The 144179-nt window shown below is 35.7% G+C and overlaps 1 protein-coding gene and 1 pseudogene across 1 annotated transcript; one reads left to right on the top strand and one right to left on the bottom strand.

The window, feature by feature from the left end:
* Nucleotides 1-42897: 42897 nt before the first annotated feature.
* LOC114757236 (1-(5-phosphoribosyl)-5-[(5-phosphoribosylamino)methylideneamino] imidazole-4-carboxamide isomerase, chloroplastic) lies at nucleotides 42898-47340 on the bottom strand. Its single transcript, XM_028946228.1, has 8 exons — nucleotides 46936-47340; nucleotides 46778-46839; nucleotides 46372-46579; nucleotides 45402-45487; nucleotides 44866-44967; nucleotides 43831-43964; nucleotides 43534-43582; nucleotides 42898-43306 (listed from the first exon to the last, which is right to left on the bottom strand). The coding sequence occupies exons 1-8, from the start codon at nucleotides 47054-47056 to the stop codon at nucleotides 43130-43132; spliced, it is 939 nt and encodes a 312-aa protein (XP_028802061.1). The 5' UTR covers nucleotides 47057-47340; the 3' UTR covers nucleotides 42898-43129.
* A 25996-nt stretch (nucleotides 47341-73336) lies between these two features.
* On the top strand, nucleotides 73337-117389 carry LOC114757243 (uncharacterized; annotated as a pseudogene).
* The last annotated feature ends 26790 nt before the right edge of the window (nucleotides 117390-144179 follow it).

Here is a 144179-nt window from a genome sequence, read left to right as displayed (position 1 = left end):
TTTTACATTATTTCTTTATTTTGAGTATTGGGATTTAACGTTTTGATTATTAGAAAGCTAACCTAAGCATCAGAGTGGATAGAAATTTGTTTTGCAGGAAATCTGTTTTGATATTGGAAAATAGAGGTTAAGAGAGTGGGGAATATTCAATAAAGACATTGATGGTTATGCCTCAGAAATGACTCAACTTATCGATCGCCTGATCGATAATGACAATTATGGATCAAATATTCAATCAACTCAATCATATAGAAGCTTATGGAAGATGACAAGAAGCAAATTATGCATAACATGTTACCGAACAAATGATCAATCAACAGTGAAAGAAACACATGGTGAATAAGCAACTAAAAAGGAGGTAACCTTTATTGATCAATTGATCGAACATTGATTAATCGATCACATGATCAATCAACTTAGACAGGTATGGCTTTTTACTGTAAAATTATCGATAACATGTTCGATCTTTGCTTGTTTGATAATGTGATTGATAATTATTCATTATGTTCTTACTGTTCTTCAAGATTATCGATCATAGCTTGATCGATAACTTGGTTGATCATCCTAGGCTTTTTAACATTCAGAATTTGAAATTCTCTCGTTAGTTTTAGAACCCTAACTCGATAACCATCGTCCCTGTTTCTTAGCAACAATTGAAATCCTTACTATTCCATTAAATTTCTCATTGATCACTATTCGAAATTACCACCCAAACCTTTTCGATTTGTTTCAAACCTCTCCAATCTCACAAATCACCAAACTTCTCAAAAAATCACCTTTTACACTAAAAATGGCAAGAGTTAAACAACTAAGTGCTTGGCAAGAAGAGAGCTTTGAAAAACAAGTTTAATCCAAAGAGACTACACCGTCAAGTACTAAGAAGAAGTATAGACCGAAAGTTAGGCAAGAAACTTCAAAGAAAAGTAGGACATTGAAAATCAGAGAAAGCCAGACACCGAGCTTTGCACAACAAACCCCACAAAAGAGATCCACTCACTCAAAGTCAAAGTTGCTCATGGTCTCTGAAGAATCAAAGACCGAATCCAATAATGAGGTCTCAGTTCAAAAAGCTGTGGACGAGGCAATCAATATCTCAGTTCCTAAGTAACCAAGGAGGAAAAAGCATAAAACTAGTGAAGGGGCATCTCACCAAACTCCAACTCAAGGTATTCTCTCTCAGTCTGCTGATGATTTGTTAGTTGGGGAATTAGATAAAAATATTGATGTGGGCAAGTTTAAAACTGACTTTACAATAAGGAAATTCTGGCCAGTAGTAGCTGTAGATTTGAAAAGTTTAAAAACCAATGAGAAAACCAGATTGGCTTTATCAGACCTATTGGAATATTATGAAAACTGGTTAAGCAGTAGAGAAGACTACTACCCTAAAGTAGTTAGGAGGTTCTACTGCAACATGTAGGTAACAGAAAAGTATGATAAAAAGAGGGATTTGGTATAGAGCAACATAACAACCGAACTCAGAGGAAGAACTATCATTCCAACCAAGATCAATGAGTTACTGGGAACTCAAGATTATCTCAAAGGACCTGACATGAATACTGTGAAAGCTTACAAGCTTTTAATGTAGGGTTATGATTACCCTGGAGAGTTGAGTTTCCCACCAAACGATTTATGGTTATTATCGAATAATCCACTACATATACTCTAAAAGCATGGTGAATAAATATGGAAGCTTCTCTCACTTGAATCATGATGATTATCTTCTGCTGGCCAAGATTATCAGTGGGAAGAAAATCAACATTAGGGCACTACTCTTTAGTGAAATAAAGAATTTCATTTCTTTCAAATTGAAGTCTGCCCTTATCTATTATCCTCAACTGGCCTCATACTTCATCCAGGTACATAACATTGCACATTTGGAACTTGGGGAAGCTAAAGAGACAATACCTATTTTTGGGGTCAATCAGTTGAATAAAATGAGAATTCTAATACCCTTTCATCCATCCCAAAAGCAGACATAGATAGATAAAGGGAAAGGGAAACAACTAATGGCCATTACTTCCAAAGCTCAAGATGAAGCTGAGTCCACTACAGATCCTACTCAGACTTCCGCACCTTCATTTTATGGGAACACAATCCGAGATGTTTTACTCTGAGCTGCAAGAGTTTGAGAGAAGGGTATATGCCACTGCCAAGGAATTGGAGAGGTATCTGATAAGAAATTTGAGGGGTTGTATACTGTCTTGGACCTTCATCGACAAACTATGGTAATATTAAAGAGAGAAGTCTCTTAGAGATTTGATATGGTAGACAAGGAGCTTTATGAGCTAAAGAAGCCTCCCTCTCTGCTAGCTTCTATGGTTCTAGCACAAGGACCTATTTTCTCACCCACTGATAGAACCCAATATTTATATGGTTTTCTTAAGTGTTTTCTGATGTTTCGCAACACTTTTACCCTCATTATGCATGCATTTATATCCTTTTGATTACATCAGTCCATGCATTGCATTCCGCTGTTTAAAAATTAAAAAGTTATTTTTTCTCTTCCAAACTTAAATTACCTTAATATTTAATTAGTTTAATCTTTAGAGAGCTATTTGCTGCTGTTTTCAGGCATTGGAGGAAGATTTAAGACCCAAGATAGAGCATTGACGAAACCACAAATCCATAAGGGTCAAAACACAAGACTGGGGTGTTTCTGTGTTCCCAAGTCGCGACTTGGACTTTTAAGGTCGTGACTAGGGTGCTCTTTAAGTAAAGCTGCATGTTTTGGAGCTATGTTAAGACTGAGTGTTCCTCTGTGTTCTCAGGTTGTGATATGGCTTCATGAGATCACGACATGAATTTCTGAGGTCACAACCTGAATGTGTTTAGTGGAGTTGTGTGTTTTGGAACAGGTTATTCTGGAATTAGGCATAAGGGAAGTAGCCACCATGAAGAAGGGAGCCTTTATTCTGCATATTTGCAAGGATAGAAGCCTCAACCATTTTCTCTCAAGTCTCTATTGATTCCATACCTCAAACCTCTATTTTTTCTCATTTCTTCACAATTTTTTGTGATTCTAAACCAATTAAATCACTTCCACCACCTTCTCCTCCATTTTTCCAACCCCTTTTTAGCATTACTCATGGCTGAACATACCTGGAGCAATTGTGACACGTTTTAAGATATGAGAGGCTAAACCATTAGCCTCTTGGTGATGGGGGACGATGCTTGAGCTCAATGACTTAATAGGGGAGTTTCTTAGTCTAAATCTGTGCTTAAATTTATGTTGAACGTTTCTAGATTTAGGAATATTTGCACTTATATAAGACTTGATTTATGATTTGTAAATCTTGTGTTTAGACTACTACAATATAATTGGATTGGATGCTGTTTATTATTGAATTATCTATATGAATATATCAGTTTAGAATCCTTGTGGTCATTTGATTGTCAGTGATATCTGATACTTAATTTGTTTACTTGGTATTCTGTGGCTATTGATTGGCAATCTAAGGGCATTTACATCATCCATCCATTTACACTCTAGGTGGTTTCAACAATGTTTTAAAAGGTGTTAATTAACTTTGATTAAAGTGAGTTTTCATTAATTAAAATATTGGACCCAAGTGATTGCTTGGGGTTTTCATCAGACTTAGAGATTTCCAAAACTCCCAATCAGTTTAAGAGCTGTGATAGATAAATCTTCACCATCAAGAGTATTTCATTATACTTTCCCACTTAATCAAACTCATTCCTTCATTGATTTAAAAGAACAAAAAGATTTACTATTTTACATTTTATCTATTTTGTACCACTGTCTTATAATTCAAACCCCCTTTTTATTCACCCAAATTAACAACATTTTTGATAACCAATCTAGAGTACGATTTCCAATAATGAGCTCCTTGAGAAGAATGATTGGTTGCATCCTATACTGCATTATTTAGTGCATTCACTTTCTTGATGACCTGAAAGGTGACATTTCAGATCGATCAATGGCACCATTACCAGGGAGCCAAGAAATTGGTTCCTTAGTAATTAGTTTTTAATACCATTATGATTTAGGTTGATTCACATTTAGCTTTAGTTTTTAAACTTAAATTTTGCATTTCATAGCATAAAAATTTCTGAGAAATAGAAACAAATATCTTGTTTTTCTATACTTTTGCATTTGCACTCTTGCATAGCATTTTGCATTTGTTCTAACTTGATCCTGAGTGTTTAGCCACTTGCTTAAAGGTTTTGAATTTTGTGCATAGCTGGTAAAGCATTTGGCATTAAAACTTAGTGAATTTTTTAAGATTTTTGCAAAAGCAGCTCTCTGTGACTCGAAGTCACGACTTCAGTTTCTCAAGTTGCGACCTTACTTCTTCAAGTCGCGACCTGACTTGTGTCTTGTCGTGACCTCAGTCTTCTGGTGTTTAGTTTTGCTCTTAATTTACTCAAGTCATGACCTAACTTTTGGCTTCTCGTGACCTTATTTTTTCTTTAGCTTAGGATTGCTCTTTGTGCACTCAAGTCGCAACCTAGATATCCCAAGTCACGACCCGAGTTGGTTTTTCACTGAAAATTTTCTAAGTGTCCAGACTTACTCCCTTTGCATAGTTTTGCTTTCTGCAAATACTTTGTGTTACACCTTACTATCGGGTTGAGTTAGGGTTCAGTTAGAACTATTTTAGACCATATTGGATGGTCTTAGGCTCAAATTTTCACAAAAAATGCTAATTTTCAAATTTTTACTGTTCATTTGGTAAAAATCCAGTTTTCTGGTCCAATTTCAAAAAATCATAATATAAAAAAAATCAAAATAGAGTGGGTTAGAATTTTGTAGAAAGCTCTTTGAATGCTCTTTTCAGAAAAAATAAACTTGTGAATCAATTCCATTTGAAAAAGTGTCAGGATTTTGTGGAAGTTACCACTCTCCTTTTGGTAAAAATCCTTTTTCTAGATTCTAGACCTTAACTTTGAAAAATCATTATAAATCATGTAGTTGGCCATCTTTAATGTGCTACCTATCAAATTGAAGCTCAGGACGTGATCTATAATCATGCCAAATTTTGTGATTTAAAACATTCAGGAACCTAGTCAAACTGTCACTCCAAGTTGACGGTTTAGTTAGGGTTACAGCACTAAACAACAGAATAATTACATAACCAAGAGTCAACAAAATTTTTATTGTTTGGCACCATAATTAACCTTGAATCTGTAACTTGCACTTTGATGATTTAGCTCCTAAAAGATTAGATTTTATTTGGAAGGAATGAGATTTCAATGAAATCCTAATAGCAAAATTAACCAACTATACCATCAACAAGCATCATTATTATCCATAACCATATTAGCTACTATTGGTGAACTAGCATGCTTATAATTTGGCAATCTCATTCATGCAAAGGCCAAAGCAATAAAGTGCAAAGGGCAACCACATCACAATTAGCAAAGCTCATCCACATATTGGCAACTAATCATGCAATAATCAACAATGCAAAGTTAATGTTAGTAGTTAGGTTAAACTTTTCTCCCTTGCTCCAAAGACTTGTGCTTTTTTTTGTTTTTCTTCCTTACCATTACAAATGTCAAATCCTAACATGATAAACCATAAAAAGGGTAGCAAGATCATCAGCCATTCTATATAAAAATCAATAACATAACTCAAGTAATTCTTAAACCCTTTTAAAGCTTCCATCTTTGTTCTTGAATTCTTAGAGTTTGTTTCTTTAACCCTAAAAATTCTCTCCTGACTCATTCCTACATGGTTTTTTCATGTAGATTCCAAATATGTACTTGGATTTTAGAAAATAAAACCCTTCCTTCTAGATTCCATCCAACTGAACTTATAGGGTTCATTATCCAAAAATTACAACTTTGGCTCTAATGCTTCCAATACTTGTTCTTTAGGTTTATCCTATACCATTTTCCATTTTGAACACAATGGAAGCCTCAAAACATTGAAAAAATCATCCTAGGATCCATTTATTATGTTGGCCAAATAGTTCCTCTTTCAAAGCAACAAGGAAAACTCTTCAAAAAGAACATATAACTACTTAAAACCACTTGGAATAACCATGCTTTGAAGTGTTCTAACAAGTTTGAACGACAAAAATTCCTTCGCTACATAATATATGTTTCGGCCAGCACCCAAGAAGAAGAAAAACTAGGATTTTCAACCTTACAACTCAAGCAAACAAGGTAAGGAACAACTTAGAACAAAAAACTAACCTTGAATCTTGGTTGGATGATCAAAGTTGATGGCTTTTCTCTTGATTCCACTTAAAGCTCTCTCTTTTCTCTCTTGCTCTCACTTTGGCCAAATCATATTCTGAAAATAAGGGGGAAGGAGTGCTCTCTTAATGAGCAAAATATCTCAACTACTATAATTAATGAAAGTTTAAGTGTCAATCCCCTCTTTACTCTTGCATTTTCTTTGTTAATTAACTAAATCCAAACTAATTAATTACCAAAAGTCAAAATCCTCTCCATTTGAGGTGTGACACTTAGAAAATTCAAGTCCTCTCTGTTAGGGGCTTGATACATGGCAAAATGTGAGCCATTTGAAGTGCAAGACTCTGGTCTTTACTTTATCGGTGCACTTTGTCTCCGAGTTTAATTTATTTTCTATAATTACAGTACTCTGGCCTCTGTAATTATTTTCTGTCAGATCTATAATTTATTCTTCTCATTTTTATCTTCCCAAAATGCCCTCTTTGTCTCAAAATTAAATTCCTAATAATTAAATAAAAAGAAAAACTAATTTTCTTTTTCATTTTTCCACTTTTCAAAGGAATTTGGAAAAATCTTAGATATTTGAGGGTCTCCTTTTAATTTTATAATTTCTTATAATTCCTTGGGATATCATAGGAATTTTCTTAGAATTTAATTCTTTTTAAAAATATTTATTTGGAATTTCCAAATAAAATCCCTTAAATTGGCCTAAATTACCCTTAAATTCCTTTGTAATTTTTCTAAGGGTAATTTAGTCATAAAATCAATTATATAATCTCATATAATTCTCAAAGGATATTATTCTTATTTTTCCTTAATTTTCTGAGGTTTGGAGATATTTTTTCATAATTCCTAATTACCCTATTATTGGATGTGACAAAAGTCTTCTTGATTCTTGAGTGCTTATGTATTTGAGTGATGGAGAGGTAGAGCCATTACAAACATATGGTAGAGCATTTCAACAAATAAATTGAGTAAAAGAACCTAAACACTTGTGAGTTGAGTGATACAATAATTTCCTTGTGTGGTCCTCTATATCTTATTCACTTAGATTAAATTGCATATCATTGATTGGTTTCCTTGCATTAGAATGTTCTATGGATTGATATTGGTTAAAGAGTCATTGTTGGTTGCATTTGTAACTTGAACTCTTTAGCTTGCCTATTCCTTCCCTTTCATCTTTCTCTTTTGTATTATGTTTAAATTTAATTTTGCCTAGGAGTGTAAAAGCTAAGTATGGGGGAGTTGATAAGACTTATTATCTACACTCATTTCTAGTCCTAGACTTATACTTTTGTCATTCATAAATGCATATTTTGGGTATAATTAGTCTTCATTATTCATAGGAGTTGATGAATGGAATTGTGAGGTTTTGTATGTGTTTTTGTATGTTTTGTGTGATTTTATATGTGTGTACTTTTGATCCTTTGGTTGGTGTGCATTGGAGGTAGCTTTATCAACATCCAAGGACCATTTTGCCTTACTTCATCATGACTAACTATGAACTTCATCGTGACCAACTTTCGTTATAAAGGAAACAAATTTACTTATTCATACGGCGTCATTTTGCCTTCATTGCAACTAAGAGATTTCTTGGTCGCGATGAAAATGCAAAATTTCCAGATTTAAACCAGATCACCTGTATTCCTCCATAAGAGGAGATTCAGATCTAGATTTCACTCTAGTATTGCCCAGATCTCACTCTCTCTGTCTTCTCCACCTCCATTTTCATCCCATCTACCACTCCACACCATTTTCTACCCCATTCCATCTATTCCCACTGACTAATCTTCTCCTCTTCCATAATCTGAGCCATTTCTGCCATCAGTTCAGTAATCAATGACCAATAGAGATCTAGGAGCTCGGTGTAGCTATTTTCCAGTTATGAGAACTTGAATTCATCTGCTCCTTGATGATTGATAAAGCTACTCTGAGTTTCTAGAGCCTAAGGGAAGCTTAATTGTGTTTAATTTCAATTTCTACTCTATTTTAACTGTGGTCCAGTCGATATATGTATTGAGGATTAGTGCTGGTTTGCCTGATTTAGATTCTGATTACTTGTATTGGATTAATCTTCAATGAATATTCAATTGCCTTATAGTCCTTCTGTCTAGTATGATTGATTGTTTATGTTCTTGACACTTCCAATTGAATGTGTTAGGTGTCTAGGTTTGGTTGAGAGTTAGAGAGCCTCTATGAATGAAACGTCATACCTTTAACCCCTCAGAGCACGCATTCGTAAGTATTATGGTTCAAGCAGATCACTCGTGGATTTAAAATTTCAATATAATTACTCAGGTTACTATTCACTATTAAGTTCCAGATTACAGGTCCAACTTCAAAAATTCATAACTAATTTCATAAAAATCATATTGAGGTGTTCTAAAATTTTGAAAAAATCTATTTTGATGATCTTTAAGGAAAAATATCAAACTAGACTTTTTCTTGCCCAATTCGTATAGTTTAATTAATAAATATTACTGTTCATTTCATAAAATCTGGAACTTCCAGATTTTGTGACTCAACTTTGGAAATTCGTATCTCTTTGTGTACACATCCAATTGAGGTGATCTACCTCTCATTTTAAAGCTTGGGATGTGTACTATAATTCTGTCAAATCTCAGGACTTAACTCATTCTTTTGATAGGTCAAACTAGAGCTACAAACTCACTGCTCCAGGACCTACGTTTTATCCCTTAACATCTCTTTACTTTAATTCTTTTTATTTTTTTGGCGTACATAACATGGGCTTACTCTTTCCCATTCATGCTCATACAATTTCATTCATGCTATAAATATTATAATTAATTACATGGCATCATAGGCATCCATAACATAAATTACATAATAGGAGAATTACACATTGAATAATAATATCATTCATTAACATGAACAATTCTCCACTTTCTTCTCCTTGCTTCTCATGCCATTATTGCCCATTGATGATTGACCTAAATGGTTGGTTAGGAAGGGGTAAGATTCGAGGGAATTCAGTAGCAAATAATACCATATTAATCATGCTAGGTGGATGCTAATACACTACACGCAACTTGTTTATTCTCTTGTTAATTAGTGACATATTAGCATGCTCAAAGCTAACTTCTTGATGCATGGCTGTGGAGACATAATCTACTCATCATGAATAGAAATTACAGTAGCTAAAACATGTCACATTAACATTCAAATAATATGTACACAACAACACACAAGCATACAACATCAAGCAGTGACAATAGGTAAGTTCACTACCTTGCACCTCAAGCTTTCCTCTTACTTTTACTTTGACTCCCTTGACTTTCCAACCATGTGGGCATTCGGTCAACATCACCAAACATCCTCTTGAATGTTCCAAGGTCTTAAATATAGTCACATTGATCATACAATCTATTAGGACTACCAGATTACATAATATTCAAGACTAGCTTTCTTGAACCTCAACCCTTTCTTTTCATTTTAGGGTTTTCTTTCTAGCTTTTCTAACATAAATCTCATCATTTCCCATCCTTAAGATCCATTTATTATAAATTAGGATGACTTTAGATGGCCTTAGATTCAAGAAGATCAAATCTAAAAAATTTTCTCAGCAGGTACTGTTCACACAGAAATTCCAGAATTTTTGCTCAAATTTGAAAATTCATAATTAATTCTAAAAAAATCAAAACTAAGTGGTTCCAAGTCTCACTGAAAGCTCGTTAAGTTATCTTTAAAGGAAAAATAGTTTTAGGAACAAATTCTATGCTGAGTAGTACTAGAATTGTAGGGAATTTGACACTCTTCCAAAGGTTACACACTGTTTCCAGATTTCAAACCCTAACTTTGAAAAATCAACATAAATCGTACACCTATCTAAATGAAGTGTTCTACTAATGGATTTAAAGCTTACAGAGTGTACTTTAATCATGCCAAATTTCAAAATCAGATACAAAGAGTAACTTATTTGAAATAGGTATCAAATTAGATGCTACAACCATCACATACCTTGATCTTGAAGCTTGAATCTTGTTCCTTCTTCTTGGCCTTCACCCCTACATTTTTCTCTCTAAATTTTGACAGAGTTTCCCCTCTTAAAATCATGTTGGCTGAAAATATAAAGGTGGAAAGGCTCTATTTATAGCCAAAAATTTGGCTAGAATGGACTAAAATGCCCTTGGTGGCTAATAGAAAGAGTAAGGGCAATCTTGGAACTTCAAGTTAACTTTTACATCATCATTGCATCATCCTTACCTCATTCTTCTAGAAGATGCCAAATGTCAGAAATGTGGTGGAGGAGAAGGGAGATTAGATCCTAGCCGTTGGATCAAAACTTAATCCTTAAGTTTCCTCCGAATTTACTTGGTCCATGTTTCTCCAGCTTTCTTTATGGCCTTCCGGAGCTTAGAAAATTCTTTTGTCTACTCCATAAATTTTTTTTAATTCTAGAGAGTATCTATGAATTTTCTTAGGCTATAACACTTCCTTTAAGCCTTGCATAAAAATTCATTTACTAAAATGCCCTTTTATCGGTACAACTGGCTTTTTAATTTATTAAAGCCATTCCACTGGCCTTTTGGTTGCGAGACTAATTTTATAAATTAGTAAAACCTTCCAACCATTTAACCTCATTTTTGTGTATATTTTTGAGGTCACTTGCTATTTTAAATAATTACCTCGAACCATGTCCTTTTTACCATCCATAACCTTATAAATTCCATTTAAGATGTCTTAGGGGTATTTTCATCTTTTCTCTTCACAGAAGAGCCTTAGAATATTATTTTCTATTTTCTAGGATTTTCTTGGAATTCTCTGTATACTCTTCCATTTTTACCCCTGTTGGTCATAACTTTCTGAATTTACGGTTTAGTCCCTGCTTGGACTTAGCTTCATACAATCCTCTCTTTGAGATTTCTAACTTAACCTTTGACTTGTATCTAGCCTCTTTTCTCTCTCTGGGCCTTTGAGACTTTATTGGAGCCTCTAACTTTGATTACACTTTAGCCCCTTAAAACTTTCACTTTGCAGTTTAGTCTCTAAAACTGCTTTAACTTCCTTTCTCGTCTTCGGGACCTCTACTAATAGGGGTCTGTTAGCTTATCCAATTCAGGCTATTTCTGGTACTTTTAGGCTCAAAAGTTAGGATGTTACAGCAAATCCAATATAAGCTAAGTCCTAGGCACTTTATCTAATTAACCAGTTAGGTAGCTAACAATGTTAATTAGGTACTAAGAGTGTTGGCTTAGTGAGATGCAATTGAACTTAACACAAGTGAAACAATGAAGTGTAACAAAGTCAACGATTAAGGAGATTCACTATATTCATCGTCTATTCCATAATAAAACTAGAAAATCATAAACAATAGTTACCAATTCCTAGTTTAGATTAGTTAACTCAATTTTGCCACTTGGTTAATTTGTGATTAACACCTAGTTAGTAGTAGTTGGCAACCGACTCCTCAAAGAGATCGATACCTAGGTTAGTTGCCCTATAATGCAATTAGCTTAGTATTGTTTTGAGAGCCTAACGATAGGGCTACATCAATTGAATAGTAAATGGGTTAGCCTTGTTCAGGTAGTGCCCAAAAAGAGTAGGTTGACCGCGGTGAAGAATGAAAAGAATGAACTTATACCCACTAAAGTCCAGAATACGTGGCATGTCTGTATTGATTATAGAAAGCTTAATGATGCTACATGCAAAGACCACTTTCCCATCCTTTCGTTGACCAAATGCTAGAGAGACTAGCAGGCAAATCCATTATTGCTTGCTCGATGGTTTCTCTGGTTATTTTCAGGTACCAATTATACTGGAGAACCAGGACAAGACAACATTTACTTGTAACTTTGAGACTTACACTTATAGAAGAATGCTATTAGGATTCTGTAACGTCCCAGGGACCTTCCAAAGATGCTTGATGTCGATCTTCAATAACTTTTTAGGCGATTGCATGGAGGTATTCATGGACAATTTTAGTGTATCAAACCTCCTTTATCACCTTATTATATAACAATTGGAACCATTATTCAAGTCTTGAGCATGAGAAAATTTCAAAATTTTAATATTGGCTATGAGTTACTATTCACTTTTCACTAGAATTTTTGCCAATTTTGAAAATTCATAACTAATTGTAGAAAAATCAAAATGAAGTGGTTCCAAGTTCTATGGAAAGCTCTTGACACGCTCTTTAGAGAAAAAAGACTCATCAGTATCCAGATCTCATGCACAAATCCCAAATTTTGTTCAAAGTGGTACTATTCATTTGGTTATTCTTCAATTTTTAAGGATTTATGGCCAACTTTGAGGGGCATAACTTTCTGTATAAAAATCCAACTTTAATTAATTATCACTTGTTTTAAAACTAAAAATGAGATCTATAAGCATGTCAAATTTCAAACCCAGATTCATCCAATTACTCAAAATCACATTGGTCAAACTTTGCTCTCAAAAATTCAACTTTTATCCCTTTTTCATACCATTCTTACCTTTTCTTTTCCTTTTCCCTTCATTTAGATTTTCAAATCATATGACACATGCTTAGTCATGATTCCTTAACCAATTATTCATATGTAAGGCACCCTTATCATAGATACAACAATTTGATATCATTTCATACACATGCATAACAATGTATATAATTACAAAATATTATTTCAATAACATTTAACTTAATCCCCTTTAGATATGCCTTCCTGTCCTTTCTCCTTGTCCTTAGTGATACCACCTGAGATTCTATTATTGTTTATACATTGAGGGAAATGGATTTCATAGAAATCTCAGTAGCAATAAATTAAGATTATCATGTAAATCAAGCAAGTATAATGTGACATGTTATAAAACTTCAAGGCATCCTAAAGTCACATAAAATCACATTTTGCATTATACCAAAAGAGGAACATCAACAATTTCACATTGACATGTTTTTATGCATTTGGCCAAAGCACAATCAAATGTCATAAAGTCAAGCATTATAACCATATAATTTCCTCAATTCAAGCAATCAACATAATCACATTAAACAAACAAGATAAACAATCAAATTATAATTCAATGCTACCTCTTTTATACTTGATATAATTCGGCCTCTTCAAGGGTTCAATGTTCCCCTTGTTTCTTCTCCACAAAACCTATCAATTCATACATAAACACATTCCAATTCATCAATAATTCAAGCATGAACACTAATACTGGACATTAGGCTTAATTAAACCCATTTTTTCTCGATTTTTGACATAATTATTCCCTATTTGTTTTCATCAATCTCTTGGTCCATTCCTACATAATTTTTCAAGTGGAATCCAAATATCAATTTAGATTTATAAAATCACATTCCTTCCCTTTCATTTTAGCTTGGCCGAATAGGGGGTATTACATTCCAAAAATTTCATTTTTGATTCCAATGATTTCAAACACTTTCCCTTAGTGTTTCCCTACACAAAAATACCTTTTGAACTTATTGGAATCATCAAAACACATCAAAACAAGCTCCTACCCTGAGAACAAGTCATGGTCGAATTGAACCCTTAAGGACCCTATCTTGGTTTTCTTCCAAAAGTCAATTCAAACACCATTTAAACATGCTTATTCCTCATCATATTTAAGGTTTCTATCCTTCCCTAAAGAATAAGCATGATGGATGTAAATTACAGCATCTCCCCTTGGAATTTCAATTCAAAAACCTAACCAAACAAGCTTTAATCTTAACCACAATAAAGCTTAAACATACCTTGGTGAATCCTTGACTAAAGCTTGATGATTTCTTATCGAAAAGCATTTATCAAAATCAATCTCTAGCTCAAGAAATGAAATGGGCAACACCTCTCCTTGTTTTGCCAATTTTTCACCTATTTTTTGGTATTTTGAGGGGGTATTTCTAGACAAATAAATATGCCCTCACCTCTCCATTTTAGGCATGATTTTCTGCCATTTGGGAGGCCATTTTGCTGCCATCCAACCTCCAATTTTCAGATCATGCCAATATTCATACTGATATTTTATGTGAAAATTTGGTTTCATCTCTATTTAATTGAAGTGCCTAGAAACATCACGAAGTTGGGCCTTCTTTAGGCCTAATGTGGGGCTTATGGTTTAGGATGGTGATGAAGCCTTAGTCATTATGGGCTCTCAAAAACGATTAGTTTCGGAAAGGAATGCACTATAGAGGCACGATTCGGGTCATGTTCACTTCGAGAAGCCTAACTTGTTCCTATGCAATCTAAGTGACAAAACCGTGCGGAAGGATGAAATTTAGGGGATTTTAAAACTGAATTAAATTCCAATGAAATAAAAAAGGAAGTAGAAAAGTCTTTTTGGTCTTTTTTTCCTTTTAGTGAATTAAAACAATAGTGTAAGAAAACAATCAAAAGTATAGTTCGTAAACTTAATTGATAAAATGCCCCTTGGAGAATTGATTAAGCCTTCATCACTTCAAAATATGTTAGGAGTTTACTTTAAAACCAATCTTAGCTAGTTTAGAAAACCTTCCAAACCTAGGTAAATTAGTATGTTAATGAAACCTTTCACCCAAAGACTCACAACAAAACTAGCCATCCTCATGAAGACCACTTGGTGAGATTGATGCAATGGTAACAACAACTTGAGCACAATAACCAATTATGCTAGCAAGGCACCACATTTAATCAAACCGAATTTAGATTAAACACCAACCAATATTCACATGACTAAACATAGGATTCTCATTACAAAACAAATACCAAAGCATAAATTCTTAACATCTAATCCAAAATGCAGAGATTATAAGACTGAAGTTCAGCTTTAACAGCAATACAGAAATTCTAACCAAGAATAACTGAAATAATATTAAAGTAATGGAAAAAATGAAGTAAAACTCCCTAAATTGAGTCCCAAGCTCAGGCCCTCATCAAAGCTCCTCAGGGTAAAATGTTCTAGCCTCTTATGACCTCAGAAACAGCTCCTCTAAGCTCTGAAATTGCAGCACCAGCCATAGCAAATGAAGGTGGATGATGGATGATACAGAAAACTGATGGAATGAGGTGGAAAGGGAGTAAGAATTGATAGAAATTAATAGGAGAACCTCAAGAACCCTTGAAGAACTCTAGGAGACAAAAATGGGAGTGTCTGGATAGTGAATGGCAGCTGGCTCACGTGGTATCTCTAAAAATCGCGATCTGAGGTTTAAAACCTAATTCTATGTCAGTGTCCTTTTCGTCATGACTAAACCTCCATTTCGTCACGACTAAATGATCAAAATGAACAACTGCATTTAGTTGGGTATTTTCTAGAATTCCTACAATTTGTTGGGCCTTAACTACAATTTTCTCGAACTTAGGTCCTTTAGAGATATTTTTCACTTGACCCTTGACCTGAAAATCAATTTAACTACTTGTAATATCTACTTCAATTTCATAAATGATGATTAATTAAAATGATGCACAAATTGACAGTTTTGCCCCTACAAAGTGCTTAATAAGAAATCAAAACCCTATTTATTAATTACTACAATTCGTATCAGAACATACATTTTAAACCAAATAATTCTTCTAAAAACATGTAATTATACATGAATAACTGTAGTAAAACTTGGTCAAGTTAGATGGCCCACAAACCAAATCACAATCCCAAATTATTCCGAAACTTTATTGGTTACTATTCACTAGTAATATTCTATAATTTTTCTAGGCCTCCAAAAATTCATTTCTCTCCATGAAAAATCCTCTTTTCATAAAAGGACATCATCTAGAAATTTTTAGAATTTTTCTCCACCTTTGACTATTTATTTTGAATTTTTCCCGAATAGGCGTCTATTGATAAAACTACGGGAAAATAAATTCCCAAAAATCAATGTCTAAGCTTCCAGGGCCTAAAGAAAATTTTATAAATTCCCATAAATATTTAGATAATTAATTCATATTTTTTCCAAAATTATTGAGGCCTCTAGCTATTTAAAATAATTACTTTCCTTCAATTTTTCACTCTTTTTCTGAAAAATCTCTGTGTTCAGGAAATTCCGTAATAGTTTATTTTCACACCAATTTCACCTCTAGGGCATCCATTTAGGTTCAAAAACCTCTAATTCTCCAATTTTCCATTTCTAGGGAATTTTTCAGAATTTTTCTCAAAATTTCCCATTTTGCTCTTCTTGGATCGATAAATTAGAAAATGTCAGTTTGGACCCTTTGTGGGTCTTAAACCATATATAGTTTTCTTAGCCAATCTTCTTTTCCTATTGGCCCTTAGCCAAATTTTTCATCCCTTCTATCAATACTAAGTTCAGCAGGATGTTCATTAAAAATCGTATAGTTGTCCATTTTTAACTTACTACCCATCAAATTGAAGTTCAGGACGTGATCATTAAGCATACCAACTTTTGTGATAAAATTTGCTCGAGAACTTTATTAAAATGCAGCTCCAAGTTGATGGCCTACTCATGGTTACAACATCCCAACAGTCATAAATATACATAACCAAAAGTCAAATGATTTTTATGGCTTATGTTACACCTTACTATCAGATCCACTGAGTAGACCACATTGGGTGGTCTTGGGCTTAAATTTTTACAAAAAATGCTGATTTTTTGGATTTTTACTGTCCATGTGGTAAAAATCAAGTTTTCTGGCCCAATTTCAGAAAATCATAACTTAATCTAGAAAAATCAAAATGGAGTAGTTCAAAATTCTGTGAAAAGCTCTTTGAGTGCTCTTTCAAGAAAAAATAAACTCATGAATCAATTCCATTTGAGAAAGTGTTAATTTTTTATGGAAGTCACCACTATCCTTTTGGTAAAAACTCTTTTTCCAGATTCTGGTCCTTAAATTTGAAAAATCATTATAAATTGTGTAGTTGGCCATTTTTAACGTGCTACCAAGCAAATTGACACTTAGAACATGATCTACATTAATACCAAAATTTGTGATTTAATGCGTTCAATAACCTAGTCAAAACATCACTCAAAGTTAGCTGTGTAGTTAGGGTTACAGCACTAAACAACATAATATTTACATAACCAAAAGCCAATGAAATTTTTATGGTTTGCACCATAATTAACATTGAATCTGTAGCTTGCCCTTTGATGATTCAGCTCCTAAAAGGTTAGATTTTATTTGGAAGGAATGAGATTTTAATAAAATCCTAATAGCCAAATTAACCAACTATATCATCAACAAGCATCATTATTATGCATAACCATATTAGCTACCATTGGTGAACTAGCATGCTTATCATTTGGCAAACTCAATCATGCCAAGACCAAAGAAAGAAAGTGCAAAGGGCAGCCACATCACAATCAAGAAAGTTCATCCACATAATAGCAATTAATCATGCAATAATCAACAATGCAAGGTTAATGTTAGTAGTTAGGTTAAACTTTGCTACCTTGCTCCAAAGACTTTTGCTTTCTTTGTTTTTTCTCCTTCCCTTCACAAATTTCAAACCCTAACATAATAAACCACAAAAGGGGCAGCAAAAATCATCAACCATTTCATATAAAATTAATAACATAACTCAAGAACTCTTAAACCCTTTGGAAGCTTCCATCCTTGTTCTTGAAATTTTTAGAGTTTGCGTTCTTTAACCCTAAAAATTCTCTCTTGACTTATTTCTACATGGTTTTTCATGTAGATTCCAAATATATGCTTGGATTTAAAAAATAAAACCCCTCCTTCCAGATTCCTTTTGACCAAACCTAATAGGGTTTATTATCTAAAAATTACAACTTTGATTTTAATGCTTCCAACACTTGTTCTTTAGGTTTACCTTACACAATTTTCCATTTTGAACACAATAGAAGCATCAAAACATTAAAAAACTCATCCTAGGGTCTACTTGCTACCTTGGCTAAACTGGTCCTCAAGAAAAATACTTCAGAAATAACTTACAACCACTTGTAACCACTAGGAACTATCATGCTTTGAAGTGTTCTAACAAGTTTGACCAACAAAACTTCCTCCCCTACCATATATATCATTCGGCCAGCACAAGAAAAAGGAGAAAACCATCAATTTTTAATCATACAACCCAAGGAAATAGAGCAAGGCACAACCTAGAACAAAAAACTAACCTTAAACCTTGGTTGGATGATCCAAGTTGGTGCCTTTTCTCTTGATTCCATTTGAAACTCTCTTTTGCCCTCTTACTCTCACTTAGCTGAACAAAGGTCTGAAAAATAGGGGAAGGAAGAGCTCTTTAATGAGCAAAATATTCCAACCACCTTCATTAATAAAAATTCAAGTGTCATTACCTCCTTTAATCTTGCATTATCTTTCTTAATTAACTAAATCCAATTGAAATTAATTACCAAAAGTCAAAATCCTCTCCATTAAGGGCTTGATATGAAACGTCCGACCTTTAACCCCTTAGAGTACATATTCGTAAGCGTTATGGTTCAAGCAGATCATGACACAAGCCCATGGATTTAAAATTTCGACATAATTACTCGGGTTACTATTCACTGTTTAAGTTCTAGATTATAGGCCTAATTTCAAAAATTCATCACTAAATCCATAAAAATTGTATTGAGGTGTTCTAAAATTATGCATAAAGCTATTTCAATGATCTTTCAGGAAAAAATATCCAATTAGACTTATCCTTGCCCAATTCGTACAGTTTAATCAATAAATATTACTGTTTATTTCATAAAATCTGGAACTTCCCCATCCTGTGTCTCAAATTTGAAAATTTGTATCTCCTTGTGTACACATCCAATTGAGGTGATCTACCTCTCATTTTAAAGTTTGGGATGTGTACTATAAGTATGCCAAATCTCATGGCCTAACTCATTCATTTGGTAGGCCAAACTGGAGCTACAAACTTACTACTCTAGGACCTATGCTTTATCTCTTCACATCTCTTTACTTTAATTCTTTTTATTTCTTTGCCATACATAACATGGACTTACTTTCTTCCATTCATGCTCATACACTCTTATTCATCCCAAAAACACGATGATTAATTACATGGCACCATAGGCATCCATAACATAAATTATAGAATAGGAGAATTACACATTGAATAATAATATCATTTATTAACATTAATAATTCTCCACTTTCTTCTCCTTGCTTCTCACGCCATTATTGCCCATTATTGATTGACCTAAATGGTTGGTTAGAGAGGGCTAAGGTTCGGGAGAATATCTGTAGCAAACAATGCGATATTGATCATGCTAGATGGATGCTAATGCACTACACGCAACTTGTTTATTCTCTTATTAATTAGTGACATATTAGCATGCTCAAAGCTAATTGCTTGATGCATGGCCATGAAGACATAATCTACTCATCATGAATAGCAATTACAACAGCTAAAACATGTCATAATAACATTCAAATAACATGTACACAGCAACATACAAGCATACAACATCAAGCAATGACAATCGGTAAGTTCACTACCTTGCACCTCAAGCTTTTCTCTTACTTTTCCTTTGAGTTCCTTGACTTTCCAACCATGTGGGCATTGTGAGCCGTTAAATGCCTTTTTCAATCTACGGTAAGGGTGATACCAACTAAGAAACCTTCTGTGACCAAGGTATACCGTCTTCCTGCCATGTTTAAGTTGCATATTGTGGGTGCCTTCTTCGCATCTTGGACATGCTTTATGCTCCTTAACACTGTATCCTGACAAATTTCCATATGTTGGAAAGTCATTTATCATGGTGAAGAACACATCAACACTTTCCTCCCATAATTTCTTCAGATCCTCAATCAAAAGTGCCAAATACACATCGATATCGTTTCCCGGCTGTTTTAGCCCCGAGATCATCAAAGGTAGCATGATATACTTTCTTTTCATATATAACCAAGGAGGCAAGTTGTAAGTTATGAGGAGCACTGGCCAAGCACTGTGTGTGCTATTAAGATTACCATATGGGTTAATTCCATCCGTACAAAGCCCTAGTCGAAGGTTTCTTGGCTTGCTACCGAATTGAGAAAATTTTTGATCTATTGTTTTCCATTCAGGAGAATCTATTGGGTGACGAAGCTTTCCATCACATATTTTCTCATCGAAATGTCATCTCAAGTTCTTTGCATCTGTGACATTAGCAAATAGACGCTTAAATCGTGGTATTATTGGAAGATACCACAGAACTTTTAAAAGAGAACCTTTGGTCATCTCATTATAATCACCATCATCTTTCTTAACTTTGTATCTTGAAGTCCCACATTTAGGGCACTTATTCAACCCTTTATACTTATTTCTAAATAATATGTAGTCATTAGGACACACATGTATCTTCTCATATTCTAAACCCATTAGACACAAAATTTTCTTTGTCTTATATATTCATTTCGGAAGTGAATTCCCTTTTGGAAGAATATCACTCAGCAGTTCAAGCAATTTTGTGAAACTAGCATCGGTCCAACCATTTCTTGCCTTCAAGTTCATCAATTTCAACATAGTTGTCAACCTTGTGTAATCATCTTTGCACCCTGGGTATAAAGGCGTCTCTGCATCACTACACAAAGTTTCAAAAGTGGGAGAGAACTATGTAGAGGATTCAGACCTCATATCACGAAACATATCCGAAATTCTATCACCAAAGTTTTTATTCACAACCTTCTCCTTTGCAAACAGTGTAGTTTTTCTAATTTCTCCATGCCATATCTAATTTGTATACCTCAAATTTATCCCATCATAGATAAGATGCTCTTTTATCTCAGAAATACTCTGTCGACTATTGCTTAAGCATTTGACACAAAGACAATAGTACAATCCATCTCTTTTACTAGGGGCATTTCTCTAAGCAAGCTCAAGAAACCTTTCAACCCCATCCTCATATTCTTTGCTAATTCTCTTAGCTTTCATCCAACTACAATCCGTTGTTCTATAGAGTTAATGAACATAGTTGTCAAGCTCAATTCTAATTTCTTAATTCAAATATTGAAATAATAAAATCATTAAATGTTAGTCAATAAATTAAAATTTACTAACACTTAATTACAAATTAAAGGGAATGTCTCTTTTCTAAAAATAAAAAATTCGACAAAATTTCCCTTTAACAATTATGTACAAACACCAAATTAGAAACAAAAACACTCAAAATTTTTAATCAAAATTAAACTTTTCTCAACCCCTATCTATCTTATTAAATATATTATAATAAAAAAATAAAATATATAATTATTTTTAAAAATTAGATTATGTAATTTCTGAAAAATTAGTATATATAGTGAATGAACGAAATGTTAATAAAATAAAAAATCAAACAAACATATATAAGTTTTGTGAAATAGTTAAACAAAAATTATTTTAATCAACAAAAAACTATTCTTCATAACATATTTCAACATGATAAATTTAAAGAAATATAACAAATAAAACAAAAATAAAAATTCAATTTCAAACCAATTCAATGAATAAAGATTTTTAAAGCTAAAACTTCTAAATCCAAAACGGGAACATAAATGATATCTATTTGCCATGAAATTTTAAACAACACTTTACCATCAATCAAAGTTCATAACGAAAACAAAATTCACAAAATACCAAATAGATTATTTATTACTAAATTCTCAAATTTATTACAAAAAAAATACCAAAATTTTGAAATAAATATCAAAAAATAAAAAAAAATAAAAAACTTCAAAACTAATCAACTTCAAACATTTAAACATGTTTCTAATATGGTATATAGGAAGGAATTGAGGTTTTCTCTCGCCAAAAGCCTACCAATTAACAATTCAAGCACATAAAAAAAATGCAAAATCAACAATACAAGCCAACCACAATGTAAAACTAACAAACCCATTTGAAATACAACATATTTTTATGGTCAAAAAATTCAAGAAACCAAGAAAAATTGAAAAGAATGAAAGAAGAGGATACTCACAGAGTAGAGATGATTCAAATGTGAAAAGAGGGGCGTTTAGATGGTGACAAATGGCGGCGGACGACGGCAAGACACCACAAGCTAAATGGAGGAGTTTAAATTGTGGGGAGTATGGGGAATTGCTGGTAATGGAAGTTTTTTGGTGGTGGGACAGAGGGGGACCATGGTGCACTGAAACGAAACTATGAAAATGAGAGAAAATGAACCTGCCGTAAGGTTATTTTAAAACTTTCCACAGCGGTTATTAAGAAAACCGCCGTGGAAAGTATTTTTAACGGCAATTATTTAAATAACCGCCATGAAAAATCACAACTTAAGCAACTTATTTCCAAAAATACCACCGTCTTTTTTTCCACATCGTTTTTCTTATTAATCACCGTTATTTGGCGATGTTAAAAGTCTTTTTTCTAGTAGTCCAAGCATCATCATTATGCATAACAATATTAGCTACCAATGGAGAACTAATACTACTATAATTGGGCAATCTCAAACATGCAAAAGCCAAGGCAATAAAATGCATGGAGCAGCCACATCATAATCATCATAGTCCACACACATGATAGCAATCATTCATGTAATAATAAACAATGCAATGTCAATGATAGTAGTTAGGTTAAACTTTGCTACTTTGCTCCAAATGCTCTAGGTTTCTTTGCTCTTCTTCTTTCCCTCCACAAATGTCAAACCCCAATATTACAATGCACAAAAGGGGCAGCCATATTACCAACCAAACCATACAAAAAAATCAAAGGTAACATACAATTAACCTCTTATCCTTTTTATCTTTAATCTTTGTTTTTGGAGCTTTAGTTTCCTTAACCCTAAAAATCCTTTTTTGGTTCATTCCTACATGATTTTTCATGTAGATTCCAAATATACACTTAGATTTAAGGGAAAAAATTTCCTTCCTCAAGAAACAAGTTGGCCAAACACTTAGGGTTTGTTTTTCAAAAATCACAACTTTGATTCTAGTGCTTCCAACACTTGTTTTTTAGGTTTATCCTATACCATTTTCCTTTTAAAACATCATGGAAGCATCAAAACTTTGAAAATCTCATCCTAGGGTGGAGTTCTTGAAGTGACCAAACAGTACCTCTTAAGATTCAACCATGAAATATTTTCAAAACCAACATATAACCACTTGAAACAACCATGAAGCAAAGTGTTTTAACTATGTTTAGCAACCAAAACCTCCTTCCCTAGTCATTGGTCATTTCGGCTAGCACCATAAAGGGACAAGAACAGATTTTTCCAACCATACAACTCAAGAAAGCAAGGCAAGAAACATCTTAACACAACTTACTAACCTTGAATCTTAGTTGGAAGACCAAAGTAGCTTGTTTTTCCCTTAATTCCTCCTGAAGTTCACTCTCGCTCTCCCTTTTTCTCCTTTAGCCGAATTGATGAATCTAAAAATGGGGCAAGAGAGCTCTCTTTTAATGCCAAAATATCTTAACTACTAACATTTAATGCTGTGTCAAGTGTCAATTCCCTACTTAGTCTTGTAACCTCTTTCTTAATTAAGTAAATCCAAATGTAATTAATTTCAAGAGTTAAGATCCTCTCTATTTAAGGCTTGACACTTGGCAACTTTAAATACTCTCTATTAAGGGCTTAACAAGTGGCAAATTATGAGTTAAATAAAGTGCAAGACTCTAGTCTTTACTTTATCAGTGCACTTTTACTTCGGGTTTAATTTCTTTTCTATAATTTCAGTACTTTGACCTCTGTAATTATTTTTTGTCAGATCCATAATTTATTCTCCTTATTTTTCTCTTTCCAAAATGCTCTCTTTAACTCAATCTCAATTTCCCATTAATTAAAGAAAAAAAGAAAACTATTTTCCTTCTCCTTAATGATTTTTCCTCTTGTCAAAAGAATTAGAAAAAATCTTGGGCATTTGAAAGTCTCCTTTTAATCCCATAATCTTTTATAATTCCTTGGGACATCATAGAAATTTTCTTAGAATTTTATTCTCCTTAAAAATATTTATTTAGAATTTTCCAAATAAAAGACCTTAATTTAGCCTAAGTCACCCTTAAATTCCTTTATAATTTTTCTAAAGGTAATTTGGTCATAAAACCAATTATACATCCTCATATAATTCTCAAGAATATCATCCTTATTATTCCTTAATTTTCTAAGGCTTGGAATTTTTTTCATAATTATTTTTGACCAATTTTTCTTTATTAGTTAAACTTTCATAATTGACCTAGAAAATCATAATAATTATTTTCTACCAAAATTTTTCTATTTCTCCTTATCATTTTTGGCCCTTAAATGCTTAGAAATACCCTTATTCTTAATTACTATATTACTGGATGTGACACAACACACAAGAATGAAGACTTCATCACAACTAAGTGCATAATTGGTCGCAATGAAGATGAAGGTAGAGGCTAAAATAAAGCACAAACACTCCCCTCCCCCATACTTGAAGGTTACAATGTCCTCATTGTAGAGGACAACACCACAAAATAAAAATTAAGGCGTATTAAAGCACAGAAGAGAATGAGTGAAACATAGCATTGATAACACAGAAGGTAGTAGAAAAGTCATAAAATATCCAAGCATCATCACAAAATTATAGTCAAGATCCAACATCATCAAATTCAAAGTTAAACTCCAACATCATCAATAAGCAGAAAAAACACAGCAAATAGAAACAAGCAGTGGCAAAAGTCTCTAGTCCTCCTCATTCTCCTTCCTCTCCTTTGTAGATGGATCAGGAAAAGAGTAGTGTAGGAAGGTCAGAACAATAGTGGTAGCCTTGGGTAAGTACACGACCAGATGCTTAGAAGGAAGTAGACTACGATGGAGAGGGAATTGGAATACAGCAATGGGATGATGCTTGATGAACTGAAAGGGTTATAAGAGAAACTGTAGAGAATGGGGGTTTTGGAAGTTGAAAAGACCAAAGGGTTTAGGGTTTTTAAGAGCTAAATTGAATCTGGATAGTTTTGGGGTAGTATTCGAAGGGTAAAAGAAGGAATCCATAAAGCTTATAGGGCTAAAATAGAGAAAACGTGGATCTGGATTTCCTGGAAAGAAGGCATTTTCGTCATGACCAACATGACATTTAATCGCGATGAGTTGTCTTCCAGAAGCATTCGGGACTCGAGGTAAGCAATTATTCATCACGACAAAACTAAGAGTTAGTCACAACTACCTTCTAGGTCGAGAGCAACTTTCAATAGAACCATTAACAACCCTTTTCAACCCAAAAACACTGAATCCTACGCCCCTAAACTAATCCATTTACATAATACTCTTAGCAAAACAGGCTCCAGCAGTAAAAACCTCTAAATTAAACCTAAAACTACTCCTAAACAGCATAGTAAAGCAATCATCAATTAGAAAGGTCACCCAAAGCACATCACAGGTACTTAGGGAGAACAAAATAAAACAAAGAAACACACCAATAAAATTAACCAACATCTACAGCTACTAGAGAGTTTCCTCCCTCACACAAATCCAATAACTTCAGCAGCAAAAGATATCACGAGCAATTTCAAAATGATAAAGGATAAGGAGAGGAAAGAAACAACCTGAGACTATAGTTTGGTAGGCTTGTCATATAAGAGCTTGAGCAGATGTCCATTGGCTAGATGCTTGGCGCCATCCTTTTCATCCATGAGTTTAAAAGCTCCAAAGCCAAGGACCTTAGTGATGGTGTAAGGTCCGTCCCATCTTTCTTTCAGCTTCACGTCTCCAAATCTGAATCGGGCTTTGAATTTAAGAACCTTGTCACCAAGCTCAAACTTCTTTCTCAGAATACCACTATCTTGCATAGCCTCACACTTTTCCTTGTACATTCTTGAGTTATTATAGGGCTCACGTCTTATCTCTTCTATTTCTTGCAGCTGAAACAACCTTTCTTCACCAACTTTGTCTATCTCTTTGTTGCAAGTTGAAATAGCCCAGTAAGTCTTAAGCTCTAATTCCACTGGTAAGTGGCATCATTTCCCATAAACAAAGCACTATGGAGACATTCCTATAGGGTTCTTGAAGGTCGTTTAGTATGCCCAAAATGCATCATTGAGCTTCAAGCTCCAATTCCTTCTTGAAAGCTTTACCATTTTCTCCAAAATCTGCTTGATTTTTGTGTTGGAGACCTCCGCTTGGCCATTGGTCTGAGGGTGATAGGCAGTAGATGCTTTGTATGCGACCCCATATTTAATAAGTAGGCTATTAAGAAGCCTATTGCAGAAATGGTTTCCTTGATTGCTCACTAAGGCCCTAGGAATCCCGAACTGACTGAAAATATTAGACTTGACAAACTCACACACAGTTTTAGCACCATCCTTTTAGGTGGGTATGGCTTCTATCCATTTCAAAAGGTAATCAACTACTAGGAGGATATAAGTAACACCATTGGAAGAAGGGAAAGGACCCATAAAGTCAATACCCCAAACGTCAAACATCTCACATAACAACATAGGCTTTTAAGGCATTTCATGCCCCAACTCCAGCCCCCAAATTTTTGACATGTTTCATAAGATTTATAGAATTCATAATAGTCTTTGAATAGGGAAGGCCAGTAAAACCCACTTTTTAAAATTTTTCTTGCTATTCTCTTTGAACTAAAATGCCCCACACAAGATAATGTATGACAAGCAGTGATAACCTATTGTTGCTCTTCTTGAGGCACACACCTTCTTATGATTTGGTCCCCACATAGTCTTCATAGAAATGGCTCATCCCAGACATAATACTTGGATTTAGATTGGAGTTTCTGCACCTGATAAGTGGACATAGAAGGTGGTGTTACTGCAATCATGAGATAATTCACTATATGAGCATACCAAGGCTCCTTAAGAGGTATAGAACATAATATTTCATCAGGAAAAGAGTCAAACACAAAATCAAAATTGCCAACTCCCCTTGTGTCTAAAGGTAACTGGCTTAAGTGATCAGCAACATGATTTTTAGCTCCAGCTTGGTCCTTTGTCTCTAAATCAAACTCTTGTAATAAGAGAGCCCAATAAAGCAAACGAGGCTTTGAATACAATTTCTTGAAAAGACACCACACTGCTGCATGGTTTGTAAATACAATAACCTTAGAATTAATCAAGCAAGGCCTAAACTTGTCTAAAGCAAAACTTACAGCAAACAGCTCCTTCTTAGTAGTTGTATAGTTGACTTGCGCAGCATCCAAAGTGTTTGAGGCATAGGTGATTACCCTTAAAAGTTTATCCTCTTTTTCCCCAGCATTGCTCTAACAGCATAATTAGATGCATCGCAAGAAATTTCAAAATGTAAATCCCAATTTGGAGCAACCAAAATAGGTGGAGAAATCAACTTCACTTTCAAAATATCAAAAGCAATTTTACAAGCTTCGTTGAATTCAAACTTCACATCCTTTTTCAAAATATTAGAAAGTGGCAAGGCAATTTTGCTAAAGTTTTTAATAAATCTCCTATAAAACATGCCCCAAGAAAGATCTAATTTCTTTAAGATTAGTGGGATATGGGAGAGAGGAGATAATTTCAATCCTAGCGTTATCCACTTTTATACCCTTACAAAAAATCAAGTGACCTAACACCATACCCTCATTGACTATAAAGTGACACTTTATAAAATTTAGAACTAGCTTCTTTTCAACACATCTTTGTAAAACTTTTTCTAAGCTAGACAAGCAAGCATCAAAAGAATTACCATACATACTGAAATCATCTATGAATACCTCTATACAATCTCCCAAAAAGTCATTAAAGATTGACATCATACATCTTTGGAAGGTCCCTGGGGCGTTACAAAGTTCCAATGGCATTCATCTATAAGCGTAAGTCCTAAAATCACAAGTAAATGTTGTCTTCTCCTGGTCCTCCGGTGCAATTGGTACCTAAAAATAACCAGAGAAACCATTAAGGAAACAATAATGGGACTTTCGTGCTAATCTCTCTAACATCTATTCAACAAAAGGAATGGGAAAGTGGTCCTTGCGTGTAGTATCATTAAGCTTTCTATAATCGATATAGACACACCATGCATTTTGGACTTTAGTGGGTATGAGTTCATTCTTTTCATTCTTCACCACAGTCAACCCACTCTTTCTAGGCACTACTTGAACGAGCTAAGCCATTTGCTCTCTGATATAGCATAAATAATCCCAGTACTAAGGAGCTTTGAAATCCCCTTCTTAACCACCTCCTTAATCAAAAGATTGACTCTTCTTTGGTTTTTCTTTATTGGTTTCGCTTCTTCCTCTAAAAGGATTCTATGGGTGTATACGGTTGGGCAAATACCAGGTATGTTTGCTAGAGTCCATCCTATGGCTTTCTTATACTTTGTCAAAACATTCAGCAACATGTCCTCTTCTTCTAAAGATAGGTAGTTAGCAATAATGACCGGGAGTTGCTCATTAGAGTCTAAGAAGGCATACTCAAGGTTAGGTGGTAAGGGTTTAAGTTCAAGAGGAGGGGGTTAGACTAGAGAAAGGATTAATTGAGAAATATAAATAGAACAAAGTACATGATTACTCCCCTTTCCCTTCTTAACTATTTATTAGATCTCAAGATTGATTAAGTCCACTACTGGTCCCTCCATTTCTCTAAGGGTTAAGTCAACTAGCAGTTGACCATTGTCAGCAACAGCCTTGGATACTATATTTGTATCACTTAAACAACAAGTCAGGGCACTATCAAACAAATACTTCAAGGTATGAGAAGAAATAGTGTAAGAAATTGGTTCACAAGGTGAAGTAGGAATATCTATGGCCCTTAAACCAAGGCTCCTTCTGTGAAGCAGGTACGAAGGTGGAATAGTAACAGTGGATGAGCACTCTAGACTTGCAGCACTGTGAGATGTTCGTCATGGTAACCAATACATTTCGTTGTGGCGAGTTGAAGAAAGAGAGCTTACACCTCTTAGGATAAAACTGTTCATCACGACTAAACGTACTTCTCGTCATAGCGAAGACATACAGTAAGCTTCATCTTTAGAATTTACAATGCTTTACCTATCATCTAGATTTAAATCTTCTGCAATACTAATAGAAAACTCCTCTCTAAGAGAATTATCACTAATAATTGGGGGTATAGTGCTAATACAGGATTCAAACTCACCATATGATAGTAAAAGTGGATGTAGGGCTAGTCGTGTACAATTAACTATTGCACAATTAAGACATGTCTCGTTGCCACCATATGAACATGCAGAAGGAAAAGAATAAAGAGAAGAAAATGAAGTAGGGGAGCCTTCCTCATTAAGCAAGGACTCATATAAATAAAATTTAGAGTTATCAGTGAGAACCTCACTTAATTCAAACTCAGAAACAACATCATCAACAGCAATATCAATAACATTTAAACCCAAAAGAGAATAATCCTCATATGTATGCCTCATTGCCTCATACATATTAAAAGAAACAACTTGCTCTCCCACCTCTATGATTATAACACCATCTTTTATTTAAATCATCATACTCAAAGTCCTCAAGAATGGTTTGCTAAGAATGAGTATGGATTCATGAAACAACTCATTAGCCGTGTCAAGCACATAAAAATCAGTAGGAAAAAGTAAACCCTTAACTTAGACTAGGACATCCTCTAGAATCCCCTCAGGTTTCCTAGTTGTTCTATTAGCCAGTTGGAGTATAACAGTAGTGGTTTGTAAGACACCAACTCCTAAAGCTCGATACACCGACAAAAGCATATCATTTATGGCCTCCCCCAAATCAAGTAAGGCCCCCGCTATGACAAGTTTTCCTACAGTACAGGGAATAGTAAAAGCACTGGGATCTTAGTATTTGACTAGGATTTGGGGTTTGAACAAAGCTGATACATTTAGGCTAGCCTAAACTAACTCATGGGGTTTAAATTTTCTCTTGCTAGTGTGAAGTTCTTTTAGGTATCTAGCAAAAGGTGAAAAATTCTTTATAAAATCTATGAAAGGTAAATTCACTTCAAGTTTGCTAAAGAAATCCACAACCTCTTTCAATGTTTTGGACACTACAACCCTTTTAGACATAATATATGAATTTGGAAAAGGAAGGTCCTTAGGATTTACCTCCTTACCATTAGGCATTAAGGCTCCCTTTTTGCTAGATTCTCCCTTCTTTGTGGTGTATAGAAGTATGTCCTTTACTTGTTGAGAATTGATATGAGCTTTTCCCTCATTTTGCTTCACTTCCTTGGGTTATTCCTCTTGGCATTCATTGGTATCACAACCCTTTTGGTCAACTTCTTGTGAACCCTTAGATTTCTTGAGCAATGCCTTCTCTTTAGAGCTTTCAGAAAGCTTTATGGGTGAAAGAGGTGGGCTTTCAACTTCATCATCCTTGCCCTCCTCTTGAGCAAACTTAACTTGCTTCCCACTCTTAAGCTTAATAGCATTGAGAGACTTAGGATTTATGATAGTGTTTGAAGGCATTGTACCACTAGTTTAGCTTGTTGATCATTCATGGTGTTTGATATTTGAGTGATAAACCTATTCAGATTCTCATGCCTAGTTTCAAGTTGTTTAATCTTTCAATACATAGTGGCAAAATTGTTCTCAAACTGACTTCTCATGGCTACCATCTTCCCTTCCACTTGGCTCATCTTACTATCTAGGGAAGCTATCTTGCTGTCACTCTTGGACATTTGACTAGACAAGTTCTCAATCCCTTTCAAGATAATTTGTAACTCACTGCTCCCACCACTTGGTTGTTGTTGAGGATTAACCAAAACTACAACAGTAAAGGGATTATGTCTCTGATAGTTACTTAAGGAACTACCTTGGTAATTGTTCTCTTGATAATTCCCATCTTGACCTTGATTGTGCCTCCCCCCAACTAGGGTTGTAAGTGTCATACCTCCTTTATTGCCTCATTATATAATAATAGGAACCATTCGAAATCATTATACAAGCCTTAAGTGTGAGAAAATTTTAATTTCACAATTTTCATTTTTCAGATTTTCATACACTATTCATAGCAATTTGGGCCAATTTTGAAAATTCACAACTAATTGTAGAAAAATCAAAACGACGTGCTTCCAAGTTCTATGGAAAGATCTTGACATGCTCTTTAAAAAAAATATCATTGGTATCTAGATCTCATGCATCAATCCCAGATTTTGCTTAAAGTGGTACTGTTCATATGGTTATTTTTTAATTTTCCAGGATTTATGCCCAACTTTGGAAGGGCATAACTTCCTATACAAAACTTCAAATTTAATGAATTACCACTTTTTTAAAGCTAAAAATGAGATCTATAAGCATATCAAACTTCCAATCCAAATTCATCCAATTGCTCAAAATCACGTCAGTCAAACTTTGCTCCTAAAAAGTCAACTTTTATCCCTTTTCTCATACCATTCTTGCCTTTTCTTTTTCTTTCCTTTCATCTAGTTTTTCTCAACCATATTGCATGTACTCACACATAATCTTTAGTCAATTACTCATATGCACTTATCCTCAAACATTGACATAATAATTCAATGTGGTTTACAACCATACATGACATCATATAATTACAAAACATCGTTTTAATAACATAAACTCCCTCATCCTCCAATTGAATCCCTTTCCTTTCTCTTTGCCCTTAGTGACACCACCTGGCATTCCTATTGCTTTTTATACATTGAGGGGAGTGAGATTTTATTTAAATCTCAGTAGCAATGAATTACAATCATCATGTAAATCAAGCAAGTATAATGTGACATGTTATAAAACATCAAAACATCCTCAAGTCACGTAAAATCACATTTTGCATCATACCAAAAGGGGAACAACAACACTTTCACATTAACATGTTTCTATGCATTTGGCCAAAGCAAAATCAAATGTCACAAAGTCAACCATTATCACCACATAATTTCTCAATTCAAGCAATCAACATAATCACATTAAACAAGCAAGATAAACAATCAAATTATAATTCAATGCTACCTCTTAATCCTTGATGCAATTCGGCCTCTTTAAGGGAATTGTGCTCTCCTTGAATTTCCTCCATAAACCTATCAATTCAAGTGTAATTCGAAGTCACATTAACAATCATTCAACTTAAATACAACATTTAACCTTAAGCTTTCTTAATTCCCCTTTTTGCTTTGATTTTTAACATAATTATTTCCTCTTGGTTTCCATCAATCTCTTGGTCCATTCCTACACAATTTTTCATATAGAATCTAAATATCTAATCAGATTTATAAAAATCACACTCCTTCCCTTTCATTTAAGCTTAGCCGAATAGGGGGTATTATGTTCCAAAAATTTTATTTTTGATTCTAATGATTTTAAACACCTCCTTTTAATCTATTCCTACACAAAAAAACTTTTGAACTCATTAGAATCATCCAAACACATCAAAACAAACTCCTACCCCAAGATAGCATAGTGGCCAAATTAATGTGTCCTTAAGTTTCCTTCAATTTACTTGGCTCACATTTGTCTAACTTTCTTGATGGCCTTTCGAAGTTCAGAAAATTCTTTTCTCTACTTCATAAATTCCCCTCAATTCTAGAGAATACCTATAAATTTTCTCAAGCCATAACGCTTCTTTTAAGCCTTACATAAAAGTCATTTACTAAAATGCCCTTTTAATTACATAACTTGCCTTTTATTTTATTAAAGCCTTTCCACTAGCCTTTTGGTTGTGGGACTAATTTTATAAATTGATAAAACCTTTCAACTATTTAAACTCATTTTTGTGTACATTTTTGAGGTCTGTTGCTATTTTAAATAATTACCTCAAACAGTGTACTTTTTTACCGGCTATAAAGCTTATAAATTCTATTTAAGTTGTCTCAGGGGTTTTCTCATCATTTCTCTTTATAAAAGAGTCTTAGAATATTATTTTTCATTTTTGGGATTTTCTCAGAATTTTTTGTGTACTTTCCATTTTTACCCTTGATGGCTGTAACTTTCTGAATTTACGGTTTTGCCCCTGTTTGGGTTTAACCTCATAAAACAATCTTTTTGAGGCTTCTAACTTAACTTTTAGCCTGTATCTAGCCTCTTTTCTCTTTCTAGGCCTCGAGACTTTACTAGAACCTCTAACTTTGATTACACTTTAGCCCCTGAAAACTTTCACTTTGTAGTTTAGTCCCTAAAACTGCTTTGACTTCCTTTCTCATCTCTGGGACCTCTACTAAAAGGAAGTCTAGCAGCCTATCTAATTCAAGCAATTTTTGGTACTTTTAGGCCCAAAAGTTGGGATGTTACAATTGATCTGTTAGCCGTAGCATCTAACACTTCGGCATCATGTGGCAACAAACCATTGTGGAAATAGTAAACAAGGTGCTCATCAATAATCTGGTGGTTTAGGCATTTAGTAAGCATATCTTAGAATCGGCTCCAAAATTGAAAGAAAGTCTCTCCTTCCTCTTACTTAGCAGAAGATATGTCTTTTCTAACAGCAGAGATCTTGGTAGATAGGAAATATTTGTCAAGGAAGGCTCTCTTCAATGTAGTCCAAGATTCATACGAGTTGTCGACATACAATGGCAGATTCATGTACCATTCCTTGGCTTTCCCTTCCAAAGATAGATGAAAAACTTTGCAAAGCACATCTTCAATTCTTGCCCCAGCTAGCTTTATAGACAAGCATTGCAAATGAAGATACTTCAAATGAGTATATGGATTTTCACCTAACAAACCATTGAACTTAGAAAGTGAGTATATTAATTAACCTTTAATTTCAAAATCATTTTCAAAAATAGGTAATATACCAAGCAAAGGTTTAAAATTAGCATCGGACTGAGTAAGGTCTTTAATGGTTCTCCCTTTAGGTGGTCCATTAGTACCATTGAATCCTTCATGGCTATTACCATTTAGCCTATTGTCCCCATTTAGTTCATTTTTTCTAATGTCATTAGGGTTAAACCCATTACCACCCACACCTTACATAGTTGGGATCTCTATAGGTGTTTCTATTAGGATCTCCTCTTCTTCAGTAGTGGATGGGTTAAAACTAGGTAAGCTCTCTCTTCAATGATACCCTTACTGACGTTTACTGACCTGTGCTCTCTTCTCAACCTCCTCAAATGTCTTTCCAACTCAGGTTGATGAGGCACTAAACATTTTGTCCTTCTTCGCATGCAAAATTAAGAGATGCAAAAAATCCTTGCACATAAAGCAATTCAAATAAAAATGGTTGAATGAATAGAGTGCAAAAGTATATGGTATGAATGATTGGTATGAGTATGTCTATACACTCAAATGATATATAGAGTGAGTATGTATGATTAAGACTTAGAAAAAATTTTGCTCAAAAAGGATTTTCGTCGCGGTGATGCTTGAGTTAGTCGTGATGAAAAAGTTCACCGAAGCAAACCCAGAAAAGAAGTGAAGGTTCGTCACGGTTAGACAATGATTGGTCGTGACAAAAAAGTTAGCAGAAGCGACCCTCAGAACAGAGCAACAGTAAAAACAGGGAAACTTCACTAATACCAAAAGTATTACTATGTATAAGTTCCAAAACTAGTATATACTTCAAAACAAGGTTTGAAAGGCTTTTAGCAATCCAAATATGCAATTTTTAATGCTCAAATCTTTGAAAACCTTACCTATATTGTCACATCCCGAGAATTTTCACTTGGACATAGGGAATCAAAAATTGGTATGAGGGTCAGCATAGAAACTAGACGGGGAGATGAAATAACTTTTGATGTGAAACCTCGATAAGGTCCGGGCTGGTATATTTGTAATTATTAGTCTAGGAAGGGCAAAACAGAAAAATTTTAGAAAACTCTTGAAAAATGGGAAAAATAAAAATTAGAGGTTTTGGAAACTCGATTGAGGCCTGAAAGGTGGAATTATTGTGAAAATAAATTGTTATGGAATTTTCCGTAAACGTAGGTTTTTCGGGAAAATATTAGGAAATCAGAGGAAAGTAATTATTTTAATTAGTTAGAGGCCTCAATAATTTTGAAAAAATTATGAAAAAATCATCTAAATATTTTTTTGGATTTATAAAATTGGTTTTAGGCCTTGAAAGCTCAGGAATTAATTTTAGGGAATTTATTTTCCTGCAGTGACACTAATAGAGGCCTAATTGGAGAAAATTCAAAATAAATACCTAGATGTGACAAAAAATTTTGAAAACTTCCAGATCATGTTCTGATATTGAAAGATGAATTATCATGGAGAGAAATGAATTTTTGGAGGTCTGGAAAAATTATGGAATGTTACTAGTGAATAGTAACTGATAAAGTGTCAGAATAGTTTGTGATTTTGACTTGGTTTGAGGGCCATCTTTTTAGGCCAGTGTAGACCATTTGTGGGGCCTACATTAGGCCCAATTCAAGCCCACAAAGTGCAGCTTCTAGACCCTCCTATTTTTAATTAAAATAAAACCCATTGTTGGATAATTGTTGGAAAACTCTAGTGATGGACATTTGTATAGATCTAAAGTTATGTAGTATTTGATGGCTGCCAACTAACCATATTACTTGGCACTTTAGGTGTCTAATGTAGGGAAAGGATGGCAGCTTGGTTGGTCCATAACTAAGCCTCCCTAAAATACAAGAAAAATGATTGAAAATTAGATAAAGAAGGGGAGGTGCTGCCACTTTTGTTCCAGACCAAGGAGGCCAAAAATTTTGAGGTATTTGGGCAAGGAATCATTCAGTTTTTATCAAAGAAACATCAAGATATGTTTAAGCCTCCCTATCCCTAAGTTTTAAGCAAGTTTTGATTGGGTTTTTGCCACAAAAAATTAAGAGAAATTGCTGTCCATTTTGGTTTGAACATGTGATTTTTAAGGAAGGATAGAAACCTTAAATATCAAGTGGAATATGCTTGTGTAAGTGGTGTATAGAGTGGTTTTTGGAAGAAAATCCACCTAGGGTCCTATATGTTCATTTCGGCCAAGGGTACTATATGCTAGACAAAATTGTTTTGCATTGACTTGATCATTTCAATGGGTTTAAAATATGTTTTTTGTGTGGGGATATACTAAAAGGAAGTGTGTAAAATCATTGGAATCAAAAATGAAATTTTTAGAAGCTTGAACCCCCAATTCAGCCATTGTGATTTCATAAGGAAGGAGTTTGATTTTTGAAAAACTGATGGGATATTTGAATTCCTCATGAAAAATTATGTAGGATTGGGCCAAGAGATTATTGATTCTAAAGGAGGAACTATTTTGTTAAAAATCCAAGAAAAAGAAGGAAACTGTTAAGTTAAAGTTAAAAGATTGTGTTTAAGTTGTTTAGTTATGAATATAGCTTGTATTTATGCTTGAATCAATAGGTGTTGTGAGGAGAAATCAAGGAGAAACATAACCCTTTTGAGGGGACCAAATTAATCAAGTGCTTAAAGGTAGCATTGAATTATAATTTGATTGTTTATCTTGCTTGTTTAATGTGATTATATTGTTTGCTTGGATTGAGGAATTGTGTTATGATCTTGGTCGATTGGATGGCTTTGGATTATGCTCTGGCCAAATGCTTTGAATTATGTTATTGTGCAAGAGTTGGTGTTCCTCTCCTAGCATGGTATTAGCGATCATTTTTTGTGGTTTGATTATGCCTTGAGATGTGATAACATGTCATATTGTAACTTGCTTGATTTAGATGATAATTATAGTTCAATTGCTACTGAGATTTTTTTGAAATCTCATTCTTTCTATGTTAATTTATGTACTAAATAGGGGATGGTTCATCCAATGGCAAGGGCATGGAATTGGTATTGGGATGAAGGAGTATTATGGAATTCATGATGTTTTGAAATGTCATGTAATATGTTAACAAACTTTATGTTAAGGTTGTAATGAATTATGAATGACAATATATTATAAATTATATTTGTATGACATGTTCAAGTGCTGAAATATTGAATGGTGCAATGTCAAAAGGACATGGAAAGAGTAAAAAGGGAAATAAATTCAAGGAAATGGTAAAGAGAGGATAAAAATACCCTAACTAAAGTCAAATTTATGATACATAAAACAATAGGCAAATGATAGAATCAGGACCTAATATTTTGCAAGCTTCGATGTCATTTTTAGCTTTAAATCAAGTAACAAACCATCAAATTTGGAGTTGTGTGCTAAGAGTTATGCCTTTCCAAAATTAGACTAAAATACTGAAAATTCAAAAAATGACCATATGAATAGTACACTTTTTTGAATTTTCTGGTGCTGTTTTGGATGGAATTGAGCCCAATAATATTTTTCCTTTAAAGAAATCTTAGCAAGCTTCACGTGAAAATTGAAACCACCTTATTTTTTATTTTTCTAGAATCAGCTATGAATTTTTAAGGTTGATCCAAATTCAGATGAACAGTATATGGACAGACCTAAATGCAAAGTTTTGAAATTGAAATTTTTCACTTGGAAACATCGAGAAATGCGTTATAATGGTTCCAATTGATGTATAATATGATATTAAAGGAGGTGTGACATACATACTCTCAAGTTCAAGAAATCCCCTTTACACTCAAGAATGCTTCTGCTCAAAACTCAAAATCCAGAAATTCAGTTTTTCTTCTATGAGTGACATGCAAAACTTCAAGAAACATGAACAGTGACTTAGGGTAATTATCAATGCAATCAATTGGGCACCAAAGGCAAGTATAAGCTATTAACAACTTCGAGCACCATAAAGATAAGAAAATTGTAGCAACCAAGCCAGCAACAACAGTATTAATGCAAGAATCCAGCAGCACACCAACAGAAGTCTAGCGAACTAGCAAAATAAATGCAAATGGAAAACTTAAAGGAAATCAAGATCTATAAGTTTTCAGAAAATTTTCTGTGCAAAAGAAACAAATGCTATGCTCAACATTAAAGACTCTAAGACAACTAAAATGCAAATCTAACTACTAGACAGCCTCGATCACACAATTTGAACCCAAGCTCAACGCTTAAGTTGACACCCAAATTACACGAGAAATCAAATCAATGGCTCCCCCGCAACAGTACTAGTTTGATGAAGCCTTAGTCGTTATGGGCTCTCAAAAACAATTTAGTTCTGGATAGGAATGTACTACAAAGGCACAATCCGAGTCATGTTCACTTCGAGGAGCCTGAATTATTCCTATATAATTTAAGTGACAAAACCATGCAAAAGGAATTAAAATTTGGAGGTGTGTGAAACTGAAACTAAGTTGCAATGAAATCAAAGTGTGAAAGAAGTAAAGTCTTTTTGGTCTTTTTAAATGAATTAAGAAAGTAATGAAAGAAAATAATTAAATAGATAGTTTGTAAACTTAATTGATAAAAATGCCCCTTGGAGACTTGATTAAGCCTTTATCACTTCAAAATATGTTGGGAGTTTACTTCAAAACCAATCTTAGCTAGCTTGGAAAACCTTTCAAACTTAGGTAAATTAGTATGTTAATGAAACCTTTGACCCCAAGAGTCACAACAAAACGAACCACTCTCATGAATGCACACTTGGTGAGATTAATGCAATGGTATTAACAGCTTCAACACAATAACCAATTATGCTAGCAGGACACCACATTTAATCAAAACCAAAATTAGATTGATCATCAACTAATATTCACATGACTAAATGTAGGATTCTCATTACAACACAAATACCAAAGCATAAACTCTCAGAATCCAATCCAAAATGAAAAGATTATAACAGTGAGGTTCAACTCTAACAACAAAACAAAAATTCTAACTAAGAACAACTGAAATGCTATTAAAGTAATGGAAAAGATGAAATAAACTCCCCAAATTAAGTCCCAATCTCAGGCCTTCATCAAAACTCCTCAAGGAAACACGTTCTAGTCTCTCCTGACTTCAAATGCAGCTCCTATAAGCTTTGAAATCACAGCACCAGCCATAACAGATGAAGATAGATGATGGATGACGCAGAAAAGTGATAGAATGAAGTGGAAATGGAGTGTAAATGGTAGGAATCAATAGGGGAACCTCAAGAACCCTTAAAGAACCCTATGAGACAAAAATGGGAGTGTTTAGATGAAGTATTATAGCTGGCTCGTGGGTTTTCTTTCAAAAAATTGAAATCTGAAGCTTAAAACCTGATTTTGTGTCTGTGCGATTTCATCACGACTAACATGCCATTCCTTCACGATTGAATATGTAAAATGCACAGCTGCATTTAGTTGGCCCTTTCGTGGAGTTTATGTAACTTGTTGGCCCTTAACTATAATTTTCTTGAACTCAGGTCCTTTGGAGATGTTCCCAACTTTGACTTAGACCTAAAAATCAAATTAAGCACTTGTAATATCCAATTCAATTTCATAAAAAATGATTAATTAAAAAGAAGCAAAAATGACAATTTTGCCCCTACAAAGTGCTTAATAAGAAATCAAACTCACAATTCATATCAAGACATGCATTTGAAGCCAATTAATCCCTCTAATAACATGCAATTAGACATGAATTAATGCAGTAAAACTTGATCAAATTAATGGCCATGCATTAAGTAGGTAGCATTAAGCATGCTAATATGTCACTAATTAACAAGAGAATAAGCAAGTTACATATAATGTATTAGCATTCATCTAGCATAATTAATATGATATTGTTTGCTACTAAGATTCCTCCGAATCTCACCCCTCTCTAACCAACCATTTAGTTCAAGTACGATGGGCAATGATTGCATGAAAAAGAACATGAGAAGGAATGAGAAGAAAGTGGAGAATTATTGATGTTAACGAGTGAGACTAATGTTCAATGTATAGTTCTCATATTATATAAATTATGTTTATGGATGCCAACGATGCAATGTGATTGATTAGAATGTCTATGGCATGAACAGAAATGTATGAGAATGAATGGGAAAGAGTAAGCCCAAGTTATGCATGTCAAAGTAATAAAAAGTATTAAAGCAAGAAAAAGTGAAGAGAAAAACGTAGGTCCTGGAGTAATCAGTTTCGAGCTCCAGTTTGACCTATCAAATGAACGAATTAAGCCATGAATTTTTGCAGGCATATAGTACACATCCCAGGCCATTCTCATCTTTTCTCTTTACATAATATTAGAGGCATGTGCATTACACATATCATCATAAGGGTTACATAACATGATATAATATAACGTAACATATCATTTCTTAAATTCTTCTCTTCTTGATTCCATACCTTGCCAATCCTCTTCCTTGCTCATAAAACCTATTATGGTTAGTTATGAGAGGGTGAGATTTAGGAGAATCTCAATAGCAAATAATAACTACCCAAATATATATGGCAAGCTTGGCATTCATAACATGCTTGCAACTTAATATCTTTATTACATAATGACATGTTTGAAAATCATCATGCATTTGTCATGAAACATATAGGCTTATGACATAACACTTCCTTTATTACCCCATTATACATCAATTAAAACTATTATAATGCATTTCCAAATGTTTCTGAGCGAAAAATTTCAGTTTCAAAATTTCACATTTTATTCTGTTTGTACACTATTCATCTGAATTTGGGCCAACTTTGAAAATTCATAACTTATTCTAGAAAAAATAAAATGGGATGACTCCAATTTTTACATGAATCTTGCTAAGATTTCTATAGAAAAAAAATATTTATTAGACTCAATACCATCTAGAACAGCACCAGAAAAGTTGACAAGGTGCACTGTTCATATGGTCAATTTTTGAATTTCCAGGATTTTAGCCCAACTTTTGAAGGGCATAACTCTTAGCACACAACTCCAAATTAGATGGTTTACTACTTGATTTAAAGCTAACAATGAGATCTATTTGCCTGTAAAATCTCAAGTTCAAGTTCCATTATTTTCTTATTATTTTATGTGTCACAAATTTACCCCTAACTTAGGCAATTTTATCTCCAAATTACATTTTTCTTTAATTTTATTTCCCTTTTTCCTTTTCCTCATCCTTTTACATTGTACCATCCAAGTTATACAAATATAGTTTACCACATATTACCATTCATAATTCATTACAAACTCAACATAAAGTGTGTTAGCAAATTACATGACATTCTAAAATAATATAACATTCACAAAGCCCTTTCATCCTAACACCAATTCCTTGTCTTGATCCATGAAGGAGCCACTTCCTATTTAAGACATAATTTAATATAGGAGGAATGAGAATTCATAAAAATCTCAATAGCATTTGAATTACAATTATCATGTAAATTAAGCAAGTTACAATGTAACATGTTATAGAACTTCAAGACATCCTCAAGTCATATAAAATCATGCTTAGTCTCATGCTAGGAGAGGAACATCAATACTTCCACATTAACACAATTCAATGCATTTCGCCAATACATAAACCAAGGGTATCCAACCAACTAAGGTCACAATACAAGTTCCTCAATCCGAGTAAATAACAAATCACATTACACAAGCAAGATATACAATCAAATTATAATTCAAAGCTACCTTTTATCACTTGGTTAACTTGGTCTTCTCAAGGGACAATGATTCTCTTTCATTCCTCCTCACAAAGCCTATTAATTCAAGCATAACATAGGCTATATTAATAACCAAACAACTTAAACATAGCACTTTATCTTTAACTTAACAATTTCCCCCTTTTTCTTTGATTTTTAACAAAATAATTCTTCCTTTTGAATCAATAACTTCATGACTCATTCTTACACAATTTTTCATGAGGAATTCAAATATGAAAACAGATTTTTGAAAATCAAACTTTTTCTCCTTGAATTCGTCTTGGTTGAATAGGGGGTATAATCTTCCAAAAATTCTATTTTTGATTTCAATGATTTTACGCACTTTCCAATAGTATACCCCTACAAAAAAAATGTTTTAAACCCATTGGAATCATCAAATCAAGCTAAAACAATTTCCTGCCCTATGAACAGTAGCTGGCCGAATTGAGCATATAGAACCCTAGGTGTATTTTCTTCCAAAAACCATTTTATGGCAATGAAGGTTAATTATCCGCCGGAGAAGTTAGCAAGGTTGTACATCAAAGAGATTGTATGATTACATAAGGTACAAAGAATATTGTATCTGATCGAGATCCTCAGTTTATATCTAGATTCTAGAAAGTTTTGCACAAAACGATGGGCACAACCCTAAGTTTTAGCATAAATAACATCTGCAAACAGACAGGCAAACAGAGCAAACCATCCAGTCACTGGAAGATATGCTTAGAGCCTGTGTCTTGGACTTCAAAGAAACTAGGATGAGTAATTGCCATTGACAGAATTCACCTATAACAATAATCATTACTCCAGTATATAGATAGTTCCGTATGAGGCTTTATATGGCAGAAAGTATGGATCTCCATTGTTCTAAACAGAACTTAGTGATGGTCTAGAGATAGCGGATTGAACCTCAAAGTAGATAAAACCTATCAGTTAGTTTTAAACCCAATTTTTATATCAAATAAAAACAAATGAAACCATTCATTAAGTCCTTAAATTAGTAAATTTTAAATTTCAAAATATTTCTTCTCAGGTTACTATTCATATAACCGTAAAAATTTGACCAATTTAAAAAATCATAACTGATTCTAAAGAAATCGAAACAAAATAGTTTTAAGTTCTATTTAAAGCTTTAAAAGACAAAAGAGTATGAGAGTAGCATGCCAAGAAAAGTAATCAAATCTTAACGTAGCTCATGTAGCTCCAAAAAGGACCACTCAAACCCGAAAAATGGCCCAATCTGTTATGAAGCTAGTCATTAAAGCAGATAAAGCTTCATATATAGACCATTCTGTTATGAAATTAGTCAATAACGTAGAAAACACAACATAACATGACCAAAGTGTAAACACTAGCAATTTAATATGAACCGTAGCTCTCGCGATTGTGGATGTTCACAGGTTAGTGCTTAAGATATAGGGATGTCTTGGACTAGTATACACAAATTCCGAGTCAGTACTCCAAAAGATAAAAAGAAGGGGTAAAGAGAGGTCTTGCTGCATCATATTTATTTATTTATTTCTAATAAAAGAAGTAAAGACCTAGAGATCACTTGCTAACAGCATTAGTATGTCTCCGCATCTCTGTCCAAGAGATTACTCGCCCCAAAAACGGTAACACAAATTTGATGAGCACAGTAGGCTAACAACCACTTGGCACAAGCATTAGCCTCTTTGAAGGCATGATTGCAATTAAAAATTGCATTGTATTTATTGTACTTCATAACTAGGTAAATTGGCTGATAATTATCACAATAAAACCTGAGGAACAGGTGATGGTCGATGTTGATGCAGGAACGAGAGCAATGAAAAAGCAAGTGTTTAGATTCAAGGTCCAGATGAACTGATGAAAAATATCCTTGGATGGCAAAATAAAGAGAATCAATTACATATAATCCCAGATCGCACTCTGCCACCCTTAAACCATTGAGGCCTGTTGCTGGGCATGCCAAGCCACAACATCTTTATATGCTAAGTTACCCCCAAAAATATCCAACGCACTTCCCACTGTGACATCCACACGTCCCAGTCCAGCCATTTTTATCCTCTCCAGATCGGCCATTTCAGTAACACCACCAGCGTAGGTGACAGGAATCTAACAACCAGAATGTATCAATAAGATGTACATTTAATATAGCTTTAATGGCAGAGCATAATGAAATTTCTATGTAGTACCACATTTTAAAATTCTTTTCTTGTTCTAATCATCAATAATTGATGTTCCAATTTCTTTGCTTTTAATAATCCAGGCTATTTAAATACATTGATGCAGGATAAATAAAACAGCTAAAAAAATTAAAGTAGCTGAGGATTGTTACCAACCGGTGAATGCTTGCCAAGCAAAGCCACAAGCTCTTCATCAATCCCCAACCTACAATAAGCAATCAATCAATTAACATCAACAGCATTTCTATCCACGCATAAAAGGTGTTTACATTTTACTTTGTCGTACGAATTGACAGCAGAAAAATGTGAGACCACTTTATATCATTTGTATATGATTCTTGTACCAAAACTGCCTGTCAAATAGATTTGCTCTAGGAAAGTAGGAGCCTCTGTGATGATAGAATTCTCCACCCTTATTAATTCTAGCTGAAGACATGAAAAATGTTCACTTACTTTTTCCCTTCAACATCAACGCCATGAACCAGAAATTCATCAGCAAAGTTGGCAAGAAATTGCAATACTTCAGCATTAAGAGTCACATCGCTAAATTTCTGCCATCTGTCAGTGACAACTGCATATTTACCTTCCTGAACATCAGAAGCCACAAATACCAAAAAATGGAAAAACTGAAATGATAAAAAAAATTTAAAATCATAGAATTCTAAGGACCTTCAGATGCGAGCATACACAAGAATATGTGTCTGAGCGCGCCCGTGTGCGTGTGCGTGTGCGTGTGTCTATGTATATGTATATGCATCTCCATGTGTGTAACATTCGTGACATCTAAAACTGTTTTAATTCTTAAAATGTAAATGTGCAACAATTTCCTCTAAGGAAATAACCTCTCATCCCCCAGATCATAGGATTGCTGATGCAACACATACTCACACACCCTTGGACTAATAATGCAAACTGAAATGATTTAAGTGAAGGTGATAGAAAAACAGAGTGAATATGGGAGAGAGGGCGAAGCAGAACAGAGGGAAATGGGGGGAAGACATCGAGAGAAACAAGAGAGGAAGAGATAGACGCAGGGAGAGGGGGAGATATCAGATAGCAATTTTCATTCATCAAAAGTCTGCCTCTTACAAATGGCAGCAAAGTATTTATAGAAGGAGATTTCCTCCTCATGAAGTTAGCTATTTTTCCTTCGTATGAAGCAAGCTACTAAAGTAACAAGCAGTAAATGTTGACTTTCAAGAAGCAGTAACAAAATAATCTAAAGTTTCTTTCATACTAAGAAAAACTAAATATAAGAAAATTCAAAAGCAAAATCATCTTCTAGAATAAAAGCTTCCATATTTCCTATCAATTCCTCTTGAAAGTTGTATCCCTTCAGCTGAATATTAAAGTACTTGTCCACAAGAACATTCCTATTTAGATTTCAGATTACTAGAGCTATGCTGTACATTAACGTCCAATCCTTCTTCCCAAGTTAATTTTTCTAGGATACAATCTACTATTTAATGCTAACAAATCTATTTGTACCTTTTTCCTGCAACTGAGGTCCAACACAAGCCTCTTTCTTCCAACAATTCGTACAAGATCTTTGAGCCTCTCAAGATCCATTTGTCCATTGTTAAATACATACTGTGAAAACAGAAATCAAATAACTTCATTCCCTACCAAGTATCGCTGCTCTACTAGTAGTTATTTTAAACTAACGTGTATTTGCATCAATCAAGACTGGAGGCTCTTTTTTATTCTTGTTTTAATGTTATTCCCTTTTCCAAATATTATAATGGAGGAAAAGTTATGCAATGGAGAATGGAAAGTAATTTTCCTTTCTCACTACTGAACAAATACGTGATTTTATTCTAATGCTCTAGGCTGAAGCATTAATAAATATAAAATAAGGAAATATGTCCTTCATGGTTACAGGCCTAGACCTGTCTTATATATTGGAAAAGTCATTTCAAATGAATTGAAGTATCAAGTTTGTAACTATAAACATTTGGCCCAGACATCTGTTGGTATTGAGTTAAAAAGCTGAGCAGAAAAAAAAAGAGGAAGGAAAAATATACAGATGTGACAATGACGTGGCTTGCTCCTTCCTCAATGTAACTCAAACAATTGTCAGAATTCATTCCACCTCCAACTTGGAGACCGCCTGCAAGTTACCAGTCTTCCACACAGTAAGTGCAGCTCAGCAAAGAAAAATCTGTAACTTTTTAGCACGTCATCAACTACAAAGAACAAAGGCAATGCAAATAACTTTCAAAGCAGCAGTCCACATGGTCAACACGCTTGAAGCAGGCAGTCCGCATGGTCAACATAACAAGAGACTTTCTCCCATGTTATGTCATGAAACATCAGCATGAAGTCAGCACAGAATACACTCGATATCGTGGCTGACTGATGTATTAGGTGGAAATCCAAGCTAAAAAATAAATGGTCAAAGGGCACATTTGCTTAAGATTTTTTTTTTTTTTTAAGAAATAATTTTAATTAAACTAAACATGGGAGTTGGTGAGAAAGAATCTTAAACTAAACATGAGGGATGTGTTGGAAAGTTTGCTTTCAGCTTATGCTCGTCAATATAACCTGAAAATATAATCCCCCCCACCCCAATAAAAAAAAAAAAGCCCTCATATTTAGCTTCAGATTCTCTCAACAACTTCCTAATTTTGGCTTAACGAAAATCACTTTATTTTTATCTTAAACAAACTAACCCTACATAAACAACTAGATGTCGGCCATCTAATTTTATGTCCTGCATTTGACATAGTTTAGCAGTTCCTTCTTCCTTCCTTTCCATTTCATCCATCTAGCATTTCTAGTTTCATTTATCAAAAACCCAAAACAAAGATTACGATGGCCAATTTTAACTTTACTTTGTAGTACCGTCCACAACTTCCCACTAAGTCCCTAATTGGCAGTAACACCCCCCCCCTCCCAAAAAAAAAAAAAAAACCCCTTCCTTTTTAAAAATACAAACAATAAAAAGATGCGCGCACACAAGACAAGTAAATACCAACAAATTAAAAATAGTACCGGGGTAAGCATGTAATGCCTCTAAGGCAGCAACTTTGCTTAAAGGATCCGCTCCGAGCATAACTACATGACCACCAGTAAGCCCATCTTCTTTATAAAGATTAGCAAACTCTGCTGCTGATTTGTCAGATTCAAAATTGGTTACAGGATTAGACCCGTCCCCCTTTAAATCATGGAGGGTTGATCCAACAATTTGTTTGACTTTTCCCTGCCGTAAACACGTAAACCAGATAAATTTATCCAATAGCCGGTCATATCTATACAAGTTATTTCTCTGTTCGTGTGCTATTATTATTGAAATAAATAATGACGCAGAAGCAATTGGAACCACAGCAGTTATGATTCTTTTTTCCCCAAAACAACTGTAGAGTATAATAAAACTTTGACAAACTTGAGATTGGCATACCTTGTGTATATCAATGCAAGGACGGAATCGAACAGAACATTGAATGGAAGTTCGAGATTTTCCTATCAAGCACAAATTTTTTTTTTTTTTTAAAGATAGAGTGACAAGTAATACAGCATCAAATACAGAAAGGGGAATAGACATGGAAGCAAACATACCTGAGGCTGGAGAAGGCCAGAATACAAAAAAGCTCCACTTGTCCAGGCCATAAGTTGACTTCTCTAAAAATCCTTGGGGCGATTGAACACTGGAAGTTGAAGTTACAGAGACCTTGAGCATTCTCACCCTTCACTGCTAAGCGCCCAGGTTTTGGGGAATTCTCCAACGTTTTCAGTGATTGGCAGCGCCAGTGGCTAGGATATTAGAGCGCGTGTCCAAACACAAGCCGAGGGCTGCAAGGAGGACAAGCTGAAAGGCTAAGAGCACGAGGCACGCATTAGTTAACTGCTGAGGAGCTAGAAAACGTCACCGGAGAGCACGATGCGCGAAGAACAGTGGGTGAAGGACGTCCTCAGTCGACCACTTCGGTGGCGGAGTGACTCTGTGAGGATCTGTGCGGCGCCGCGTGAAAACTGAAATGATTAAGGGAGGCGGGGAGGAGTGGTGGGTCAGGGTCGGGTCGGAAATGATCCGTTTTCACTCGGCTTTTTCCCTTGTGTATTTCAATGCACTTTTGAAGGAGACTGGAAAATGACGCGATAAAAAGAGTGAAAATATGAACTTGTTATAAATATTGCCAGATTATGTATGGACGCCCATAACCTTCTAAGAGTCGTCTTTTGGGATTTCACACTTAAAACCTATAATCAATAACATAAATGGCTTCTGAGGAGTTTTCTATGATTAATACTCAACCTCTAAATGTTATACATCCTACAATTATATAGATTTATGCTTTATTATAACTCTTGAAAAGAATTTAAGTACTTGTAGTCTATAAATAGTGAGTATGTACTAAGTTATTATAAACTTGAAATCAATAAAGGATTCCTCAATATTCCTCCTCCAATTCTCTCTTATATATCTTCTACATCCCTCTCATCTCAATCCCTTATATTTCCTCTATTTTATGACACATTATCAGCACGAATTTGCTCTGAAGATGTAAGGTATATTTTTGTAAATTGATATATTCTTATAGTATATAATAACTCTCTCTATTAACTTCCCCTTACCAAATTATTCTTTTTATCATATTATCATGTGTAATTTTACATTTTCTAAACGTTTGTTGTATATTATGTTATTCTTTTATGTTATTTATTAATTTATTTTTTTTATACATTTTAATTTTGTTATCTCCCATTGTGATATTGTGTTATTTATTTTATTTATTTTTCAATACTTCTTGTTATATTGTTTGTTTACATATATCTATCAGGTTCATATTATGTCACAATATTATATATATGATTATATAATGTTATTTATATTTGGATTTATTTGTTATTTATATTTAAATATGAATTTGAATTTATTTTATTATAGTATTATTTTAATTTCATTTTATTGAATGGCTAGAAGCCATAATATTGTTGATCCTATGATTAGATAACCAAAAGTCACATCACTTTTGTAATGGTTTTTTTGGTAAAAGAACACCATGGATGCTTTTAAATGGCATGACAAGAAAAATCTATAGCACTTTGTGTAACATCTTAACTTTATACCCAAAAGTGCATCAAATGAAAGCATTTAGAACCACATATGTTGGCCACAAGGCTTGAAAATTTAGGGCTTGTTTGTTTTTGTTCTTTGTTTTCTTGTTCTCAAAACAATTTTAACAAGTTTTGAAAACAAAAAACAAAAGAATTTGTTTGGGTAATAATTTTAAAAAAATCATGTTTGAAAAAAAAACGCATAGAAAACCACACTTGGTAGGTGATAATTGTCGTTTATAATAATCAGTAGTGGATAGTAGGTGAGAAGAGAAGAAGATTTCTCAAAACTTTTCAAAACAAAAAATAAAAAACAAAAACAAAAACAGGAAAACATATAAAAGTTGTTTTGGTTTTCTGGTTTTTAAAAACATGTTACTTTTTCTGTTTTTTAAAACAATCAACTAAAAACAACTTACCAAACAAATTTTTTTTTCTATTTTTAAAAACAAAAACTTGTTTTTAAAATAAGAAACCAAACAAGCCCTTAGTTTTCAAGAATTGTTTTCAGGTTACTATTTACAGCAACTTCCAAAATTTTGGCAAACTTTAAAAAATCATAACTAAATCCAGAAATATCGAAATGAAGTAGTTCCAAATTTTATTTGAAGCTCTTTTAATGGTCTACAAGAGAAAAATGCTTATTAGTCTCATTACCTTCTCAATCGTATCCAAATTTAATGTCAAATTGCACTGTTCATTTGGACATTTTTCAATTTTTTAGAATTTATGCCTAATTTTGGGTAGATGTACTTTCTATACAAAATTCTAATTTTAATGTCCTACTAATTTTGGGTAGATGTACTTTCTATACAAAATTCTAATTTTAATGTCCTACCACTCATTTTATAGCTTAAAATGAGATCTATCAACCTACCAAATTTTGTGACCAAACTCTACCATTTACTTAAATTCATGTGATCGTCAACTTTGGCTCTTATTTGGTCCTTTTTGTCCTTTTTTGTGAGTCATTACTTGGAAGTACATGTCATGTCAACCCATGCCAATAATTTTTATGCATAACATCATCTCAACATATTCTAGCAATAATTTACAACATAATAAGGTCATTATGTCATACACCCACATTCATATGAAAGGTTTAAAGCTTGAAAGGTTTAAAGTCATATAAAAGTATGACATAGTACACGCTTCTTCAATCCAAGGCTACATCCTTCCCTTTTCCTCTAGTACTTCCAATTCCCAGGTGTGAAAAATTTGGACATAATAGGGATAAGATTTCGGGGGAAATCTCAATAACATAAAACCACAATAATAATGTCAACCATGTAAAGTAGGTTATGCTATGTTTCTAGATATCAACATGCTTTCTTGCAATATTCATGTCATGGTAAACAAGCAAAGTAACATGCTATAATTAACTCAACAATGACATAGCAAAGACATAAAATGCATAGAGTTCAATATATTTCAAATTAGTAAGCTATATCACATTATGGCATTAAAACAAATAGCAAACAAACAATGAAAAGTTAACATCAAAATTGAAAGTTCTAACTACCTCTCTTTGAGCTTGTCCTCTTGCCTCTTAGCTTTTCATCTTGGCACTCTTCTTGCTCTTGCTCAATGCCTATTAATCATGCACCAAGGCATTCCATATCACTACATAATTCAACATCAAACACTTCCTAGTTTCCCTTAACCCTTTTTCTTGACTCTCTAGGGTCACTGTTTGTGTCACTTCCTGCCAATTTTGACCCTGGAAATGTGAATAATAAATTAGACAAATGTTCAAGTAGTGAAGTAGACTCAGAGGTGAGATAACTTTTGGATTAATATTTTTGGAAAAATTAGACAAAAATTTCAGAAAATTCTTAGAAAATGGTAAAAAGGTAAATTAGAGGTTTTGAAACCCTATTTGAGACCCTAAAGGTGGAAATGGCATGAAAATAATTTATTAAAGAATTTTCTGTAAGCAGAGGTTTTTCGAGAAAAGCAATAGAAAATTAGCCCAAAATAATTATTTTAAAATGTGGAGGCCTCAATAATTCTAGAAAAATATGAAACACTTATTTGAGGATTTATTTGAGTTTATAAAATTGTTTCATGGCCTAAAAGTACATGAATCAATTTTAGAACATTTATTACCGAAATCTTATTTGTAAAGCCAAATTTTAGAGAAAATTCAAAATAAATAGCTAGAGGTTGAGATAAATTTTGAAATTTTTTAGGAGACTTTTCTATATTAAAATATGATTTTTGATGGGAGGAAATGAATTTTTGGAGGTCTAGAAATATTTTTGGAAATTAGAAAGGGATTTTAGCTAACACGGCAAAATCGGGTGGAAAAATGTTTAGAGATGCAAAGTGATACTTCTTCCTTCTTTCTCTAGCCCATTAGACATTATTTTGGACAAGGAATGAACAGTATTTTTGTGGCCCAAGTGGTGCACATGGTTATGGAATAAAATAATGTAAAATATTACATGATTTTATCTAAAATCTTATCCCTTAAGGGACACTTGTATACTCTTATATTTCTACAGTATCTAAGGTGTCCACATGGCTATAATATCTCAGATTTTTAAGAGATACTTAGAAGGAAGAGGAGGCCACTTTGAGGTCTATAAATACCCCTCTTACACTTTCAATTTTTGATTTTCGAACACTTGAAGGGGAGAGCTTTTGCTGCAAAAAAACTGAGTTTAGGAGGCCAAGAACACGTTGAAAATAGCCCAAAAATTTCAAGCAAGAATCAAGGTATGTTCATGCTTTAATTTGACTATGTTTCTAACTTGTTTCAAGTGAAATTTAGTGACAAAATCCCAAGGTAATATGTTGTCAAAATTTTGAAATAATAAGAAATGGCTAGGGAAGGATAGAAACTATGATTTAGAGCTTGGAATAGCTTGCTTGATTGATGGTTGGATTGATTTTTAGAAGAAATTCTAAGTTCCCTAATTATTACATTGATTCAACCAAGCTTAGTGTTGGAAATTGTGCCCTAAGGGCCAATCATTGTGTTATGAACATTGTTGATTTATGAATTTCTTAATTATGTTATCATATTATTTGCATGTTTACTGTGATGACTATCCTTGGATAACTTATGATTTTATCCTAAATGTCCTTGGTCGGTCATCTATGTAGGAGCAGAGATGAAATAAAACCAGTATGACTTTGAAGATGTATAGAGATATAAATCAAAGTCATAGGCACATGTAAGAGTACAAGCTTCTCTCATATACAAACCATGTCACTATGCCCTTTGACCTGAGATCATCATGGATTCCTACATGAGAAACGCTCAGCTTTGACCTAGTCAAAAGTCACTTTTGATCGAGTGATCATAAAGACTATGTTCAGGCTTAGTGGTTTTTCATATAGAGGGATGTGAATGGTCAAGATGGAATTTGTCCCTCACATTCATAGAGAGATATTACCGGTCCCCTCGATGAGTGAGTCTGAGAAATGTATGGCCATACTATAATGGAAAGGTAGTTCCATTTCTATACTCAGACTACTCAGGGATCGAGAAAGTAACAGTTAGGAATAGGAGGATGACGTTCTCCATGCCTCATCCATGACCAAAATGTTGTGTGACAAAGGGACGTGATATGGTTGTATGAAAGGTTACATCGTTCATCGATCCTCATATGATTTGGGTAGTCATGATGTCTTGCTAGAGACCGCTTACGACTTGTGAGTCATTATAGTAAATGGCTCACTGCCAACTTCATATGGGCCTACAGGGTCGCACACAAAATAGCCCAACACGAGCTATGATGTCCAGATTCATTGAATCTAAGATATGTCTAGATTCAATGAATAATCTAGGGTGGACGTGTGTATATATATATAAATTCGCGTATATATATATAATATGATATAAGAGATATTTATAAGATTTGATTTATAAGGATAAATTAAATCTCTATCACTTTTAAATTTGAAATTTAGATTGATATGATATCTTATAATATCTCAAATTTGATTTATTAGAATAAATCAAATATAATTCCATCATATCTTTATTTTGAATTAAATGAATAGGTGAATTAAATCTGTAGGGACGGATTTAATATAAACCGTATTTGTTTGATTAATTTCTTATCAGATTATGCAATATATGATATTGTATTAATTTTGGAATTAATTTAGGATTAATTCTGAAATCCAATATCCTTCATAATACCCATAGTATCCTATATATTTGATATTAAGGGCTAGGGTTTAGTGAAGTGAGTGCAAAAGGTTTGCAGATAAGAAACGGCCAAAAGAGAGAAAGGTGAGGACGAATTCTCAAAAAAAAACCCTAGAAGGACAAGAGGCGTTAGCACGTCGTTCGTGATGGGAACGTTGTTCGTGTGGATACCGGTAGAGGAAGCCGATCTGAGTTGTCGACTTCTCACAAAAAAAAAGGAGAGCATAGGCATCCCAAACGTCGGAATCCCTAAGCCACCAACGATTCGAATACTACAGGTAACACCTCTTACTACTTGACTTAAACACAATCGGTAGATCCGGGCAAAGGATTGGAAAATTTTAAAGTTATTTTCCGCTGCGTGTCATTCAATTCCTTACACTTAGTTCATGGGGTTAGGAATTGTTTCAGTTTAATTTGATGATTTCAATGAGTTTAGAATGTGTTTTTATGTGGGAATATGTCAAGAAAAAATGTTTAAAAACATTGAAATCAAAAATGAAAATCTAACCCTAAATTATATTCAATTCGACCAAGTTCATATGGATAGAGAGGAGTTTGATTTTGACAAAACCAAGTTGATATTTGGATTCTATATGAAAAATTGTATAGGAATGGCCCAAGATATTGATGGAAACAAAGATGAAAATTAAAGTAAAAAAGTCAAAGAAAAGAGGCTTATAGATTTATGTTGATACCTAATAGTATCATGTGTTATGGTTGATAATTTGGCATGTATTTATGCATGGGTTGATAGGCATTGAGCAATAGAACAAGGAGGAACAACAACGAATCAAAGAGGCCAAAATTCTTGGACTAGAAAGAGGTAGCATAGAATTTACAATTTTAATGTTAACTTGCTTGGTTATTACATGATACAACCCTTTGAATACATGCCACATGGTTTTTGAAATTGTTTGATGGTAATGTGGTTGATTTGTTTGTATGATATGCTTTGGTATAATGCATTAATTAATTGACTTGGAATGATTTGATATGGTTTTTATATGGCAAAGAGGTAGAGAAATGTTTTATGGAATTGATTGTAATATATCTTGCATGTTTAACATTATTGTTGTAATTTATTTGCTGCTAAGATTTTTATGAAGTCTCATTCCTCTCTATGTATGAGCAACCAATACGACTCTTAAGTAGTGTGACCAAAGGCAAGGAGGTGATGTTTACATGAAGAAAACATGTCATCAAATTATATTGAATTTATATTGAACATTATGTATAAACTTTGTAATATTTATGACTGTGTTGGATGACTTTGAAGGGTTATAAATTATGACATATGACTTATTATATGCTGTATTATGTGGCTGGATTATATTGGAATGGTCATGGCTTTATTTGGTTAAGTTTTGACATGAGAAGGAAAAAAGTTGATTTTTTAAGAGCAAAGTTTGACCATACAAAATTTTGACCAAATGATGGACTTTAGATCTGAAACTTAACAATCTAATAGATCATATTTTTAGTTTTAAAATAAGTGATATTTCATGAAATTTGGAGTTTTGTACAAAGAGTTATGCTCTTTTAAAGTTGGGCATAAATTCTGAAAAATTAGAAAATTTACCAAGTGAACAATGCAACTTGACGTTGAAATTGGGCATACATGAGCTGGATTCATACTTTGATTATATTTTTCTCTCAAAGAGCCCATTACAAGCTTCAAGTAGGACCTGAAACCATATTGTTTTGATTTTTTTAGAATTAGTTATGATTTTTCAAAATTTAGAGAATTTAAGGATTACAATGAATAGTAACCCAAGAGGTGTAAAAACTCCTTCCCTCAAAACATAAAGAGCTTAGTATGTAACCTACTACTATGGTAGAAAAGGAAAAATGTACGACAATCTACCATAGTAGAAAAGAATTTTGCATACATTTGAAACTAACATTGAAACCTGTGGGCCAAAACCCACAGAAATCTGTTACATACAACTAAATCATTCATTAACATCTACTGGGCCTCCAAGCCTCCAGCCTGGGAAACAAAAGATATCAACATTAGCCCATCCAACTGTTTTCCAATGATGTAAATCAAAGTTTCATAAAACATAATAAGTGGCTTCTGACCAACCAGACAAGAAATCAAAGGGACTTTGTTTCACACTACTATTGTATCAACAAAATATTTCCAAAGTGGCCCTATGAGTGGCAATATACAATCCAACAGTACATAAAGCATAGGCCAAAGGCATTACAACTAAACCTGGCCAATCCCTCACTATGGGGGATGTAAGGAGCCAAAAGGCCTATCCCTCACTATGGGGGACGTAAGGAGCCAATCATCATTCATTAATGGACGCCTTACCACGTAGTAGTAATAATCAAGTCTCTCACCAAATCCCCACACATGCTGATCGAAGGCCGGATTGTCACCTTTTGGATCATCAAGAAGAGAGTTGCACCAGATAAAATGTAGTATAGGATACAACCAGTCGTTCTTCTTGAGGAGCTTGTTATTGGAAATCCTAATCTAAATTGGTTTTCAAAAACATTGTAAATTTGAGTGAGTAAAAAGGGGCTTTTAGTTGTTTTAAAGGTGAGGCAACAAATGTAAAGTGCAGAAAGTTAAATATTTTTGTTATTTTAAATGAATGAAGAAATGTTTTGGATTCAAAGGGAATTATGGTTAAATAGTCTCTTGATGATGAAAACTCAGCTATCACTGCTCTTTAGAATGATTGAGAGTTTTAGAAAACCTCTAAGTTTGAAGAAAACCCTAAGCAATCACTTAGGTCCAATGTCTTAATTAATGAAAACTCACTTTAATCAAAGTTAATTAACATCTCTTAAGACACTACTGAAAACCACTTAGAGTGTAGATGAACGAATGATACAAATGTCCTCTGAATGTCAATTGACAAACACAGAATACCAAGCATGCAGATTAATTACAATAATCACTGAAAATCAAACTGAACACAAGGATTCAAATTGAAATATTATATAGATTAATCAACATTAACATTATCCAATCCAGATACAATAGAATAGTCTAAACACCATATTTACAATCATAAACCAAGTTTGATACAAGTGCAAAAAGTTCCTAAATCTAGAAATATTCAACACAGCATTAAACAAAGGTTTAGACTATAGAAAAACTCCCTGATTAGATCATTGAGCTCAAGCGTCATTTTCCATCACCAAGAGGCTAAGAGGTTTAGCCTTTCATGCCTTCAAACCAATCACAATCGCTCCAAGAATGAACAATCATGGTTAAAGCTAAAATGAAGTTGAAAAAATGGAGAAGAAGGGTGCTGGAGTTGTTTGATTGGTCTAGTAATGTAGAAAATGATGAAGAGATGAAGAAAAATGGAAGTTTTGGGTGTAGGATCAATAGAGACTTGAGAGGAAATGATGGTGGCTCAACCTTGTGCAAATCTGCAGAATGGAAGAGTATCTTTTCATGGTGGCTACCCCCCTTAGGTATAGAAGCTCAAAAACCTAATCTAAAACGCACAGCTTCACTTAACGTACTCAGGTCGTGACCTTAGGACTGTAAGGTCGCGACTTAAGGGGGTTAAGTCACGACTGATAAGTTCCATGTCGCGACCCGGGAAGACAGAGAGCTCCCATCTTGCCTTAGGTCCAAAACGTGTAATTTCACTAAGAGGCATCTAGGTCGGGACCTCAGGAGTCCATATCGCGACCTAGAGAGGCAGAACACTCCCAACTCTTATGTTTTGGTCCTTGTAACATTTTGACTCCATCCATGCTCCATCATGGTTCTTGGGTCCTTCTCTAATTGCCTGAAAGTCACAAGAAAGAGCTTTATAAAGACCAACTGATTATGGATCGAGGCAATTAACATTGAGGAGAGGAAAAAAAAACCCTTTTTACCCTTTAAATAGCAAAAATGCAATGCATGACTCAATGTAATCAAATGGATATAAGTGCACATATAATGAGGGTAAAATTATTGCAAAACATTAGAAAACACTTGAGACAACCACATAAAGATTGGGTTCTATCACATGCGTCATGCTCAAACATCTTTACCAAAGAGTAAATACACCATTTCACAAGGAACTTCAATCAGTGGCATATCTTTCAGAAATTTCCCAATATATTCAGTATTATACGAAACCCTACAAGACAAATTTCTCTTTCAATATACAAACTACCTTTAGAACACCATATATTACTCAGAGCACAAAAACATAAATCCACTTATAATACCATAATAGCATATACAAAGGATTGGAAAGTGGTTATCTCTCGCTTGAGCAAGGAATAACAAACCACCACGATGCCCCATGCACCGACAAGACTTACAACCAAGTCTACACAAGCACACAAACACACAACCATGGGTATTAGCTTTCAAACTAATAATGTGGCCAAAACAACATTTGGGGACATAAAATTCCCAACCTCAACCAGAACTCTACCCAACTCAAAAGGGTATAACTATCAAGGCAACACTTCAAAACCATAAGAGGTCATTACCATTCTAGTTCCCCTTCTAGACATCAATGGAATTCATAACCTCAAAGACGCACTATAGGAATTCAACACCTAAACATCCAATTAGGGTAGCAAAAAGGGTAGGAAGAATCATCAACCATTCCACATAAAAATCAACAACATAACTCAAGTAACTCCTAAACCTCTTAAAGCTTCCATCTTTGTTCTTGAATTTTTAGAGTTGGTTTCCATGAACCCTAAAAATTCCCTCTTAACTCATTCCTACACGATTTTTCATGTAGATTCCAAATATCTACTTAGATTTAACACAAGAAAATTCCTTCTTCCAGTTTCAGCTTGACTGAACCAAAAGGGTTTATTATCTAAAAATTTCAACTTTGATTCTATGGCTTCTAACACTTGCTCTTTAGGTTTACCCTACACTATTTTCCATTTTGAACTCAATGGAAGCCTCAAAAATTTGAAAAAAACATCCCAGGGTTCAGTTTTGATCTTGGCTGAACCATACTTCTTGGAGTTCAACCATGAAAAACTTTTCAAAACAACACTAAACCACTTGAAACCACCTTGATTTATAGTATCCTAACTATGTTTAACAACAAAACCTCCTTCCCTACACTATACCCATTTTGGTCAGCAACAAGAAGGGACAAGAAGTGATTTTTCCAACCATATAAATCAATAAAACAACTTACCAAGCATGAATCTTAGTTGGAAGATCAAAGTAGCTTGCTTTTCTCTTGATTTCCCTTCAAGTTCTCTCTTTTTCCCTCTCTTCTTGCCTTGGCTGAATTAGTGATCTGATTAAAGGGGAGGAAAAGCTCAATTAAGGCACCAAAATATCCCAACCACCATCATAAATGAGTTGCCAAGTGTCACCCTCCTACTTAGTTTTAAAATTTCTCTCTTAATTAAGTAAATAATAATGTAATTAAATTCCAAAGTCAAGATTCTCTCCACTTAATGCTTGACACTTAGAAAGCTTTAATTATGATCCATTAGAGGCTTAACAAGTGGCAACTTGTGGGCCAAGTAAAGTGCAAGACTCTAGTCTTCACTTTATCAGTGCACTTTTACTCCGAATTTAACTTCTTTTCTATAATTACAGTGCTCTGGCCTCTGTAATTATTTTTTGTCAGATCCATAAATTATTCTCCTCATTTTTATCTTCTTGAATTGCCCTTTTTGTCTCAAATTTAATTTCCTTATAATTAAATAAAAAGGAAAACTATTTTCCTTCTCTTTAGTGATTTTTCTACTTTTCAAAGGAATTGGGAAAAATATTGGATACTTGAGGGTCTTCTTTTAATTCCATAATCTCTTATAATTTTTTGGGACATCATAGGAATTTTCTTGGGATTTTATTCTCCTTCCAAATCTTTATTCAGAATTTTCCAAATAAAAGACCTTAAACTAGCTTAAATCGCCCTTAAATTCCTTTGTAATTTCTCTAAGGGCAATTTGGTCATAAAACCAATTTTATAATCCCATATAATTCTCGAAGGATATCATCCTTATTTTTTCTTAATTTTTCATGACTTGAAAATATTTTTCCATAATTAATTTTGATCAATTTTTCTTAATTAGTCAAATTTCCATAATTGGCTTGGAAAATCATAATTATTATTTTCCACCATAAATCTTCTATTTTTTCTTATCCTTATTGGCCTTTAAATATTTAGGAATATCCCTATTTCTAATTACCATATTACTAGATGTGACATTTCTCCTACCTAAATAAATTTCGTCCTTGAAATTTAAAGCGTATCTTATTGGAAAAGTTTAGGATACTTTTCCTTTATCCCAATCTCCATCTCCCTCATGGCTTCTTTCAGTATAAGACCTTTCCAGACAACCTCGACCAACAAAAACTGCCTATTTCTCAGCTGTTCAACATTCTGATCAATCATTCGCTCTAATCTGATCTTAAAAGACGGGTTGTCTGGGAGCACAATGTCATCATAGCTTATGACATGTGTCGAGTCTAGATGGTACTTCTTTCATTAGGAGACATAGAAGACCTCATGAATTTGGCTTAAATTCGAGGGAAGGGTCACTTATAAGCTACTGGTCCAGCCTGGGACAAAATTTAAAATGATCCACCTTAGTTTGAACTTAACTTCTTAAGCTTTAGGGATCGACCGACTTCCATTGTTGGTTACACTTTAATCACCAACCTCAACCTTTAACGGTCTTCTTAAGCTCTCTTGTCTATTTTGAGCCGTTAAAAGTCTTTGCTGAATAACTTTAATCTACTGGGAAGTCTGATCCACTATATGAGGACCATACTTACTTCTTTTATTGAGCTCTATCCAGCATAAGGGAGATCTACACTTCCACCCATAGAGTGCTTTGTATGGCGCCATTCAGATACTAAATGGAAATGGTTATCTTAACCAAATTTGGCTTACGGTAAGTACGTATCCTGGTTACTACCGAAATCAAGTACATATACGTGTAGCATAGCTTTTAACATCTGTATCATTCTCTGTGTCTGTCCATCCATCTTAGGATGGTAGGTTGTATTAAATTTGAGAGTAGTGTCCATTGCTTTCGTAAAGACCTCCAAGACTTCAAGTAAATCTCGGGTCTCAGTCCGAAACAATACTGCTTAGTGAAACGTCCTACCTTTAACCCCTTAGAGTACGCGTTTGAAAGTGTTATGGTTTAAGCAGATCATGACACAAGCCAGTGGATTTAAAATTTCAACATAATTACTCAGGTTACTATTTACTGTTCAATTTCCAGATTATAGGCCCAACTTCAAAAATTCATAACTAATTCTATAAAAATCGTATTGATGTGTTCTAAAATTCTACGAAAAGATATTTTGATACTCTTTAAGGGAAAATATCCAATTGGACTTATCTTTGCCGAATTCATACAGTTTAATCAATAGATATTACTGTTCATTTAATAAAATCTGAAACTTTCAGATTCTGTGTCGCAATTTTGAAATTTCATATCTCCTTGTGTACACATCCAATTGAGGTGATCTACCTCTCATTTTAAATCTTGGGATGTGTACTATGAGTTTGCCAAATTTCATGGCTTAACTCATTCTTTTGATAGGTCAAACTGGAGCTACAAACTCACTGCTCCAGGACCTACGTTTTATCCTTTAACATCTCTTTACTTTAATTCTTTTTATTTCTTTGGCATACATACCATGGGCTTACTCTTTTCCATTCATGCTCATACACTTTCATTCATGCCATAACTATTATAATTAATTACATGGCATCATTGGCATACACAACATACATTACATAATAGGAGAATTACACATTGAATAATAATATCATTTATTGACATGAACAATTCTCCACTTTCTTCTCCTTGCTTCTCATGCCATTATTGCCCATTGATGATTGACCTAAATGGTTGGTTAGGGAGGGGTGAGATTTAGGAGAATCTTAGTAGCAAACAATACCATATTAATCATGCTAGATGGATGCTAATGCACTACACACAACTTGTTTATTCTCTTGTTAATTAGTGACATATTAGCATGCTCAAAGCTAACTTCTTGATGCATGGCCATGGAGACATAATCTATTCATCATGAATAGCAATTGCAGCAGCTAAAACATATCACAAAAACATTCAATAACATGTACACGGTAACACACAAGCATACAACATCAAGCAATGACAATAAGTAAGTTCACTACCTTGCACCTCAAGCTTTCCTCTTACTTTTTCTTTGACTCCCTTGACTTTCCAACCATGTGGGTATTTGATTAATATCACCAAACATCCTCTTGGATGTTCCAAAGGTCCTAAACATAGTCACAATGATCATACAATCTATTAGGACCACTATATTACATAAAGTTCAAGACTAGCTTTCTTGAACCTCAACCCCTTTCTCTTGGTTTTAGGGTTTTCTTTCTAACTTTTCTAACATAAATATCATTATTTCCCATCCTTAAGATCTATTTCTTATCAATTAGAACCACTTTAGATCATCTTAGATTCAAGAAGATCAAATCTGAAAATTTTGCTTTGTGGGTACTGTTCACGCAGAAATTCCAGAATTTTTGCTCAACTTTGAAAATTCATAATTAATTCTAGAAAAATCAAAACTAAGTGGTTCAAATTATCACTGAAATCTCCTTAAGTTATATTTAAATAAAAAATATTTTTAGGAACCAATTCTATTCTAAACAATACCAGAATTGTATGGAATTTGACACTCTTCTAAAGGTTAAACACTATTTCTAGATTTCAAACCCTGGCTTTGAAAAATCACCATAAATCGTACACATATCCAAATGAAGTGTTCTACCCATGGATTTAAAGCTTATAGAGTGTGATTTAATCATGTCAAATTTCAGAATTAGATACAAAGAGTAACTTATTCGAAACAGGCATCAAGGTAGATGTTATAACTATCACATACCTTGATCTTGAAGCTTGAATCTTGTTCTTCTTCTTGGACTTCACCTCTACGTTTTTCTCTCTAAATTTTGGTAGAGTTTTCCCTCTACAATTGGCTGCCAAAATATTCTTCCAAGGTGGGGTATTTATAGCCAAAACTTTGGCTTGAATTGACTAAAATTCTCTTGGTGGCTAATAGAAAGGGTAAGGGCAATTTTGGAACTCTAAGTTGACTTTTACATTATCATTGCATCATCTTCTTGCATCATCCTTACCTCATTCTTCTAGAAGGTGGTAGGTGTCACAAATATGGTGGAGGAGAAGGGAGATTAGATCCTAGCAATTGGATCAAACTTGTTCCCTAAGTTTCCTCTTAATTTACTTGGCCCATGTTTCTCCGGCTTTCTTGATAGCCTTCCGGAGCTTAGAAAATTATTTTTTCTACTTCATAAATTCCCTTTAATTCTAGAGAGTATTTATGAATTTTCTCAAACCATAATACTTCCTTTAAACCTTGCATAAAAATTCATTTACTAAAATACCTTTTTATCGGCATAACCGGTTTTTTATTTATTAAAGCCATTCCACTGACCTTTTGATTGCAGGACCAATTTTATAAATTAGTACAACCTTTCAACCATTTAATCTCATTTTTGTATACATTTTTTAGGTCTCTTGATATTTCAAATAATTATCTCGAACAATGTACTTTTTACCGACCATAACCTTATAAATTCCATTTTAGCTACCTCAGGGGTATTTTCGTTATTTCTCTTCACAGAAGAGCCTTAGAATATTATTTCCTATTTTTTAGGATTTTCTTGGACTTCTCTGTATACTCTTCTATTTTTACCCCTGTTGGTCATAACTTTCTGAATTTACGGTTTAGTCCCTGCTTGGACTTAACTTCATACAATCCTCTCTTTGAGGTTTCTAACTTGACCCTTGGCCTGTTTCTAGCCTCTTCTCTCTCTCTAGGCCCTTAAGACTTTACTGGAGCCTCTAGCCTTGATTATACTTGAGCCCCTGAAAACTTTAATTTTGTAGTTTAGTCGCTAAAACTGCTTTGACTTTCTTTCTCATCTTTGGGACTTTTGCTCAAAAGGGGTCTAGTAGCTTATCCAATTCAGGCTATTTTTGGTACTTTTAGGCCAAAAAGTTGGGATGTTACACTTAGGACATGCAGTAGCTTAATAGCTTCCTTAACTTTCATCTCCCATTTTCTGTTGGACTTAGTGTATTCTTGCCAAAATGGTTAACATTTCTGGCTTTTAGACCTTTCTCACATTCTTCCCATGGTCACCCTTCCTTGGGCTACTCTTGTTTGAAGCACTTAACTAAACAGTGCTAACGGGAAACTTAGGCACTGATTCTGATAGGCTCAACCCTAGTACTTTGCTGTCTTAGACCCCTTTCCTGATCTATCTTTAGTCAGGTCTTTTCAACTTACATTCTTGTCTCTCGCCTCATCTTAAGGATCTGCCCATCAATACTTTGTCTGTCTTTGTATCACATGGGTTCTTCCTGTATCCAGGACTAGCCTGAATGTCTTTTTTTCAGGTCTTGTGGCTCTAACTCCTCTAACTCTGGCTTTCCTCTGTTAATCGGAAGGAAAGTGAATCTAGTCTAATTAATGATAAGGTTTTCTAGAAGGAAGTCATGGGTACTCTCTCGGGATCAGTTTACAACCACAGGAGGTTTCCATATCCTCAGCTCATCCCTACTCCTTATCTTCCCAAAGTGGTACCATACTCTTAAGATCTCTGGGAGACTTTTGACCATGGGACTAAGTATAGTCAGCTCCTCTCAGTTGGTCACCTAATTGATAATTCTCCAAAACTATTCAAAGAACCAATACCATTCTCTTAGACTTCATGTCAAATTCCCTAGGCTACCTATTTGTCTCTTTATGTGCCTAAGCCAATTTTTCTTAAGAGTTCTCTTATTCCTCCAGCTGCTTTTACCGTTTCTTACTATTTTAGAACATTACAAAGAGAGGACTTATGCAACTTCTCTTTCCTCTGCTTTCCTTTTCAGTAGGAGCATACTCTAACATGCATAATGCCTGGCATTTCAAATGCAAGGAGTGCAAGCTCTTACTGGTTGCTATGTTTATAGTGTGCCAACTAGACATCTCATCCCTAAAAAGGGGAGCTCTCTTTCTATTCGCAGTTGCTTTTGGAAGTTGTAGGGAGAGGACTTTGAGGTTCTTCTTCTTTCTACTTGCTCTAGTACTCTGCTAAGCTCAGATACATCTAAGCCTAGCTTTGTTCTTGGCTAGTCATACTTCCATTGGGTGAGGTCAACTCCGCTTGCCTTGCCTCAATTGTTTCCCTTTCCTACTCGGATAGGGTACCTTGCTCCATCTTGAGCAATGTAAATTCTAATCTGGAGGACCAATTCTCATCCTCTCTAAGAAAACTCCTAGCCAAGGCCTTATCCCTTAAAAAGGGTGCCTCTCAACCTAAACCCCAAGCAACTGAGTATTTCTTAACATTAAGGGGAACATGCCATCCTCTAAGCTAGTTCCCTGCATAGCTATCTGTCTCGTCCTCTTCTTCTTGATCCTTAAGACATTTCACTAGGGCTCTCCATCCTAACTTCACTATCTCAAAGTTCCTATTTATCTATTATGGGACTTGAGATGGCTACTCTATCATGGTGCCCTAGCCCTAACGAGGCTGTAAGAGTTTATCCAGCTTAGGTTGCCACTTACACCTTCTTAGGGGTGTAAACACTCAACCCCTAACTGTCTTGTTGAAGTACTCGAACTGCCGGGGAGCAATCATCTCCCTTAAGGACTGCTTTAGTCCTCTAACCATCTTTTTGGTCATCTACCTTTCATCATCTCTGTAATGCAGGTAATTGAAGTAGTGGGAAAGACATCTAAACTTAGCTAAGTACTCATCAAATAACTCGTTATCCCTCTACTTCAGGGTTAGGAATTCTGCTTCCTTTTCGTCCTTGACTGACCGCAGGAGTACTTTTCATAAAACTGCTCCAGGAACACTTCCCATGTTGCTCTCGTGTTTCGAGCATCCAGAAGAATCTTGGTATTCCTCCACTAATGATCGGCATCCTTTTCTAGCTGGTAAATAGCCATTTGGGCTTTCCACTTAGTTGGACAGTCCAGAACTTTGAAAATCTTTTCTGAGAGGTTAATCCAATTCTCTACTACTTGGACGTCAACCATTCCATCAAAGGATGGCAGACTGTGCTTGCAAAAGCAAGTCATCCACTGCTGGATGCTGTCAGGGTCTACTGCTAGCATTGGCAATTTGGTAAATGCTCTGTTGCTTGCGCTGCTAAGCTTTCTTCCTTTGGCTGCCTCCTGTCAAGGTTAGCCATTGCCACTGCTACTGCTGCTACTATTACAGCATCTCTTTCTTATTCCTGGCTAGCTTGTGCCACCCTCATCCCTTCCATAGCCTTTTATTCCGATTCTAAGCATTCTAAAATTAATCGTATTGGACCGGGATGGACTCTTATGTCATGTCCTGAGGGTCTCTCTGGTAAAGCATTTCATTAGATTCTAACCAATACGCTAACTAAACAAATAGCATAATAGAGGAACAAGAAATAAACAACATGCTTGGATTTCATTTAACAACATATGCATTCATAATACATCATTCAAGCATCAGTCATTAGTCACGGCAACATAGTTTAACATACATAGCCATCTTATAAATGTACATAGCCATCAAACATGCCAGACTAACCTACTATTTTTTTCCTGTAGCAATACTAGTCTTACATTAGTGCTACAAAAGTTCAACTGACTACCCAAAATGAGGGAATAGTGAAACTTTCAAGGCTTTGGGTCCATTAACTCAACATCGGATCCTAATGTCTGATACAAACAACAGAACTCATTCTTCCATCAGGGCATAAACAGGAGCATATCCATCGTCATCAGAATTCAATCTTCTGCATCTACGCAAGGAAATGTATTCCTTACAAAGATCTCGAGGGCATCAATGAGATCGTTGAAGCTAGCACTATTCATGCAACTACAAATGTCTCTCACACCATTTTTCCAAAGCTAGGTCTGAGGGAGTACTCTAAGCAATGTTGATATCCAGTCTATCATCTCTAGGGTAGCATCTTCCCTAGTTAGATAATGGTAGAGCTTCCGGATATCCTCTAGATATCTCAGGTACACATGGGCATTCTAATTCTCGTCGGTCTTAATGTACCAGCCCCTCTCCTTAAAATCCTTGGCTAGGTCCTCTATGGTGTGGATTTCTTTCATAATTGGAAGTAGTTTGACTTCACTAGGTCCAGCTCCATCATCATCAGATATTTTAATGACCTCAATCTTTTGAGGATCATTGGAAGCGACTGTGGCTATGTCAGGTGGAGGGTTACTCTCCCATAAGGTATCATAGTAAAAATCTGCTACAAGGCTATAGTCCTCATCCTCATCAAACCATTAGGGAAAGGTTCTCCTGGTCTCCTCTGGTTAATTGAACTCTCTGAGTCATTATTGTGGCCATAACAATCCATTCTACTCCGTCCTACATTATAATAACCAAACCACCTAATAAATAGATAGTAGTATTCCTGCAACAATATGTCAATTTTCCTTTTAACTGACATATTAACTAAGCAGAGCGTCCTATCCTATGCCAGAACCTCCGCTCTGATACCAAAAATGTCACACCTTACTATCAGATTCACTTAGGGTTTAATCAAAACCATTTTAGACTACATTGGATGGTCTTGGGCTCAAAAATCCATGAAAAAAGCTTAATTTCGGATTTTTATTGTTCATCAGGTAAAAATCTAGTTTTCTAGCCCAACTTCAAAAATTCATAACTTAATCTAAAAAATTTGAAATGGAGTGGTTCAAAATTCTATAAAAAGCTCTTTGAATGCTCTTTCAAGGGGAAAAAAAATCTTATGAACCAATTCTATTTGAAAATGTGTTAGGTTTTTGTGAAAGTCACCTCTATCCATTTGTCAAAAATCCTTTTTCCAGATTCTAAACCTTAACTTTGAAAAATCATTAAAAATCGTGTAGTTGGCTATCAATTACAAGCTTTCTAACCTTTTGCTATTAATAGAGAACTACTTTACCTCATACATGTAGCACTCTAACATGTAATAGCCAAGACACATAAAGCAAGGAGTATAGCTACACAATCATCATCATCATCATCATTTAGTTCAACACATAATAGCATATGAAATTACATAGCAATCAATGCAACACTCAACAGTAAGGTCAATTAAATCTTACTACCTTGATCTAGTGCTCTTTGATTTTCTTGTTCTTCTTTCTTGCTTCCATAAATGCCAAACCCTAACATGGAAGTCCACAAAAAGGGTAGCAAGAATAATCAACCATTCCACATAAAAATCAACAACATAACTCAAGTAACTCCTAAACCCCTTAAAGCTTCCATCTTTGTTCTTGAATTTTTAGAGTTGGTTTCCATGAACCCTAAAATTCCCTCTTAACTCATTCCTACATGATTTTTCATGTAGATTCCAAATATCTACTTAGATTTAACACAAGAAAATTCCTTCTTCCAGTTTCAGCTTGACCGAGCCAAAAGGGTTTATTATCTAAAAATTTCAACTTTGATTCTATGGCTTCTAACACTTGTTTTTAGGTTTACCTTACACTATTTTCCATTTTGAACTCAATGGAAACCTTAAAAATTTGAAAAACACATCCTAGGGTTCAGTTTTGGTCTTGGCCGAACCATACTTCTTGGAGTTCAACCATGAAAAACATTTCAAAACAACACTAAACCACTTGAAACCACCTTGATTCATAGTATCTTAACTATGTTTAACAACAAAACCTCCTTCCCCACACTATACCCATTTCAGATAGTAACAAGAAGGGAGAAGAAGTGATTTTTCCAACCATACAGATAAATAAAACAAAGCAAGGAACATCTTAGAACAACTTACCAAGCTTGAATCTTAGTTGGAAGATCAAAGTAGCTTGCTTTTCTCTTGATTTCCCTTTAAGTTCTCTCTTTTTCCCTCTCTTCTTGCCTTGGCTGAATTAGTGATCTGATTATAGGGGAGGAAAAGCTTAATTAAGACACCAAAATATCCCAACCACCATCATAAATGAGTTGCTAAGTGTCACCCTCCTCCTTAGTCTTGAAATTTCTCTCTTAATTAAGCAAATCATAATGTAATTAAATTCCAAAGTCAAGATTCTCTCCACTTAATGCTTGACACTTGGAAAGCTTTAATTATGATCCATTAGAGGCTTGACAAGTGGCAACTTGTGGGCCAAGTAAAGTGCAAGACTCTAGTCTTCACTTTATCGGTGCACTTTTACTCCGAGTTTAACTTCTTTTCTATAATTACAGTGCTCTGGCCTCTGTAATTATTTTTTGTCAGATCCATAAAATTATTCTCCTCATTTTTATCTTCTTCAATTGCCCTCTTTGTCTCAAATTTAATTTCCCAATAATTAAATAAAAAGGAAAACTATTTTCCTTCTCTTCAGTGATTTTTCCACTTTTCAAAGAAATTGGAAAAAATATTGGATACTTGAGGGTCTTCTTTTAATTCCATAATCTCTTATAATTCCTTGGGACATCATAGGAATTTTCTTGGGATTTTATTATCCTTCCAAATGTTTATTTGGAATTTTCCAAATAAAAGACCTTAAACTAGCTTAAATCGCCCTTAAATTCCTTTGTAATTTCTTTAAGGGCAATTTGGTCATAAAACCAATTTTATGATCCCATATAATTCTCAAAGGATATCATCGTTATTTTTTCTTAATTTTCCATGGCTTGAAAATATTTTTTCATAATTAATTTTGACCAATTTTTCTTAATTAGTCAAATTTCCATAATTGGCTTGGAAAATCATAATAATTATTTTCCACCATAAATCTTCTATTTCTTCTTCTCCTTATTGGCCTTTAAATATTTAGGAATATCCCTATTCCTAATTGCCATATTACTGGATGTGACAAAAATCGTATGGAGGTACTCCAAATTTCTATTTGAAGCTATTTTAATGCTTTTTAAGGAAAAAGTATCAAACTGAACTTATACCTTTCGCCACGGCAAACTTCTTCTTTCACCGCGGTCAACTAGCAAAAATATTTGAGGACCCCTCTCGAGATACCTTCGTCGCGGCATACTTCTGCTTTCGCCATGGTAAACTTGTTGCATTCAGCTCACAGACTGTCTTGGCCTACTTTCACCACGGCATACTTCTACTTTCACCGCGGTGAACCCTTTTGAAAAAAGTTTTGAAACTTAAACTTTTTACCTTTCTTTCTGTGCATACACCCTCATACTCATACATACACTTGCATCCATCACATTTCATACTTTTATCTGACTTTATGTGCTACAAGTCAATTTTGTTTGCTCTTTCTCTGTGATATTGTTCTTGTATGCCACAAAAAACCAAGCTTGTACCCTTTAACCCTGAGATTAAAGAAGACTTAGAGAGATAAGAAGAGAGAAGAGAGTTGAAGGGACAAGTGACTTAGTGGTTGAACAAGAAAACATCTCTTTGGAATCTAGCCTATCTAGTAGCAAGAGTGAACCTATTGAAGAAGAGATCATGGCTGATTTACCACCTAACCTACCTAATCCTAACCCCAATGCTAACCAAGTTAGAAATGGAGGCAATGGAGAACAAAAGAGAGTGGGAGAAAATAATGGGCACCCTAGAAGAAGAATAATTAGGGAAGCCACCACATCTGATGTCAATTTTAACCCATTTACTGCTGCATGTCCAAATTTTGAAGTTAACTTTAAAATTAAATGTTTATTGATTAACTTACTTCTAAAATTTCATGGCTTGACAGGAGAAGATCCTTATCTTCATTTACAATCCCTTTCTATGGTTTGTCTGAGCATGAAGCTTGTAGGAGCATCGTTGGATCAAGTGCTGTGGAAGGTTTTTCATTTATCATTGGTGGGTAAAGCTCGAGAGTGGTACATGAGCCTTCCAAGGCATGTGGCTGATGCATATCACAGTTGGGGGAACTTAAGGGAAGCATTCTTAGAGAAGTACTTTTTGGCTTCTCAGACTTCATTGATGAGAAAGGAGATCTATTCAGCTAAGCAAGATTATAACGAGTCTCTTTGTGACTATTGGAACAGATTCCAAGACCTGCTCTCAAGATGCCCACATCATCAAATTCTGGATGAACAACTAGTGCAATACTTTTATGATGGGTTGAAGAACTAAGAGAAGGGTATGTTAGATGCTGCATCAGGAGGATCTTTGATAGATTCCACTACTAAAGAAGCTTGGGATTTGATCAAGAAAATGTCCCTGAATCATCAGTAATATAGTGTAAGAGATACTAGAGTAGTACATGAGTTGGGAGCTTCAACAGTTCACAACAGAAGAATAGACACCTTGGAATCAAAGGTTGATTCTCTAGAAAGCAAAATGACTTCTCAATTATCCCTTATCACTGCAGAGTTGAAGAATATGAATGTGCGTAGAGCAGCACCCCTTATGGATATTACTGCCCCTAGTTACAAGACTTGTGGGTCAGTTATGCATATTTCTAGTGTCTGTCTAGGCCGATATGAAGAGGTATCTGCGGTTTTCCAGGGTCGTCCAAACCAGAAGTGGGACCTTTACTCTAACACTTATAATGAGGGGTGGAAAACAAACCCTCAACTTGGTTAGAGGAATGATGAGAGTAGACCTCCAAATAGATTCCAGAAGAGTAGAGGAGCTGGTTCATCCTTAAACTAGTTCCAAAACCAACCTCAGGCCATGACTATTCCACCAAAAGAAGACACAAATCAACTCTTGCATAACATGATGGCCTTGATGAAAGAAGAAAAGACTTCCAATACCAATCAGTTCAACTCTTTGGCTTTCTTGATTCAACAAGAGTCCTCCAAAAATGATGCCAGATTTAATGCCCTAGAGAAAAGAATGGAGCATTGGGAGACAAAGGCTGAGAACATCAACTCATATGTGACTCAGCTATCCAATAACATGAGTGAACAACAAGCTAGGAGGAGTGGCACTATCCACTCCAACACTGTTATAAACCCTAAGGGTTTGAATGCTATCACTCTTTGAAGTGGGAAGCAAGTGAAGTTTAATAAAGAGGAGGATGAGGCTGTTGATGAGGAGATTACTTATGATGATCTACCACTACCTCCCCAAGAGGTCAAGAAGTTCGAAAGCTCCAAGGAGATGAAATTGCGACAGAAGGAGTCCACTACTAAGCATGATGATAAGGAGAATGTAAAGGAATATGAACCAAGCAAGCATGGAGCCTTGAGCAAGGAAGGTAAGGAGGTAAACATCAATGAACTATCTTTTCCTTATTCTTACTTGAAAAATGTAAAAATGGGCAATGAAAGGCAAGATCATGAATTGCTTTAAACATTTAGGAAGGTAGAAGTCAATATTCCCTTGCTTGACCTGATTAAAAAGATTCCTAAATATGTAAAAGTTCTTAAAGAGCTGTGTGCATAAAAGAGGAGGTTTAAGCCTAATGAAAGAGTTCAATTGCCCTCTAATGTGTCTGTCTTGTATAAACCCCAAATCCTAGTAAAGTGTCAAGACCCTAGATCTTTCACTATCCCTTGCACTATAGGAAAATTCACTATAGGGGGAGCCCTGCTTGATCTAGGAACAACCATTAATGTCATGCCTAAGTCTGTTTACACCTCACTAGGAATCAAGACTCTTAAGTCTACTACTGTTATACTCCAACTAGCTGATAGGACTATTAGGTATCCTGAGGCCATTATTCAGGATATTTTGGTCCAAGTTAAGGATTTGGTTTTTCTTGTTGATTTCTATGTGCTTGACATGTCTTGTGAGCTTGTAAATGACACCACACTAATCCTGGGTCGACCTTTCTTAAGGACTGCTAATACCATGATTAGCATGAAAGAGGGGACCATTACAATGGAAGTGGGTGATAATAAGGTTTCTCTTAACATGTATAAAGCAATGAAAAATCCTTATGAGGATTATTCACTTTTGGGTGTCAACATGATAGACATTGCTGTTAAGGATGCTTGCTCTGAAATTGAATTGCAACATGATTCTTTTTATTCTGACCTTTACTCTACTGAGTCTAATGATGAAAATAAATCTGTTTCTTCTTTTTCATCTCTTTATTCATCTCTTTCTACTTGTTAATGTGATGGTGACGTGATATGCCTTGATTGTACTGTAGTTAATTGCATGCTTTCCATCCCGTATACATTCTTTGTGTCATCTACTGATGTGGATTTGAATTGTGATTCCTCTATTATCAGTGATGATTCCCTTAGGGAAATGATTTCTGTTAATATTTTAGATTACCCTAACATTTCAGAAGCTGATGCTAAAATGGAGAATGATGGCATAGAGAAGTAACCCTCCAAGGCGGTTGCTGCTGTAGATCAACTTGAAGTTAGTTCAACGCTTGGAAAGGAAGGAAACTACAAAGCTGATCATATTGAACCAGAGCTGTCATTGGTTGAAGGAAATGGGAGTAATCTATTCTCTCTTGAACCTCATAAATTGATCCCTTCTGTTGTGCAACCACCTATAATTGATTTGAAACCCCTACCCCCTACTCTGAAATATGCTTTCCTTGAGTCTAATGAACAATTACCTGTTATTATTGCTAACTCGCTGTCTGAGGGTAAGGAAGAGAGACTATTATCTATTTTAAGGGAGCATAAGAGGGCAATAGGGTGGACCTTAGCTGACATTCATGGAATTAGTCCAGCTATTTGCACACACAGGATTCTCCTTAGTGAGGGATCAAAACCAGTGAGGCAGCCCCAAAGATGACTGAACCCTCTTATACTTGATATAGTTAAGAAGGAGATTACTAAGCTCTTGAGCGTAGGGATTATCTATCCTATTTCTGATAGCGAATGGGTCAGTCTGGTGCACGTAGTACCCAAAAAGAGTGGGGTGATAGTGGTTAAGAATGAACGGGATGAGCTTATCCCTACAAGGGTGCAAAATTCATGGCGTGTGTGCATAGACTATTGAAAACTCAATGATGCCACACGAAAAGATCACTTCCCTATCCCTTTCATAGATCAAATGTTAGAGAGACTTGCTAGCAAGTTACATTATTGTTTTCTAGATGGCTTTTCAGGTTATTTTCAGGTTCCTATAGCCTCCGAGGATCAGGACAAAACCACTTTTACATACCCCTTCAGTACCTACGCTTATTGTAGGATGCTATTTGGGTTATATAATGCTCCAAGCACCTTTCAAAGGTGCATGATGGTGATTTTTAGTGACCTCCTTGAGAAAAACATGGAAGTCTTCATAGATGACTTCACAGTCTATGGGGAGAGCTTTGATTAGTGCTTAAATAGCCTAAAACAGGCCCTTGAGAGGTGCAGAGATAAGAAGTGGTCTTAAATTTTGAGAAATGTCATTTTGTGGTGAGTAGTGGGATAGTCTTAGGCCACCTAATCTCCTAAAAGGGGATTAAGGTTGATAAGGCTAAAATTGAAGTTATTTCCTCACTTCCTTACCCCACCTGTCTTAAAGATTTAAGATCCTTCTTAGGGCATGTAGGGTTTTACTGGCGATTTATTAAAGATTTTAGTAAAGTTGCCCTACCCCTTTCTACTTTGTTGAAAAAAGATGTGGAATTCAACTTTGATGACAATTGTAGACATGCCTTTGATACTCTTAAATCTATGCTTGTTTCACCTCCAATTTTAACTATACCTAACTGAGATTTACACTTTGAACTATCATGTGATGCTTCTAATTTTGCAGTGGGTGCCATGCTTAGTCAAAAGGAGGATAAGCAATCCAGAGTCATAGCTTATGCCTCTAAAACACTTGATCCAGATTAAGTCAACTAAACCACCACCAAGAAGGAGATGTTTGCTATTGTGTTTGCCTTAGATAAGTTTAGGCAATATCCAATCAATTCTCAAGCAGTTGTGTTTACAGATCATGCGGCTGTCGACTATCTACTTAAGAAAGCCACAATCCAAGCCAAGATTGATAAGGTAGGCTTTGCTTCGGCAAGAGTTTGATATTGAGATAAAAGATCGAACTGGGACAGTGAATCAAGTAGCTGATCACCTAAGTAGGCTACCAGAGGACACAAGGGGAGTAGACTCTTCTGAACTCACTTGTGATTCATTTCCTGATTCTGCTTTTTGTGCTTTGGTTGTTAAAGAGCCTTGGTATGATGATATTGTCAATTATCTCATGTCTAGATTTCAAACATAGAAGCTTCGAAGCGAGTCCAGACACTACATATGAGATGCACCTCATCTTTGGCGAATATGTAGTGATCAAGTTATTAGGAATTGCGTGCCAAATGAAGATTTCGAGCCTATCATTTCAGCTTGCCATTCCATGGTTTGTCGGGGTCATTTTAGTACAAGGAGAACATCTAGGAAGATCTTAGATTCTGGATTTTATTGGCCAACCCTTTTCAAAGACTTTTTTGCATTTTGTCGGTCCTGTGACAAATGTCAATGTTTTGGAGGGTTAGGAAAAAGACATGAGATGCCTCAATAGCCTTTATTGTTTTGCAAAATCTTTGATGTTTGGGGTATTGATTTCATGGGACCCTTTCCTTCATCCTTTGGTTTTGTATATATTCTGTTAGCAGTAGATTATGTGTCCAAATGGATAGAAGCAATACCTTCTAGGAAAGATGATGCCCAAGCTGTTTTGAAATTTCTTAAATCAACTAATTTCTGTAGGTATAGGATACCTAAGGCTGTAGTGAGTGACAGGGGTATGTATTTCTGTAATAGGATTATAGATAATCTATTTTCAAAATCTGGTGTCACTCATAAAGTCTCCACTGCCTATCAGCCTCAAACCAATAGTCAAGTTGAAATTTCAAATAGAGAGGTGAAGCACATACTGGAAAAGATGGTAAAGCCTTCCAAGAAAGACTAGAGTTTACATTTAGAAGAAGCGTTATGGGCTTACCGGACGGCATACAAATCACCCATTGGCATGTCCCCTTACTGCTTGGTCTTTAGAAAAGCTTGTCATTTACTAGTGGAGCTCGAGCACAAGGCCTATTGGGCAGTCAAGCAGTGCAACTTGAATATAGAGTCTGCTGGAAAGGAAAGGAAGTTGCAACTGCAAGAGTTGGAAGAGTGATTGAACCCAATTGTTCTATGTTATTTCATATCATTTTAAGGGTATTTATCATAGATTTTGGTTCCTTTTGATGATAATTGTGCTTAATTTAGATTAAGAGTCCTTACTTTGAGTTAGTGTCTTTTTGAGGGTAAAATTGTCATAATTGGTTATTAATTGTATTCAATTGATTTCTAGGACAATTGATGCTTCAAATTGTTACTTTTTATTGTAGGACACTTGAGATCAGCGCCAAGATTAAATACTCAAGGCACAAGATGCAAAGAGAAGCCTCTGCCATAGTTCGCCACAGCGAACGTCGCCCATCAAAGAGGAAAGCTCTCTGCCATAGTTCGCCGCGGCGAACCCCTCGTATCAGCACATTTCAGACCCGACCATTTTGGGAAAATCTGACCTACCCACCTCCAGGAACCGACCCATACACGTCATTTTCGGGTTAAAAACCCTATTTTGGGTATGGGTGAGGTCAGACATAAGGAGTTAGCCACCACTTACGTTTTCTATCATCATCTCTTCTCATCACACAGAACCCTAACCCTCCATCTCCATCTCCTTCATCTTCCATTTTCCTGCACTTCTTCTGTTGGAAATTGTGCCCTAGGGGCCAATCATTATGTTTTGAACATTGTTAATTTATGAATTTATTAATTACGTTATCATATTATTTGCATGTTTACTGTGATAACTATCCTTGGATAACTCATGGTTTATCCTAAATGTCCCTGGTCGGTCATCTATGTGGGAGCAAGGATGAAATAAGACCAGTATGACTTTAAAGATATATAGAGATATAAATTAAAGTCATAGGCACATGTAAGAGTACAAGGTGTTGGACCGACCCGCTATGAGAGAGCTGCATGGGTTAAGTCATAAGCTTCTCTCATATACAAACCATGTCACTGTGCCCTTTGACCTGAGATCATCATGGATTCATACATGAGAAACGCTTAGCTTTGACCTAGTCAAAAGTCACTTTTGACCAAGTGATCATAAAGACTATGTTCAGGCTTAGTGGTTTTTCATGCGTAGGAATGTGAATGGTCAAGATGGAATTTGTCCCTCACATTCGTAGAGAGACATTACTGGGCCCCTCGATGAGTGAGTCTGAGAAATGTATGGCCATACTATAATGGAAAGGTAGTTCCATTTCTATACTCAGACTACTCAGGGATCGAGAAAGTAACGGTCATGGATAGGAGGATGACGTTCTCCATGCCTCATCCATGACCAAAATGTCGTGAGACAAAAGGGACGTGATATGGTTGTATGAAAGGTTGCATCGTTCAATGATCCTTATATGATTTGGGTAGTCGTGATGTCTTGCTAGAGACCGCTTACGACTTGTGGGTCATTATAGTTAATGGCCCACTGCCAACTTCATATGGGCCTACAGGGTCGCACACAAAATAGCCCGACACGAGTTATGATGTCCAGATTCATTGAATCTAAGATATGTCCAGATTCAATGAATAATATAGGGTGGACGTGTATATATATATATATAAATTCGTATATATATATATAAATATAAAAGATATTAATTGTTAGATTTAATTTATAAGGATAAATTAAATATATACAAATTAATTCCATCATCTCTTTATTAAATAAATAGGAGAATTAAATCTGTGAGACGGATTTAATTTAAACCATATTTATTTAATTGTTCTCTTATCTGATTAGGCAATATTTGATATTGTATTAATTTCGGAATTAATTTAGAGTTAATTTCGAAATTAAATATTATTAATTAAACCTATATAGCATCCTATATATTGGTATGAGGAGCTAGGGTTTAAGCGAGAGAGAACCAACAGATAAGAGACGGCCTAAGAGAGGAGAGAGGGCGGATTCCTAAAACCCTAGACGGACATAGGCGCTAGCACGCCGTTCGAGGTTGAAGGCTACTCGTGTGGATACCGGTAGAGGAAGCCGACTGGAGTTGTCGACTTCGAACGACAAAGGAGGCGAGCAGAAGCATCCTGAACGGCCGAATCATCGAGTCACCAGGGAATCGAACGCCTAAAGGTAATGCTTCTTACTACCTGACTTAAACGCGATCGGTAGATCCGGAAAGGGATTGAAAGTTTTAAAATTTCGAGTTGTTTTTCCGCTGCGCATTGTCTTTCAATCCCCTTCATCTTCTTCACCCACTTTCATTTCCTTCATCTCCTGACTGTTATGGCTGAAGATTTACCTCTGGTTGGAGCTGATTCCAAGGGTATGATGAGCTGAGCTTTCCCAACTCTTGAAGATGGTGGAGTAGCATGAGTTTCCAAGCTTCAAAGGGGAGTTTTAGTTTTAATCTTTAGTTTCTAGCTATGTGTTTATAATTTCCTAGGTATAGGAGTTGTAAAGTCTTAGTTAGACACTTTGGTTAATTATGTAATCATTGGTTAATGATTAACATTTGTAATTTGGATTGATTGATGTTGAATTTTTTGTTTAAATATATGTAGTTGCATATATGCTTATTGTAACTCTCATGATTCTCTCCTATCTTGCATGGTTATGTTTCGGTACTAAGTTGATTGTGTGTTACATTTAGCCAATTGCATGATCATTCCAAAATTACACATTAGGGAAGCTAAACAAAGTTTTCATTAATGAGTTCATTAATGTAAGCTTTGGACTCAATGAGTTATTGAGGTTCTTATTAAGAAAACCTAATGGATTTTGAAACTCCTAATATTTAAGTGAACTATGATTGCCATCAAAACCATTTTCAAGAGATTTCCTATCAATCATTTCCATTACATCATTATTATCTTAAAACACTAAAAACATAGTATCTTAGGTTTGTTTTCATTGCATTCAGTTTAGGCACCATTCATTTAATGTTAAAAACCCAAAAACCCCTTTTCATTGTTGGAAATTGTGCCCTAGGGGCCAATCATGATGTTATGAACATTGTTGATTTATGAATTTATTAATTACGTTATCATATTATTTGCATGTTTACTGTGATGACTATCATTGGATAACTCATAATTTATCCTAAATGTCCCTGGTCGGTCATCTATGTGGGAGCAGAGATGAAATAAGACTAGTATGACTTTAAAGATATATAGAGATATAAATTAAAGTCATAGGCGCATGTAAGAGTACAAGGTGTTGGACCGATCCGCTATGAGAGAGCTGCATGGGTTAAGTCATAAGCTTCTCTCATATACAAACCATGTCACTGTGCCCTTTAACCTGAGATCATCATGGATTCCTACATGAGAAACGCTCAGCTTTGACCTAGTCAAAAGTCACTTTTGACCGAGTGATCATAAAGACTATGTTCAGGCTTAGTGGTTTTTCGTGCGAAGGAATGTGAATGGTCAAGATGGAATTTGTCCCTCACATTCATAGAGAGATATTACTGGGCCCCTCGATGAGTGAGTCTGAGAAATGTATGGCCATACTATAATGGAAAGGTAGTTCCGTTTCTATACTCAGACTACTCAGGGATCGAGAAAGTAACGGTCATGAATAGGAGGATGACGTTCTCCATGCCTCATCCATGACCAAAATGTCATGTGACAAAAGGGACGTGATATGGTTGTATGAAAGGTTACATCGTTCAACGATCCTCATATGATTTGGGTAGTCGTGATGTCTTGCTAGAGACCGCTTACGACTTGTGAGTCATTATAGTTAATGGCCCACTGCCAACTTCATATGGGCCTACAGGGTCACACACAAAATAGCCCAACACGAGTTATGATGTCTAGATTCATTGAATCTAAGATATGTCCAGATTCAATGAATAATATAGGGTGGACGTGTGTATATATATATATAAATTCGTATATATATACATATTATATAAATATAAGAGATATTAATTGTTAGATTTAATTTATCCTGATAAATTAAATCTATATAAATTAATTCCGTCATGTCTTTATTTTGAATTAAATAAATAGGTGAATTAAATCTGTGAGACGGATTTAATATAAACCATATTTATTTAATTGTTCTCTTATCTGATTAGGCAATATTTGATATTGTATCAATTTTGGAATTAATTTAGGATTAATTTTGAAATTAAATATCATTCATAATACCTATAGCATCCTATATATTTGATATTAGGAGCTAGGGTTTTGGGTGAGAGAGTGAAAACACTTGCAGATAAGAGACGGCCAAAAATAGAGAAGGAGGATGGACTCTTTGTAAAACCCTAGACGGACAAAGAGGCGCTAGCACGTCGTTCGTGACTGGAGAGCTGTTCATGTGGATACCGATAGAGGAAGCCGACCGGAATTGTCGACTTCGAGCGACAAAGGAGGCGAGCAGAGGCGTCCTGAACGGCAGAATCACCGAGCCACCAAGAAATTGAACATCGAAGGTAATGCTTGTTACTACTTGACTTAAACACGATCGGTAGATCCGGGCAAGGGATTGAAATTTTAAATTTATTTTCTGTTGCGCGTTTTTTTCAATTCCCTTCATTCATTACATTGCATGGCATTTAGTCTAACTTAGGTAGTTAATTAAGGCTTCCAAATGTGAAACGACCCGAGTTTGCACTACACTGCATAGCTTGGATTTATTTTTGATTGAGAACCCCAAAGCGAACGACAAAAAGGCTCTCGCCAAGTGGCGCCGTTGCCAGGGAGCCAAGAAATTGGTTCTCTAGGTTAGCTTGTGCTAATTGGTTGTCAATTGAAGTTTTGATCTTTTTGGGTAGCATCTTAGGTAGTTTAGTTGCATATTTGTTCATAGTATAGGTTTTCATCTTGCATAGCATCAAAATTTTTGGAAATACAAACAAATATACTGATTTTCTTGATTTTCAGCATCTCTCACATTGCATCAGTGGAGTCTAGTATTTGATAAGCATTCTGTGAGACTTCACCGCGGCCAACTTGCTCCTTCGCCGCGACAAACTGTCTGAAAAACTGAAGGATTCCTCTCGGGATACCTTCACTGCAGCACACCTCTGCTTTCGCCGCGGCCAACTCCTTGCAATCAGATATCTGGTCACCTCTGTCAACCTTCGCCGTGGCTAACCTCTGATTTCGCCGCGGCAAACTCTTTTAGAAAATTTTGAAACTTACACTTTTTGCTTCTTTTTCTGTGCATACATACTCATACTCACCCATACACTTGCATACTCACCCATACACTTGCATTCATCACATTGCATGCTTTTAGTTGACTTTGTGTGCTGCAAGTCAATTTTGTTTGTTCTTTCTCTTGTGACTGTTATCTTGCATGCCATGGAAAACAAAACTTGTGCCCTATAACCCTGAGATTGAGAGAAGACTCAGAGAGATAAGAAGAGAGAAAAGAATTGAGGGGATAAGTGAGTTGGTGATTGAGCAAGAGAATATTTCTGTGGAATCTAGCCTATCTAGTAGTAAGAGTAAGCCTACTGACCAAGAGATAATGGCTGAATTACCACAAAACCAACCTAATCCTAACTTGAATGCTAATCAGGTGAGGAATGGTGGTAATGGTGAATAAGAGAGAGCAGGAGAAAATAATGGACACCCTAGGAGAAGAACAATTAGGGAAGCCACAACTTCTGATGTAAATTTTGATCCTTTTACTGCGGCTTGTCCAAATTTTGAAGTTAACTTTAAGATTAAGGGTTTATTGATTAACTCTCTTCCCAAATTTCATGGCTTGACAGGAGAAGACCCATACCTCCATCTGCAATCTCTTTCCATGATTTGTCAGAGTATGAAGCCTGTGGGAGCATCACTGGACCAAGTGCTATGGAAGGTTTTTCATCTATCCTTGGAAGGAAAAGCTAGGGAATGGTACATGAGCCTCCCAAGACATATAGCTGATGCATACCATAGTTGGGGGAACTTAAGGAACACATTTCTGGAGAAATACTTTCCAGTTTCTCGTGCTTCATCAATGAGGAAGGAGATTTATTCTGCCAAGCAAGACTATGACAAATCTCTCTATGATTACTGGAATAGATTTCAGGACCTACTTTCAAGATGCCTACATCATCAAATTCCGGATGAACAACTGGTGCAGTACTTCTATGATGGGTTGAAGAACCAAGAGAAGGGTATGTTGGATGCTACATCGGGAGGATCTTTGATAGACTCCACTGCTGAGGAGGCTTGGGATTTGATAAAGAAGATGTCCCTGAATCATCAACAATCTGGTGTGAGAGATACTAGAGGAGTGTATGAGGTGGGAGCTGCTTCGGTGCATAGTAGGAGAATGGATGCTTTGGAATCAAAAGTAGATTCTTTGGGAAGCAAAGTGACATCTCAATTGTCTTTGATCACTGCTGAATTCAAGAATATGAGTGTGCATCGCCCATCCGCTCCTATGGACATTACAGTGCCTAGGTGTGAAACATGTGGATCAGTCATGCATATTTCTAGCGTTTGTCCAGACCGCTATGAGGAAGTGTCTGCAGTCTTCCAAGGCTGTCCAAATCAAAAGTGGGACCCCTACTCCAATACTTACAACGAGGGATGGAAAGTAAACCCTCGATTAGGCTAGAGGAATGATGATAGTAGACCTCGAAACAGATTTCAGAAGAGTGGAGGAGCTGGTCCATCTTCAAACCAGTTCCAAAACCAATCTCAAGCCCTAACTGTCCCACCTAAGGATGAAACAAATCAACTCCTACAAAATATGATGGCCTTAATGAAGGAAGAAAGGGCTGCTAATGCTACTCAGTTCAACTCCTTAGCTTCACTAATTCAACAAGACTCATCCAAGAATGATGCTAGATTTAGTGCTTTGGAAAAGAGGATGGAGCAATGGGAGACTAAATCTGAGAACATCAACTCCTATGTAACTCAGTTGTCCAACAACATGAGTGAGCAACAAGCAAGGAGCAGTGGCACAATCCCCTCTAACACTATTATCAATCTGAAGGGCTTGAATGCTATTACCCTTAGGAGTGGGAAGCAAGTGAATTTTAGAGAAGAGGAGGATGAAGTTATAGATGAGGAAATCTTGTGTGATGAGCTGCCACAAGCACCTTCAAAAGTCAAGCATTCTGAAGGCTCCAAGGAGAAAAGGCTAAAGCTGAAAGAAGCCTCAAAAGAACATGATGGCAAGGGTAAAGCTGTGGAATCTGAGCTAAGCAATCATGGAGCCTCAAGCAAGGAAGGTAAGGAGGTAAACATCAATGAACTACCTTTCCCTAATGCTTATTTGAAAAATGTGAAAATGGGTAAGGAGAGGCAAGATCATGAGTTGTTGAGACATTTAGGAAAGTAGAAGTGAATATACCCTTGCTTGACTTGATTAAAAAGATTCCTAAGTATGCTAAGGTCTTAAAAGAATTATGCACTCAAAAGAGGAGATTTAAACCTAATGAAAGAGTCTAATTACCCTTTAATGTGTCTGCATTGTTTAAACCCCAAATTCCTATAAAGTGTCAAGACCCTGGATCTTTCACTATGCCTTGCACCATAGGAAAGGTTACTATAGGGGGAGCCTTGTTAGATCTAGGTGCAGCCATTAATGTCATGCCTAGGTCCGTATATACCTCTCTAGGAGTCAAGACTCTTAAGTCTACTACTGTTATGCTCCAATTAGCTAATAAGATTATTAGGTATCCTGAGGGCATTATTGAAGACATTTTAGTCTAAGTTAAGGGATTGGTGTTTCCTGCTAATTTTTATGTGCTTGACATGTCTTCTGAACTTGTAAATGACACTATACTCATCCTTGGTCGACCTTTCTTAAGGACTGCTAATACCATGATTAGCATGAAAGAGGGCACCATAACTATGGAGGTGGGTGATAATAAAGTTTCTTTAACATGTATGAAGTAATGAAACATCCTTATGAGGACTATTCACTTTTGGGGGTTAACATGATAGACATTGCTGTTGAGGATGCTTGTTCTGAAGTTGAATTGCAAAATGACTCTTTCTATTCTGATATTTACACTGATGAATCTATTGATGAGAATGAATCCATTTCTTCCCTTTCATCTCTTTACTCTACACCTTCTACTTGCTCATATGGTGGTGATGTTACATGTCTTGATTGTACTGTGGTTAATTGCATGCTTTCTATCCCACACACATTTTCTGTTTCCTCCCTTGACTCTAAAGTACACTTTGATTCCTCTATTATCAGTGATGATTCCCTTAGGGAAAGGTTTCTTGTTATTGTTTCAGATATGGAGGAAGAAGTCATGGAGAAGAATCCCTCTAACGCAGTTGCTGTAGATCAACTAGAAGTTGGTTCAACGCTTGCAGAGGAAGTTAACTACAAGGTTGAGGAATTATCACTGGTTGAAGGAAAGGGGAGTAATCTGTTCTCTCTTGAAATTCATAAATTAATTCCTTCTATTGTGTAACCACCTACACTTGATTTGAAACCCTTACCTCCTACTTTGAAATATGCTTTCCTTGAGTCTAATGAACAACTACCTATTATAATTGCTAACTCACTGTCTGAGAGCGAGGAAGAGAGACTCTTATCTGTTTTGAGGGAGCATAGAAGGGCAATAGGTTGAACACTAGCAGATATGCCTGGAATTAGTCCTGTTATGTGCACACATAGAATTTTACTGAATGAGGAATCAAAACCAGTGAGACAACCCCAAAGAAGATTGAATCCTCTCATATTAGATATAGTTAAGAAAGAAATTACTAAATTGTTGAGTGCTGGGATAATATATCCAATTTCTAATAGTGAGTAGGTTAGTCCAGTGCATGTTGTGCCAAAGAAGAGTGGGGTAACAATAGTAAGGAATGAAAGGGATGAGTTAATTCTGACAAGGGTTCAAAACTCATGGTGTGTGTGCATAGACTATAGGAGACTTAATGATGTAACACGTAAGGATCACTTTCCTATACCCTTTATTGACCAAATATTGGAGAGACTAGCTGGTAAATCACATTACTGCTTTTTAGATGGCTTTTCTGGCTATTTTCAGGTACCCATAGCCCCCAAGGATCAGGATAAGACCACCTTCACATGCCCCTTTGGTACCTTTGCTTATCGAAGGATGCCATTTGGGTTATGTAACGCTCCAGGCACCATTCAAAGGTGAATGATGGTGATTTTTAGTGATCTATTAGAGCACAATATGGAGGTCTTCATGGATGATTTTACGGTTTATGGGGAGAGCTTTGATCAGTGCCTAAATAGCCTAAGGCAAGCTCTAGAGAGATGCATAGCCAAAAATCTTGTTTTGAACTTTGAGAAATGTCATTTCATGGTGGGCAATGGCATAGTGTTAGGTCACCTTATCTCTAGTAAGGGGATTGAGGTTGATAAGGCTAAAATTGAAATTATATCATCTTTGCCTTACCCTACTTATCTGAAAGACTTGAGATCTTTTCTTGGGCATGCAGGGTTTCATAGGCGCTTTATTAACGATTTTAGTAAAGTTGCCTTGGCCCTTTCTACTCTACTTAAAAAGGATGTTGAATTTAATTTTGATGAAAAATGTAGACATGCCTTTGATACTCTCAAGTCTATGCTTGTTTCACCTCCTATTTTGACTGCACCCAACTAGAATTTACATTTTGAACTCTCATGTGATGCTTCTAATTGTGCAGTGGGTGCTATGCTTGGCCAGAAGGAGGAGAAGCAATCTAGAGTTATAGCCTATGCCTCTAAAACACTTGACCCAGCTCAAGTCAACTATACCACCACTGAGAAAGAAATGTTTGCCATTGTATTTGCTTTAGACAAGTTTAGACAATATCTAATCAATTCTCGAGTGGTTGTATATACAGATCATGCAGCTGTCCGCTATTTGCTCAAAAAGTCACAATCTAAACCAAGATTGATTAGATGGGCTTTATTGCTTCAGGAGTTTGACATTGAGATTAAGGATAGACCCGAGGCAGTGAATCAAGTAGCCGATCACCTGAGTAGGCTACTGGAAGACACAAGGGGAGTAGACTCTTCTGACTGACTTGTGATTCTTTTACCGATTCAGCTTTATGCTCTGTGGTTTCTATAGAGCCTTGGTATACTAATATTGTCAATTATCTCATGTCTGGACTTACTCCTCCCTTTATGTCTAGATTTCAGGCACAAAAGCTTCGTAGCGAGTCAAAGTACTACATTTGGGATACTCCTCATCTGTGGAGGATGTGCAGTGACCAAGTAATACGGAAGTGTGTGCCGGAGGAGGATTTTGAACCTATTATTTTAGCTTGCCATTCCATGGTTTGTGGTGGTCATTTTAGTGCAAGGAGAACATCTAGAAAGGTCTTAGATTCAGGATTTTATTGGCCCACCCTCTTCAAAGACTCTTTTACATTTTGTAGATCTTGTGACAGATGTTAACGATTTTGGGGGTTGGGAAAAAGACATGAGATGCCTCAACAGCCCCTCCTGTTTTGTGAGATTTTTGAGGTTTGGGGAATTGACTTTATGGGACCCTTTCCTTCTTCCTTTGGTTTTGTATATATTTTATTAGCCGTAAATTATGTATCCAAGTGGATTGAAGCTATACCTTGCAGAAAAGATGATGCCCCAACTGTACATAGATTTCTAAAATCACACATTTTCTGTAGGTATGGGATCCCTACGGCTATAGTGAGTGATCGGGGAACACATTTTTGTAATAGGATAGTCAACAGCCTATTGTCCAAATTTGGTATCACTCATAAAATCTCTACTGCCTATCACCCCCAAACCAATGGCCAAGCTGAAATATCTAATAGGGAAGTGAAGCATATTTTGGAGAAAATGGTCAAACCATCCAAGAAGGACTGGAGCTCACGTTTAGAAGAAGTATTATGGGCTTACCGGACTGCATACAAATTGCCCATTGGCATGTCTCCCTATCGCTTAATTTATGGAAGGCCATGTCACTTGCCAGTGGAGCTGGAACACAAAGCATATTGGGCGGTCAAGCAGTGCAACATGAATATAGAGTCCTCTACCATGGAAAGGAAGCTACAATTGCAAGAGCTGGAGGAGATTAGACTTGAAGCTTATGAGAACTCCAGACTCTACAAGGAGAAGACCAAATTTGTGCATGATCGGGGTATCTTAAGAAAGGAATTCAAGGAAGGCGATAGAGTGCTATTGTACAAGGCTCGATTTACCATCAAGCAAGGAAAATTCAACACCAGATGGGATGAGTCATACACAGTCACTAAAGCGCACAATTTCGGTATGGTAGAGCTACTACACGAGGAGACCGGGGCCAGATTCAAAGTTAATGGCCATCTACTGAAGCTCTACCATGAGAATCAAAAGCCTCCTTAACTCCCTGGTCGTTTCTTTCCTTCACTCATCTATATGCTTTTGCTTAATTATTGATCTTGCTATGTTTTGTGCATTGTATGTTGAATGAGTGTGGGGGAGAAACCCTTTTCAGTAGGAAAGTAATGTAGTTGTTGTTTGAATTCAATAAGACCCCGTGGAAGTTTTGATCTCTATCCTATCTTATTTTGTGCTTGATGATTTGGTGCTTGTAATGAATTATATGATTCAAATTGATTGAGAAAGTTTGTCTGTGGTATACTGCTTAATCATGGACTTATTGAACACCTTCTGATCTCTTTTGATGCACTTTAAAGTTTTTGAAGTATCCAGCTACATTTGTTGATTGGTGTTGTGTTTCTCTGATGTTTGAGTGTTTTATGTATTATTCTGTGCTCTCTGTGACACTTCGCTGCAGCAAACCCTAGCCTTTGCCATGGCGAAGTGGTTCTTTTTTCTCTTATGTTGCTCTCGGTGATATTTCACCCCGGTGAAGGTCGCTAGTCTCTATGTGTTGCTCTCGGGAAGGTTTGGCCGCGGCGAACGTTCACCTTCGCCGCGGCGAAACCCTTCTTTTCTCCCTTTGTTTTCGCCTCGGGCATGGTTCGCCACGGTGAACCTGCCGTTTCTACGCTGGATGGTTTCTTTCTTCCTTATTTTTCCGCTTGAATTGTCCTTTTTGCCCCCCATTCTGACTCACCCACTCTTTTCCCCTGAACCCATTTCAGTCTTTTCCCCTACCCATTCCATTAAACCTCCCATTAACCTATTTCAATTCTACCCAAAACTGTCGGTCCCTTCATTTTTTTGCACATCCCTGCTCCCATTCTGAAGCCTCTCCCTCTTCGACTTCTCCCTTTCTGCAACCGTTCGCAGCGTCCCTTTCCAGCTTCTGCCCGTCGGCCCTTCCCTCTCCCTCTTCTTCTTCTGCGCCCTTCTATCTCTTTTCTTTGGTCTCATTCTCCCCTTTCCTTTCTCTGTTTCTTCCTTTGCTCTCTACCATGCACCTCAGCCTCTCTATTCCTTCATTGTGGTATGTTTTCTCTCTTCCTTTGTTCCTTCCTTTAGTTTAATTTTGTTTAGTTGTTAATTTGCTTGTTTGTTCTGGTATTGTGTTGTTGGGTTGGGTTATTTTGTTGTTAAATTGTAGTTACGTAGACTGTAGGTTATCTAATGATTCATAGTACATTGTGTTTTTCTTTAATCTCTTTACTTAATTCTGAAAGCTTTTGACCATTTGAACACCTATGAATCATTATATAACCATTTGCTACTGTCTAGGTTGTGATTTTCGTTTTTCTGGGTAGTGTTAGTTGTTCTTTGTGTAGTTTTTGTTTAGTGTGTGTGTTACTTCTTGTGTTCAGACTATGTCTCGCACCAAGAACCCAGCACCTGTGTCTGAGTCGGATTCAGGGGATGAATACACTTTTGAGGAATTATACTGAAAAATTGACTAAAGACCCCTCCTTAAGGAGTGCCCCTTTCCCTTAGACCCACCTGACCATCCTTTTGTCTGCCAGATCCATGCCTCCCAATTGACCAGTTTGGTCCAAGAGCGTTCCATGGGTAATGACGCTTTTGTTTGCCACTTTTACACTTATGCCCGTTTCCATAGTTCCTTGGTAGTCGACTTCCACAATGTCCTTGTCCGCCATGCCTTTACCGCCGACAACATCCGCTTCCATTACCGCCTTCCCCCTAGTCGCCATTCGGCCTACAGAGACAATTACCCATTTGACGATGTGGTCCAAACCCTATGTCATGACGGAGCCACTTGGCATCGTCCCCGTACTTCCGAGCAATACCTTAAGCAATCCAAGTTCCAACCTGAGGCTCGCCCTTGGCTGCATTTTGTCTGTAACAACCTTGTACCCACCACCCACCTAGCCAATGTTCCAAAGCACCAAGCTCTTTATGTTTACCTTCTCATGACTGGCCGCTCCTTCGATGTAGCCGACGCCATCTACTCAGCCCTCCACGATGCCATCAACACCTCCAAACTCACCAACAGTATCATTTTTCCCCATCTAGTCATTGACCTCTTTAGGGCTATCAATGTCCCTGAGTACAACAATGACAGCTATTTTGAGCCCACACCCTTATTTAGATATGACCGCCTCAAACAACCTGTCATTGGACCCCCTCCACCCATCCACCCTGTGTATGATGTTGGCACAGCACATGCAGCCGGTGCACCAGCTCCTGAAGCTCAAGAAGACCAGCCAGATCCAGAAGCTTCTGAACCTATCACCTTGGACACTTTGGCTGACGATATTGATGAGCTGGCTGACCATGTCCACCAGTTGCGAGTCACACTCCTTCGCAAGATGAAGAGGCAGAAGGACCGTGATGCTCTATATGATCGAGACCGCCGTTACCGCCGGCATGTAGATGCCCTGATTGCTGACCGGTTGAACTTTATCCTACCTCTCGAGGAGGAAGATCCTCAGAGCGGAGCCGGGACATCTGGAGCAGGCACTTCTGGTGCAGGACCATCCGGGTCTGGGGCAGATGATTATGGGACGCAGCAGTAGCTTTTCGCTTGTGTTTTGATTTCTTTATTGTTCTTTTTGTTTCTGTTTAGTTGGTGTAGCTGGATACTTGTTAAACTTTTTTGGCTCTTACGTTGGATGTTGCTTGACCTTTTGGCTACTGATGGCCTTTACACTTTGCTATTGCTCTTACATTGGTCTCAACTTCTATTTTCCTTTTCCTCTTTGTTTTGTATGCAACCTCTCACCTTCTCCCTCCTTTTTGTGAATTCGATGTATTGTGCTTCAATTTCAATTGGACTTCACAACTTCCGGTTCACTTTGTGATTGGTTTGCCTATACTGGTTCAAACATTGAGTACAATGTTGTGTTTAACTGTGGGGGAGGGACCTATTGTGGATTTTAGCAAATAATACTCATGCATCCATGCATCTATGTGATTTTGAGGTGTTTTTGAACTGATAAATTGGTTGAATTGTGAATATTTTGAACTTGGTTTATTGAAGAGTTGAAATTGCACAGGATTTTGCTTTCTGTCACCCTTCACCACGGCAAACATTTGCCTTCGCCGCGGCGAAGCCCCTTTTATCACGATTAATGTAGCTCTCGGCCACACTTCGCCGCGGCGAAGCAGGGCCTTTCTCCAGATTTGGCTCTCTGTGAGCCTTCGCTGCGGCGACCTCCATTCTTCGTCGCGGTGACCCCCCTAAAAAAAATTTTAATAATAAATTCTTTGCAATTTCAGCTGGTCTTTAGAAATTTTTCCTGGCTTAGATTCTTTATGTTCCTGCATCCCTTTTAAAATTATTGGAAAAGTTCAAATTGTATGAGTACTTTTAGAAAACTTCCCATGCTTTTCAGTGAGGGTTGAACTTGGGCTAGTTATTCTCATATTTTTGACAGATAGTAAATGATGATATGCTTTGAAATTATGACTGTGTGGTTCTTAACCCTTGAGATTGATTAATTGAGATTTTAGCCTTATTGGAAGGATTTTTGGGCCTAAAAAGTTATTAAATTTAGTGAATATGCTTATTTCATATTTCTCTAGAACTTGTTTTAATTCTTAATCGAAGCTTAGTGAATCAATTTTTGTAAAATGATAGAGGCATTCGATTTCAAATCCTCGTTTCCCAAACACAAACCCAATCATTTTACCCTTGTAAACCCCTTTGGACCTTCATCTTGAGTACATGCATGCAATTATTTTGTAAAAAAAAAAGAAGAAGAAGAAGAAAAAGAAGAAGAAGAAGAGGAGTTGCTTAAATCGAAAAAAAAAGAAAAAGAAAAGAAAGGATAAAGATATAAAAAAAATTATTAAACAAAAACTAAGTAGCTTCTCCCCTTACTTTTATTTAGATTAATTCTGTCTTAATAATTTGTATGTTTATACTCATTTCTGTTTTCATTCTCACTCCATTCATTTCACTTGGCCTTCATTCAAGTTCTAACCTCTAAAAGTCCTCTTAATTTGCAAAGGTTGCTTCCTGTGGTGGAGAGGTAGAATTATTACAAGCCTATGGTAGGAATTGGATTGAGTAGACTTGGAGTGAAATAACCCCAAAACAAGTGAGTTAAGAGTGAAACACTTATCCGTGAGATAGATCTTTCTTGATCAATCTTTTGAGTTAATTGTCCATTGTGCTCATTTTCTTAGCATATCCTTGTTTACTGATGTCAACTTCTGTAAGAATTTCTTACTAATCTTCTGCTTTCATCTTTAAGCACGGTAGTGTTTCCTTTGTGCAGGTATCTCTTTGAATTATTTATGAGCTTTGTCTAGGAGTACAAAGGTCTAAGTGTGGGGGAATTTGATTGAACCCAATTGTTCTATGTTATTTCATATCATTTTAAGGGTATTTATCATAGATTTTAGTTCCTTTTGATGACAATTGTGCTTAATTTAGATTAAGAGTCCTTACTTTGAGTTAGTGTCTTTTTGAGGATAAAATTGTCATAATTGGTTATTAATTGTATTCAATTGATTTCTAGGACAATTGATGCTTCAAATTGTTACTTTTTATTGTAGGGCAGTTGAGATCGGGGCCAAGATTAAAGACTTAAGGCACAAAGATGCAAAGAGGAGCCTCTGCTAAAGTTCGCCGCGACGAACATCGCCCATCAAAGAGGAAAGCTCTCTGCCATGGTTCGCCGCGGCGAACCCCTCGTATCAGCACATTTCAGACCCGACTATTTCAGGAAAATCTGACCTACCCACCTCCAGGAACCGACCCATACACGTCATTTTCGGGTTAGAAACCCTATTTTGGGTATGGATGAGGTCAGACATAAGGAGGTAGCCACCACTTACATTTTCTATCATCATCTCTTCTCATCTTTCACACAGAACCTTAACCCTCCATCTCCATCTCCTTCATCTTCCATTTTCCTGCACTTCTTCTTCATCCACTTTTATTTCCTTCATCTCCTGACTGTTATGGCTGAAGATTTACCTCTGGTTGGAGCTGATTCCAAGGCTATGATGAGCTGAGCTTTTCCAACTCTTGAAGATAGTGGAGTAGCATGAGTTTCCAAGCTTCAAAGGGGAGTTTTAGTTTTAATCTTTAGTTTCTATCTATGTGTTTATAATTTCCTAGGTATAGGAGTTGTAAAGTCTTAGTTAGACACTTAGGTTAATTCTGTAATCATTGGTTAATGATTAACATTTGTAATTTGGATTGATTGATGTTGAATTTTGTGCTTAAATATATGTAGTTGCATATATGCTTATTGTAACTCTCATGATTCTCTCCTATCTTGCATGGTTATGTTTCGGTACTGAGTTGATTGTGTGTTACATTGAGCCAATTGCATGATCATTCCAAAATTACACATTAGGGAAGTTAAACAAAGTTTTCATTAATGAGTTCATTAATGTATGCTTTGGATTCAATGAGTTATTGAGGTTCTTATTAAGAAACCCTAATAGACTTTGAAACTCCTAATATTTAAGTGAACTATGATTGCCATCAAAACCATTTCCAAGAGATTTCCTATCAATCATTTCCATTACATCATTATTATCTTAAAACACTAAAAACATAGTATCTTAGGTTTGTTTTCATTGCATTCAGTTTAGGCACCATTTATTTAATGTTAAAAACCCAAAAACCCCTTTTCATTACATTGCATGGCATTTAGTCTAACTTAGGTAATTAATTAAGGCTCCCAAACGTGAAACGACCTGAGTTTGCACTACACTGCATAGCTTGGATTTATTTTTGATTGAGAACCCCAAAGGGAGCGACAAAAAGGCTTTGTCAACTTCGGTAAGAATTTCTTACTAATCTTCTGCTTTCATCTTTAAGCATGGTAGTGTTTCTCTTTGTGCTGGTATCTCTTTGAATTATTTCTGAGATTTGTCCAGGAGTACAAAGGTCTAAGTGTGGGGGAATTTGATTGAACCCAATTGTTCTATGTTATTTCATATCATTTTAAGGGTATTTATCATAGATTTTGGTTCCTTTTGATGATAATTGTGCTTAATTTAGATTAAGAGTCCTTACTTTGAGTTAGTGTCTTTTTTAGGGTAAAATTGTCATAATTGGTTATTAATTGTATTCAATTGATTTCTAGGACAATTGATGCTTCAAATTGTTGCTTTTTATTGTGGGACAGTTGAGATCGGGGCCAAGATTGAAGACTCAAGGCACAAAGATGCAAAGAGGAGCCTCTGCCATAGTTCACTGCCACACACTTTATCTTTCGCCGCAGCGAACATCGCCTATCAAATAGGAAAGCTCTCTGCCATGGTTTGCCGCAAAGAACCCCTCGTATCAGCACATTTCAGACTCGACCATTTCGGGAAAATCTGACCTACCTATCTCTAGGAAACCGACCCATACACGTAATTTTCGGGTTAGAAACCCTATTTTGGGTATGGGTGAGGTCAGACATAAGGAGGTAGCCACCACTTACGTTTTCTATCATCATCTCTTCTCATCTTTCCCACAGAAACCTAACCCTCCATCTCCATCTCCTTCATCTTCCATTTTCCTGCACTTCTTCTTCATCCACTTTTATTTCCTTCATCTCCTGACTGTTATGGCTGAAGATTTACCTCTGGTTAAAGCTGATTCCAAGGCTATGATGAGCTGAGCTTTTCCAACTCTTGAAGATGGTGGAGTAGCATGAGTTTCCAAGCTTCAAAGGGGAGTTTTAGTTTTAATCTTTAGTTTCTATCTATGTGTTTATAATTTCCTAGGTATAGGAGTTGTAAAGTCTTAGTTAGACACTTAGGTTAATTCTGTAATCATTGGTTAATGATTAACATTTGTAATTTGGATTGATTGATGTTGAATTTTGTGCTTAAATATATGTAGTTGCATATATGCTTATTGTAACTCTCATGATTCTCTCCTATCTTGCATGGTTATGTTTCGGTACTGAGTTGATTGTGTGTTACATTGAGCCAATTGCATGATCATTCCAAAATTACACATTAGGGAAGTTAAACAAAGTTTTCATTAATGAGTTCATTAATGTAAGCTTTGGACTCAATGAGTTATTGAGGTTCTTATTAAGAAAACCTAATGGACTTTGAAACTCCTAATATTTAAGTGAACTATGATTGCCATCAAAACCATTTTCAAGAGATTTCCTATCAATCATTTCCATTATATCATTATTATCTTAAAACACTAAAAACATAGTATCTTAGGTTTGTTTTCATTGCATTCAGTTTAGGCACCATTCATTTAATGTTAAAAACCCAAAAACCCCTTTTCATTACATTGCATGGCATTTAGTCTACTTAGGTAATTAATTAAGGCTCCCAAGCATGAAACGACCCGAGTTTGCACTACACTGCATAGCTTGGATTTATTTTTGATTGAGAACCCCAAAGGGAGCGACAAAAAGGCTCTTGTCAAGGAGCTTAGACTTGATGCCTATGAAAACTCCAGACTCTATAAGGAGAAAACAAAGTTCATGCATGACAAGGGAATCCTACGGAAGCATTTCAAAGAGGACAACCGAGTATTGTTGTATAAGGCTCGGTTCACTTTCAAGCAAGAAAAATTCAATACCCGATGGGACGGGCCCTACACGGTTACAAGAGTGCACAACTTTGGCATGGTCGAGCTATTGCATGAGGAGACTGGAGCCAGACTCAAAGTTAATGGCCATCTATTGAAGCTCTACCATGAGAACCAAAAGCCTCCTTAATTCCCAGGTTTGTTTCTTTCCTTCACTTATTTACTTACTTTTGCCCTATTATTACTTGTGATATATTCTGTGCATTGGTATGCTAATTGAGTGTTAGGGAGAAACCGTCTCAATAGTATAGTTTTAGTGTAGTCAGTTATTTTCCTGTTCAATAAGATTCTTTTCTTGGTTTTCATTTATGCTCTTTCTCGTTGTGTGCTTAATAGTGTGTCAAACTATTAAATTATCTGATTTTGATTGATAGAGAAAGTTTGCTATTCTATTTTGTGTGTTGTGCTACCTTATCATGTGTTTATTCGATCTCATTTTGTACACCTAAAAGTTTCTGAAGTATGCAGCCGCCCTTTTTTGTTTATGTGCTTTATTCCTCTGCTGCTGTGTAGTTTCTATTAATTTTTGGGTGTCTCCAGCTACTTTCGTCGCGGCAAACTTATCCTTCATTGTGACGAAGTTGCCTAGCTTCTGTTTATTGCTTTCGGTGAACTTTCACTGCAGCGAACTCCAACATTCTCCACGACGAAGCTCACCCAGTTCTGTGTCTCGCTCTCGGGAAGGTTTCGCCACAGCGAGGCCCTTTTTCTTTCCTTTCTTTCCATCTCAAGAAGGTTTCGTGCGTGGCAAAACCCCAGTTTCTGTGCAGAATGTTTTATTTAAACTCTTTTTTTAGTGTCATATTACCTCTTTGCCCTTCGTAACTGCCTACCCATTCAATTTCCTTAACTCCATTTTAGTCTTTTCACCTGCCCTTAACCTTTAACCCCCCCTTACATGTCTTTCGGTTACCATTCTTCACCCAAAATTGCCCCCCAGCCGTCTCTCACCCGTCAGCTTTTCCCCCTCCTTCAGCATCCTCTAAACTGGCGCCCTTCCCCTTTCCCCTCCTAGCCTACCTTTTTCTTTTCCATCTTCTCCCGTTCTAGTCTGCCTGGCTGCCTACCATCCTATTCTCGGTTATCCTTCATCCCTGTTGGCTTATCATTTCCAGTCCCATCCTCTTTTGCGTAAGATTCTTTTCTTTTTCCTCTGTAGGTTTTTACTCTTTCCTTTTTTTTTCAGCTAATTCTTATTTGTCTAGTTCCTTTGACTGGTTGTTTAGTTGGGTTCTTTTTACTGTCAATTTTCAGTTACGTAGCTCTTAGGCTATCTAATGATTCATGGTGCATTTTGTGTTTTAGTGATTCCCTTACTCAATTTTGAAAGTTTTTGCTAAATTAGAAATTTATGAATCATTACATAGCTATTTGCGATTGCTTGGGTTGTTAATTTTGGTTTTTCTAGGGTAGTTTAGTTACTGTCTGTTTAGCCTTTGTATAGTTGTTTGTCTATTGTGTTCAGAGTATGCCTCGTACTAAGAACCCTGCACTTGTGTCTAAATCTGATTCTAGGAATGAATATACTTTTGAGGAGTTGTATGACAAGATTGATCAGAGACCTATTCTCAAGGAGCGACCTTTTCCCTTAGACCCCCCAAATAACCCTTTTTTTCCCCAGCTCCATGCATCCCAATTGACCGGTTTGGTTCAGGAGCGTTCTATGGGCAATAACGCTTTTGTTCGCCATTTTTACACCTATGCCCAATTCCATGGTTGCATGATCATTGACTTTCACAATATTTGTGTCCACCATTCATTTACCGCTGAAAACGTCCACTTCCATTACTGCCTGTCTCCTTGTCGCCATTCTGGTTATTCTGAATACAGAGATAACTACCCTTTTGATGATGTTCTCCAAACCTTGTGTCATGAGGGTACCACTTGGCATCACCCCTGTACTACAGAGCAATACCTTAAGCGATCGAGTTCTGACCTGAGGCTTGCCCTTGGCTGCATTTTGTCTGCAACAACTTAGTACCCACCACCCACCTAACCAACGTTCCTAAGCGCCAAGCCTTATACATCTACCTTCTCATGACTGGTCGCTCATTTGATGTAGCCGACACCATTTACTCAGCTCTCCATGATGCCATCAACACCCCAAACTCACCAACAGTATCATTTTCTCCCACCTAATCACTGACCTTTTTAGTGCTGCCAATGTCTCTGAGTACAAAAATGACAACTACTTTGAGCCAGCCCCTTTGTTTTGATATGATTGCCTTAAGCAGCCTGTCATTAGACCACCTCCACCCATCCAACCTGTTTATGACATTAGAGCAGCCCATGCAGCTGGTGCACCAGCCCCAAAAGCCCAAGAAGGCCAGGAAGATCAAGAAGCCCCTGAACCTGTCACCTTGGACACCTTGGCTGATGATATCGATGAGCTAGCAGAGCATGTCCACCAATTGTGTGTCACACTACTCCGAGAGATGAAGAGGTAGAAGGACCATGATGCTCTTTATGATCGAGACCAGTGTTACCGTCATCGTGTAGATGCCTTGATTGTTCAACAGTTGAACTTCCTCCTACCTCTCGAGGAGGATGACCCTCAGAGCAGAGCCAGGACATCTGGAGCGGGCACTTCTGGTATAGGACCATATGGGTCCGGGGTGTCACACCCCAAGTTTTGGGCCTAAGAATACGCGGATTAGCCTAAGATAGGTAGGCTATTAAATCCCTATAAGCAGGGGTCCCAGAAATGTAAAAGGAATGTTGAAGGGTTTCAGGGACTAAACTGTCAATAGAGAAAGTTCTAGGGACTAAACTGTAAAGAAAGTTAGAGGCTCCAGTGAAGTCTCAAGGCCCAAAAATGAGAAAAGAGGTTAGTTCAGACTAAAGGTTATGATAGAGGCCATAATAGGGTGATTTATGAGGTTTACTTAACCAAGGGCAAAACTGTACTTTTGGAAAGTTTCGGGCTAGGAATGGGTAAAAATGGAAGTAATACCCAAGAATTCTAGAAAATTCCAAAAAATGAAAAATGACATTTTAAGGCCTATATATGAGGAGAAATGATGAAAATGCCCTTGAGTTGACTTAAAAGGAATTTATAAGTTTATGGCTCAGTTTGAGATGTAGAGGTAGATTTAATTGTTTGAGTCATAAGGAAACCTCAGAAAATTATGGTAAAATGGGGATGTATGATCTAAGAGGCTATAGAATTTATAAAATTAGTTTCAATCCCAGAAGGCCAACAGAATGGCTTTAATGGTTTTTTAAGGCCAAAACTGCAGTTTATGGGTTTGTTATGGGAAATTTAAAAAGAAAATACTTATGGTCTAAGTTATGATCTGAGAAAATTCATAGACTTTCTACAGAATTAAACGAATTTTATGGTATAAATAGATGACTTTTTGGAGTTCAAGATTGGATAAAATGCTCTAATCAAATGTTAAATAATTAATATCCCTTAATTAGGAGACAAAGTTAGAAAATATTTCAGATATTTTGAGGAAAACAAGTTCAACTTGAATTCTCTTCTTCTTTCCCATGTGTTTCATTTATGAGGGTGTTGAGTCATCATATGAGTCACCAGAAGATATTTTATGGGCAGTAGAAAAATTAGAATGCAATACGGGTAAGTGTTAGACAGTTCCCTATCTACCTAGCAAAGCAAAAATTATGTGCCTTTTATTGGCCAATATCAATTATTAAAAGTACCTAGAGATCTTAGAAAATTATGAAAAATTAAAGGAAATTCATTTAGGAATTATGGAGATTTATAAAATTATTTCCAACCCTAAATGATGAGGAGGTTAGCTTTAATTGAATTTAAAGCTAAATTAATATCAGTAGATTGTCTATTTTTACAGAAACGACAATTTAAAGAGTTATATGAGGAGAAAAATTATGAAATTAATCAAGGAAGTTCCCTTTACTGAGATATAATTAATGGTATCTGATATAAGAATTCTGAGATACTAGAATTTTTCGGCTATCAGATAAAATAAACCAATATTATATTACGATCCAGTAGACTATCAGGACAACTAAGGTACTAAAATTTCTGATAGAATGTTAAGGACACATGACCAAATTGGCCAAGAAAGGGAAAAAGAAGATAAAAAGAAAAAGGAAAAGAAAATACTAAATCAAGTTAGATTAAAATTTAATTAGGGATAAGTAAAATGATTATGGTTAAGTCATCTTCCGTAGGATCGTGACACGTGGCAAACATGGTTCATTGGATGGCTAGGATTTAACCATCTATCTTTGAAAAGTCAAAAGTTTTTAAAAGGGTAATTAGCCAAGTTAATCAAGGAATTAGGAGAGTTAACCTTGATTAAAGCCTAATTAATCTTAATGGATAAGAAAGATGACATAAGCCCTAATGACTCACCATCCAAGTGTCAACATATTAAACCACATAGCCTAAGATTTGTACATGTGGAAAGAGGTAAAAATTGGAGGGCTAAGATTAAGTCTTATGCAAGAAGGGCAAATGTGGAATTAATGAAAAAGGAAGCCTATAAATACCCCCTCCCACATGTTCATTTTGTGTGAAGCCTTTCAAGTAGGAAACCTCTTACAAATTTTCGTTTAGAGAGAGAAAGAGAAGATTTCTAGTGAAAGAAAGTCATTTGGAAGCAAGACAAGCTTCTACAACTCTCCTATTTCAAGTATAATAATGATATGTGGGTTTTGTGCTATTTTAATGATGATAGAAAGTCATTTTCCTAAGGGGAAGTGCTGCCCAAATTTTAACAAAATGATAGGGAATGGTTTATATGAAGTATGGTTAAGATTAAGCATGGTTAAAGGTTAAGGATTAAGTGATTACATGATTAGTTTTGTTGAGAATCCTTTTCCTTATAATTATATATATGGTTCGGCCAAATTGAGAAATGTAGGAAGGAATATGTTTCAATTCCATTTGATGCTTCCAATGAGTTTAAATGATGATTTACTGTAGGTATATACCAAGAAAGGGATGTTGGAAGCATTAAAAATTGAAATGAAAATTTTGAACCTATTATTCCTATGGTTCGGCCATGTCAAGTTCAATGGGAAGGAATTGGATTTTCATAAAACTAATATGATAAATGGATTCTACATGAAAAATTATATAAGAAAGGCCCAAGAAAGTTCAAGAATCAAAGCTAAAAAAATAAACCCTAAAAGTCAAGAAAAAAGGGGTTTAAGGGGTTATGTTAAGTTATAGAGTTGAAGTAATGCTTAATGTTATGTCATTGGTTGCCTAATAGGCTATACACAACAAAGAGAAAAAGATCTAGTCAAGAGAAAAGAGTTCAAGAGGAAGGAAAGCCAATAAGGTAGCTTTTGCATTCCATTGCTTGTTAGAGTTACTATACATTGTATGTTCATTGCTATGTGTTATGATGTTATGCCATGATGCCTCCGTGCATGTATACCTTGGTTTATGCAAGGTTGAGATGATATGTTATGTTATGTTATGATGTTATGTTTTTTCATGGCAAGTACATAATACTCAAGTATGTATGTATGCATGTAGCTTGAATTACATTATGATGTGTAACCAAAGTAATGTATGCAATGTGCTACTAAGATTCCCCGAGAATCTTACCCCCATACTTAAGAAACCCTAGGGCCTTCAACCTCCAAGAGCAAAAGAAAAGAAGTAGTTATAGTGGAGAGTTAAGTTTGCTTCAAGAAGAAGAAGAAGAATGAAGAAAAACCTTATGTTGGATGAATGTAATTAAGAGTATGCTTTAAGGTTTTAAGTTATGGATATATGCTAGCTTATGTGTTAATATGTGAAAGCATGCTAGTGTTGTCCAACGTGCATGATTATATGGTAGGAGAATTAGTATGCAAGTAATTGGTCAAGTAAGACAATTTATCCTTCCAAGGGGGATAAAAGTCAACACTATGGACCTAAACTTTGACCAAAGTCAAATTAAGCAATCGAGTGAGTATAGCCATGAGATTCGGTGAGCAAATAGATGGGATTTTTCTCTTTAAGATGAGAGTCGGTTCACCTGAATCTGATAACCACACAAGAATTATGCCCAATAAGTGGAACATGGAAAAATGACCATATAAACAGTAACTTTTTCAAGAAAAACTGGGCTTGAATTTTAAGGCAATCAGTCCAGAAACTATTTTCTCTCAAAAGTTTATCCAAAGAGCTTTCCATAGAACCTAGAATCACTTGATTTTGATTTTTCTACAATTAGTTATGAATTTTTGAGGTTTGCCACATTTTTGGGTTACAATGAATAGTAATCCGTAAAAGAAAATTTTCAAACTTGATTTTTCATAACTTGTAGTCTTTAAAAGTGATTCCAAATGCTTCTGCAAGGCAAGTTAATTGGTATAAACATAAGGTGTTACACAGGGCGGATGATACTGGGATGCAGCAGTAGTTCTTTATTTGTGTGCTTTATTTCTTGTTGTTTATTTCTGTTTTGATTTGACATTGTTGGACACTTATTAAGCTTTTTGGTGTTTTCATTACTTTGATGGATTGGATGTTGGTTTAACTATTTGGCTACTGATGGCCTTTTTATTTTGTTGCTATCTCTGTAATTACATTGATCCCCTCCGCTATTTTCACTTATCCTTTTTGTTTTGCCTGCAACCTATCACCCTTCTCCCTCCTCTTTGTGAATTCGATGTGTTTGCTTCAATTTAAATTGGACTTCACAACTTCTAGTTTACTTATTGATTGTACCGGTTTAAACATTGAGGACAATGTTGTGTTTAAGTGTAGGGGAGGGATCTCTATTTTTGATTTCAGCAAATGCTTCTTTATGCATCCATTTTGACCCTTTACATGCTTTACAACCGAGTAATTGTGGCATTTTTGAAGTCATTGAAGTTAACGTTTAGGGAAGTTTGAAAATTGCATTGCATTTTGTCTTTCTGTCAACCTTCACCGCGGCAAACTCCTTCTTTCACTGCGGCGAAGCACTTCTTTCACAACTATTTTCACTTCTTGGCCATACTTCACCACGGCCAACTTATGTTTCACCGCGGTAAAGCAGGCCCGTTACCGGGTTTTCTTTTTCGGCTAATGGTCACCACGGCAAACTCCTTCATTCACTGCGATGAAGTTAAAAAAAAAATTTAAATGCTGGCTTAGATTTTTAATACTCCTGCATTTTTAGAAATTATTGAAAAATTCAAAATTATACTTGTGTTCTTAGAAAACTACCCATACTTTTAAATGATGATTGAACTTAGACTAGTCATTCCCCATTGTTTTTTACAAAGAGTAAATAAGGATATGCTTTGAAAATAGGATTGTGCGCTTTTAAACCTTGAGATTCATTAATTGAGATACTAGCCTTATTAGTTTCATATTTCTCTAGAACTTGTTTTGATTCTTAATCAAAGCTTGATGAATCAATATTTTGTTAACACGACGGAGGCATTCGATTCTAAACCCTTATTACCCAAACACAAGCCCAAACACTTCACCATTGCCAACCCCTTTGGACCTTTACTTTGAGTACATGCATGCAAATAAACTGTGTATATTTTGTTCTGTTTTGGCCTTAGAATTTTGTTAATACAAAAAAAAGAAAGAAAAAAAGAGAGTTAGTATTTATATATATATAAAAGAAGAGAAAGTTTTATTATTAGCTCCTTTCTTCAAGAAGGTTTACGTTTATTTCGTGAATAGAATAATCGTTATGCTTGTACTCAATTTCATTTTATCTTTTATTCCATCCATTTCACTTGACCATCACTAAAATTTATGTACCCTAAAGTCCTCTTGATTTGCAATTTGTAGTTCTTGTGGTTGAAAGGTAGAATTATTACAAGCCTATGGTAGAGATTGGACTGAACAGACTTAGAGTGAAATAATCCCAAAACAAGTGAGTTGAGAGCTAAACACATATCTTTGAGATAAATCTCTTTTGCTCAATATTTTAGATTAAATGTCCATAGTGTTTACTTTCTTAGCATATCTTTGCTTTACCGTTGTCAATATCTGTGAGAATTTCTTACTAATCTTCTGCTATCATCTTTAAGCATGTTAGTATTTCTCATTGCACCTGTATCTTTTTGAATCATTTTGAGCTTTGTCCAGGAGTACAAAGGTCTAAGTGTGGGGGAATTTGATTAAGCTCAAATTGTTTATACTATTGGATGACATTTTCTTTATTTTTGTTACACTTTTTGGCTCATTTTAATGATATTTGTGCTTAATTGAGATTGAAGGTCTTAGTTCTAAGTTAGTGTTATTTGAGGGTAAAATTGTCATATTTGTTCATTAATTGTATTTAATTGATTTCTAGGACAATCGATACCTCAAACCATTTGTTTTTATTTCAAGACACTCAAGAAGAAGAGCCAAGAGTGAAGATCAAGGAAGTCTAGCACACAAGACGTAATGACGCCTCTGCCAGGTTTTGCCGTGCCAACTTATTCTTCGCCATGGCGAAGAAAGGATTCTCTACTTGAAGATTCCTCTCAGCCAAGGTTCGCTGCGGCCACCTTCTGTCTTCATCACGGTGAAGGCACCACATCAAGCAGAAGTCTTCTCGGCTAATGTTCACCGCGGCGAAGCTATGGGTTCAGCAACCCAGACCCGAACCATATTAAAAAATTTTACCTACCCACTCTCAAAAACCGAACTAGTACACCCCAATACCGGTTTAGAAACCCTATTTTCGTGTAAGTGACATCATTGACTTAGACCACAGCCTCCATCTCTATTCTCTCTCATCTTTCTCTCATATAACCCTAATTTCTTCTATTTTCACTGTCAAACCTCTACCATGGGAAGCTTAGATTCATTCCTAGTTGAGACGTTTCAGACTTCTATATGTGACTAGGCGTTTTCCTTCCTCTTGAAGGTGTAGTAATGGCTGGGGTTTAATGAGTTAGGAAAGGGAGTAGTTTAATCCTAGTTTAGCTATGAATTTATGAGTTTCTAGGTTTAGGATTTGTATTTTATAGTTGAACTACTTGATTATAGTTGTAATCAGCTTTGGATTTTCATTTGTGTAGTGGATTGGTTTCTGTAGAACCTTGAGCTTAAATATATGAAGTTTCATATATGTCAGTTGTAATCTTTTGATTCTCTTTACTCTGACACGATTGTGTTTTGATTTTGAGTGATTTTGATTGCATTTGACCTATTACATTAATCAATCTTTCTACACACACTAAGAGCACTTAACAGAATCTTAAGGAATGGAGTTCATTTATTAAGATTCTAGACTTAAAGAGTACTTTAAGGTTTATAATTTCGAAACTTAGTGATTTGTACTCCCATATCAATTGATTTTGAACTATGACAGCCTTAACATACTTTGAAGAGGAATTTTATCATTATTTGGTTATTGTCTACCTACATTCATTACTTATTTCCCTAAAATCTAAAAATATTTTGCTTATCATTCATTCAATTTACTTAATGATTTCAAAGTGTAACATCCAAACTTTTGGACCTAAAAGTACTAGAAATAGCCTGAATTGGATAGGCTACTAGACTCTTTTTGAGCCAAAGTCCCAAAGATGAGAAAGGAAGTCAAAGCAGTTTTAGGGACTAAACCGCAAAGTAAAAGTTTTCAGGGGCTCAAGTATAATCAAGGCTAGAGGCTTCAGTAACGTCTTAAGGGTCTAGAGAAAGAAAAGAGTTTAGATACAGGCCAAAGATTAAGTTAGAAGCCTCAAAGAGATGGTTGTATAAAGTTAGGTCCAAGCAAGGAATAAACCGTAAATTCAGAAAGTTATGACCAACAGGGGTAAAAATGGAAGAGTATACAGAGAATTCCAAGAAAATCCCAAAAAATAGGAAATAATATTCTAAGGCTCTTCTGTAAAGAGAAAAGATGAAAATATCCCTGAGGTAGCTTAAATAGAATTTATGAGGTTATGGCCGAAAAAAAGTATACTGAAAGAGAGCCTTTCTGTCGTTCGCCTTGGGGTTCTCAATCAAAATTTAATCCAAGCTATGCAGTATAGTGCAAACTCGGGTCGTTTCACTTTTGGGAGCCTTTATTAATTACCTAAGCTAGACTAAATGCCATGCAATGCAATGAAATGGGGTTTTGGGTTTTTAAGACTTAAATGAATGGTGCCTAAACTAAATGCAATGAAAACAAACCTAAGATACTATATTTTTGGTGTTTTAAGATAATAATGATGGAATGGAAATGAATGATAGGAAATCTCTTGAAAATGGCTTTGATGGCAATCATAGTTCACTTAAAATATTGGGAGTTTCACAAATCATTAGGTTTTCTTAATAAGAACCTCATTAACTCAATGAGTCCAAAGCTTTCCTAATGTGTAAATTTGGAATGATCATGTAATTGGCTTAATGTAACACACAATCAACTCAGTACCTAAACACAACCATGCAAGATAGGAGAGAATAATAAGAGTTACAATAAGCATATATGCAACCACATATATTTAAGCACAAAGTTCAACATCAATCAATCCAAATTACAAATGTAATCATTAACCAATAATTACAGTATCAGTCCCAAGTTCCTAACTAAGAAATTACAACTCCTAGACCTAGAAAGCCATAAATCATAGCTAAAAATTGCAAACTGAAACTAAACTCCCCTTTGAAGCTTAGGAACTCAAGCCACACCACCATTCTTCAAGAGTTGATAAACCCTAGCCCTCCATAGCTTCAAGAAAAGCTCTAACTGAAGTGAATCCGTCGGCCATGGTAGCTGGGAGTGGAAGGAATTGAGATGGAGTGAATGAAAGATGAAGGAAATGGATGGGGAAGAAGATGGAGATGGAGAGGCAAGAAGATGAGAGAATAGAGGTGTTGGAGATGATGGAATGGAGTGATTGGTCGAAAATAGGGTTTCTAAGCGTTTTAGGGGTCCATCTGGGTCGGATCATATGATTAGAAGCTCTATTTTCACGTTCTGATCCGGATCTGGCATTGCTGATACGAAGAGTTCGCTGCGGCGAAGGAAATCCTTCGCCGCGGCGAAGCATGCCCGAGAGGAGCTCCGCCTAATCTTGTGATTTCGCCGCGGCGAAGATGTAAGTTGGCCGCGGCGAACTCTGCCCGAGAGACTACTGGTGAGATTTCAATTTGGCGCCGCGGCGAACTCTATTAGTGCTGATACTCTGATCTTGTGTTGTGTCATCCTTTGGTCTTTGATCTTGGCTCCAATTCTCAATTGTCCTACAATAAAAAGCAACAATTTGAAGCATCAATTGTCCTAGAAATCAACTGAATACAATTAATAACCAATTATGACAATTTTAACCTCAAAAAGACACTAACTCAAAGCAAGGACTCTTAATCTAAATTAAGCACAATTATCATCAAAAAGAGCCAAAATCTATGATAAATACCCTTAAAATGATATGAAATAACATAGAATAATTGGGCTAAATCATATACCGTTTGAGGTAATTATTTGAAATAGTAAGAGACCTCAAAAATGTATACAAAAATGAGATTAAATGGTTGAAAGGTTGTACTAATTCATAAAATTAGTCTCGCAAACAAAAGGCCAGTGGAATGGCTTTAATAAATTAAAGAGCCGATTATGCTGTTAAAAGGGTATTTTTAGTAAACAAATTTTTATGCAAGGCTTAAAGGAAGTGTTATGGCCTAAGAAAATTCATAGATACTCTTTAGAATTAAAGAGAATTTATGGAGTAGACAGAAGAATTTTTTGAGCTCCGAAAGGCTATAAAGAAAGCTGGAGAAACGTGGGCCAAGTAAATTTGGAGGAAACTTGAGGATTAAGTTTTGATCCAACGGCTAGGATCTAATCTCCCTTCTCCTCCACCACATTTGTGACACCTAGCACCTTCTAGAAGAATGAGGTAAGGATGATGCAAGAAGATGATGCAATGATGATGTAAAAGTCAACTTAAAGTTCTAAGATTGCCCTTACTCTTTCTATTAGCCACAAGGGTATTTTGGTCCATTCAAGCCAAAGTTTTGGCTATAAATACCCCACCTTAGAAGAGCATTTTGGCATCCATTTGTAGAGGAAAAACTCTGCCAAAATTTAGAAAGAGAAAGAGCTATTTCTAGTGAGAGAAAGTCCACCTAAGTTCAAGCTACAAGATCAAGGTATGTGATGGTTGTAGCATCTGATTTGATGCCTATTTCGAATAAGTTACTCTTTGTATCTGATTTTGAAATTTGTCATGATTAAAGTACACTCTGTAAGCTTTAACTCCATGGGTAGAACACTTCATTTGGATACGTGTACGATTTATGGTGATTTTTCAAAATTAGGATTTGAAATCTAGAGACAGTGTTGAACCTTTGGAAAAGTGTTAAGTTCCGTACAATTTCGGTACTGTTCAGAATAGAATTGGTTCCTAAAACTATTTTTTCATGTAAATTTAACTTAAGGATATTTCAGTGAGACTTGGAACCACTCAATTTGGATTTTTCTAGAATTAATTATGAATTTTCAAAGTTGAGTAAAAATTCTGGGTTTTCTGCGTGAACAGTACCCGCGAACCAAAATTTTCAGATTTGATCTTCTTGAATCTAAGGCCATCTAAAGTGGTTCTAATTGACAAGAAATGGATCTTAAGGATAGAAAATGAGGAGATTTATGTTAGAGAAGCTAGAAAGAAAACCCTAAAAGGAAGAGAAAGGGTTGAGGTTCAAGAGAGCTAGTCTTGAACTTTATGTAATCTAGTGGTTCTAATAGATTGTATGATCATTATGGCTATGTTTAGGATCTTTGAAACATCGAAGTAGGATGTTTGGTGATGTTAACCGAATGCCCACATGGTTGGAAAGTCAAGGGAGTCAAAGGAAAAGTAAGAGGAAAGCTTGATGTGCAAGGTAGTTAACTTACCTGTTGTCACTGCTTGATGTTGTATGCTTGTGTGTTGCCATGTACATGTTATTGAATGTTATTGTGACATGTTTTAGCTACTGTAATTGCTATTCATGGTGAGTAGATTATGTCTCCATGGCCATGCATCAAGAAGTTAGCTTTGAGCATGCTAATATGTCACTAATTAACAAGAGAATAAACAAGTTACGTGTAGTGCATTAGCATCCATCTAGCATGATTATGTGGTATTGTTTGCTACTGAGATTTGCCTGAATCTCACCCCCTCCCTAACCAACCATATAGGTCAATCAATGATAGGCAATAATGGCATGAGAAGCAAGGAGAAGAAAGTGGAGAATTGTTCATGTTAATGAATGATATTATTATTCATTATGTAATTCTCCTAAGATGTAATTTTTGTTATGGATGCCTATGATACCATGTATTTAATTATAATGCTTATGGTATGAATGAAAGTCTATGAGCATGAATGGGAAAGAGTAAGCCCATGTTATGTATGCCAAAGAAATAAGAAGAATTAAAGTAAAGAGATGTTAAGGGATAAAACGTAGGTCCTAGAACAGTAAGTTTGTAGCTCCAGTTTGACCTACCAAATGAATGAGTTAAGTCACGAGATTTGGTAGACTTATAGTACACATCCCAAGTTTTAAAATGAGAGGTAGATAACCTTAATTGGATGTGTACACAAGGAGATACAAATTTCCAAAGTTGAGGCACAGAATCTGGAAGCTTCAAATTTTATGAAATGAACAGTAATATTTATTGATTAAACTGTACAAATTGGGTAAGGATAAGTGCAATTGGATATTTTTCCCTTAAAGAGCATTGAAATATCTTTTTGTAGAATTTTAGAACACCTCAATAAGATTTTTATGGAATTAGTTATGAATTTTTGAAGTTGGACCTGTAATCTGAAACTTAAACAGTGAATAGTAACCTGAGTAATATGTTGAAATTTTTAAATTCGCGGGCTTGTGTTATGATCTGCTTGAACCATAATGCTTACAAATGCGTTCTCTGAGGAGTTAAAGGTAGGACATTTCACAAAGAACCCAAAACCCCCTGTTTATATTCAAGTTTGTATTGCATGACATTTAAGTTAACTTAGGTCCATTTCACTAAGGCTCCGTTTAAGTGAGACGACCTGAGATTGCACCATATAGTGCAATCCTTGGATAAAATTTTTTTGATTTAACCTCGAAGGTTTAGAACAGGTTTAGAAAATCATTGGGTTTGTAATCTTGGCAATTTACTGGGATTAATCACTTTGCTGTAAAGAAACTTAAAGAAGAAACATAACTTCGTGATCATAACTTGCACCTTATAAGGTAAAATAGCCCGTATTGTCGCTAGAATAAAGTTTTCCATCAAAACATAGCAGTCATGAGATTTTAAACCTTTTAACTTCAAATCCTTCATTGAAACAAGGTTACTGATGTTAGAAGTGTAACCTTCTGACACTTTTATCACAGCAAGAAACTCACAAAAGCTATTTTTCTCTTTTCTAGAAAGCATATGAGCTGCCGAACGAAGAAATGTATGAGTTCCCTTATCCTGTGGTGCCAATTCCTCCCTTATCCCTATCTCAACTATGTCTAGCCTCGTATTTATGCCATCTTTAATCTTTCTGGGAATATGGAGTAATGTGCCAAACAGAGTTTCACATACGTTTTTCTCAATATGCATAGCATCAAGAAAATGTCTCACATTCAAGGTTATCCAATACGGCAACATAAATAAAATAGACCTCTTCTTCTACCCACTTGTCCCAATATACCCGTGAAAGGTTTTCCAACATATTTCACCTTTTGAAATACATCCTCCCTAGTCAACGGGGTAGGTGCCTTACCTTCTTCTAAATTCCCATTGAAATATTTCTTAAATTGCCAGTGAGGATGATCACGATGCAACCATCTACAATATCCCATGTATGAATTTTTTATTCTATGCTTCAACCTTATGGAATTTGTGCTTTCTTCACAAATGGGACAACCAAATTGCCCTTTAATATTATACCTTGAGAGATTACCATACGCAAGTAAGTCATTAATTGTGCCAAGCAACATAGCTCTCAACTTGAATGTTTCTTCCGTATATGCATCATATATATTAACTCCATTCTCCCACAATACTTTCATGTCTTCAATTAATGGAGCTCGATATATATATATATCTATGTCATTTTCTAGTTGCTTTGGCCCAGAGATTATCATAGACATTATTAAATACTTGCGTTTTATGCATAGCCATAGAGGAAGGTTATATATAAACAAAATCACTAGCCATGTGCTATGGGTGCTGCTTTACATCCCATACGGGTTCATCCTGTTAGTGGCTAATGCAAGGTGTAGATTTCTATCTTCTTCTCCAAATTCAAAATACTCAATATCAAACTTCTTCCATTCTAGAGAATCAGCAGGATACCGAAGCATGCCATCTTTAATCCTTTCATTTGTATGCCACCTTAAATTTCTCGCATCTTCTACATTACTATAAAGCATTTGAATCTTGGTATAATGGGAAAATACCATAATGCCTTCTTTAGGCTCTTCCTATTCTCTTGCTAGCATAACACATTACACTTAGGACACTCAGTTAGAGACGTATACTCCTTCCTAAACAAAATGTAATCATTAGGGCAAGCATGTATCTTCTTATAGCTGTGGCTGACAGAGCGCAACACTTGCTTTACATCATCCGTTTTGCTTGGAAGCTTGTTTTCTTTCAGTAGCATTTATTTAACAAGTAATAACGGTTTTGTGAAGCTTGTATCGCTCCACTCGTTTCTTGCCTTTGGATTATATAGTTTTAATACTGCAGACAATTTTGTAAAATCAGTACAACCTTCATATAGAGGTTTCTTAGCATAACACTTCAACCTGTCAAACATTTCAGGACAATCGTCAAGTTCTAATTCAATCGTATTGGTTCTATCCTCAAGACGGTCAGCTTTACATGTACTTATGTCAAAATTAGATGATCCACAGCTTTTACTATGCCCTCGACTACTATCACTTGCATCTCTTGTCTCTCTGTGCTTTGTCTAACACTTGTAACTTTGATCGATTCCATTAATAATTAAGTGGCTCTCATAATTGGATGGTGAAACTCACTTCAGAAGGCAACACTCAAGACAGGGGCAAATAATCCTATTGCGGTCATCGGCGTGCTCAATCACAAACTTAATAAAATCTTCTACCCTATTCCTATATTCCTTTGATAGACGATTGGCAGACATCCATTCCTTGCCCATGGTCCCCAACTAAGATGAATCATTTAGAGGAAAATGTGATCAGCAACTCAAAGATACTAGGAGAATTAAACAAAAATAGGAATTCAATACATGAGGCACTATTGATCACATTTATCCCTCTTTAATTCTACTTGTTAACAACTAGTAATTCTAGTTGTTAGCAACTAGTAATTTAACAAAAATTCACTTTGACTTCAGTTTGAAAAATATTCTATTACTACTGATGTGCTATTCCATTTGGAAAAAATTTGGCAGCATAACGGCTCATAACTTAGCATTCCCCTATTTAACTTCAAATGAAGTGTTAAGCAGAAAACCATCAGCAAGGCAATTTCAATATATAACAACATACAAATTAATTAACAGTAAAAAACATAAAACATACAACCTCAGTCAATTTCAATTATAGAAACAAAAATTGAAACATTAGCAATTTTGATAATTTATTAAAAAATTTATAGCTAAAACAGAAATTAAAAAGAGCCTAAACCCAAAAACTGATCAAAATACAAAAACAAGGATTAAGTCGAACAGAAAAACTATAATGGAGCAAAAATAATTGATCATCCTATCATCCTTTTTTAACTACAATCATTTTAAAAGAACTACTAGAGGAGGTAAGTGTTGGAAATTGTGCCATAGAGACCAATCATTGTGTTATGAACATTGTTGATTTATAGATTTCTTAATTATGTTATCATATTATTTGCATGTTTACTGTGATGACTATCCTTGTGATTGAGCTCAAGATATTATTATCTTTTCATTTCATTATCCATGATTTTGTGATATTTTCTAGCCCTTTTTAATGATAATTGTGCTTAATTTAGATTAAGAGTCCTTACTTTAAGTTAGTGTCATTTTGAGGATTAAATTGTCATAATTGGTTATTAATTGGACTCAATTGATTTCTAGGACAATTGATACTTCAATTTGTTGCTTTCTATTGTAGGACACTAAAGATTGGGACCAAAATTGAAGAACTCAAGGCACAAGAAGCAAGAAAGGATACTCTGCCTTAGTTCGCTGCGGCACACTAATTACTTCGCCGCGGCGAACATCATCTGTTGAAGCAAGGCTCTCTGCCATGTTTCGCTGCGACAAACATATTACTTTGCCGCGGCGAACCTCTCGTATTAGCAAATCTCATACCCGACCATTTCGGGAAATTTTGACCTACCCATCCCCAGAAACCGACCCATGCACGCAATTTTCGGGTTAGAAACCCTATTTTGGGTATGATGAGGTCAGACTCTCATTATTCAGCCTCCACCTACGTTTCTATCATCTTCTTCTCTCATCTCACCCTCAGAAACCCTAATCCTCCATTTCCATTTCTTCCATCTGCTACTGTCATGGCTGAAGAACAATCTCTAGTTGGAGCTGATTCAAGAGCTATGATGAGCTAAGCCTCTCAACTCTTGAATATGGTGGAAGAAGCATGAGTTCCAAGAGCTTCAAAGGGGAGTTAGCTTCATCCATAGTTCTAGTTCTTTATTTATGAATTTCTAGGTCTTAGGATTTGTAAATTTGGGCTGAACTATTTTGATTATGGTTGTAATCAATTCTAGATGATTATCTTGTGTATTGGATTAGTTAATGTTGAATTTGAGCTTCAATATATGTGGTTACATATATGTTTCTATGCAACTCTTTTGATACTCTCTTTCTTGCATGGTATTGTTTGATTGTTGAGTTAATCTAGGCTTGCATTAAACCAAGTGCATTAATTAATCTTAATACACACACTAAGTGAGCTTAATAGGATCTTATGAGATGGGTGGCCATTGATTAAGATCCTAGACTTAAAGAGTTCTTTAAGGTTTTTCCTTTAGAAAACTTGGTGATTTTTACTCCCAAAATTATTTTGAACTATGATTGCTTCAAAGCCATTTTCAAGAGATTACCTATCATTAATTTCCACTACATTACTACTATCTTAGAAAAATCCAAAAACATAGTAACTTAGATTTGATTTAATTGCATTTAGTTTTGGCACATTTCATTAAATGTTAAAAACCCAAAAACCCCTTTTTCATTACTCTGCATAACATTTAGTCTAACCTAGATAACTAACTAAGGCTCCCAAAAGAGAAACGACCCGAGTTTGCATTACTGCATAGCTTGGATAAATTTTTGAGTGAGAACCCCTAAGCGAACGATAAGAAAGGCTCTCTTTCACCTTGGATAACTCATGATTTTATCCTAAATGTCCCTGGTCGGTCATCTATGTGGGAGTAGAGATGAAATGAGACCAGTATGGCTTTGAAGATGTATGAGATATAAATCAAAGTCATAGGCACATGTAAGAGTACAGGGTGTTGGACTGACCCACTATGAGAGAGCTGCATGGGTTAAGTCATAAGCTTCTCTCATATACAAACCATGTCACTATGCCCTTTGACCTAAGATCATCATGGATTCCTACATGAGAAACGCTCAGCTTTGACCTAGTCAAAAGTCACTTTTGACCGAGTGATCATAAAGACTATGTTCAGGCTTAGTGGTTTTTCATATGGAGGAATGTGAATGGTCAAGATGGAATTTGTCCCTCACATTCGTAGAGAGATATTACTGGGCCCCTTGATGAGTGAGTCTGAGAAATGTATAGCCATACTATAATGGAAAGGCAGTTCCATTTCTATACTCAGACTACTTAGGGATCGAGAAAGTAATGGTCAGGAATAGGAGGATGACGTTCTCCATGCCTCATCTATGACCAAAATGTCATGTGACAAAAGGGACGTGATATGGTTGTATGAAAGGTTACATCGTTCATCGATCCTCATATGATTTGGGTAGTCATGATGTCTTGCTAGAGACCGCCACGACTTGTGAGTCATTATAGTAATTCCAATGGGCCTACAGGGTCACACACAAAATAGCCTCAACTTGGTTGGAGGAATGAAGAGAGTAGACCTCCAAACAGATTTCAGAAGAGTAGAGGAGCTAGTTCATCCTCAAACTAGTTCTAAAACCAACCTCAAGCCTTGACTATTCCACCTAAAGAAGACACAAATCAACTCTTGCATAACATGATGGCTTTGATAAAAGAAGAAAGGAATTCCAATGCCAATCAAATCAACTCTTTGGCTTCCTTGATTCAATAAGACTCCTCTAAAAATGATGCCAGATTTAGAGCGCTAGAGAAAAGAATGAAGCATTAGGAGACAAAGGCTAAGAACATCAACTCATATGTAACTCAGCTGTCTAATAACATAAGTGAACAGCAAGCTAGGAGCAGCGGTACTATTCCCTCCAATACTATTATAAACCCTAAGGGTTTGAATGCTATCACTCTTCGAAGTGGGAAGCAAGTTAAGTTTAATGAAGAGGAGGATGAGACTGTTGATGAGGAGATTACTTGTGATGATCTGCCACTATCTTCCCGAGAGGTCAAGAAGTCCAAAAGCTCCAAGGAGATAAAATTACGACAGAAGGAGTCTACTACCAAGCATGATGGCAAGGGGAATGCAAAGGAATCTGAACTAAGCAAGCATACAGCCTTGAGTAAGGAAGGTAAGGAGGTAAACATCAATGAACTACCTTTTCCTCGTTCTTACTTGAAAAATGTAAAAATAGGCAGTGAAAGGCAAGATCATGAGTTGCTTGAGACTTTTAGGAAGGTCGAAGTCAACATTCCCTTGCTTGACCTAATTAAAAAGATTCCTAAATATGCAAAAGTTCTTAAAGAGCTGTGTACATAAAAGAGGAGATTTAAGCCTAATGAAAGAGTCCAATTGCCCTCTAATGTGTCTGCCTTATTTAAACCCCCAAATCAAAGTAAAATGCCAAGACCCTGGATCTTTCACTATCCTTTGCACTATAGGAAAAGTCACTATAGGGGGAGCCCTGCTAGATCTAGGAGCAGGTGTTAATGTCATGCCTAAGTCCGTTTACACTTCACTAGGAGTCAAAACTCTTAAGTCTACTACTGTTGTACTCCAACTAGCTAATAGGACTGTTAGGTATCCTAAAGGCATTATTGAGGATATTTTGGTCTAAGTTAAGGATTTGGTTTTCCCTATTGATTTTTATATGCTTGACATGTCTTCTGAGCTTGTAAATGACACCACATTAATCCTTGGTCGGCCTTTCTTAAGGACTGTTAATACCATGATTTGCATAAAAGAGGGGACCATTACAATGGAAGTGGGTGATAATAAGGTTTCTTTTAACATGTATGAAGCAATAAAACATCCTTATGAGGAGTATTCACTTTTGGGTGTTAACTTGATAGACATTGCTGTTGAGGATGCTTGCTCTAAAATTGAATTGCAACATGATTCTTTTTATTCTGACCTTTACTTCACTGATTCTAATGATGAAAATAAATCTGTTTCTTCTTTTTCATCTCTTTATTCATCTCTTTCTACTTGTTCATGTGGTGGTGACGTGACATGCCTTGACTGTACTGTAGTTAATTGCATGCTTTCCATCTCGTATACATTCTCTGTGTCATCTACCAATGCAAATTTGAATTGTGATTCCTTTATTATTAGTGATTTCTGTTGATATTTCAGATTACCTAACATTTCAGAAGCTGATGCTGAAATGGAGAATGATGGTATATAGAAGAATCCCTCTAAGACGGTTGCTGCTATAGATCAACTTGAAGTTGGTTCAATGCTTGGAGAGGAAGGAAACTACAAAGCTGATCATATTCAACCGAAGCTGCCATTGGTTGAAGGAAAGGGGAGTAATCTGTTCTCTCTTGAACTTCATAAACTGATCCCTTCTATTGTGCAACCACCTATACTTGATTTGAAACCCCTACCCCGTACTCTGAAATATGCTTTCCTTGAGTCTAATGAATAATTACCTGTTATTATTACTAACTCGCTATCTGAGGGTGAGAAAGAGAGACTCTTATCTGTTTTAAGGGAGCATAAGAGGGCAATAAGGTAGACTTTAGCAGATATTCCTAGAATTAGTCCAGCTATTTGCACATATAGGATTCTCCTTAGTGAGGGATCAAAACTAATGAGGCAGCCCTAAAGATGACTGAACCCTCTTATACTTGATGTAGTTAAGAAGGAGATTACTAAGCTTTTGGGTACAGGGATTATATATCCTATTTCTAATAGCGAATAGGTCAGTCCGGTACACATAGTACCCAAAAAGAGTAGGGTGATGGTGGTTAAGAATGAACGGGATGAGCTTATCCGTACAAGGGTGCAAAATTCATGGCGTGTGTGCATAGACTATAGAAAACTTAATGATGCCACACGAAGAGATCACTTCCCTATCCCTTTCATAGATCAAACATTAGAGAGGCTTGTTGGCAAGTCACATTATTGTTTCTAGATGGCTTTTCAGGTTCCTATAGCCCCTGAGGATTAGGGCAAAACCACTTTTACATGCCCCTTCGGTACCTTCGCTTATCGTAGGATGTCATTTGGGTTATGTAACGCTCCAGGCACCTTTCAAAAGTGCATGATGGTGATTTTTAATGACCTCCTTGAGAAAAACATGGAAGTCTTCATGGATGACTTCACAGTCTATGGGGAGAGCTTTGATCAGTGCCTGAATAGCCTAAAACAGGCCCATGAGAGGTGTATAGATAAGAAGTTGGTCTTAAATTTTGAGAAATGTCATTTTATGGTGGATAGTGGGATATTTTTAGGCCACCTAATCTCCCAAAAGGGGATTGAGGTTGAAAAGGCTAAAATTGAAGTTATTTCTTCATTTCCTTATCCCACCTATCTTAAAGATTTAAGATCCTTCTCAGGGCATGCAGGGTTTTACTAGTGATTTATTAAAGATTTTATTAAAGTTGCCCTGCCTCTTTCTACTTTGTTGAAAAAAGATGTGAAATTTAACTTTGACGACAATTGTAGACATCCTTTGATGCTCTTAAATCTATGCTTGTTTCACCTCCAATTTTAACTGCACCTAATTGGGATTTACACTCTGAACTATCATGTGATGCTTCTAATTTTGCAGTGGGTGCCATGCTTGGTCAAAAGAAGGAGGAGCAATCCAGAGTCATATATTATGCCTCTAAAACACTTGACCTAACTCAAGTCAACTATACCACCACCGAGAAGGAGATGTTCACTATTGTTTTTGCCTTAGATAAGTTTAGGCAATATCTAATTGATTCTCGAGTGGTTGTGTTTCCAGATCATGCGGCTATCTGCTATCTACTCAAGAAGCCACAATCTAAGCAAAGATTGATTAAGTGGGCTTTGCTTCTGCAAGAGTTTGATATTGAGATAAAAGATCAAGCTAGGACAGTGAATCAAGTAGCAGATCACCTAAGTAGGCTACCAGAGGACACAAGAGGAGTAGACTCTTATAAACTTACTTGTGATTCTTTTCCTGATTCCGCTTTTGTGCTTTGGTTGTTAAAGAGCCTTGGTATGTTGATATTGTCAATTATATCATTACTGGACTCACCCCTCCTTTTATGTCTAGATTTCAGGCACAGAAGCTTCGAAGTAAGTCCTAACGCTACATATGGGATGCACCTCATCTTTGGAGAATGTGTAATGATCAAGTTATTAAGAAGTGCGTGCCAAATGAAGATTTCGAGCCCATTATTTCAGTTTGCCATTCCATGGTTTGTGGGGGTCATTTTAGTATAAGGAGAACATTTAGGAAAATCCAAAATTTTGGATTTTATTTGCCAACCTTTTTTAAAGACTCTTTTGCATTTTGTCAGTCCTGTGACAAATGTCAACATTTTAGAGGTTTAGGAAAAAGGCATGAGATGCCTCAACAGCCTTTATTGTTTTGCGAAATCTTTGATGTTTGGGGTATTGGTTTCACGGGACCCTTTCCTTTATCCTTTGGTTTTGTATATATTTTGTTAGCTATAGATTATGTGTCTAAATGGATAGAAGCGATACCTTCTAGAAAAGATGATGCCCAAGCTATTTTAAAATTTCTTAAATCAAACATTTTCTGTAGGTATGGGATCCTTAAGGTTGTAATGAGTGACAGGGGTACACATTTCTGTAATAGGATTGTAGATAATCTGTTTTTAAAATTTAGTGTCACTCATAAAGTCTCCACTACCTACCACTCCCAAACCAATAGTCAAGCTAAAATTTCAAATAGAGAGGTGAAGCACATACTGGAAAAGATGGTAAAGCCTTCCAAGAAAGACTAGAGTTTATGCTTGGAAGAAGCATTGTGGGCTTATCGAACAGCATACAAATCACCCATTGGCATGTCCCCTTACAGCTTGGTCTTTGGGAAAGCTTGCCATTTACCAGTGGAGCTCAAGCACAAGGCCTATTGGGCAGTCAAGCAGTGCAACTTGAATATAAAGTCTACCAGAAAGGAGAGGAAGTTACAACTGCAAGAGTTGGAGGAGCTTAGATTTGAAGCTTATGAAACTCCAGACTCTACAAGGAGAAAACAAAGTTCGTGCATGACTAGGAATCCTACGGAAGCACTTCAAAGAGGGCAACCAAGTACTGTTGTATAAGCTTGGTTCACTTTCAAGCAAGGAAAATTCAACACCCGATGGGACGGGCCCTGTACGATCATAAGAGTGCACAACTTTGGCATGGTTGAGCTTTTGCATGAGGAGGCTAGAGCCAGACTCAAAGTCAATGGCCATCTATTAAAGCTCTACCATAAGAATCAAAAGCCTCCTTAACTCCCAGGTTGTTTCTTTCCTTCACTCATTTACTTACTTTTGCACTATTATTGCTTGTGATATATTCTGTCCATTGGTATGCTGATTCAGTGTTGGGGAGAAACCATCTCAGTAGTATAGTTTTAGTGTAGTTAGTAATTTTTCTATTCAATAAGACTCCCTTCTTGATTTTGATCTCTGCTCTTTCTCCTTATGTGCTTAGTTGTTATAGTGCAATAAATTGTTAAATTAACTGTTTTTGATTGATAGAGAAAGTTTGCTACTCTATTTTGTGTGTTATGCTGCCCTATCATACATTTATTGAGGACCTTTTGATCTTATTTTGTGCACTTTAAAGTTCTTAAAGTATCCAGCTACCCCTTTTGTTTTTGTGCTTTGCTCCTCTGCTGCTGTGTTGTTTCTGTTTAGTTTTTGGGTTCTCTAGCTACTTTCATCGCAACGAAGTTGCCCAGCTTTTATCTGTTGCTCTTAGTGGAACTTTCACCACGGTGAACTCTAACTTTTGCCACGGTAAAGCTCACCCAGTTCTGTGTCTTACTCTTGGGATACTTTTGCCATAATGAGGTCCCTTTTCTTTCCTTTCTCTTCATCTCAGAAGGTTTCGCCGCGGTGAACTTCTTCCTTCACTGTGGTGAAACCCCGGATTCTATGCAGAACGCTTTACTTAAACCCTACTTTTCAATGTTAAATTACCATTTTGCCCTTTCTAACTGCCTACCCATTTAATTTCTTTAACTCCATTTTCATCTTTTCACTTCCCTTCAACCTTTAACCTCCCCAAACATCCCCTTCAGTTCCATACTCTCAAAACCGTTGAGCCCCCCTCCTTTCCACATTTTCTTTTCTCTTCATTCCTCTCCTTTCCTCTTATCTGCATATTTTAGTGCAGCACCCCTCTCTTCTCTCTGGTCTCTCTTTTTTTTCTCCCATTCATCTCTTTTTGCCTGCTTTTCCCTTTGCTGCTTCGCTCAACTTTCTCTATGCAGACCCTCCTTTTTTGTTGTGGTAAGTCCTACCTTTCTTCTTCTTATTCCTTTACTCTTTCTTTGTTCTGATTTCATTTTATGTTTAGGGTTTGTCATTTATTTGTTTAGTTCCTTTGGTTAGTTGTTTAGTTAGGTTGTTTTTGCTGTCAGTTTTCAGTTACATAGCTCTTGGGCTATCTAATGATTCATGGTGCATTTTATTTTTTTGTGATTCCCTTACTCAATTTTGAAAGTTTTTGGTATATTGAAAACCTATGAATCATTATATAGCCATTTGCTATTACCTAGGTTGTTAATTTTGGTTTTTCTGGGGTAGTTTTAGTTGCTTTCTATTTGGTCTTTGTTTTGTTTGTTTTGTTTATTGTGCTCAAAGTATGCCTCATACTAAGAACCCTGCGCCTGTGTTTGAATCTGATTCTAGGGATGAATATACTTTTAAGGAGTTGTATGAAAAGATTGATTAGAGACCTCTTCTCAAGGAGTGACCTTTTTCCTTAGACCCCCCAGATAACCCTTTTGTCCGCTAACTCCAAGCATCCTAATTGACCGGTTTGGTCCAGGAGCGTTCCATGGGCAATGATGCTTTTGTTAGCCATTTTTACACCTATGCTCGATTCCATGGCTCTATGATCATTGACTTTCGCAATGTCCGTGTCCACCATTCTTTTACTACTGAAAACTTCCGCTACCATTACCGCCTTCCTCCTTGTAGCCATTCTCGTTATTCGGAATATAGAGATAACTATCCTTTTGATGATGTTATCCAAACCTTGTGTCATGAAAGTGCCACTTGGCATTGCCCCTGCACTACAGAACAATACCTAAAGTGATCCGAGTTTCGACCTGAGGCTCGTCCTTGGCTACACTTTGTCTGCAACAACTTAGTACCCACCACCTACCTAGCCCATGTTCCTAAGTATCAATCCCTATACATCTACCTTCTCATGACTGGCTGATCATTTAATGTAGCTGACACCATTTACTTAGCTCTCCATGATGCCATCAACACCCCTAAACTCACCAATAACATCATTTTCCCCCACCTAGTCACTGACCTTTTTGTGCTGCTAATGTCCCTGAGTACAACAATGACAACTACTTTGAGCCAACCCCCTATTTCAATATGACCGCCTTAAACAGCCTGTCATTGGACCACCTCCACCCATCCAACCTGTTTATGACGTTGGAGTAACCCATGCAGCTGGTGCACCAGCCCCAGAAGCCCAAGAAGGCCAAGAAGGCTAGGAAGATCAGGAAGCCCTTGAACATGTCATCTTGGACACCCTGGCTGATGATATCGATGAGCTGGTAGAGCACGTCCACCAGCTACATGTCACACTCCTCTGATAGACGAAGAGGCAGAAGGACCGTGATGCTCTTTATGATCGAGACCGGCATTACCACTGTCATATGGATGCTTTTATTGCTGAACAATTGAAGTTTCTACTACCTTCCAAGGAGGATGACCCTCAGAGCGGAGCCGGGACATTTGGAGCAGGAACTTCTGGTACAGGACCATCTGGGTCTGGGGCGGATAATACTGGGATGTAGCAGTAGTTCTTTCTTTGTATGCTTTGTTTCTTGTTTTTATTTCTATTTTGAGTCAGCGTTGCTGGATACTTGTTAAGCTTTTTGGTGTTTTCATTACTTTGCACTTGTCTAGTTGGATTGGATGTTGGTTTAACTGTTTGGCTACTAATGGCTTTCTTATTTTGTTGTTATCTTTACAATTGCATTGATCTCTTGTGCTATTTTCACTTATCTTTTTTGTTTTGCCTACAACCTATCACCCTTCTCCCTCCTCTTTGTGAATTCAATGTGTTGTGCTTCAATTTAAATTGGACTTCATAACTTCTGGTTCACTTGTTGATTAGTTTGCATGTATCGGTTTAAAAATTGAGGACAATGTTGTGTTTAAGTATAGGGGAGGGATCTTTATTTTTCATTTTAGCAAATGCTTCATCATGCATCCATTTTGACTCCTTAGGTGCTTTAGAACTGATCAACTGTGGCATTTTTGAAGTTATTGAAGTTAACTTTCAGGGAAGTTTGAAAATTGCATTGCATTCTGTCTTTCTGCCAACCTTCGCCGTGACAAACTCCTTCTTTCGCCGCGGTGAAGCACTTCTTTCTCACCTATTTTCACTTCTCGGCCATACTTCACTGTAGCCAACTTATGGTTTCACCGCAGCGAAGCAGGCCTGTTACCAAGTCTTACTTCTCAGCTAATGTTCGTTGTGGCCCACTCCTTCCTTCACCACGACGAAGTCCCAAAAAAAACATTAAATGCTTTGCAATTTCATTTTTCTTTGTTTGGAAATTCTCCTGGTTTAGATTCTTAATACTCCTGCATTTTTTAAAAAAAATTTATTGCAATTCAAATTATACTTATGCTTTTAGAAAGCTACCCATGCTTTTAAATGATGGTTGAACTTAGATTAGTTATTCCCTACTGTTTTTTATAAAGAGTAAATGTGGGTATCCTTTGAAAACAGGATTATGCGCTTTTAAACCTTGAGATTGATTAATTGAGATACTAGCCTTGTTGGAAGTGATTTTCCAAACCTGTTCCAGACCTTGGAGGTTAAATCAAAATTTTTATCCAAGGATTACACTATAAGGTGCAACCTTGGGTCATTTCACTTGAACGGAGCCTTAATGAAATGGACCTAAGTTAACTTAAATGTCATTCAATGCAAACTTGAACATAAACAGGGGGTTTTGGTTTTTCAAAATCATTAAGTAAATTGCATGAATGATAAACAAAATATTTTTGGATTTTAGAGAAATGAGTAATGAATGATGATAAACAGATAACCAAACAATGATGAAGATCCTCTTGGAAGTGTGCTTAGGCTATCATAGTTCAAAATCAATTGATATGGGAGTAGAAATCACTAAGTTTTGAAATGATAAACCTTAAAATACTCTTTAAGTCCAGAATCTTAATAAATGAACTCCATTTCTCAAGATCCTGTTAAGTGCTCTTAGTGAGTATAGAAAGATTGATTAATGCAACAGTTCAAATACAATCAAAATCAACTCAATATCAAAACACAACCGTGTAAGAGTAGAGAGAATCAAAAGATTACAAATGACATATATGAAACTTCAAATATTTAAGCTCAAGGTTCTACAATAACCAATCCACTACACAAATGAAAATCCAAATCTAATTACAACTATAATCAAGTAGTTCAACTACAAAATACAAATCCTAAACCTAGAAATTCAAAAATTCACAGCTGAACTAGGATTAAACTACTCCCCTTCCTAGCTCATTAAACTCTAGCCATTGCTACACCTTGAAGAGGAAGGAAAAATGCCTAGCCACATATAGGAAATCTAAAGCATCTCAACTAGGAAAGATCTTAGCTTCCCATGGTGGAGGTTTGACAGTGAAAAATAGAAATTAGGGTTAGATGAGAGAGAACGGAGATAGAGGCTGTGTGTGAGTGAATGATATCACTTACATGAAAATAGGGTTTCTCCCCCAGTGTTGGGGTGTACTGGGTTGGTTTATGAGAGTGGGTAGGTAAAATTTTTGAAAATGGTTCGGGTCTGGGTTGTTGATTCGAGGGGTTCACCGTGGCAAAGGTATGGCTTCGTCATGGCAAACATTAGCCGAGAAGTCTTCTGCTTGATGTGGTGCCTTCGCTGAGGTGAAGATAGAAGTTGGCCACGATGAACCTTAGCTGAGAAGGATCTTCAAGTAGAGAATCCTTTCTTCGTCGCAGCGAGACATAAGTTGGCCGCGGTGAAACCTGGCAGAGGCGTCATTACGTCTTGTGTGCTGTATTTCCTTGATCTTCACTCTTGGCTCTTTTTCTTGAGTGTCTTGAAATGAAAAGAAATGGTTTGAGGTATCGATTGTCCCAGAAATCAATTAAATGCAATTAATGAATAAATATGACAATTTTACCCTCAAACAACACTAACCCAAAACAAAGACCTTTAATCTCAATTAAGCACAAATATCATTAAAAGGAGCCAAAAAGTGTAACAAAAACATAGAAAATGTCATCAAATAGTATAACAATTTGAGCTCACTCCCAGTTCCTAAACCGGTAACCATCTCTAATGCCACACCAGTAACTACTATTTCAACCTCTTTTGTCTCACACTCTGTCTCATAAACCATTCCTCCCTCTACCTCACTTGATCTCATTCCATTTACTCGACCTCAACCACTACCCCCATCTCTCAAGCTGTCTCTCCTATTTCACAGCTTCCTCCTTTTCCTATTCCTTTTACCTTACCCTTTTTTTCTTTTCCTTCTACTTCTTCCCTTGATGCTGACAAGAAAGGGGAGAAGAATTCAGATTTAGACTATATTTGATGTTAGTTTTTATGTTTCTGCTTTAATTTTTGTTTGTGGTTTAATTTTTTAATGTTAGTAGTTTTTTGTGTTACGGGTTTAATTTCTGTATTTTGCTCTTAAATCTTGAGATATGTTGTTTTGGATCCTATTTCAATATATATATATATATATATATGAATTTCAGTTATCAGTTCATCAGTCTTATACTTTATCAGTTCATCAGTTTTATCACTGTTTTTGAGTTTGTAAATCTATTCTATCAAAATGATTTATTTCCTATGCCTCAAATGCTTTCTATATCTTATATTTTTTCATTATCAAAAAGGGGTTGTGTCACACCTTACTTTTATACACTTTAGCATATATACAGAAGCATTGAGAACCACATTCGTTGGCTTTAAGGTTAGAAAATCAAGTTTTAAAGTTTGTCACGGTTTACTACACATTCCAGAATTTGGGGGCCAACTTTGAAAAATCATAACTAATTCTAGAAAAATAGAAATAGAGTGGTTCTAGTTTTCACATAAAGCTCTTTCAATTCTCTACAAGGGAAAAATAACAATCTGGACTTAAACCTTACCAATTCGTATAGTTTATTCATCAAATATTACTATTTATTTGATCAAAACAGTGTTTTCCAGAAGTCCTGCTTCAACTTTGAATAGCCATAAATCTTAGCTTATAGATCCATTTCATGTGATCTACCACTTGTTTTAAAGCTCAAGATGTGATCTAACAACTCACCAAATTTCATGGCAAAATTTGTTCATTTTCTCTGTCTCATCATTTGGCACCAATTCGTGGCTTATTTAGGGACTCTCTAACTCCCTAACTTAATTCAACATTTTCAAATAAATTCATTTCTTGCATTTCCCATGTTGTCATTGCATATACTATTTTCATACATAATCACATGTTATCTTACATACCATAAATATTTTAAATATCATCGAATATACATGACATGATTATAACACCAACTAACACAATAGTTACATAACATAGCATGTTGTGGAAACATAAGACATGTTTGGTTTCTTCCCTTTATCTTGCACTTCCACTTCTTGAATTTTCCTTCAAGCTTGTAGCACCTATTAGGGCTTGTTAAGGGAGGGTGAGATTCGGGAGAATCTCAGTAGCAAACACTACCTATAAGCATGCAAGACATAATGCAAATGTATGACATGTTATAATATCCTAAACATTAACATATGAATACCATGGCAAGTAAGCTAAAGCATTTCATGCTTTCATAACATATTGCCAAGGCAAAGCATAACATAAAATTACAAACATAACTTTGCAAACATTTTATCATAGCTTAGTCACATCATGGCAACACAACCACAGCATGCAAGCATACATATCAAGCACACAATATAAGTAAGTTTACTATCTTGTAACATAGCTTTCCTCTTGCTTTTCCTTTGATTCCCTTGTCTTTCTAACCCTATGGATTTTCAGTCAACACTATTAAACATCCTCTTGAATGTTCTAAGGTCCTAAACATATCAATACATTATGCAAAACAATTATTAGAATCAAGTCATCAACTTATCTCTACTTGATTCTTTCTTGAACATACTTAAACTCTAACTTTTGAGTTTCAATTCCAACCTTCCTAAAATTATTTCCACATGTAATCCCATATAATTTTGCATGTAGAATCCATTTCCAAGCTTAAAATAATTAAAACCCAATCCTAATCATTCAAAACAGTTAAGGCCAAACACATGCTCTTAGATTCCTAAATTTCCATTTTTGATTCCAATGAATTTAAACATACTTTCATAGCATAATCCCACACAAAATCACATTTTAAATCTATTAGAACCATTAAAATTCATTGAAACAGATCCTACCCTTGAGTTCTTAGGTTGGCTGAAATAAATAGTCATGAGTCCTAGGATGATTTCTTCCATAAACCTACTCAAAATAGCACCAACCATCATGATTCAATGTCATTATACAAGTTGCTATCCATTTCCTAAGATTTCCAGCACAACTGGAATTTTCCAGCAATTTCCTTTACCAAAAACTCATGATTTAGCCATTGGAAATGCAACAAATTAAAGCCTAAACATACCTTAAGGAGTCCTTGATCAAAGCTTGATGATTAGCCTTGGATTGGAAGTGGTTTTGAAGGTGTTTAGAAGTCAAGAAAAATTTGTGCAGAGCCTCTCCTATTTTTCCAGATTTTTGCATGAATTTTGGGGGTATTTATAGGTCACAATTTCTGCTGGTTCTTCCCCCTTTGGCAAGCATTTTTGAGTGCCAAACATGGCCTAGAATTAAAGTCAAGCCATCAGCAAATCCTAGCCATCCACTTGCATCTTGCTTTCCAAGTCATTTTTCATCAATGTTTGAAAATTTGCCCAGCACATAATCCAGCTATTTCGGTCATGATGAGCATGAATTTGGGCCTTGTTGGATGCTAAATAAATGGTAAAATCTGATTAGGAAGGAATGGAATTGGTTAGGGTACTTTAAAAATCATTTGGTTACATAATACCCGATTTCTTGCCCCCTATTAGGAAAAATAGCTAAGGGCTTCTAAAATTTCATTTCTTTTCATGATAAATCCCTATTTATTCCAAAAGTGTGATCTAAAAGTTTTGGGAATTTTTCAAGACCTCTAGGTATTTATTTCACATTTTCTCTGAAATCGGGTCTTTACCAATAGGAATTCGGAAGTAAATTCCCCATAAATTATTTCCTGCATTTTCAATGCTTGGAAATAATTTTATAAATTCACATATATTCTCAAGGAACTTACCCATATTTTTTCTTGAATTATTGAGGCCCTTATATAATTAAAATAATTATATTTCCTCAATTTTTACTATTTTCTTCAAAAATCACTACTTTTAGGAAATGTGGCAATAATTTATTTTGGGTTATTTTCACTCCCAAAACATCATATATGACTCAAAAAACCTAATTTACCCTTTTTCCATTTTTAGGGAATTTTTTGAGAATTTTTCATAAATTTTCCATTTTGACTATTGAAGGACCCGATATTATCGGTCCGGCTCCCTTCCGGGTTTCTTAGCATTGCCAATATACCTTCTATTAACTCTTAATTTAATCTTCTCATGGTATACTTATAGAGAAAGGAATATCTCATCCCTCTCTCCCTAGTGATGTAATTAATTAGATAATATTTAATCGGAGTCGATTTTGCCAAATTCTTTTCTACTGGCTCATAACTCCGTCAATCTGTCTCTGCATTTCATTCTTTCCCTTTCATCATAGGGAATTCCTTTAATTTTTCTTAAGTCAAAAGTCAAACCTTAGATAGCTATTTTGACTTTCTTTGGATAAGGTATAAATAAGTTTTAAATTTAATTAAAGCTAACCTCATTACTTTCTGGAGACGGAATTAGTTTTAAAATCTATGATAATTCCTTTGCTACTTTTTCCCAGATTTTCCTAATTATTTGAGGCTGTCTCATAGCTTAAATAATTCAATTTAAGTTACTATCTCAAATTGTCCAAAACCCTAGAATGACTTCAGGGCATTTCCGTCATTTCTAGCCTTATATCGGCTCCGGGATCCTATTCGCATTTTTCTAGAATTTTTCTGGAACATTTGGGCCATTTTTGATAACTTTGAACATTGGTCGACCAGAATTTTTATTATTTACAATTAGGTCCCTACTTGGCCTTGGAATCTTCTCTTTGCAATTTGGTCCTGGGACCTCTACCAAAAAGGGTCTGGTAACCTGCCCATTTCAGGCTAATTTCAGTACTTCTAGGCCTAAAATTTGGGATGTGACAAGTAGAACATTAGATTTAAGAGTTTTGATGATAACAAAATAAGTTTTTAAGTTTCTTTGAATATCTATTACATTAATTGATCAAGTGTTCGATCATCGCTTAATCGAATATGTGTTAAATAAGTGAATGTTTATTTTAAACCTAATACTGTTAAGTTTTATCGATCACATGATAGATAATTCAATGTGCTAAAATAACTTGCTAGATAAATGGGTTGATTGATCATTGGTATAACTGCTTGAATATAAGATGTTTCAGAATATTATCAATCACTTAATCAATAAATAAGTAGTCGATATGCTGCCAGGAAAAAGGTTTAACTTCCTCATTTATAGCAGAAGAATAACCGATCACCTGATTGATCAAGAGGTAATCGATAATGACTCAGATAATTGGTAAGGTTCCTTGACATATTTACTGTTTCAAATAGTTTATAAATTATTGATCATCTTTTTTATCATTGATTTATCAATAACTTGTTCAATCAAAGCTTTACTCTTCTATATTCTAAATCAAGCTTTTCATAGTCAATAATCAATCACTTAATCGATTATCTATTAATCGATCATCAACATATCCCCTTGCATTATTTCTTTAAGGCATTTAAAACTGTTTTTAATCACCTATTCGATCAAACCTTTATAGATCAAGTTCCAAATCATTGTGTTTAAAAGGGTTTATCCACGATAACTCATTTTATCAATAACTTGCTTGATTAAGTGTTTATCGAACATCTATTCCATAGATTACAAATACATTACTTTGAACTAGTCTACACTGTGTTCTTTTTAAGAATATACTTTCATATTATCTTTAACCGTTTCTCAACCTTCTCTTATTATCTTATATTCTTATATAAACTGAGAAAGCACACGTCTTATGATCACAAGGCTTTATCTTATTCTCATATGTATATTCCTAGTTAATTCTATTTGATCATTTATCGATCAAATGTTCCATAAGCGATTGATCCATAATGTCTTCGATAAATGTTTTCTTTGTTTAAATCTGATTCCCCTCATGATAATCAATAATGTTATCGATCAAGGGATTATTGATCATAACTTTGATCAAGTTGATTCACTTTACTTTCTGAATATCTAATGGTTGATTCTATGATTTTCATTTCCTGTATCAAAATAGAGAATCATTATTTCTTCTATTTTTTAATTCATATTCCTTGAAGAAGAAAACTTATAGTTGTGCAAAGAGACTTCTGCAGATTACGAAGCACAACGGTTATATTACAGGCTCAACAACCTACTGTGTCAAAAGCATTTATTACAAACAACCATTTTAACTACCGAACACACACAAGCGATCTTCCAGTGGCTACAAGCTATTGTGCCTAACAAAAACCCAAAAATCTCCAACTAGAGATAGCACCAAGGGCATTGAATGAAATATTGAATACACCGAGCTACCTTCTGTAAAAACTTACTATTGCATTCAATACTTTGTTTTATGTATCGAACTTTAGTGTTTAGAATATTGATAGAACCCTATCTTTATATGGTTTTCTCAAGTGTTTTCTAATGTTTTGTAACACCTTTACCCGATCATGCATGCATTTATAGCTTTTTGATTACATTAATTCATATATTGCGTTTTGTTGTTTAAAGGGTGAATAAGGGTGTCAATTTTCTCTCCTTATTTGTAATTGCTTGATTCGTAATTAGTTAGCCTTTACAAAGCTCTTTGTTGTGATTTTTAGGTAATTGGAGAAGGACCTAAGACCCAAGATAGAGCATTGATGGAGCCACAATGTTATAAGAACTAAAACACAAGAGTTGGAGTGTTCTACCTCCCCAGGTCATGACATGGATTGCTGAAGTCGCAACCTAGATGCCCTTTTAATGGAACTACGTATTTTGGAGCCAGGTCAAGACTGATGCCCTTTGTCTCCCTAGGTCGCGACATGATATTCCAAGGTCACGACCTGGGCCCCCCAAGTCATGACCTGACACTCTTGAGGGTGTGACCTGAGTACGTTAAGTGAAGCTGTGTGTTTTGGAATAGGTTTCTAAGTTTCTACACCTAAAGGGGCAGCTACCATGAACAGGAGGTCTCCATTCTGTAGATTTGCAAGGAGAGGAGCCACCATCATTTCCTCTTAAGCCTTTATTGATTCCATACTTAAAACCTTCATTTTTCTTCACTTTTGCATCATTTTCTACAATTTTGAACCGATCAAACCACTCCAACCACCTTCTTCTCCATTTTTCTAATGCCATTTTTAGCTTCACTCATTGTTGTTCATACCTGGAGTGATTGTGAACAGTTTGAAGACATGAGAGGCCAAATCTTTAGCCTCTTGATGATGGAAGACAAAGCTTGAGCTCAAGGACTTAATAGGGGAGTTATCAGTCTAAACCTGTGCTTAATTCTATATTAGAGATTTCTAGATTTAGGGATTTCTACTATAATATCCCAACTTTTGGGCCTAGAAGTACCACAAATAGTCTGAATTGGATAGGCTACTAGACCCCTTTTGAGCAGAGTCCCAAAGATGAGAAAGGAAGTCAAAGCAGTTTTAGGGACTAAACTGCAAAGTAAAAGTTTTTAGGGGCTCAAGTATAATCAAGGGTAGAGGCTCTAGTAAAGTCTTAAGGGCCCAGAAAGAGAAAAGAGAGTAGAAATAGGCCAAGGGTTAAGTTAGAAACCTCAAAAAGAGGATTGTATGAAATTAAGTCTAAGCAGGGACTAAACTGTAAATTCAGAAAGTTATGACCAACAATGAAAAATAATATTCTAAGGCCCTTCTGTGAAGAGAAAAGATGAAAATACCTCTGAGGTAACTTAAATAGAATTTATGAGGTTATGGCCAGTAAAAAGTATACCATTTGAGGTAATTATTTGGAATAGCAAGAGACCTAAAAAATGCATACAAAAATGAGATTAAATGGTTGAAAGGTTCTACTAATTTATAAAATTAGTCCCGCAACCAAAAGGCCAGTGGAGTGGCTTTAATAAATAAAAAGTTGGTTATGCTGATAAAAGGAAATTTTAGTAAATAAATTTTTATGCAAGGCTTAAAGGAAGTGTTATGACCTAAGAAAATTCATAGATACTCTTTAGAATTAAAAGTAATTTATGGAGTAGATAGAAGAATTTTTTGAGCTCCGAAAGGCCATAAGGAAAGTCGGAGAAATGTGGGCCAAGTAAATTAAGAGGAAACTTAGGGAACAAGTTTGATCCAATGGCTAGGATCTAATCTCCCTTCTCCTCTACCACTTTTGTGACACTTGGTATCTTCTAGAAGAATAAGGTAAGGATGATGCAAGAAGATGATGCAATGATGATGTAAAAGTCAACTTAAAGTTTCAAGATTGCCCTTACTCTTTCTATTAGCCACCAAGGGCATTTTGGTCCATTTAAGCTAAATTTTTAGCTATAAATATCCCACCTTGGAAGAGCATTTTTCTAGCCATTTGTAGAGGGAAAACTCTGCCAAAATTTAGAGAGAAAACGTAGGGGTGAAGGCCAAGAAGAGGGTACAAGATTCAAGCTTCAAGATCAAGGTATGTGATAGTTACAGCATCTGACTTGATGCCTATTTCAAATAAGTTACTCTTTGTATCTGATTTTATAATTTGGCATGATTAAAGTACACTCTATAAGCTTTAAATCCATAGGTAGAACACTTCATTTGGATATGTGTACGATTTATGGTGATTTTTCAAAGTTAGGGTTTGAAATCTAGAAACAGTGTTTAATCTTTGGAAGAGTGTCGAATTCTATACAATTCTGGTACTGTTCAACATAGAATTGATTCCTAATACTATTTTTCCTTTAAAGAGAACTTAAGGAGCTTTCAGTGAGACTTGGAACCACTCATTTTTTATTTTTCTAAAATTACGAATTTTCAAAGTTGAGCAAAAATTCTGGAATTTCTGTGTGAACAGTATCTGTGAAGCAAAATTTTTAGATTTGGTCTTCTTGAATCTAAGACCATCTAAAGTGGTCCTAATTGACAAGAAATGGATCTTAAGGATGGGAAATGATGAGAAAAGCTAGAAAGAAAGCCATAAAACCAAGAGAAAGGGTTGAGGTTCAAGAGAGCTAGTTTCTAATAGATTGTGTGATCATTATGACTATGTTTAGAATCTTGGAACATCCAAGAAGGATATTTGGTGATGTTAACTGAATGCCCACATGGTTGTAAAGTCAATGGAGTCAAAGAAAAAGTAAGAGGAAAGCTTGAGGTGCAAGGTAGTGAACTTACCTATTATTATTGTTTGATGTTGTGTAACATCCCAAAATTTGGAACCCTAGTAATGGGAGTGTGTGAAATGAGATATGATTGATAAGCATAAGGTATGAGTAAAGCATGAAAACCCAAAATGGGACGAAACCGACTTTATCGGGTCCCTAGGGGTAAAATGGTAATTTTGGAAAAAGTTTCTAAAAATTACTTAAAAATAGAAAAAGGTGGAATTAGAGGTTTTTGAGTCACACATGATGTTTTGAGAGTGAGAATAGCCCAAAATAAATTTTGGTGAAAATTCCCAAAAAAATAATTATTTTTGGGAAAATAAGGAAAAATAAAGGGGAATTAAAGTGATATAATTATTTTAATTACTTAAGGACTCCAAATATCTAAGGACAAATATTGATACACTCCCCAAGAATATATATGAATTTATAAAAATTTTTCCAAGCATTGGAAATAGAGGAAATAATTTATGGGGAATTTATTTATGAATTCCTATCGGTAAGGACACGATTTCGGAGAAAATGTGAAATAAATATCTAGAGGTCTTGAAAAATTTCCAAAACTTCCAGATCACACTCTTGGAATAAATAGGGAATTATCATGAAAAGAAATGGAATTTTTGAAGCCCCTAGCTATTTTTCCTAGTAGAGGGCAAGAAATCGGGTATTACGTGACCGAATGAATTTTTAAATTACCCTAACTAATTCCATTGCTTCCTAACCAGTTTTTAGCATTTAGTTAGAATCCAACAAGGCCCAAATTCATGCTCATCATGATCAGAACAGCTGGCTTGTGTGCTGGGCAAATTTTCAACCATTGGATCAACTCTCTTGGAAAGTGAGTCAAAGCATGTGTGGCTAGGATTTGTTCTTCATTTTGGCCGACCTTTGCACTTATTTTGGGGCAGAAATAACTGCCCAAGGGAAGGTTTTTTGGCAGCAAATGAGGTCTATGAATACCCCCACAAGGCACTCAAAATTCAGATAGAATTGGGACAATAGAGGGGAGGTTCTGCACAATTTTCTTCTTGGCTTCCAAACACTCTTCAAATCACTTCCAATCCAAGGTTAATCATCAAGCTTTAATCCAAGACTCCTTGAGATATGTTTAGGCTTTAATTTGATGCTTTTTCCATGGTCAAACTATGACTTAATTTGAGGGGGAAGCGCTGTTTCATTTCTGTTGTGCTGGAAGTGCTAGGAAAGGATAGCAAATTGAGTATGAGTTGTGTTGTTGATGCTTGGTGCGGTTTTGAATGGGTTATGGAAGAAATTACCCTATGAACTATGACTTTTCAGTTCAGCCAACTCAAGAACTCAAGGGTAGGAATTGTTTCTTTGAATTCTACATGAAAAACCATGTAGGAATGGCCAGGAGGTTTCTTGAATCAAAAGGAAAACAATTAGGCCAAAAAATCCTAAGAAAAAGGGTTTAATGTTTAAGTAATAGGGAATGTGTTTGAATAATTGTTGAATAATTGGCATTGGTGTTGGTTTGATAGGTACCTTGCTAAATCCTCAAGAAAACATCTTGAACTTAAAGGAAATCAAGGACAAAGTACCAAAAGGTAGCATTGAATTACATTTGATTGCTTTCTTGCTTACATTGATGTGTTAATGTGTATGTGTGCAATGTGTGCCATGATGTGACTAAGCTTTATTGCAAATGTTGATTGCAATGTTTGAAGTATGTTGCCTTGGCATTATGTCCATTGAATATGTGTATGATAGCTTACTTTCCATGGCATAAAAGCATGAACATATAAACAAGATAAATGCACAAAAGCATTGCACGTAGTGTTTGCAGGAATGCATGATAATTGTGATTCTGTGCTACTGGGATTTCTTTGAAATCTCACTCTTATGTTTAACACCACTTAGGAGGGATTACAAGCAAGGGAAAAGGCAAGGAAATTGTCTCAGAGACCTAATGAACAATTAATGTACCCTAGTGTAAATTTTGAAACTTGTTATGTAATATTATGACTGTGGAAATGTTTGTTGGATAATAGCTCCTAAGGGGAGCCAAGCATGTATGTCTATGTTTAAATATATGAAAGCATAGTAGAATGTATGTTTAAGCTTGTGTTAAGCCCCGAATGATTAAGGATGGGTAAAAGGTTATGAAAGAGCCAAAACAAAGGTAATTAGGGGATAACCTTTGACTAAAAAGGACCAAACTTGGTGCATACGAAATAAATAGCAAATGTTCGAATCTGGATTTGAAATTTGGTAGACTAATAGATCATATTTTTAGCTTTAAATCGAGTGGTAGATCATTACATTTGGAATTTTGTAGAAAAATTTATGCCCTTTGGAAATTGGATAAAAATACTAGAAATTTCAGAATTTACCAAATGAACAGTACATAATTGCATGGAAACTAGCATTGATCTGTGAGAACTTGATACTTGTGAACATTTTTCCTATGTAGAACATTTCATAAGCTTCGCGTGAGACTTGGAACCACTCTGTTCTAATTTTTCTACATTTAGTTATGATTTTAAATCTTGGTTTTTACCTACTTTGAGCATCGTGTAATGATTCCAAATGGTTCTATGCCCATGTTGTGAGTATGAATGGGAAAGAGTAAGCCCATGTTATGTATGTCAAAGAAATAAAAGGAATTAAAGTAAAGAGATGTTAAGAGATAAAACGTAGGTCCTGGAGCAGTGAGTTTGTAGCTCCAGTTTGACCTATCAAACTAAGGAGTTAAGTCACGATATTTGGTAAACTTATAGTACACATCCCAAGCTTTAAAATGAGAGCTATATCACCTTAATTGGATGTGTACACAAGGAGATATGAATTTCCAAATTTGGGCCACAGAATCTGGAAGTTCCAGATTTTATGAAATGAACAATAATATTTATTGATTAAACTATATGAATTGGGTAAAGATAAGTCCAATTGGATATTTTTTCCTTAAAGAGCATCAAAATAGATTTCTATATAATTTTAGAACACCTCAATACAATTTTTATAGAATTAGTTATAAATTTTTGAAGTTGGACTTGTAATCTAGAAATTAAACAGTAAATAGTAGCCCGAGTAATTATGTTGAAATTTTAAATCCACGGGCTTGTGTCATGATCTGCTTAAACCATAACACTTACGAATGTGTGCTCTGAGAGGTTAAAGGTAGGAAGTTTCATCTACATTTGTATCAAACTTAGTTTATGATTGTAAATCTTGTGTTGAGACTACTTAATGCATTTGGATTGGATGCTATTAATGTTGAATCATTTAGATGAATATGCTAGTTTTTGGATCCTTGTGTTCAATTGATTATCAGTGATTATTGATGATTAATTTGTGTGCTTAGTATTCTGTGATTGTCGATTGACATTCTGAGGACATTGCATCATCCGTTCATTTACACTCTAAGTGGATTTCAACAATGTTTTAAAAAAGTGTTAATTAATTTTGATTAAAGTGAGTTTTCATTAATTAAGACATTGAGCCCAAGTGATTACTCAGGGTTTTTCTTCTGACTTAGAGATTTCTAAAACTCCCAATCATTTTCAAGAGCAGTGATAGCTGAGTTTTCATCATCAAGAGACTAGTGCACCATAATTTTCCTTTAATCCAAAACATTTCTTCATTCATTTAAAATACCAAAAACATTTATTTCTCTACACTTTACATTTATTGCACCACCTTTAAAATACCCAAAAACCCCCTCCATACCAAAATCATCATGTTTCTAATTACTAATTTAGACTAGGTTGTTTTCTAATAAAGTGCTCATCGAGAAGAATGATTGGTTGTGTCCCATTGATAGAACCCAGTCTTTATATGGTTTTCTCAAGTCTTTTCTAATGTTTTGCAACACTTTTACCCTTATTATGCATGCATTTATATCCATTTGATTACATTGAGTTATGCATTACATTTTGTTGTTTAAGGAATAAAGAGGGTCATTTTTCTCTCCTAAATTTTAATTGTCTTGATCTGTAATCAGTTAGTCTTTACAAAGCTCTTTGTTGTGATTTTCAAGCAATTAGAGAAGGAACCAAGAACCAAAATGGAGCATGGATGGAGCCAAAATGTTACAAGGACTAAAACACAAGAGTTTGGAGTGTTCTGCCTCCCCAGGTCATGGCATGGACTTATGAAATTACAACCTGGATGCCCTTTTAATGAAACTACGCATTTTGTACCTGAGTCAAGATGAAAACTCTCTGTCTTCCTAGGTCACGACATGAAACTTCAGAGGCCACAACCTGAACCCCCTTAGTCGAGACCGGATACTCTTGAGGTCACAACCTGAATGCGTTAAGTGACGTTGTACGTTTTAAAATAGGTTTCTAAGCTTTTACACCTAAAAGGGGTAGCCACCACAAATAGACACTCTCCCATTCTGTAGATTTGCAATAGGTTAAGCTACCATTTTCTCCTCTCAAGTCTCCATTGATCCTATACCTAAAACTTCTATTTTTCTTCATCTCTTCATCATTTTCTACATTTCTGAATTAATCAAACCACTTCAATTACCTTCTTCTCTATTTTTCCAATCTCATTTTTAGCTTTAACCATGGATGTCCATTCCTAGAGCAATTACGATTGGTTTGAAGGCATGAGAGGCTAAACCCTTAGCCTCTTGGTGATGGAAGACAAAGCTTGAGCTTAAGGACTTAACCGGGGAGTTTTTCTATAGTCTAAACATGTGCTTAATGTTATGTTGAATATTTCTAGATTTAGGAACTTTCTGTACTTGTATCAGACTTGGTTTATGATTGTAAATCTTGTATTTAGACTATTCTATTGTATTTGGATTGGATGATGTTAATGTTGATTAATCTATATAATATTTCAGTTTGAATCCTTGTGTTCAGTGATCATTGTTGATTAATCTGTGTGCTTGGTATTCTGTGTTTGTCGATGACATTCTGAGGGCATTTGCATCATCCTTCCATTTACAGTCTAAGTGGTTTTCAACAGTGTTTTAAGAGATGTTAATTAACTTTAATTAAAGTGAGTTTTCATTAATTAAGATATTGGACCCAAGTGATTACTTGGGGTTTTCTTCAGACTTAGAGGTTTCCTAGAACTCCCAATCATTTTAAAGAGTAGTGATAGTTGAGTTTTCATCATCAAGAGACTGTTTAACCATAATTCCTTTTTAATCCAAAACATTTCTTCATTTATTCAAAATACCAAAAACAGTTAATTTTCTGCACTTTTTATTTATTGCACTGCCTTAAACACTTGAAACCCCCCTTTTCTTCACCGAAATTTACAACTCTTTTGATAACCAATCTAGACTAGGATTTCCAATAATAAGTTCCTCAAGAAGAACAACTGGTTGCATCCTATACTGTATTTTTCTAGTGCAATTCACTTTCTTAATGATCCGGAAGGTGATAATCCGGCCTCAATCAATGGCACCATTACCAGGGAGCCATTGAATTGGTTCCCTAGTAATTGGTTTTCCTTACTATTGGGATTTGGGTCGATTCTCGTTGACTTTTAGTTTTTGAACTTAGATCTTGCATTTCATAGCATCAAAATTTTTGATAAATAGAACCAAATATTTTGTTTTTCCATATATTTGCATTTACATTCTTGCACAGCATTTTACATTTTGTTCTTGCTTGATCCTAAGTATTTTAGCCAATTGCTTGAAGTTTTGAACTCTGTGCAAAGTTTGTTTAGCATCTGGTTAAAGTACTTAGTGAATTTTTCAAATGTTTTACGAAAGTAGCTCTCTGTGACTTTGAGTCGTGACCTCATATCTTTAAAGTCGCGACCTAACTTGTGGCTTATCATGACCCCAGCCTTATATTTTCTAGTATTTCTCTCGGTCTTCTCAAGTCGCAACCTGGACTTTTTCACATCGTGACCTCATTTCGTTTTTCTTTCAAGGTTGCTTTCTATGTACTTAAGTCGCGACTTGGGTACTCATGTCACGACTTGAGCTAGTTTTCCACTGAAAAAATTTTTTAGGTGTCCAGACTCACTCTTTTTGCACAACTTTACTTTCTACACATACTTTGAGAGTGTATAGCACTTCATACACCTCAAACTCACTGAGTACTATTTGAAATTATTGAGTTTGCCTCGATTTTGAACTACACACTTAGTAAATACATGGTTTTGAAACTACGTCTTTCTTGAACACCTTTTGTGCTGGAATTTTTGAGTAATTGTGCATGCCTAAAGCACATAGGGGTAGGAGAGGTAGACCTACAGCATCTCGTAGCCCGCTTATTTTATGAGACCTATCCCATTCATCTAGTGAGAGCGAGGAAGTAGAAGAAGAAATTATAGCTGAAGTACCTCCTTATGGTCTAAACGGTAGGAATGGGAATGGTAATCATAATAGACCTAATAATGGTGGTAATGAGGGGCAAGGAGAAAATAATGGCCAGAATAGGATTAATGAACAACCTAGGGGTAGAACCATTAAGGAATTAACTCAATCTGATGGGAACTTTAATCCTATGCCTGGTGCTTTTGCTACTTTTAATACAGATTTTGAAATTAAAGGTCAGTTGATCCACTCACTACCTAGTTGCACCTTCAGACTCTTTATATGTAGTGCTTGTCCATGAAGCCAATAGGAGCAAGTATTGATGACATTATGTGGAAGGTTTTTCACTTATCTTTAGAGGGCAAAGCTAAAGAATGGTACATGAACCTGCCACTCTACATGGATAATGCTTATAAGTCATAGACCAGTTTGAAGAAAGCATTCTTGGATAAGTATTTCCCCTTCACAAAGATTTCAGCTACTCGCAAGGAAATTTCGGCAACTAAGCAAGAGCCATTCTAGACATTCTTCGAATTTTGGAGCAAATTTCAAGAGATGCTTACTTGGAGCCCCAATCATCAGATTCTTAAGGAGCACTTGGTATAATATTTCTATAATGGGTTGTCAACATATGATGCACAAGTCTTAGATGCTGCTGCAAATGGGTCTGTGGAAAATATGGAACCAAGGGCTGCATGGGAGTTAATAATGACCTTTGCTCGTAATAGACAACATGTGAGCTCAAGGGATTCAAGGTACCCCAAATCTAAAAGAGATACATGAAACATCCTACCTTTAACCCCTCAGAGCATGCATTCGTAAGTGTTATGGTCCAAACAGATCATGACACAAGCCCGTGGATTTAAAATTTCAACGTAATTACTCGGGTTACTATTTACTGTTTAATTTTCAGATTACAGGTCCAACTTCAAAAATTCATAACTAATTCCATAAAAATCATATTGAGGTATTCTAAAATTCTACAAAAATATATTTCAATTCTCTTTAAGGAAAAAAAATCCAATTGAACTTATCTTTGCCCAATTCATACAGTTTAATCAATAAATATTACTGTTCATTTCATAAAATTTGGAACTTCTAGATTCTATGCCTCAATTTTAGAAATTCGTATCTCCTTGTGTACACATTCAATTGAGGTGATCTAGCCCTCATTTTAAAGCATGGGATGTGTACTATAACTCTGCCAAATTTCGTGGCTTAACTCATTTGTTTGATAGGTAAAACTAGAGCTACAAACTCACTGCTCCAGGACCTACGTTTTATCTCTTAACATCTCTTTACTTTAATTCCTTTTATTTCTTTGGCATACATAACATGGGCTTACTCTTTCCCATTCATACTCATATAATTTCATTCATACCATAAATATTATAATTAATTACATGGCATCATAGGCATCCATAACATAAATTACATAATAGGAGAATTACACATTGAATAATAATATCATTGATTAACATCAATAATTTTTCACTTTTTTCTCCTTGCTTCTCATGCCATTATTATCTATTGATGATTGATCTAAATGGTTGGTTAGGGAGGAGGTGAGATCAGGGGAATCTCAGTAGCAAATAATACCATATTAATCATACTAGATGGATGCTAATGCACTACACGCAGCTTGTTTATCCTCTTGTTAATTAGTGACATTTTAGTATGTTCAAAGCTAACTTCTTGATGCATGGCCATGGAGACACAATCTACTCATCATGAATAGTAATTACAGTAGCTAAAACATGTCACAATAACATTCAAATAACATGTACACAGCAATACACAAGCATACAACATCAAGCAATGACAATAGGTAAGTTCATTACCTTGCACCTCAAGCTTTCCTCTTACTTTTCCTTTGACTCCCTTGACTTTCCAACCATGTGGGTATCCAGTTAACATCACCAAACATCCTCTTGGATGTTCCAAGGTCCTAAACATAGTCATAATGATCATGCAATCCATTAGGACCACTAGATTAGATAATATTCAAGACTAGCTCTCTTGAACCTCAACCCTTTCTCTTGGTTTTAGGATTTTCTTTTTAGCTTTTCTAACATAAATCTCATCATTTCCCATCCTTAAGATCCATTTCTTGTTAATTAGGACCATTTTAAATGGCCTTAGATTCAAGAAGATCAAATCTGAAAATTTTGCTTCACGGGTACCGTTCACACAGAAATTTCAGAATTTTTTATCAACTTTCAAAATTCATAATTAATTCTAGAAAAATTAAAATTCAGTGGTTCTAAGTCTCAATGAAAGCTCCTTAAGTTCTATTTAAATTAAAAATAGTTTCAGGAACCAATTCTATTTTGAACAGTACCATAATTGTACAGAATTTGACACTCTTCCAAAGGTTAAACATTGTTTCCAGATTTCAAATCCTAACTTTGAAAAATACCATAAATCGTACACATATCCAAAAAAGTATTCTACCTATGGATTTAAAGCTTACAGAGTGTACTTTAATCATGACAAATTTCAGAATCAGATACAAAGAGTAACTTATTTGAAATAGGCATCAAGTCAGATGCTATAACCATCACATACCTTGATCTTGAAGCTTGAATCTTGTTCCTTCTTCTTAGCCTTCACCCCTACATTTTTCTCTCTAAATTTTGGCAGAGTTTTTCCTCTATAAATTGCTACCAAAATGCTCTTCCAAGGTGGGTATTTATAGCTAAAACTTTGGCTTGAATGGACTAAAATGCCCTTGGTGGCTAATTGAAAGAGTAAGGGCAATCTTGAAACTTTAAGTTGACTTTTACATCATCATTGCATCATCTTCTTGCATCATCCTTACCTCATTCTTCTAGAAGATACCAAGTGTCACAAAAGTGGTGGAGGAGAAGGAAGATTAGATCATAGCCATTGGATCAAACTTGTTCCCTAAGTTTCCTCTTAATTTACTTGGCCCACAATTCTCTGTGATTGAGCTCAAATTATTCTTATCTTTTCATTACATCATCCATGGTTTTGTTGCATTTTCTGGCTCTTTTGGCTATAATTGAGCTTATTTTAGATCAAGAGTCCATGCATTGAGTTAGTGTCTTTTTGAGGGTAAAATCATCATAATTAGTTATTAATTATATTCAATTAATTTCTAGGACAATTGATGCGTTAAATTGTTGCTTTTCAGTGTAGGACACCTGAGATTGGAGCCAAGATTGAAGACTCAAGGCACAAAGAGCAAAAAGAGGAGCCTCTACCATGGTTCGCCGCGGCACACTCTGCCTTCACCGCGGTGAACGTTTGTCTTCAGGAAAGAAACTCTCTGCCATGGTTTGCCGCGGCGAACCCCTCATATCAGCAAAATCAGACCCGACCATTTCGGGAAAATTTGACTTGCCCACTTCCATGAACCGACCCAGACATGTCATATTCGGGTTAGAAACCCTATTTTCAGTATGAGTGAGGTCAGACACAAAAATTAAGCCACCATCCATGTTTTTCTCTTCATCTTCTCTCATCTCTTCCACCAAAACCCTAATCCCTCATCTTTCACTGTCATCTTCATCCATGGGCAACACTGAGTCAATTTCAATGGAGTTGTTTCTGCACAGCATGAGTGGCTAGGCTTCCTCCAACTCTTGAAGATGGATGATTGGCATGAGTTCTAAGAGCTTAAAAGGGGAGTTTCAGTTTCATCTTAGTTTAGCTATGTATTTATGAATTCCTAGGTCTAGGATTTGTAAATTCTTAGTGAAAGACTTTGATTGATATGTAATCACTAGTTGATGATTCATATTTGTAGTTGGATTGGTTAATATTGGATTTCATGCTTCAATATATGTAGTTACATATATGTTCTTTGTAGCTTTCTTGATTCTCTTCATCTTGCATGGTCATGTTTTGATGATGAGTTGATTTTCTATTGCATTGAACCATTTGCATTAATCATTCTTAATTACACATTAGGGAAGCTTAACAATGTTTTCATTAATGAGTTCATTAATGTAAGCATTGGACTCAATAAGTTATTGAGGTTGTTATCAAGAAAACCTAATGAATTTCTAAAACTCCCACATCTTAAGAGAACTATGATTGCCAAGAAACCATTTTCAAGAGGTTTTATCAATTGATTCAGTACTTGATTTCCATCCATTTCATCTTAATCTCCCAAAAATCCAAAAATACATTTACATTCTATTGCATTTTATCTTAATTACAAATCTCAATGAAAACCCCCAACCATTTCCAGCTTAATTTGCATAACCATGTCATTTAGTTAATCTAGGATCTTAATTTCGCTCCACAAGTGAAACGACCCGAGGTTGTGCCTCTAGTACAATCCTTGGATAAATTTTTAAAATTGGCCCCAAGGTGTAAACAAAGACAGTCAAGGCGATTTTCAAGTGGCGCCGTTGTCGGGGAGCCAAGAAATTGGTTCTTTAGGTTAGCTTGTGTCATTGGGTTGTCAATTGAAGTTTTGATCCTTTTAGGTTGCATTTTAGTTAGTTTAGTTGCATATTTGTTCACAGTATAGGTTTCCATCTTGCATAGCATCAAAATTTTTGGAAATACAAACAAATATACTAATTTTCTATACTTTCAGCATTTTCACCTTGCATCAATGGCGTCCCGTATCTGATAAGCTTTCTATGACAGTTTGCTGCGGCCAACCTATCCTTTCGTCGCGGAAAAATTTCTAAAAAACCAAAGAATTCCTTTTGGGATACCTTCACCGCGGCACACTCCTGCTTTCGCCGTGGCAAACTTCCTGCAGTCAACTTTCTGGTCACCTCTGTCACTTTTTACCGCGGCCAACCACTGCTTTTGCCGTGGCGAACTTTTCTGAAAAGTTTTGAAACTTACACTTTTTGCTTCTTTCTCTGTGCATACATACTCATACTAATCCTTACACTTGTATCTATCACATCTCATACTTTTATCTGACTTTGTGTGCTGCAAGTCAATTTTGTTTGCTCTTTCTCTTGTGACTCTTTTCTTGCATGCCACAAAAAGCAAAACTTGTGCCCTATAACCCTGAGATTGAGAGAAGACTCAGAGAGATAAGAAGAGAGAAAAGAGTTGAGGGGATAAGTGAGTTAGTGGTTGAACAAGAGAACATTTCTGTGGAATCTAGCCTATCTAGTAGTGAGAGTGAGCCTACTGATCAAGAGATAATAGCTGATTTACCACCTAACCACCCTAATCCTAACCCTAATGCCAACCAAGTGAGGAATGGAGGCAATGGAGGGAATGGAGAACAAGAGAGAGTGGGAGAAAATAATGGGAACCCTAGAAGAAGAACAATTAAGGAAGCAACCACATCTGAACTCAATTTTGACCCATTTATTGCTGCTTGTCCAAATTTTAAAGTTAATTTTGAAATTAAAGGATTATTGATTAACTCCCTTCCAAAATTTCATGGCTTGACAGGAGAAGATTCATATCTTCATTTGCAATCCCTTTCTAGGATCTGCCAGAGTATGAAGCCTGTGGGAGCATCGTTAGATCAAGTGCTATGGAAGGTTTTCCACCTACCATTGGAGCGCAAAGCTAGAGAGTGGTATATGAGCCTTCCAAGACACGTAGCTGATGCATATCACAGTTGGGGGAACTTAAGGAAAGCATTCTTGGAGAAATACTTTCCGGCTTCTCGTACTTCATCAATGAGGAAGGAGATCTATTCTGCCAAGCAATACTATGACGAATCTCTTTATGATTATTGGAATAGATTTCAGGACATGTGATTGAGCTCAGGTTTTTATTATCTTTTCATTACATTATCCATGATTTTGTGGTATTTTCTGGCCCTTTTTAATGATAATTGTGCTTAATTTAGATTAAGAGTCCTTACTTTAAGTTAGTGTCTTTTTGAGGATAAAATTATCATAATTGGTTATTAATTGTATTCAATTGATTTCTAGGACAATTGATACTTCAATTTATTGCTTTTTATTGTAGGACACTAGAGATTGGGGCCAGAATTGAAGAACTCAAGGCACAAGAAGCAAGAGAGGAGCGTCTACCTCAGTTCGCTGCGGCACACTTCTGATTTCGCCAAGACGAACATCGTCCGTCAAGAAGGAAAGCTCTCAGCCATGGTTCGCCGCGGCGAACCCCTCATATCAGCGAATTTCAGACCTGACCATTTCGGGAAAATTTGACCTACCCACCTCCAGGAACCGACCCATACACGTCATTTTTGGGTTAGAAACCCTATTTTGGGTATAGTGAGGTCAGACCCTGATTATTCAGCCACCACTTACGTTTTCTATCATCATCTCTTCTCATCTTTCCCACTGAACCCTAATCCTCCATCTCCATCTCCTTCACCTTCCATTTTTCCTACACTTCTTCTTCATCTATTTTCATTTCCTTCATCTCCTTACTGTTATGGCTGAAGATCTACCTCTGGTTGGAGCTGATTCCAAGGCTATGATGAGCTAAGCTTTTCCAACTCTTGAAAATGGTTTTGTTGGCAATCATAGTTCACTTAAATATTGGGAGTTTTACAAATCCATTAGGTTTTCTTAATAAGAACCTCATTAACTCAATGAGTCCAAAGCTTTCATTAATGAACTCATTAATGAAAACTTTGTTTAGCTTCTCTAATGTGTATATTTGGAATGATCATGCAATTGGCTTAATGTAACACACAATCAACTCAGTACCGAAACATAACCATGCAAGATAGGAGAGAATCATGAGAGTTACAATAAGCATATATGCAACTACATATATTTAAGCACAAAATTCAACATCAATCAATCCAAATTACAAAAGTTAATCACTAACCAATGATTACAGAATTAATCAAAGTGTCTAACTAAGACTTTACAACGCCGTTGCCGGGGAGCCAAGAAATTGGTTCTCTAGGTTAGCTTGTGCTAATTAGTTGTCAATTGAAGTTTTGATCTTTTTGGGTAGCATCTTAGGTAGTTTAGTTGCATATTGGTTCATAGTATAGGTTTTCATCTTGCATAGCATCAAAATTTTTGGAAATACAAACAAATATACTGATTTTCTTGATTTTCAGCATCTCTCTCGTTGCATCAATGGAGTCCAGTATCTGATAAGCGTTCTGTGACACTTCGCCGCGGCCAACTATTTGAAAATCCGAAGGATTCCTCTCGGGATACCTTCGCCGCGACACACCTTTGCTTTCGCCATGGCCAACTCCCTGCAATCAGATATCTGGTCGCCTCTGTCAACCTTCGCCGCGGCCAACCTCTGCTTTCGCCGCGGCGAACTCTTCTGGAAAATTTTGAAACTTACACTTTTTGCTTCTTTTTCTGTGCATACATACTCATACTCACCCATACACTTGCATACTCATCCATACACTTGCATTCATCACATTGCATGCTTTTAGTTAACTTTGTGTGCTGCAAGTCAATTTTGTTTGCTCTTTCTCTTGTGACTCTTATCTTGCATGCCACGAAAAACAAAACTTGTGCCCTATAACCCTGAGATTAAGAGAAGACTTAGAGAGATAAGAAGAGAGAAAAGAGTTGAGGGGACAAGTGAGTTGGTGATTTAGCAAGAGAATATTTCTGTGGAATCTAGCCTATCTAGTAGTGAGAGTGAGCCTACTGACCAAGAGATAACAGGTGGATTACCACAAAACCAACCTAATCCTAACCTGAATGCTAATCAAGTGAGGAATGGTGGTAATGGAGAACAAGAGAGAGTAGGAGAAAATAATGGACACCCTAGGAGAAGAACAATTAGAGAAGCCACAACTTCTGATGTAAATTTTGACCCTTTTACTGTGGCTTGTCCAAATTTTGAAGTTAACTTTGAGATTAAAGGTTTATTGATTAAC

This window comes from Neltuma alba, unplaced genomic scaffold (assembly GCF_004799145.2).
Source record: "Neltuma alba isolate B1F8T4 unplaced genomic scaffold, ASM479914v2 tig00010583_pilon, whole genome shotgun sequence".
NCBI lineage: Eukaryota > Viridiplantae > Streptophyta > Magnoliopsida > Fabales > Fabaceae > Neltuma > Neltuma alba.
The sequence above is the reverse complement of the archived record's forward strand: the minus strand, read 5'-3'. Positions and strand labels throughout refer to the sequence as shown.

Coding starts and splice junctions, on each gene's coding strand:
- LOC114757236 (XM_028946228.1), bottom strand. CDS start 47,056: ATGCTCAAGGTCTCTGTAACTTCAACTTCCAGTGTTCAATCGCCCCAA. Junction 46,580..46,777: donor CTTGCATTGATATACACAAG/GTATGCCAATCT, acceptor TGTTTACGGCAG/GGAAAAGTCAAACAAATTGT. Junction 44,968..45,401: donor GCCACGTCATTGTCACATCT/GTATATTTTTCC, acceptor CTGTTTTCACAG/TATGTATTTAACAATGGACA.